The sequence below is a fragment of the Aedes albopictus genome, chromosome 3 (genome assembly GCF_035046485.1).
Source record: "Aedes albopictus strain Foshan chromosome 3, AalbF5, whole genome shotgun sequence".
Classification (NCBI taxonomy): domain Eukaryota; kingdom Metazoa; phylum Arthropoda; class Insecta; order Diptera; family Culicidae; genus Aedes; species Aedes albopictus.
This window is the reverse complement of record NC_085138.1, coordinates 438,094,836-438,239,014: the sequence shown is the minus strand read 5'-3', so window position 1 is coordinate 438,239,014 and position 144,179 is coordinate 438,094,836. Positions and strand designations below refer to the sequence as shown.

General features: G+C 40.8%; 2 protein-coding genes across 4 annotated transcripts; both read left to right on the top strand.

Moving 5' to 3' along the window:
• The first annotated feature begins 72,561 nt into the window (after positions 1–72,561).
• On the top strand, positions 72,562–74,453 carry LOC109425977 (cytosol aminopeptidase). The gene is made up of 2 exons (XM_019701395.3): positions 72,562–72,913; positions 72,976–74,453. Exons 1-2 carry the CDS (start codon positions 72,683–72,685, stop codon positions 74,380–74,382), a joined length of 1,638 nt encoding a protein of 545 aa, XP_019556940.2. The 5' UTR covers positions 72,562–72,682; the 3' UTR covers positions 74,383–74,453.
• Positions 74,454–79,709: 5,256 nt separating this feature from the next.
• On the top strand, positions 79,710–142,821 carry LOC109425978 (microtubule-associated serine/threonine-protein kinase 3). Of its 3 annotated transcripts, XM_019701400.3 has the most exons (4): positions 79,710–80,359; positions 133,229–133,399; positions 133,742–137,692; positions 137,768–142,821. In XM_019701400.3, exons 3-4 carry the CDS (start codon positions 133,868–133,870, stop codon positions 139,841–139,843), a joined length of 5,901 nt encoding a protein of 1,966 aa, XP_019556945.2. In that variant the 5' UTR covers positions 79,710–80,359; positions 133,229–133,399; positions 133,742–133,867; the 3' UTR covers positions 139,844–142,821. The 3 variants fall into 3 exon arrangements, with proteins under 3 accessions (XP_019556945.2, XP_019556941.2, XP_019556943.2); XM_019701396.3 differs by having other exon boundaries at positions 133,742–142,821; XM_019701398.3 differs by lacking the exon at positions 79,710–80,359 and adding an exon at positions 94,986–95,196 and having other exon boundaries at positions 133,742–142,821.
• Positions 142,822–144,179: the final 1,358 nt, after the last annotated feature.

The window sequence follows — 144,179 nt, the reverse complement described above, 5'->3', positions numbered from 1 at the left end:
AATATCAAAAAGTCTGAAATCGAGGCTTTTGGCGTAATATTTTACCTCTTGCAAACTGACTTAATTGTAAACGAAGCTAGTTCTGTTCACTTGTGTTACTTTGCAACTTTTATGCAGTTAAACACTTGTTGAAAGACCCTCCTAGGATAAGCATGTGGTGGAATTATCCCCTGGGACAGTTTTATCTCGGGGCTGGACGTTTTTCTTTTGATGGGGCGTATTGCCCCGTTTGTTTTGAAAAGGCAAATTTTGCAACGTTTTCGAAAAATGTTTCAAAGCTTCCATAGCCACCTCTCCAAAGGCAAAGTTCGCATGCAACACTTCAATAACTTTAGTAACAATGATTTGCAGTGAACAATAGATGGAATAAGGCGCCAGTTTCAGATATATTGCCATTTCTGCTTAGGGGGGGCATATTATACCTGTTTACCCTACATGATTTACTCAAATACACTTACACAATCTGAATCTTGTCGCATCACTCGCTTATAGTGAATCTCCAATAAATCCATTCCAAATATCCAACTCCTTGACACCTATGGGGTGTCGGTGAGTCGCTGACCTTTCATAAAGTAGGTGTCATATCATCACATCCTTTCCTATCCTCGTAACGGAGAAGATGGGCGTGGCCGGCAATGGAAGTTCTCATGTCTTTTTTACTTTAACCTCTGATTGGTAGCTGTTCTTTCCCAAACAGCATTCCATAAGCAATTAGAATAGGAGTATTAAAGTTTTAACATGACAACTTTCAGTATGCAATCTACGAATTACTCCGTTACCACGCAACGCAACGCAACGCAACGCAGTCTTCAATACGGAAAACGAAGTTTTCCGACACAAAACCCCAGTGTCGAAACGTCGGGCAAACAATAAACTTCGTTTTCCGTATTGAAGACTGCGTAGCCGTTTAATTCCTGCAGTTCCCGAGGAACTTCTGGATGAATTCCCGAACAACTTCTGGAGGACCTTCTGGAAGAATTCCCGAGAAACTTCTGGAAGAATTCCCGAGGAACTTGTAGAAGAATTACCGAGGATTTCCTAGAAGAACCCCCGAGGAACTTCTGCAAGAATTTCCGAGAAACTTCTGGAAAAACTCTCGAGGATCTCCAGGAAGAATTCCCGAAGAACTTCTGGAAGATTTCCTGAGGAACTTCTGGAAGAGGTCCTCAGGAACTTCAGGAAGAATTCCCGACAAACATCTGGAAAAATTCCCGAGGAACTTCTAGAAGAATTCCCGGGGATTTTTTAGAAGATTTCTCAAGCAACTTCTGCAAGAATTATCGAGGAACTTCTGGAAGAACTTCCGAGGAACTCCTGGAATGATTCTCGAGGAACTTCTGGAAGAAATCCCAAGGAACATCTAGAAGAATTCCCAAGGAACTTGTGGAAGAATTCCCAAGGAACTTGTGGAAGAATTTCCGAGGATTTTCTAGACGAACTTCCAAAGAACTTCTGCAAGAATTCTCGAGGAACTTCTGGAAGAACTTCCGATGAACTCCTGGAAGAATTCCCAAGGAACTTTTGGAAGAATTCCCGAGAAACTTCTGGAAGAATTCCCGAGGAACTTGTAGAAGAATTACCGAGGATTTTCTAGAAGAACCCCCGAGGAACTTCTGCAAGAATTCCCGAGGATTTTCTAGAAGAACCCCCGAGGAACTTCTGCAAGAATTCCCGAGGAACTTCTGGAAAAACTCCCGAGGAACTCCAGGAAGAATTCTCGAAGAACTTCTGGAAGATTTCCTGAAGGAACTTCTGGAAGAGCTCCTCAGGAACTTCAGGAAGAATTCCCGAGAAACATCTGGAAAAATTCCCGAGGAACTTCTAGAAGAATTCCCGGGGATTTCCTAGAAGGTTTCCCGATCAACTTCTGCAAGAATTCCCGAGGAACTTTTGGAAGAACTCCTGGAATAATTCCCGAGGAACTTCTGGAAGAATTGCCGAGGAACTTCTCGAAGAATTCCCAAGGAACTTGTGGAAGAATTCCCGAGGATTTTCTAGAAGAACTCCCGAGGAAATTCTGCAAGAATTCTCAAGGAACTTCTGGAAGAACTCCCGTAGAACTCCTGGGAGAATTCCCAAGAACTTCTGAAATAATAGATTACCCGCAGGAAGTGCGTTCAATGTTGGTCAGCAGGAGTAAAATCATTTTATTTTGTATGGCGAAAAGCATCTAAACTCGAATTTCTCGAAATGGAAAGCTTCTATCGAAAAAATATTTGGTAGGCACCAAACCGGTCATAATTGTGCACAACCGCTACCAAATATTTTTTCGAATAATGTGTTCCACTTCGAGAAAAACGCCTTTAGATGCTATTCGCCATACAATATTTTTGCGATTTACTTTTAGCGATTTTTCGCGCATAGAAGCTAGCGCCACATTGGTCGATGCGGAGAGTAGGAAAACAGCCAAAGCATTTAATTCATTCCCGAAGAACTTCTAGAACAATTCCCGAGGAACTTGTGGAAAAATTCCCGAGGATTTTCTAGAAGAACTCCCGAGAAATTTCTGCAAGAATCCTCGAGGGACTTCTGGGAGAACTCCCGAAGAATTCCTGGAAGAATTCTCGAGGAACATCTGGAAGAACTCCCGAGGAACTCCTGGAATAATTCTCGAGTAACTTCTTGAAGAATTCCCGAGGAACTTCTAGAAGAATTCCCAAGGAACTTGTGGAAGAATCCCCGAGGATTTTCTAGAAGTACTCCCGAAAAACTTCTGGAAGAATTCTCGAGGAACTTTTGAAAGATTTACCGAGAAACTTCTGGAAGAATTCCCGAGGAACTTTTGGAAGAATTACCGAGAATCTTCTGGAAGAACTCTTGAAGAACTTCTGGAAGAACTCTCGAGGAACTTCTGGAAGAACTCTCAAGGAACTTCTGGAAGAAGTTCCGAGGAACTACTGGAAGAATTCCCGAGTAACTTCTGAAAGAATTCCCGAGGAACTTTTGGATGAATTCCCGAGGAACTTCTTGGAGAATTCCCGAGCAACTTCTGAAAGAATTCCCGAGAAGCTTTTGGAAGAATTCCCGAGGAACTTTTGGATGAATTCCCGAGGAACTTCTTGGAGAATTCCTAGGAATGTGTGGAAGAATTCAAAAGGAACTTCTGGGAAATTTTCCAAGAACTTCTGGAAGAATTTCCGAGGAATTCCTGGAGGAATACTCAAGAAACTGTTGTAAAAGGTCCTGGGTAACTCTTGGAGGAATTCCTGGGTAATACTAGGAAGTAATCCCGAGAAACTCTCGGAGGAATCCCCGAGGAACTCCGAGGGATTGTTCATAGAAACTGCTGGAAACAAGTTTAAATTACTAACTCTACACTCAAGACCCTCACGTTATATATATGTTAAGTTACTATTATTTCACCCAATTAATTATAAATAAATTAATAAAAAAAATAACGTTTCTTGCATTTTTAATCATTGAGCACCAACATTTCAGATGCTCGTAACCGTTTTTGTAAACATGAGTAATCACGCTCTTGTTTACAAAAAAAACAGTTACGTGCTTTTGAAATGTTGGTGCTGAAATCACAAAATCAAAACAAAAAAGAAGAAGAAATCCTGCATAAACGAGCTTGACAGGGCTCGACGTTCTAGCTTGACATCAGGCTTATGTTAGTCTGATTCGTCGAGCTCCAGCTCGTATATTCGAAGCCCGACAGCTTGACGCAAACGGTGCAGAATCGTTTGACATCAGACTGACCGTCAGCCTTACATCAGTCTGATGTCAAGCTCTGTAAGACTGACCGTAAGACTGATGTCAGACTGACGTCAAGCTTACGAAATGCACTGGGCAGATTCTTCAACATCTTCCTGAGCGTCTTCACCGTCTTCGCACGAAATGAATGAACACTTTGCAAATGCAGCTGTGAAGTGTTGCGACTGCGAGGACACACAGACGCAGCATTGTTTTTGTGTAGGTAGTATTGTGCATTGCGCTCTCTTCTAGAAATGCGCACACGATGAAAAAGTGCGCAGAACATATTTTTACTTATTAAGGGCGGACGGGACGGTCGAGGAAATATCCGCCATTGCTCTGTGACTACTAAGATGGTAATCTCAGATTCTACTTCATATTTTGCAACAAAATTCTATCATTGTGTATGCTCACTTGCAGTGCATATGCTGATTGGATTTCAACATCTTCAGTGTGATAGAACTCGAGATTACCATCTTCAAAATCGCGAGGCAAATTGTTAGAAAGAGAGGCAAGATAGGAAAAATAACATGGCGTCCCGTTTCACCTTAATATTGTTCGGGCAGTTGAAAACCGGAATTTTTGACACGCGAAAATCGATTTTTCTCCCAAACCGTGTGTCGGACGTACGTCGGGCAAAGTGCGCTGGATAGAGGGCCAGATCCGCTGCTCAGCGCTCTACGCCCGACGTTAGGTTTCGATAAATCGATTGTCGCGTGGGGGTAAACTTCGGGTTTCAAGCGCGACGACAATATTTATATAGTAGCGAAAGCGAGGGGTGTCAGAAATAGACAATTTTATTTAGCGTTTTTAAATTTGTGTATTCGGCGTAGTACCTAATATTAAATTTTAAATATAAAGAAATTTTCTTCGATATGTGAAGAAGCGACTCATGGCACAATTGTGTCGTTAATGTTGTCTTAATCAATTCGGATGTAGCTGTTTAGTAATCTGAATAAAAATATTTAATGTCTATATTTATTTACTATAGTATTCACTTTTCAATAAATCTTTCCTTTTTTAAGTATTGAAAAACTGAAAAATAAACTTGGCGTTCACTTGTTTGTGCTACCGAAAACTACTTTTCAGAGGTTTTAGAATGCAGCGGCATTCAGAAAATCGAAATTCTGCAGGTAGGATGATATTCAGAAGCTCCGAATTTTCATTTTTTGCCTTTCTCGTACACAAAGTGTACTGGAAAGGCTATATGTTCACTCCAAAAATGACTTTTTGATAGAAGGCCCGGAGGGTCGAGTCACATATACCAATCGACTCAGCTCGACGAATTGAGGTGATGTCTGTGTGTGTGTATGTATGTGTGTGTGTGTGTATGAGTGTGTACAAAATAAACTCACATCACTTTTTGGCAGTAAACTTCAACCGATTTTTATGACCGACGGTTCATTCGACGCGGATCTGGTCCCATTGGTTCCTATTGAAAATGGTTCGGATCGGTTCAGCCGTTTTGGAGTTATGGCCATTTAGGTGTTCCGGATCGGTACCCCAGAGAGCGGCCAGATATGAAAATGCTACAAAACCATGCATGCGACATATCAGACCGCGGCTTTTTCGATAACCTGACGCACGGTAAGCAGGAAAATACTCTCAGTCCATATCTGCACCAGTTGTATTCCGGAATCGGTTCCGGATGTCCCGCCGGAGGTGGCCAAATATAAAAGTGAGCCAAATCCATGCATGCGACACTTCAAATAGCGGCTTTTTCGATAACCTGATGAACAGTGAGCAGGGAAATAGCCTTTGACCCAGCAGAGACTACTGGTAGTGTTCCGGAACCGGTTCCGGGTACCCCGCCGGAAGTGGCCAAATATAAAATTGAACCAAACCTATGCATGCGACACATCAAATGGCGTCTTTATAGATAAATTGATGAACGGTTAGCAATAAAATGGAATCAGACTATATTTAGGAAAACCAGTAGTATTCTGAAACCGGTTCCGTGTGTCCCACCGGAAGTGGGGAAATGTAGATGGGAAAAAAACCCATGCATGCGACACATTAAAGAGCAGCTTTTTCGATAACCTGAAGAACGGTAAGCAGGAAAATAGCTTTAGATCCCAGCAGATACTACCGGTAGTGTTCCGGAACCGGTTCCGGATGTTCCACCGGAAGTGGTTAATTGTAGATAGGAAGCAAACCCATGCATACGACACATTAAATTGCAGCTTTTCCGATAACCTGAAGAACGGTAAGCAGGAAAACAGCCTTTAATCACAGCAGAGACTACCGGTTGTGTTCCGAAACCGGTTCCGTATGTCCCGCCAGAAGTGGTCCAACATAAAAGTGAACCAAAGCCTTGACCAAACCCATGCTTGCGACACATCAAATAGTGGCTTTTCGATAACCTGGTGAACAGTAAGCAGGAAAATAGCCAGTAGAGACTACCGGTAGTGCTCTAGAACCAGTTCCGGATGTCCCGCCGGAAGTGGTCAAATGTAAAAGTGAACCAAATCCATGCATGCAGCACATCAAATCGCGGCTCTTTAGATAACCTGATGAACGATTAGCAAGAAAATAGTTTCAAACCATATTTGAGACAACCAGTAGTATTCCCAAATTTAATATTAACAATATAGGTCACTTCATGTTTTTACATACAACGACATGGAGACACCGTTAGCGAATGATTTCAGCACCACCTGTTGTCAGAAAAAGTCAATAATTGTATTTTGATCAATTTTAGTTTATCGTGCAATGTGACATTTCTTGAAAAAAACCTTAGGGGTGTCGAAGTTTTTTGTTCCCAAATAATCGATTAATATATAATCGATTTAAAATATACGCGAACAAAATAAAATTTCATTAGATGACATTTAGGAATACATCTATAGAAGAATACTTTTCTGTACAGACATCGAAATGGGTCGTTTGTATTTCTATGGAGCAACACTAGTTAAAACGTGAAAAAAAAAAATAACTTTACTAATGCTGCGCCTTGATGGAGTCGTACTTTTGTCAGTGTTAAAATACCCTATTGTTGTTGTTCAAAATACTGTACTTTTCCTAGTCATACCAGGACTTTACCAAGAGATCATTCAACCATTGATCATATTTCTTGGAAGTTCGGAGAATCGATCGTTGCAGCAAGACCCTATGGGCTATGGAAGGTACTAAACGTGAGAAATGGTATTGGCATGTCGCAATTTGGATCGGATATGTGGTTTTTAGACTCGTAGATTTCGATAACGTGTTAAATGCATGTTAACACACATTTCCCAAGTAATCACAAGCATTATATCATAACATTAATTCAATCGTATTATAGTTAAGCTAATGCAAAATAGCTTTTATTTTACATCTGTCAAGTAATGAAGCGTTTAATCTAATTTATGAAAGCATTGAAGCATTACGAGATTTTGACAGTTCTTTATAGTTCTATAGAGCCGTTGTTAAATGCTTCATTGCATTACCATGTTAAAAGCTTTATAGCAATCAATAATGCAAGCATTTATCACTTTATATATGCCTTCACTAAAGCTTCCATCGTTGTAAACAGAAAAATATCGCTCAGTTCGAAAAAAACTGTAAAACACTTTTAGAAACAGAACCATTCATAACAAAAGAAAAGCAAACCAAAATTTTCATGGATTGCTGCGGAGCACTTAGATTATCATCTGTGTGAAAATTTATATTATGTATGGTTTTTTAGGTTTCTGGTTGGGACATGAAAACAATCAGATGCTGAGGGAACAAAAATTATGTGGGGTATCGGTTTCCTTATTTAACATAACGCCCCGTTTCATAAAAGGAAGAATTAAAGCGCTGTTTGTATTGTTTCTTATTTATTGTATTTTAGGTAGAAGTGAGCACGTATGAAAACAAATATATATATATATATATATATATATATATATATATATATATATATATATATATATATATAAATTTATATCCGAGAGTAACATAACTGATGGCATTCAGACCCCGGCACATTTTTTGGAGTGGCTGAAAACACAACTCAATAAGGCACGAGCTAAGTATACGTTACTTTATGTTGCACATTTTTCCAGGTGCAAAATACATGGTATCGTAGCACACAGCGTTAGCGCGTCCGAGTTTCATCGTGGTCAGTTTCAGCAGTCTAGGTTCAATTCCCGAAATACAATAAAAAACATCAAAGTGAAATATCGGAAGATAAAAATAGATAGAAAAATGAAAAACATACTTTTTTTCTTTTTTGACATGATGCATTAAGTATGCATTCCATACGATTTGATTGCATTAGCTATAAGGTACAAGCATTTTAGATGCTTTAGCAATCACCACAGTAAAGCTTGCTGTAAATCAACAATAGTAGCGCCACTTTCGACTTTGAACCTACTCTATTGGTGCCTATATGACAAAACAACTTTATATCGTATGTCATATAATACACTATAAAGCAAAAATAATGCTCTATATAAAGCGTCATGGTTACTTGGGTATTCAAACTCCGCCTGTACTCCGACTCGGTGTTTAAACCGCAACACACAAATCTGTACCCAAACGTGTACATACTTCTGTTCAAAGTTCGTTTTAAACACAAGTACGAACATATGTACAGTAGGGCAGTTCAGACTCAAAAATGTTGAAAACTCAAAGCTCCCATATGTTCATTACAATCCTTGATGCAAAACTAGAGTCCTGTCAAATTTTCAGCCATTTCGGTGGTGATTTAATGGTGGCCCAAGAGCAAAATAGGTTTATATGGGAATTACTATGGAGAATGTTCAAAGAAGGTTCTCCACGCAGCAGGGCATAAATATAAGGATGAAGTTATTTGCTCAAAGACAAATTGAATTTTTCAGGTATCAATGATGAATGTTGCCGAAGACCGCAACTCATTTCGACTCACGAGTCAAAAGTTATTAATCAATATTCATCCATCATGCTTGAACAGAAGACCACAGCTCGACCGACACGCTTGGCACGTAATCATAGTATGCGTGGTAGCTTCTTGCACACCTTGCAGGACATCGTGTAAGATGATGCGCATGCGAGTGAGAGTTTGTTTAATATCTTTTTTGCCGATTGTCGAAATAAGTTCCGGTCTTCGGCAACATTCATTATTGAGATCTGAAGAATTCAATTTGGCTTTGACCCTATGACTTTATCCATGTGTGAATGCTCTACAACGTGGAGAACTTTTTTTGAAAATTCTCCATAGTAATTCCCATATAAACCTATTTTGCTCTTGGGCCACCATTAAATCACCACCGAGATGGCTGAAAATTTTACAGGACTCTAGTTTTGCACCAAGGATTATAATGATCATATGGGAGCTTTGAATTTCCAACATGTTTGAAATGTGAACTGCCCTAATGTACAGTACCTACATGTGTACCGTGCGAAACGAAGTGGGAAGCGATCATGCAAAAAAGAACTTTCTCGAACGACGATTGACAGTTCGGCACCACTCGTTTACCAATCGGATAGCCGCTTCGGGTTTTATTTTCGGTTTGCGTTCGGTTTGATTTTCGTTTCGTACTGCGGTACGTACACAAGTTTTGTACTTGAGTATACTTTGGTACGGAGTACACTAGCAAACACGGGTACTCCGATGTTTGGCGTTTGCTGTTCAACAAAAGTGCGAGAAAGTATACAGATGTTGAACATGAGTTAAGTTCGTGGGAAGACTGCAACGGAACGATCTGAAACCAAATCGCACTTTTATTTGAGATTCCGCACTTCCTTGTCGCACTTTTAACTGCGCAATGCGCAATATTTTATTTTTCTAATTAGAGTAGTTGAAAAAAAATCAATTATTGTTTAATCGATTATTTAAGAATAAATGGGCATCCCCATCATGCAATGACAGCTTGACAGAATAAACGTCATTTGGATGGCGCATGCATTTAGTGTGTAGTAGTACCTCTTCTGCCGTTTGGTGGCGACACATTCACTAAAAAGGAGTCGCCAAAAATCGTAAGAGTGACCTACACGCTTAGATCAGTTTACCTTTTTTCCAAAAAGTGCACAACCGCAAATATGCGTAAATGATACTCAAATATAGGTTAACAAAACTCAAATATGGGTAATGTGGACACACATATGAGTAATTGTAACCCAAATATGGGTTAATATTACCTATAAATGAGGTTGTGCACTTTTCCAAAATATGAGTTTTATTTACCCATATTTGCGTAAAGTTTACGCAAATTTGAATAACATTTACCCATATTTTAGAAAAATAGGTAAACTGATCTTAGCGTGTATATTCCTAATAGGTAAATCCAGATGACCCCCAATTGTAGAGGCGCTTCGTGAGATAAGGAGAAAATCGTTTGTTTACATAAAAAGGTCAATTTTTTGTCGTCAAATTTTACTCATTTTTTGCTCTAGAAGTTGCTATTTTCCATTTGCAATGGCTTCCATTATCATCATTCTTGGTGCCCACGCCGACAGACACCGGATTGGCCAGCTAACAAAAAATCCGGAAGATCGCCCGCCGGAGGCATAGCAAGAGCTCCTCAAATTTATCACATAAGTTGTTCGTAAGTACCTACCGGATCTAAGCGCATCTGAAAGAGAATTAGATTTTCTTTTCAAAAAGTGCTCGTTTGTTTCTCTACGATGCGGAATTCGATATGAAAAAGTGAAAAAAGTGCAGTTTGCCTATGCTGCGCCATGGAAAATTTTAGCGGAGCCCCGTTTTTCGTAGGGTTCTCATTCCTGCCACCAGATGCGGAAGGATCGTTAGCTTCCGTTGGATTCACCTATATAGTATATTTGGTATTCCGGAACCGGTTCCGGGTGTCTTGCTGGAAGTGTTCAAATGCATATAAGAGCCAAATCCATGCATGCGACATATCAAACCACAGCTTTTTCGATAACCTGATAAACGGTTTACAAAAAAATAGTCTCAGATCACATTAGAGACTACCGGTAGAACCCGTTTTGTATGTCCCGCCAGAATGACCAAAATGTAAAATGAATCAAATCGATGCATGCACATCAATTTTCGGCTTTTCAAAAAACCTGTTGAACACTGAACAGTTGGCAAGAGACTAGTCTGAGACCATATATGAGACAATAGGTACAGTCTTGGAACCGGTTCCGGGTATCTCACAGGAAGTGGTAAAAACAGTGAAAATAATCAATGCAAGCGATAAATAGGGTAAGTGCTCCAATTATGGCTATAGCACCAATTATTCGCCATAGTTGATTTTCACCCTTTAACGATGTAAAACAAGAAAAAAAATATGGACAACAGATCACGTTCACAAAATATGGTTGCACTCATTTAAACTCCACATTTTGCTCAAATTATGGTAGCAATAAATCATTTTCCTTAAAATTTCGGCTTCCTTGCACCCTTTTTCGCCATAGTGTACCAGTTATGGCTAATCCCATAAGGAATGCATGCAAATAGTGCGAAAAGGAACCGAAGTTAACAAATGTAGCCATAACTGGTACAGGGTTCCTATCATTGGCACACGCTTTAATAAATACTAAAAGTAGTTTTGGCTCCGTTTTTATATTTTTCCTGTAAAGTATTCTAGCTCAGCTATCTTTTAACACTTTGGTGACATTGGTTGGTCTTCTTGTTATTTTTATACAAATAGTTTTGCTTAGGTAGTGCCATAATTGGTACACTTACCCTATGTGTAAGAGAACACAATCTTGACAAAACTGATGCAGGCTCATCAAATCACATCTTCTCATATTCCTGAGGTGTAAATATACAATAGAATGGGGGTTCCATGAGAAAATTGAAATTTAATCGCATCAACCTCGAGCAAAGTTTTTCAATCCCCTTTTGCGTCTAAAATTGCTGCGCAAAATTTAGATCCGACTGATTGCTCCTCGCGCTCTGTGATCTAATTTGAATTGGATTCGGTACGAAAAATTTCACTTGCTTCCATTTTTTTGGTCAAATTTTTTGAATCTAGTAACCAATGATAATAAAATATAGTCTGAAGTGTGCAGGAAAAAGTTTATCGAAGACTGTATTGATGGTATTCCAGTAATAGTAAAGGTGGTCACGCAGTCAACTAAGAGGTCTGATATTTTTCAGCTCTGCCTGTACATTGAACATAACACCGGAAATATGTGCCATCAGTAACTCGATGATGGCTTGGATTCTTGCTTTTATAAATAAATTATTCACAGGATTCAGGATACTTACGTCGACGGAAAGATCATGAGTACATTTTCGACGAGAAAGGCACTATCACCACTAGGTGGATTAATCCGGGTTTTTTCTTATTCTTCTCCCTTTCTTCTTCATCATCTTCTCCTTATCTTCTACCTTTTCTTCTTCTCTTCTTCTTCTCCTTCTTCTTCGTCTTCTTCTTCTCCTTTTTCTCCTTCTTCTTCTTCTTCTTCTTCTTCTTGGCGTAACGTATCAACAGGGATTAAGCCTGCTTTTCAGCTTCTATGTGTTCTATGAGCAATTCCACGATTATTAATTGAGCGCTTTCTCTGCCCATCCTCAGTTTATTGCAAAATTTTTGCAAGTTTCTTGAACTTTGATAATATTTTATAGTGTTGCATCATATTCCTTCAACACAGAGCATCTTTGCGAACACGATATGCACAAGTTAATTTACTATTGGCAGAGGAAGCTTTCCGTTAATAACTGTGAAAGCGCTCATAGTACACAAAGCTGAGAAGCAGGCTTTATCCCAGTGAGGACGTTATACACCAAGAAGAGGACAGTAGAGAAGTTCTACCAAAGCCATTGATATGAAGTCAAACAATTCAAACATTATAAATGCAATTCCCTGCTAATTTTTATTCCGCATAGCAGTCACGAAATTGCCTCATTACTCAGTCGGATCGTCAAGCTTCCGGTCTAATGGAGATAAGGCACCAACTGGTAGTGGCAAAATGCAAACGTGTTCTGACCCATCAACAACCACACACTTCACGCCATCAGCAATTACATCCCCAACCCCAACCACCATCCAACTAGACCCGACAGACACTTACTTATTGCCATCCGACCAAGTGACAGCCCCAATGAGCTTCGGTTCACCAAATGTCCTCGGGAGGTTTGTTTTCTGCCATCACTCCGTACCAACAGCTGCATGCGAACCGGTGGCACTCTTCCTCTATAACATGGAAAGCAACCCCACAAGGATCGCCGAGATTAAATGAAGTCGTCGGCGACGACGGTTGGTATGTTATCCATCCACCAACGCCACCCGCCCGTGCCTGCCTGGGGAGTTCCATCCTGTGGACGATAGACAAGGAAGCTCTATGAGGGACAAGACAATGAACGATGACAACGACGACGCAAAAAAAGTTCTGATGCCAAAGGAAGAAGAATGGAAATTTTTGAACTGAATTTATATGCTGCGAGTTTTAATTCCCTCCGAATTGTCATCTGCGTTGGGTGAGGATCGAGATACAGTGGCAAATACGCTGTTTTAATGGAGATGACGGTGTTTCAAGCAGAAGAGTTTGGATGAGAAAACGACACTTCTTAAAAAATATTTTTTTTTTAATTTCTTTTAATTCGTGAATTTTTAACTAATAGGCTAATTCTTCACACAAAAAAATAAATGATAGATTATAATTGTTCAATGGACTGCTTCATATTTACAGCTAAAGTACTCTGAAGATTTCTGACTATAGTGACCCAGGACGATCCAGGAAGGGTAGAATACATAAACGACGTAACATCCTTTTTATCAATGTTTGACTTTCTCCACTCCCTCAAATATTTTTTCTCAAAATTTATGCAGGGCTTGTTTCACTAGAGTAAGAATCACCATCTTCTTCTTCTTCTTCTTCTTCTTCTTCTTCTTCTTCTTCTTCTTCTTCTTCTTCTTCTTCTTCTTCTTCTTCTTCTTCTTCTTCTTCTTCTTCTTCTTCTTCTTGTTCTTCTTCTTGTTCTTCTTCTTCTTCTTCTTCTTCTTCTTCTTCTTCTTCTTCTTCTTCTTCTTCTTCTTCTTCTTCTTCTTCCTCTTCTTCTTCTTATTTTTCTTTTTCTTCTTCTTCTTCTTCTTCTTTATGGCTCGACGTTCCCACTGGAACTTGGCCTGCCTCTCTTCAACATAGTGTTCTTTGAGCACTTCCACAGCTGAAGGGCTTTTTTGCCTGCCATTGCATGAATTTGTATATTGAGAGGCAAGGACAATGATACACTATACCCAGGGAATCGAGAAACCTGAACGGGAATCGAACCCGTCGTCTCCGGATTGGCGATCCATAGCCTTAACCACTAGGCTAACTGGAGACCCCCAAGAGTCACCTTACTACATTTAATTCTTCTCCCTTAATCACTCCAGGGATCCCAAAAAAGTGCCCGAAAGAAGTCCCTGGAAAAAAACCCGTAACGAAATCAGGATAAAATCCTGGAAGAAACCCCGGAATAAATCCCTGGGGGAGTTCTGGAAAAAAAAATCGCAGATATCCCGGCAGAAATCCCAGAGGAAATTGCGAGACCAATCCATGAACGAGTTCTGAAGTGACCTTTGAAAGTATTCCACGAGGCGTTCCTGAGAGAATTCTGTAGGAAATCCCAGAAGAAATCTATAAAGAAATTCCAAGATGGAAAATCCCTGAAGAAATCTCTAAACAAATCTTGCAACACCTTTGAACACCTCCACATTTATTAATTGAATGAATTTGTATATTGTGGGGCAAGGACAAGATACACTATGCACAGGGAGTTGAGAAAATGTCCCCGACTGGAACGGGACGGGAATCGAACGGGAACCCGCCGTCAACGGATTGGTGATCCATAGCCTTACCACTAGACTAACTAGAGAAAGATATACATGTTTGAAGCATTTTTGTAGAACATTTAGATTTTCTAAAAAATCGTTTAAAGGTTCCGCCAGGGCCCAGGGCAATTTTTTAAAAACGACTATCTATATAAATAAAAATGGAATGGTGTTTGTATGTCACGAATAGGCTCGGGAACGGGTCAACAGATCGACATGATTCTTTCACTGTTGCATTCCGCCAGGGCTCCAACGTGTTCGTTCGAAAAAAAAATAATTAGAAAAAGTGTCCGGGAAGGCAGGAAAAACAGGAAAATATGAAATTCCATTTTGAGGGGCATTTCTTCATGGAACCGGATGTCAAAAAACAGAGTAGGCAGGCAGGACGACGTTTGCCGGGACTGCTAGTTTTTAATAAAAAATCTTAAAAAAAATGTTATTTTTTTCCAAAACTAAACAATAAGAATGTTTTCTCCAGAAATTCCTTCACGTATTTCTCCGGGGATTGCTAAGGGTTTATTCAGACCTTTCTTAAGGGACTCTTTCAGGATTTTTCTCAGGTAACGCTTTTGAATTTCTCAAAGGTTCTCTCAGCAATTCATGCATAAATTACTCCATTCCTTAATTTTTTTCTAGAAAATCTTCTAAGAATACATCAAAAGATTCTCCAGTTCTTTTAACCTTCCTTTTGCATCACTTTGACAGCAGCTCGCTGACGTAGTGTACGGTTTGGGTAAAATATGACCCTAATACAAAAGGAGGGTTAAGTATTTATGATTCCGAGTGGGATTTTGAGGTCACAATGGCCCAGACTGGGTCGCTGAACGTACTCTACCATGATGCGGCTAGCATAACATTTCTTCTAAAAATCAAAATCTGGCAACCCTGCCGTGTTAAGCTTTGCTATATTTTCCGTTCGTTGATTTTTAACTGTTTTTAAGCATTTGTATCTCGTTATAAATTTTAATTACCTGACCATATATTGAATAATAGTCCGTTGTTTGTGGATAAGCTGCAATTAGTACCGTACATGTCGAATATCGCTTAATAAATCGAAATACAATTCGACTGAACTTGCTGCTATTGTGCGCTGCTGCTGTGTGTCCCTACGTGTGCTGTGTTTACATTTCGTTGCGACGATGAATGCAGAAAAGAATTGCGCCAAGTGCTGCCAAGCGATAACCGGCACCGACTTCGTTACATGCCGTGGATATTGCAAGTGCTCGTTCCATATGATGTGTGCTGGAATCACCAGAGCCCTGATGAATTATTTCCCTGCCCACCGCAAAAATTTGTATTGGATGTGTGATAAATGCGGGGAGCGCTTCGAAAATTCCCAACTGCACTCTATCTCGGAAACTGCCGACGAAAAATCCCCATTGGTGTCGCTCACGGAGGCTATCACGAATCTGCAAACTGAAATTAAACAGTTGTCCTCGAAATCTATTCGCTCCGTCCAATCTCCGGCAGTCAAACGTTGGCCCTCAATCGATCTACCCGTTCGTGCTGCGAAGCGGCCCCGTGGACCGGACTCTTCACAGATACCTGAATGTCGGTCTGGCTCAAAGCAGGTGGGAATAAACGTTGTATCCGTTCCCACCTGTGGTAAACCCGTGAGCAAATTTTGGCTCTATTTATCCCGTATTCGCCCCAGCGTGACAAACGAAGAAATTTCTGCTATGGTACGTGCAAACCTAGAGTTAAACGAGGACCCCGATGTTGTGAAACTGGTGGCTAAGGGAGCTGACGTCAGCAACATGAGCTTCATTTCCTTCAAGGTTGGGCTTGACCCTGCCTTGAAATCAAACGCACTGGACCCATCAACCTGGCCGGAAGGAATCCTGTTCCGAGAGTTTGAGGAGTTTAATGCTCAAAAATTTCGGAAACCTTCGGTCGTAGCTCTGACGCCAACATCTGCAACGTCGGAAGCTGCCATGGAACAATAAACATCTCAACGCGCTCTTCTTTGGACGGTGGGAGCCCACGGGCTCCCATCACAGGCGAGTATTGTCATAGTATTCCTTTCGATCTTACACTCAATAGCCCTGTGTTGCAGCATGCTTCCCCCGGTGTCTCCCCAGACGATGACGTCTGGATTTATTACCAGAACGTGAGAGGATTGAGAACCAAGCTGGATGATCTCTATTTGACGAGCTTCGACTGCGATTTCGACGTTATCATGATGACGGAGACAGGACTGGACGACAGCATACATTCTACGCAAGCTTTTGGACAATCTTTCAACGTTTACCGTTGTGACCGTGGTCCTTCAAACAGCGACAAACATTGCTTTGGTGGTGTCCTCATTGCTGTATCCGAACGCCACAGCAGCTCTGGCTTTGTTTCGAACAACGGGCGACGATTGGAGCAGGTGTGTGTTTCCGCGAACGTTCGTGGTACCCGATTCCTGATGTGCAACGTCTACATACCACCGGATAAAAGCCGTGATGCCGATTTGCTTGAGGAGCACATCGCAACAGTTCGTGAAATTTGTGACTACGCTTCCCCTGGCGACATCGTCCTCGTGTGCGGAGATTATAATCAACCACATATTGCATGGGCGAAAGATGATAGTGGAACCATACGATTTGTCTGTTCATCCCAATTGAGTCCAGCGGGCACATCGTTAGTCGACGGCATGGACTTCTTGAACTTGATTCAAGCAAATACACAGCTGAACCATTTAGGCCGCACGCTAGATCTGGTTTTCGCGTCTGATGTGAGTCGTGTTTCCGTTGATGCTTCTGAGGAGTCTTTGCTTCCTATTGACACTCACCATCCCCCGCTCAACATCCGTATCAATATTGCAACCGAAAGCACGCGCTTTTCACCGCTGACAAGTAATGGAGCGCTCAACTATCCGAAAATCGATTTCGACTGCCTCTCTGCTTTCTTGTCAGATCTGGATTGGAACTGCATCTATGATTGTACGGACATCAATGACATGGCTTTCAACTTCTGTAATACCATATGCCAATGGTTGAACGAAAATGTTCCTCTGAAAAAGAAGCCCTTATCGCCACCTTGGAGTACACCCCTTCTTCGAAAGCTGAAGCGCGAACGCAACAAATGGCAGCGCCATTTGCGGTCCCATAAAACAACATTTGCCAAAAGCAATTTCAAGCGGGTGAGCAACGATTATAAGAAGATGAATGCGGAGCTCTATAAGTCTCACGTTCTAAGGGTGCAGTTTGGTTTACGTCGAGACCCAAAATCTTTCTGGAGATTTGTGAATAGCAAAAGGAAAAGTTCGTCTGTTCCTTCCAACGTTATTTATGAGGGGCAAGAGTATGTGAATGAGTCGGAAGCTTGTGATTTCTTTGCAAAGCACTTTGCTTCAGTCTTTCAATTACCGTCATCTGGCGACCAGACGGAACGTGCCGCTTCTCGTGTTACTCCGGATGCGGTAGATCTGGACACGTTTGAAATTTCATCCGATATGATTGTCGAGGCCTCAAAAAAGCTGAAAAACTCATTCGCTCCTGGACCAGACGGCATTCCCGCCGTGGTGTTTCGTCGCTGCATTAGTGCCGTTGCGGAACCACTATCGTTCATCTTTAGACAATCATTCGAACAAGGAGAGTTCCCTACGATTTGGAAAACGTCGTACATGTTCCCTGTGCACAAAAGTGGGGACAAAAAGGATGTGAAAAACTATCGCGGGATTACCAGTCTCTCTACCGCTTCGAAACTTTTCGAGATCATTGTAAGTGATCGCTTAATGCGCGCCTCGAAAGCCTACATCTCGAGCGATCAACACGGCTTTATTCCCGGTAGGTCTGTAGCCACCAATCTCCTGGATTTGACAACTACCTGTCTGACAGCTATGGAAGAAAGGATGCAAGTAGACGTAATTTACACGGACTTGAAGGCAGCGTTCGACAAAATTGACCACAAGGTGTTGATATGCAAGTTGTCTAGACTGGGAATCTCGAATAGGCTCTTAGCGTGGTTTTCATCGTACCTGACGGACAGAAAGCTGTGTGTCAAACACGGAGCGTACGTTTCTGCGCCGTTTGTTGCCTCGTCTGGTGTGCCTCAAGGCAGCAATTTGGGACCCTTGTTATTTGTCATCTTCTTTAATGATGCAGCATCGACACTTGGTTTCAAGTGCAAGCTCGTTTACGCCGACGATCTCAAGATCTACATGGTGGTGCGATCCATAGAAGACTGCCTTCGTCTGCAAACCTTGCTTAACATGTTTGCACAATGGTGCGAGGAGATCAAGCTTGTTATCAGCGTACCTAAATGCCAAGTGATGACTTTCTACCGCTCTAAGGATCCGATAATGTTCGACTACCACATCAATGGCTCCATTCTAAAAAGGGTGGACGAAGTGACGGATCTTGGAATCATACTGGATCGCCAGCTTAGCTTTCAATCTCATTATGCGAGTATCATCTCGAAAGCAAATCGACAACTTGGTTTTGTTTTCAAGATTGCTAAAGACTTCACAGATCCACATTGCCTGAAATCGCTCTACTGCTCCCTCGTACGCCCGATCCTGGAGAATGCCTCGGTTGTTTGGGCCCCACATGATGTTACATGGAATCTGAGGATTGAACGAGTGCAAAAAAGGTTTGTTCGACTCGCGCTTAGGAGTCTTTCGTGGCGTGATCCCTTGAATCTTCCGGCGTACCCCGACAGATGTCGTTTGCTCGGTCTGGAAACTCTTGGTAGAAGACGCAAAATTCAACAGGCTGCATTCGTTGTAAAACTCTTAAATAGTGATATCGACTGCCCAAGACTCCTGTCACTGCTCGACTTCCATGTACCTGGCAGGATGCTAAGACAGCGAAGTCTAATGCAAACCGGATTTCATCGTACTCTGTATGGATACAACCAACCAATTTGTGCTATGGTCCGAATGTTCAACACCGTAGAATCAGTTTTTGACTTTGGGTTAACGTCTAAGCAGTTTGTGACTAGGTTGCGAAGACTGGATTTTATTTAATTAGTAATAGATTTACTACATTCATTAAGACTATGTCAGATGAATTAATAATAAAATAAATAAATAAATAAATAAATAAATAAATTCAGTGGTTTTCTAAAGAATCCCTCCTGATTTTTTTTTTTAGGATTTCCTGGTTAATTTTTTTCAAGTACATAGTTCTTCACGGTTTATTTGTAAACTAACACATTCAGAAATTGTGTTTTAAAGAATTATCCAGAGGTATCTCCAGAAGTTCACGAGTTCTTCCAAGCATTCCTGTAGCAATAATCCCTCAGAAATGTATTGAGGTATTTTTTAAAGAATTCCAACATTACTTTTGATTGTAATTTCTGCAGTGATTCCAATGATTTTGAAAGATTCCTTCAGAAATTCCCCTACAAATTTCGACAGGAATCCCTCCAGAAATTTCTCAAGCTACTTTACTTGGAATCTAGAAGTTTCTACAGGTATTCTCCCAGGCATTTATCCAGGAATTCCTCTAAAGAAACATGAGAAATAGGACACGATCGGCGAGGTACTAGATTTTTACACAAGAAGCTGATTTTTTTATGGTGAAATGATAAATTCTCCATTTTTTGCTAATAAACGGCGCGAACAGCATGTTTACTTGCCTAATTTTATGCTATTTGAGAAAAACTTTGAGAAACTGTGTTGTTGTATTATCCATTTCTTGCAATTTCAATAACACTGCTACACAAATTTATGCTCAAACGGCATCAAATTAGGCAAGACCGCGTCAGATAACTATGCAGGTTTTGCTTGAAAAATTTCTTCAGCGATTATTTAAAAAAAAAACTCTCATTTCTTGAGAGATTTTTGGAAAAATAAGAATCTCTAAAGAATGCCTGAATAAATTTCTGAAGCAATTCCCAATTCTTGTTTAAGTCTCAGAAGTACTCTCGATAAAATCTCTAGAGAAAATCTCAGGGGAATTCTTGAACGAACGTCAGGAGGAATTTTTGAAGATCTTCCTGGAGAAATACTGAAGAATCTCATTTGGAAATAGACCTGCGCACTGCCACGCCTAGTGGTCTATGGAGAAACACAAAAAAATGAGAAAAATAGAAGTTACGGAAAAAAGATTTTTTTGAGAATTTCTTGAAAATAAGCACTTTTTTAAATCGCCCTGGCGGAGCTTCTGCATGATTTGTTAGAAAATCAAAATTTTCATCAAAATACTTCAATTATGTATATCTTTCATTTTACGGTTGCATAACTTGACATATTGGCCATTAATTTTGTTTTTTGGAATAGCATAGGAATCCCAAAAGAAATAGAAAGAATTAGAAAAAGAACTAATACTGGAATCTCGGTAAAAATCACTGAAGGAATCCCGCAAAGAAAATCTGAAAAAATAGCAGGAATCTCTGAAAAAATCTAGAAAAAATCCCCAAACAAAACCTAGTAATAATCTCTTAAGGAACCCATAAACAAATCTCGATAGGAATATCTGAATAAATGCTGGAAGGAATTACAGAAGAAACCAATGAAGGAATCTCAAAAGAACTCATGGGAGAACCTGAAAGAGTCTTGGGAAGAATATTTAAAAAAAAAATCCTGAATGAATCTCGGGTGGAATCTCTCAAGAGAAACTGGGAATAATCCAGGAAGAAATCATGAATGGAATCAATGAATAATTGAAGGAATCTTGGAAGAAAACCCAAGAAGAATAATCCGTGAAAGAATCTCGGATAGAATCCAATGATAAATCTCGGAGAAATCCTTGATGGAATGCTGAGAAACATTCCTGATGGAATTCCGAAAGAATTCCCTGAAGTTTTCCCGGAGAGACTTCCTGAAGGAATCTCGTTAGAAATTACTAACAGAATTACATAAAAAAATGCTGAAGGAATCCTTGACAGAGGAATACCTGACGAAACCCCAGGAGCCATCACTGAAGAAAACTTGTGAAGCATCAATGGAATCCTGGAACAAATCTTCTAAGAAATCCTGAGAAACATGGTGGACTTGGGAAAATATATATGAAACGATTGAAACGGGATGAATCTCTGAAGAAAAACGCGGGAAAATCCTTAACGGAATCCTGACTGATGGAAATGTTTAGAAAAATCTCGCAAGAATTTCTCAAAGTAATCCAGTGACAAACCAAAAACCGAATGCCTTAAGTAATTCAGAGAGAAATTTCTGAAGGAATCCTGGGGAAAAGCCTTTAAATGAATCATGGGAGGAATTTCTCAAGGAAATCCGGGAAAAATCAATGCAGAAATCCCGGAAGTTATCAATGAAGAAATTCTGAGAGATATCCTGAATGAATCCTGGAAGGAAGCCCGATCGAAATTCTGATAGAATGCCGGGAGAAACCCCAAGAAGAATCCTTGATAAATTTCTGATGAAGACTCGAGAATAATTTTTGAAAGAACCCGGACGGAGTCTTGAAAAAAACCTAATGGAATGTGAAAAGTCAATCCCCCTCCGTAGACTTTTGTTCATACAAAATTTTCGAAATTTGTATGGAGCGTAGACTTTAACCATAACACCCTCCCAAGTGTCTACGTAGTTTATGGACAGGCCCTAAAGGAATCCCTTGGAAAAATTCCAGAGAAATATCTGAAAAAAATCTTTGAGAAATCAATAAATGAAACCCGGGTGGAATACCGGAAGAAATTCCGGGAGTAATTTTTTTGATGAATCCTTAAAAAAGAACCCAGGGTAATTCCTGAATGGAATACTTGAAGTTATTCCAGGATAAAACCAGGGATGCGTCCTTTCAGGGATTCGTCGGAATGAAATATACAAGATAAAACCTGGTAGGTATTCTTGGAGAAATCCATGGAAAATTATCGAGGGGAATTGCTGAATCTGTTCAAAATTTTTTCTCTGCGAGTCTCTTGTAAGTTTGTTCAGAAAACCATATTTGCATCTTTCTATTGGGTTGAAATCAATTTGATAATTTGGCCGATCCTAAAGTTATAACATCCCAAGTAACAATTTTAATTTTATCAAAGTTTTTTAGCGATTCAAAAATCCTAAACATAAAACCACAGACAAACAGACGTAACGCTCTGAACATTTTTCGATTCAAATCATAGTCACGGAAACATATTCGCCCAATGCTAAAACGACTATGTTTGGTTGACCACCAACTAGGTGGTGGTAGTGAGCAAACGTCAAACTTGAACAAAAACGATGCGAGCACCACGGTTGGGCAGTTGGCCAACTATTCAATTTTGAAAAAGACCGTTAAATCGGTGTACGATGGAAATTATCAGAGTGTTACGTCTGTTTGTCTGTGATAAAACCATTGATGCCGACTTGAAAATGCTCTCGAGTTCTTGTATGCTTCAATAAGCCCACGTTCTGGCTAGTTGGCCCAGTCTTATTAGGGTCTACAGGACTTCGTATGCAAACCGTTAAATCATAAAATTGAGTAATAATTTTTCTGTATTTACATGAATTATCCCGGCTAGGCGACATGTTTTTTATTTTCTGATAAAACTCTGTGTTCCTGATGATTCCTCCAATAGGGTCATAACTGAGCTCATGATAGAACTAGCGGTTTTATCACAGCATTTTTTTTTGGTTTATGTTACGGCCACGAAATCTTTTGTTGGTTTTATTTATTGCCTCACAGTTTTGTGTATTTGTTTACAAAAAAATCTCTCCGACAACAACCGCAAATGCAAGTTTTATTGAAATGGTATATAATAAGTGATAAAACCAATTCATGCCTACTTGCAAGTCTTTAATTGAAGATGTTTATAGCAGAAGTTATATGATAGTTTTATGGAACGTCAAAGGTTCAATGTAAAAAACTAACAAATAAAACTAATTTAGAACAACTAGCTTTTTGACATGCTCGTATAAAACCAGGATAAAACATGAATAAACCTTCAAGGCATGCTGATTGTTACTTGGGATGTTCGTAGGAAAACCGGAGACTTACTCTAAAAGGCTGTTATTTTATGTCATTTATGGATGCTACCTGAAACATAATTCTAATGAGAGATCGGGGCAGGGATTGGCGGCATGCACCGTGCGGTGCGAAAAAAGCGTGTGTTTCACACAATCGCAGGTGCTCGTCTCCCGTTTTGCCGAGAGACAAGAGACGTATGAGTGAGAGTTTTCGTAATTGTGCGAGAGACAATCGCAGCACTAGCTCTACGGCGCAGGGAGTAATGCGCGGTGCTTGGGACTGTGCTCGTCTCCAAACAGAAAAAATCAATTAATAAATTAATTGAAGAGTTTGTGTTTTCGGCAAAGTTGTTAAGCTTGTCAAGGGCTGACAAGTGATGGATCGTTTGATTCGAATTTTTTCCAATCATGCGTAGTATCAAGCCAAGTGCAAAGCACGGAGACAAGCACCGAGAGAGTGCATACGACAGAGCGTGAGAGACAGGAGAGCTCCAGCGCGCGGCAAAGTAAGCGAGCAACACACAACCGATTGCGCGTACTCGTCTCCTTCTAGTTTGTTGTGCTGTCTCGTAGCAGAGTGTGCGGCACGCAAAGAGTTTTGAGTCGCACCCTATCCCTGGATCGGGGTCTCCAGTTAGCCTAGTGGTTAAGGTTATGGATCGCCAATTCGGAGACGGCGGGTTCGATTCCCGTTCCGGTCGGGAAAATTTTCTCGACTCCTTCACAATATACAAATTAATGTAATGGCAGGCAAAGAAAGCCCTTCAATTAACCGTTATGTGGCCGGCAAACTTTTTGCTTTTTTCTACACCGTGTATTTTAAATGGGTGCTGGGTACCCGGGTACCCTGCCGGCCACATAAGGGTTAATAACTGGGAAGTGCTCAAAAGAACACTAAGTTGAAGCGAGGCAGTCCAGTTCCCAGTGGGGACGTCGAGTCATAAAGAAGAAGAAAGAAGAAGAATGAGAGATTATTTTGCCGGGACCCATTGCGCAATGATCAAACTTCACAATTAACGTTGGACTCATAAACTGCGGCCATAAATTATCTTTCCTGCAGCGCTTGCGCTACCCAGTGAACCAATTTTGAGGTTCATTGTTCACCATTATGAACGTTTGGATCTTCTGAACAACTTTCCCGAAGACTGTAAACTAAAATATTAGGTTATTCTCAAGATATTCCCTTCAAAAGTACTATCCTTATAATTGGACGCAGGGCGGATTTGGTACTAGCATACCTATTCAGTGGGTGAGTGGTGGTGATTTTCCGTAGGCCAGAATAACGCTTATTACGTCAGATTGAAAATCTGTTGGAGCTAGGCTGACCATACGTCCCGTATTCAACGGGACAGTACCGTTTTTATGACCTTTTAGGGTTGTCCCGTCGTATTGTGGAAAAATGTCAAAATGTACCGTATTTTTTCTGAAAACGAGAATCTTAGTGTTAACAAAAAAGTTAGGTTTAACTCTTTTTAATGAATCAGATATTCCTGATAAAATGTTAAGTCAAATATTAATGATTCAAAGAATCAGAAATTTTACCTAAGAGCTTACAAAATTCACAGTTCAATAGGTTTTTCGTGCTTTTATTCAAATTACCAACTAGTTTAAAATGTAGTTGGTCATGCAGCAAGGAGTTCAAGTTAAACCAAATAATGTGATTTATCGGAAGCTTTGATGACATCAATATTTTTTATATGATTAGGGATTTTAGAGTTAAAATACGAAAAGTGAAAATATTTGTTGAAAGATTTTAATACATGTCTCCTAAAATAGTTACCAATAAATATAAAGAAAAAACAAAAATGGATCAAACTACGACTATCATAAAATAATTACATTCAAAAGTAAACATACATTTTTTTAGCATTTTTAGTCATTCTTCAATTGATTGCTTTAATCACGACTGTAGCAGTTATACTCTTGGGATCTTTGATAAAGATCTTATAAGAATCGAAACGTTGGAGAAAGAAATCAAACCGTAGTTTCTGATTTTTACGAGAAGACTGATACGCCGAAAAGATCCCAAGAGCATTCTTAAACTGTTAAAAAAATAATGAAACAATGAAATATTATAGCTTTGAGGCATATTCTTATGATACTTTTGGGTGCGACTTAAATATCGAAAGTTATTCAGATTTGTGTGCTCTTATGGTTTTAAATCAAATAAAAATAGCTTCTCCAAGCTTTAGCCAAAAATAATAGAATTAAGAGGCGAAGAATAAAACGTGATTTGGACTCTAACTAAGATTACCTAACTCTTATTTTCTAACCGGTTATAAATCTTCCTATCTTCAATTGTTTTTAAAATTAAATTTCTTAGAAGTTTGTGGAACATCATTTTTTGATACTGCGGAAAAAACATCTAATTTCTTCGTCTTTTCTTTGTTTGCAATACTTCTGGAATCCTTCTCATGTAACAATGACAGCTGAATAACAGCTTATTCAGCCAAAATTTTTAAAATCAAGAGTGGCTTATTCGTCTGTTGTACAGCAATAATGTTTGTTGCGTTATCTTTTAACATAATTTCAAAGATAACTTAGTGGTCTCAAAACATTGTTTACACTTGCAAGTTTCTTTTCTTATGAACTTTGCTTTTAGCACACGAATTTGTATATCTGAAAACTTTTGGAACATAATCATTCCCTAATGTGTCTGTATATGAAACTATTTATATTCTCAGTCTTATACATTTTGCATGTCCCGTATTTTATGCTCATATGTCCCGTTTTTATCTTGTTACTATCTGGTCAGCCTAGTTGGAGCAGGTACTCTTTGGGAGGAATTGATGATGTAATCACTTTCCCATTACATATCATATGTACCCCTGCGTCTACGCAAGTTCTTGCAGATGTTGGTGTGTTTAGGGAAATAGTTGATTGGCAGAGGTTCACGTTGATGTGTGGATACCAGTTAATTCAATAGGGATTGACACTTGTTTTCCTAGCCGAAGAAATCCGCAATAATCCGCTGATTTATAAACAAACTATCAAACAAAATATTCCGATTCTACTATATGAGCACAATGTCTTGAATTAAAAGTTTCATTTATATTCCCCATTTCTCCCACCGCAAGCTAATAATGGCTCCGTTCCGGTTGTCACATGCTTGACGACACGGGTGCTAGAAATGGATTGCCGCCCCTCACTCACCAGAAGGATGGGGGCGTGGGGTTCTGGATCATCCTCCAAAATAGTCGCGCTTAGTCGCATTCCTTCCACCGCGGTTCGGTTCGGTGAAAGGAGCTTTTGGGACCAGGAAACGCAAGGATAATATTTTCTATATTAAAAACTTTTAATCCGTAATCACATTGTCTTCTCGGTTCCGGCATCGGGACAAGACGAGAGGGAACATAGGTACGACGACACGAGAAGTCTTAGCAGCATGATTAGCAAATAATTCTCCGCCGAAACGAAATGAAAAATTAGCATTTGAAATTAAAACGAAAGATTTGCAGTATAGTTCTTTTCGTTTCATTTCATTTTCTTTTTTTTTTTGTCCTGAAGGAAAAGTGTTTCCATCTCACTTGATTCCGCACGGAGAGTGCCATTTCTGCCCGAGGTGAATGGCGGAAAAGAACACGGAAAAGGAATTGAAAAGCTTTTCTTTTTAACACAACAGCAGACTGGAAGTCGAGTGTACTCGCCCAAGGATAATGAGTCAGAGAACGTGGCGGAAAAATCAGAGAGCGCGCACGTGAAGCACAAAAGTACAGGGGAATTAATGTAAAAACTTTGATAATAAAGTGTTTAATATAATCCATTTAGCCGGGTGGGCGCGGAAGTACACGAACCATTCGTTCGGACTAGTAGTGTAAATAAAATGGGAAGCAATTAATATTATTTATTCTTCTTGCCCGGTTTGTTTCTGTTTCCCACAGTCGCAGACTCGAAGCCCTTGACGTTGTGTTATTTGGCTTGTTGTGTCCATATTGTTCTAGAAGGGGATTGAGATTATTTCGTTTTTTTTCTTGCCGAGTTTGACTTTATACCTTGTGAATTATCTTCCAGTTTGCAACTGCTACTAGGGCGGAAATGGAGGTTCCTGTGCGCTAAGGGTGCCTGCAAGTTGTTATCTAGCTTGCAGTTTTGGGTTGTTTCACTTGTTCTGTGTAATACTTCTTAATTCTTGCAGTTTGGTATCCGGAAGATTAACTGAGATTTCATGCTTCATTGGATAGTCAAGTTGGGAGAAAAGTATTGCAATGAATCGTTGTATTGTAGAATGATTTTCAAGTGTTCAGAGGGTTCAGGGGATTTCACGTCGGTTTCGAAAGAGTTTCCTAAAGAGTTACCTAAGATCGATCATCGTGGTTCTGTCAAAAAGCAGAATTTTGGAGAAGCCAATGCTAAGAATATAATGGTGTGTATCAGAAAAAAATTGCAGAATGTCCATGAATACATCTTATTGTATTTATAAAAAATATAAATATTTGCAGGAACTAGAATTTATTGATTGTAGATTTTTTTTGAATATTTGGAAAAAGAGAATTTGGAAGAATTTGGTAAAAATACTTCAGAATTGTTGATGCAATCTTTAATTTTTTTTTGTGAATTCAGGATGATTTTTCTTAAAGCTCTGAGGAATTCTTGGAAGTATCTCTAAGCAAACATTCGAAGAAACTTCTGGAATAAATGAAAATGTTTCAGTCTCAAGGTCCTCCTTAGAATTTCCGTTTATTACATTTTTAACCTTTAAGAATTTTGCAAGAAAGTTTGTCTAAAGTAAAGAAGTAAATTTGGTTAGAAATAATGCCGAATAGGAAGTAAGTTAAGAAATTCCAACGAAATCAAATAACTCTACTAGGTGATTCAATCACTCTCTTCCCATACGACGCGCGGAAGCTAATTGCAGTTCGCGATGTTTGGTCACTTCATCGTTTACCAACCGACCGCCGATGGTGTTACACAGAGTAGATCCCCACAGCTGCCGTGAAGCAGAAAAGCAAAAGTTTAAATTATCATCCCGGGTCTCACGCGACCGGGATTTTAAGCAACCATTAATTGGCTTCTTTAGCGTTGTTGAGATAATTCCATATTCTGAATCTCCATGCCAAACTGAGCCGAAATCCAAATTTTCATGAATTTTGGTGCCCGGGAACCTATTTAAAAATCAATTTGAAGTTTGTATGGGAGCGATTTGTCGAATCACCCCTCGTCGCATTTTGCACTGGGTGGAGCTGTCAAACAGTTACCCAGCTGTCAAAAGGTGATTTTGAAAAATCTCTTTGAAATTGATTTTAGGTACCAAAATAACGTTCTAAAAATCTGCAAAAAATCATAGTGGCTCAGAAAAAGGTGCTCTTTCGCATAAAATCGAAAAATCGATACATTTTTCTTAATTTAAAAACCCAATTACCGGCCCAAGCTTATCCCGCCGAGCTGAAACCAACCGGGGGAATGTCGGTTCCTATTGGAGGAACAATAGTTCTTACGGCTAGAAGTACATAGTATGGAAGAAGCTGAAGGCAGTCCACGTAATGGCGTTTCAGTCAGTGAAGCGTCTCATTGGCTGAAAGTGGAACAACGAACGCCCAGCAGCAGCACTAGCAGCGTCTTGGGTTGCCTTTCGGGAGAAACTGTGTGTAATAGGATTAAAATTTTATTACCCTCATAAGTGCTCAAACATTGCAGCACAAAGACACATTGGGGTGGTTGAGGTGAAGTGCACCATGCATGAACATATTTGATTCCATCCTAATACTTACTTTGTGTTCATTTTATAGGAGAGATCAAAAGGAGGTTACAAGAGCATTTCAGAACGTCCCGAGAGGTTTCAGCGGGGTATCAGTAGATCTCAAGAGCGTTTAAGGGGGTTTTCAGGGCCCTCTAAGAGGGCTTCAAAGGCCCAAGGAGTCTCAGTGATACTTCAGGGGGTCTTATGGGGGTTCCAGCAGAGTTCCAGTGGGTCTGATAGTTTCGCAATGCAGACCTAGAGTTCCTGTGGTTTCAAAAACTGCGAAAGAGTCTTGCCCAAGAACCGAATGTGGGGGCATTGATTTTCGGAGTAGGTTTTTGGAGCGTTTTCGGGGGCCTGAGAGGGTTTTCTAATGCATTTCAAAGAGTCTCAGGGGATTTTCGACGGGTTTGGAAGGCGTTACAGGTGCGTTTTTTGGGGGTTCCGGAGACTGCTAGGTGCGTTACATGGAAATTTTGGAGCAGTTGCAGTGGGTTTTAGAGGCATTACTGAAGCTTTTTTCGGGGGTTTTGTAGAGTCTTAGGTTTGTTACATGCGGTCCGAAGGGGTATTAGGGATATTTCGGGGGGATTTCAGGAAGTTTCAAAGACATTTGGGCGAGTTTCAGAGGATCTCAGGTGCGTTACATGGGTTCCGAGGTCTTTTAGAGGGACTTCGGGGGCATTTGCAGAAGTTTCACGGAGGGTTTTTCGGAGGGTCTTTGGTGCGTTACATGGAATCCGAGGGGGATTTAGGGGGTTTCGGGAGCATTTCAGGAAGTTTCAGAGGATTTTCAGCAATTCCTTAACAAAACCCTTGGAATCCCTTGAATCGGCCCTAAAATTCCTTGAAACGTCCCGAAAACTTCCATAATCTCTGAAATTCCCTTGAAATTCCCGTCATAAATTTGAAATGCCCCCGAAAGCCCTTTGATTTAAGGGTTTCCCTGAAACCTGATACGACCCTGACCTAAAATACCTAGAAACGCCCCTAAAACCTCCGTAATCCCGTTGAAACGCCCTTGGAATCATCAAAATCATTTTGAAATACTTCAGAAACCACTTGGATCGCCTTTACAAAAAACCAACCACGAGAAACGCACCTAAAACCCCCTTGAAACTCTCCTGAAATGCTATCAAACGCTTTCAAAACCTCTAGGAACGTCCTTACCTGGGTACCCTACTAACAAAAGTTGCGGCATAAAAGCTTATGGAGCAAACGCTTTTGAAAGAAAGCTCGTTTAAGCTCTCATACAGCAAAAATGTTAGTTGGGTAGAGGCGAATAACAAACCAATAACTAATTAATAACATAGTTCCTCATCATATCTAAATTTGCAATTCTGTAGTTTTTTTTTATAATTAGATCAGGATGACATATAAATAACAAAACATGCTTTCATTGTAAAACTTGTAATTGACGAGTTATTATTGAATAGTATAGTAACATAATAATATTAAATATTACTATCATACTATCAGCCATAATATCAGAACAATAACATAATTTACTATCATATTACAATATTTTTTTTTTTGCTATTATTTTGTTATTACAATGGCAAAATCAGTTATTCTTTAGTTGTTATGCAATAGAAATTTAGTTATTGTTTTTGTTATTTTAACTCTTACTTCATACAAACGAATAGCAAATTTTGCCATTAACAAATTTGCCCTTCATTTTTAATTTCGCTCTACCCGGGTAACTCTTTCCTGAAATTCCCACCAAAACTCTCTGAAATGCCTTGAAACGCTCCTGAAACCTCTTGTAACGCCTTTTGAAAGCTCTTGAGGATTCCCTAAATCACCCTTAAAGCCCATTTAAACTCCCCCTGAACCCCCTAATATTATTGAAACCAACGAAACCTGACGGAACGGCCCTTAAACACCCCTGTAGCCCCTTTGGGCTCTATGGGAACTTCCCGATAACCCCCTTGGCCACATCTAAAATGCCCAGGAGCAAGACCTGTACTCGCATACCAGATTCTCTCATTAAAGCCTTGACCTAATTTATGCACAAATTTCCTTTTTTATGCCCTTTTAACTTTAAGCACCCCAGCCAAAGGCATAAATAGATATTCCAGTGTACTTAATTTCAGCCAAATGGCTGTTGATTTTTTTTTATATTTTTGTAAAGGCTGCGTCACCATGAGCCTCTGGATCTTCTACTGCTGGTCCCCTGAGTAATCTTTGTAGACATTATATAATGGAGAAATCATGAAAAAAATAAACTCTAATGCTATTGGGGATCTTCACAAGAACTCTTGGAGAAATTGAAGGAATTCTTTAAGAAAATCCCGGAGAAATGCTTATGGATGATTTTTTAGAAGAAACCTTGGAGAAATTGCTTGGAAGATTTTCTGGATAAAACTTCGGGAGCTATTTTTTTTTATATTGCTTAGAACTTCATCTGAAAATTACTTCAGATATTCTTTCGCATTACCTTCAGCTATGCCCCAAACAATACTTCAGAAATTATTTCGTCAATTCATGTAGAAACTGCTCCAGTAATTGCTAAGGGATTCCTCCAACATTATTTTTAGGATTTCATTTACAATTTACTTTAGCTCTACTTTACTCGGCAATTTCTTAAGGGTTATCTCCGTCAATAACATGATATTTCTTAAAGAAATTTTCGAATGAATTTACAAAAAAAAAATATTTAGGGAATTTCTAAAGGACGTGACAGAGAACTTTTTAAAGGAATTAGCGGAAGCTAAATGAACTGGTTTCCGGTTTCCCGAAGGTCTCCAATGAATTAGCTTATCCTGGTACAACAAATATCAGGTAGATCATTCCTTTCCAGTGTGATTATGCAGCCATAGGTATTATTTGCGCTAATAGTGGGTACATAACACAATCATTATCATCATCATCAAAACATTTTAGAAGCAAAAATCATGGATTGGAAGAACTCCTAAACCAGTTACCGGAGAAATTTTTCAAGAAATTGCAGGATAAATTTCTAAAAAAAAAATCAGAGAAATTCCTCAAGTAATTGTGACAATCTGGCTAAATAAGCTACCCAGGGATATATACCGGAGATATTTATGAGATAATTTCCAGAAGAAGAAGCTGGAAGTATTCTTAAAGAAATAGCTGGAAGTATTTTTAAATAAATAGCTGGAAGTAATCTTAAAGAAATTGTAGGAAGAATTCCTTAATTTATCAGAGGAAACCGTGGAAGCAAAAATGCCTGAGAATTCCTTATTTCTTTAGGAGTACTCAGGCAATTTTCTTCTTCATATCACATTTATTACTTAAGAAATTTCCGGAGGAATTTAAAACTGTTCCAAAAGTTCCTTAAATAGTTGCTGAAAGCAATTCGGAAGAACATTTCGTGGAAAAATTCCAGAAGAAATTTTTGACAGAACTTCTGAAGGAAGCTAGAAAAATCTCCGAAAGAATGCCAATAAGTCCTGAAGAAACTGATATTTAAGGTTTCCCAAAAAATGCATGGGAAATTCCTGAAAGAGTTGTCGGAAGAATTCATAAATGATTTTTTGGAAAAATTTCTAAAAAAAAATGGAAAAAATGCAGAGCCTATTCTGCCGTTCTGCGCATATTTGTCCCATGTTATATGAATTTTAACTAAATGCTTCACAATGTTCTATTACCTTAAAATTGCTTTTTACTGAGCTAAATGGATAAATCTATTAAAAAATATCACATAAATGAAGCAGAGATGTCATTGACCAAAAGTTTCAAGTCATCCTACAATATGATGTAGATATCAGACTAGATACAAGTCGAAAATTTCGTAAAACATGAAAAAGTGATATGTTGATCTCAGGCTCGTGCACAGAAGTTGCGCCAAGGAAGGGGTTTTCCGATTTCGGCAAAAAACGGAGGGGCGCCTAGTATATGGATCGTCGGTAATGAGGGTGTTTAACACCCAAACCCAAGTATTGGGTTGTAGGGGTCCATTATAGGGTAGATCGTATCCATGTTAAATCGATGACAATAGAATAGTGGACCCCCTAAGATTTCAACAGTGGACACCTCGACTTGTTTACATTTTCAAATTTTCTAAATGAATCAAATTATTGTTTTTCAGCCTAGTTTCACCGCATGAAACTGCTGTCTAGGATCATGAGCCATGGTCTCCTGGTGGAAGTTTACCAGTAGAAGCTGATTTGACCAGGGAATTTAAGAATAATTGCTAGGGGTCCACTATAGGTTAAGGGTCCACTATTGGCTAAAATACCCCATTTTTTTTCTAAAAAATACAATTCAATATTATTCAAACAAAAACAGAAGTTAAAAGCCGGTCAAGGGATATGAATTTTTGAAAAGTTTAAGTTTTGAAAAACTTTGAATTTTTAATCACCCTATCTGGAAATTGATCCCCTTATGACGAATTAAAAAAACGGGTCTATTTTTTTTTCAATGAACTGCAAACCCACCAAGTAAGCACCCTTGGAGTTGCACTATACCGATTTTCCATGGAACGGCTGTATAACAGTGAGATCCCGATTTTATCAGCCCACGGTAGCATTTGGGCATCCCTACTTGCCTACACAGCGCAGCTGGTTCTGTTTCCGCTGCCTTTCCCTTTAACTTCCAAAGTGTTTGGAATTTATGGAATTTGTAAAATAATCCCTATAAAATCCCCAGAGGAACCATTGGAGAAATCCCTAATGAAATTCCAGTTGAAATTTCTGGAGGAGCACTTGGAAGTATTCGCCGGGAAATATCAAGAGGAATTACAAGAGCAAACTCTACAGGAACTCCTGAAGAAATCACATGATTATATTCTGCAGAAACCTATATAGAAGTTCCCGGATTGATTCTTCGAGTAATTTCCTAAGTAATCTCTATTGAAATTTCCGAAGAAATCCTTATAGGCATCGCTTGAGAAATTTCTAGAAAAAATCTTGGATTGATCTTCAAGAAGGTGTAAATTAAAATTTTGAAATCTTTAACAAAAAATCTTCTCCAGACGAATGTAGATATCCACAGAGGAACTCCTGAAACAAGTTCTGGGGGAATATCTCCCGAGCAATCTGTGGAGGAAAGGCTTGAGAAATTCTAACATGTATTCCAGGAGAATTCTCAGCAAGAAATAGCAGGAGATTTTCTGCAGGAATTCTGGTAAAAATTACATGTGAAATTTCTTAGACAATGGCAAGATATATTCCTGTAAGACTAAAACGAGGAAATCCGGGAGGAATCTCAAAAGGCATCCCCGAGAAATCCATACAAGAAGCCTTGTAGAAGAATCCTGGAGAAATTCCTTTAATTTTTTTTGCTCTTTTTCATCCATAGACATTTTCCAAGAAATTCCTAGGACAACGTGTATACATTTCGTCACGCAAAAATAGTCCATTTACAACATCGTTTAGTCATTTTACCCTGCTAGCACCTTTTCCACCGATTCCCCCTCCCGGCGATGGTTTCCCCTGTTTTCGGAATTTCCGCTGCCAACTTGCAAAACGGCAATTATGATCCATAGACGACGAGGCCGACTCGGGTGAAGATTGAAGTCTCCAAAGTATTATTGCATCAGTCTCGTCTTTCACCGGGGGCGGGTGGTGGAGGAGCTCCAGCGCCAGCGCGCGGTAGGGTTTACTGTCTAGGATGACTCTCGTATGTAAGCTTGATACACTGGAACCTCTTTTTATGCACATAGCTGGGACTGCATAAATTAAAAATGTGCATAAATTAAAAAAGCCATAAAAAGAGGGAAATTTATGCATAAATTAAGTTCGGGTTTCAATTAGAGAATCTAGTTCGTGAGAACAGGTCTTGCTCCTGGGCAGTTGAGGTGGGGCTAAAGGGGTTTCCAGAAAGATCCCAGAGAGCCCAAAAAAGGGGTTCCAAGGGGCTTCAGGGGCGTTTTAGGGGGTTGTTTTGAGGGATTTGAGGAGCCTTTTAAGGGTGTTCTGACAAGATTTTTTGGTGTTTTCATGGGATTACGGGGAATTCTGGGGTATTTCAAAAGTATTAAGTGGGTTTCAGGGGCGTTCCAAGGGGCTTTAGGGGCAATTCAAGGGATCTCAGGGTGTGCAAGAGGTTTGAGGGGCATTTTAAGGTTTTTCAGAGTCTGCTCTGAAACGTCCTGCAATGCCTCAAACAGGGCTGAAAATCGTCGCCGTACGACCAAAAAAGTCGACGGCGAGAACGAAAATTAGATCGTCATCGTTGCCCGTTCCATATCGGATGACTCATTCAAGCCAGCGAATCGTCGTGAAGGGCTTGCGTCGTGACGAAAACAAAACCTTCATTCGTTTTGTTTCGCTCTTCGTCCAAGTGCGTCTAGCCGACGGAGTCAATGTTGCCACCAGCAACACACAAAAAAAAAAGATTTTAATAAAAAAATAATTGCACCTGGAATCAAACAACGAACCTCTTAATTGCCAATCCAGCACTCTTACCAACTGAGCTAGTGAGGTTTCACACCAGCGTAAGTGCCGAAACGCCAATAAAAGCTATTCCCAGTTGGCGTTCGCTTGGCCCGTCGTCGCTCATTTCCACGGAACAAAGAGGACGACGAAAAAGTTGGTGGGTGACTATTTTTGATTGAGCTTCGTCGTGATGCCCGTAGTCGGCGACGAAAAGGCTAATCGTCATCGTTGTTCTTTCGGACGAAGATTGTTTTATTGTTATCTTCACGCAGTGGTGACGAGAAGGACGATTGTCAACCCTGGCCTCAAATATCCCCCTTAAACCCTCCGGGGACCCCATGTAACGTACCTGAAAGGCTTCGAAAACCCTGAGAACTCCTCGTAACGCTCCTGTAACGCCTCTGAATCCCACCGAAGAGATTCTGAAATGTCCTGAAATGCCTCCAAAATCCCCGTTAGATCTCCTTGGACTCCATGTAACGCACCTGAGAGGCTCCAAACCCCCTAAAACTGCTCCATAACGCTTTCGTAACGCCTCTTAATCACGCCGAAAATGGTCTGAAACATTCTGAAATGTCTCCAAAATCCCCCTTAAACCCCCTCGGACCCCATGTAACGCACCTGAGGGGCTCCGAACCCCACGAAAACTCCTCGTAACGCTTAAGTAACGCCTCTGAATCCCGCCGAAAATGCTCTGAACGTCTTGACATGCCCCAAAAATCCCCCTTAAACCCCCTCGGACCCCATGTAACGCAACTGAGAAGCTTCGAACCCCCCGAAAACTCCTCCGTAACGCTTTCATAACGGCTCTTAATTCCGCAGAAAATGCTCTGAAACGTCCTGCAATGCCTTCAAAATCCCCCTTAAACCCCCTCGGACCCCATGTAACGTACCTGAGAGGCTCCGAACCCCACGAAAACTCCTCGTAACGCTTAAGTAACGCCTCTGAATCCCGCCAAAAATGCTCTGAAACGTCCTGAAATGCCTCCGAAATCCCCCTTAAACCCCATGTAACGCACCTGAGAAGCTTCGAACCCCCCGAAAACTCCTCCGTAACGCTTTCATAACGGCTCTTAATTCCGCAGAAAATGCTCTGAAACGTCCTGAAATGCCTTCAAAATCCCCCTTAAACCCCCTCGAACCCCATGTAACGCACCTGAGAGGCTCCGAACCCCACGAAAACTCCTCGTAACGCTTAAGTAACGCCTCTGCATCCCGCCAAAAATGCTCTGAAACGTCTTGAAATGCCTCCAAAATCCCCCTTAAACCCCCTCGAACCCCATGTAACGCATCTGAGAAGCTCCAAACACCCCGAAAACTCCTCCGTAACGCTTCCGTAATGCCTCTGAATCACGCTGAAAATGGTCTGAAACATCCTGAAATGTCTCCTAAATCCCCCTTAAACCCCCTCGGACCCCATGTAACGCACGTGAGAGGTTCCAAATCCCCCGAAAACTGCTCCGTAACGCTTTCATAACGCCTCTTAATTCCGCAGAAAGTGCTCTGAAACGTCCTGACATGCCTTCAAATTCCCCCTTAAACCCCCTCGGACCCCATGTAACGCACCTGAGGGGCTCCGAACCCCATGAAAACTCCTCGTAACGCTTAAGTAACGCCTCTGAATCCCGCCGAAAATGCTCTGAAACGTCTTGAAATGCCTCCAAAATCCCCCTTAACCCTCGAACGATCGCGCTGTTGTATTTTGTACAACACGTTGAAAAAATCTCGCTTTTTGTACTCAACATTAGCGTGGTGCTGACGCAGGTAGTCAACCGCGCGAGTTACGGAAGGTTAAACCCCCTCGGACCCCATGTAACGCACCTGAGAGGCTCCGAACCTCACGAAAACTCCTCGTAACGCTTAAGTAACGCCTCTGAATCCCGCAGAAAATGCTCTGAAACGTCTTGAAATGCCTCCAAAATCCCCCTTAAACCCCGTCGGACCCCATGTAACGCACCTGAGAAGCTTCGAACCCCCCGAAAATTCCTCCGTAACGCTTTCATAACGCCTCTTAATTCCGCAGAAAATGCTCTGAAACGTCCTGAAATGCCTCCAAAATCTCCCTTAAACCCCCTCGGACCCCATGTAACGCACCTGAGAGGCTCCGAACCCCACGAAAACTCCTCGTAACGCTTAAGTAACGCCTCTGAATCCCGCAGAAAATGCTCTGAAACGTCTTGAAATGCCTCCAAAATCCCCCTTAAACCCCGTCGGACCCCATGTAACGCACCTGAGAAGCTTCGAACCCCCCGAAAATTCCTCCGTAACGCTTTCATAACGCCTCTTAATTCCGCAGAAAATGCTCTGAAACGTCCTGAAATGCCTCCAAAATCTCCCTTAAACCCCTTCGGACCTCATGTAGCGCACCTGAGAGGCTCCGAACCCCACGAAAACTCCTCGTAACGCTTAAGTAACGCATCTGCATCCCGCCAAAAATGCTCTGAAACGTCTTGAAATGCCTCCAAAATCCCCCTTAAACCCCCTCGAACCCCATGTAATGCATCTGAGAAGCTCCGAACACCCCGAAAACTCCTCCGTAACGCTTCCGTAACGCCTCTGAAACACGCTGAAAATGGTCTGAAACATCCTGAAATGCCACAAAAAATCCTCCTAAACCAAAACCCCTAAAAACGCCTCCGTAATGCCTCTGAAAGCAGCCTAAAATGCTCTGAGACTTCCTGAAATGACTCCGAAACCCCCTTAAGACCCACTCGGGCCCCATGTAACGCACAAGAGACCTTCGAAAACACCCAAAAACGAGCCTGTAACCTTTCTTTGCTTTCCTCTGTAAACACCCCTTGGCCGTCGTTGCAATAGTTCCCATCATTATTAAATATTCTTATGTACAATATTGGTTCTGAGCAGTGAAGAGAATTGTCAGACAAAAGAGGCACAAAACAAACAACAAAGAAGACGCGGCGATTACTCTTTATCCCAACTGGTAACAGATAATGACATGATCTCGAAAATTTTTGTTGCAGACAAAACGGAAGCTGAATTTGTTGCGTACTTTTCAACTCGTGAATAATCAATTATTACCAACCCAAAATCGAACTTTTTTGATGATACATCTTCAGCAGCGTTACAATGTTTACCGACTCGAAGTTACCGCTCGAAAATCACAATGCAAGCCTTAAAAATCTCTAAACTCGTAGTATACGATCTTTGTCCTATTCTGTTCAAGTTGGAACAAACCTATGTCGCATTGGGTAGAATGTCGCAACAAATTCAGGTTGCGACATTGTCGTTATTGTTGCGCGATAGTTGAATTTTGATTCACTGGTTCTGAGTAGCTTTCCCTCTTTTTATGCAGGGCATAAAAAAAGGTGCATAAATTAAATGTGCATAAAAATAACATGCATAAAAAGAGGTTTTAGTGTAATAGCATTTCAATTTTCTGCGTGTTCACTCATCGCCGGGACCGACTACCTATAGTAGTCGTAGGTTGCGAGCGGGGTTAAACGTGTGTCGTCGCAGTCACTGATTTCCCATGGGAGAAGGTAACCTGCGCTACTCTGGTTGCCAAACAAGAGTGGAACAGAGGTGAAGCGAAGATTAGCACTCGGTGGATCGACGTAAGATGTCTTCTCACTTTCGTTCGGTTCGTAAAACAGTGGAGCAGGTTGGAGACGTGCAGAACAGAATCTCATGAAGACGGTAATTACACTTGATTTAATTACCAGGGTGATTTAGGGTGTTTATGTCGAGAATTTCTTTTTTTTTCAGCAATTAGCAGGAAGCTGCTTGTTTTAAGATGTCAATCACCAATTTTCAGAGGATAAATTACTATACGTTCGATATATTTTCTCACAAGAATAGTTCAATCTATCTCCATTCAATGATCACTCAACCTTGAACATACATAGGAAGCATTAGAAGCACCAAATCCCTGTCAGGAATCACCTGGCGTGCTGCAGCAGTTGCACAGAGCTGACAACGCTCCACAGCACTGCCCATAATTGGGCGGAGAGCATCGTCCATATGAAGACAGGATTGCAAAAAGTTAATATGCCATAAATCAAGTTTCCTGCTGCAGTTCCAGCATCCTTTTCCCGTTCTGCGGCACTTCTGCTACTGGAATCGAAGTTTTCGTAAGGGCAACACTTTGCCGGCGACGAGCAGCTATCCTTCGTTCGAAGAGGAAAAACGATTCGACAACCATCGAATGAAATATATTGGCCGTAAGAGCATTATTATTGTAGTGCATCGGGGTATCTAGCACTCACTCCAGAGCACAGCAGACGGAGACTTGTTGGAGTTCTGCTACCCGTGTGTCGGAAGCATGCATGCACCGCTCCGTCACAAAGGTGGAAAAAGCGGAACGCCAATAAGACAGCATCAGACACACGCCTGGCCGCTGGTGGAGGTACCGCCGTCGTCGGTCGTCAGTTAGGTTAAGAAGAGCTTACAGATATCTGTCCTGCGAGAGCTTTCCGAAACCATTTGTAGATTGGAAATTGGTTGCTGCAGGCGGAAGTGATTTTCTTGGGTGGATATGTACAGGAGCTATGCTCCTCGAATTTGATCGTACCTAAGTGAATCTGTATGACGAAATACGTTAATTGCTTTAAAAGTATGCAATATTAGCAACTACTTTTGCATTGGCGATTTCGGATGGATACTGATCAACTTTTTTGGGATTGGCTTTCTCAGTTATTAAGTCAAGACAAGTATTTTATACTGTTACGACGTTTCGGTCTTTTTGTTGTGGCCATCTTCAGGGATTGCTAAAATCATAGATTAACATGAGTCCAAATTATGGTTTATGTTCTATGTTGAATGTAAAAAACCCTAATTAATCCACCTAGCGGTGATGGTGCCTTTCTCGTGCTTTAAAATATCCTTTCCACAAAACTCGAGTGACATGTTGATGACATTGATATAAATACAAAATAAAAACTGCTTGCTAAATCTACTCAATATGGATACATTTTATATTAGCATAACATCCAATATTCAGAAAATATAAGACAACGATCCAAAACTCAAACCAAACAAGTGTCATGAAGCCGCAAAATTTTGAAACGTCATTTTAGATTTTCCGGTCATCATTTTATGACTCCGGATATTTACCCCAACTAAACTAACCGCCATCTTGAACATTGAGACAGCATCTTGGATGTTCTGGTATTCATTTTTGGACTCTGCACCTAAAATTACATAAAATAGTCGCCGTATTGAATTTTGGCATATCGTTTATGATTTTTTGGTTACCAGTTTTGGACGGATACCGGCATTCTTCCCCATTCAAACTATAGTCATATTGCAGACCTTGTGAAACAGCGCACAGTTTGGGTTTTCTGATTACAAATTTTGAATTCTGGACATATTTTCATAAAAATATGCCCATAATGCAAAAATTAAAAATCCTATAATAGGCACTAACTTGAATACTGGGCCATTATCTTGGACTTTGGACCGCTACCTTGGATACTCTGGTGGACTCCGAACATATTTCCCGTACCAAATACACTTATTTTACATAGTTTTAGAGCTCAAAATTCCTTAAAACAGCCACCATCTTCTGTTGACGCGATCAAATTCTTATTTTTCTATTCAACGTTGACCCATCCTGCTATAAATTTACACCTTAGGAATCTGAAATGGTACGATTTGATGAGATCGCTTTAGTTTTGTCTATATTTTGTTCTCATATAGGGTATGTGTTCCATCAGTAATCTCATGCTCCCATTTTCATCCTATTCGAAAACAAGCGATTACGGCACCGATTGACTCCGTTCTTTTTGTTTTCATGGGTGCTCACTTCCAACAAAAAATACAAAAATAAGAAACAAAACAAATAGCGCTTCAATCCTTTGTTTTTTGTGGGATGAAAATGGGAGCCACATGCTTAATAAGGGAACCAATACCCTATGAGAACTTAGACCTATTCGTCACTGTTGTTCATACCTAATGTTTATCAGGCCATTAAACAAAGCCACGATTTAATTTTTCACATGAACGTTGGTTCTGCTGCACAACAGTTAGTCTCTAATGTGATCTAAGGCTATTTTCTTGCTAACCGTTCATTAGATTATCAAAAAATCTGCGATCTGATGTGTCGTATGTATGGGTTTGGTTCATTTTTATATTTGGTAATTTCCGGTGGGAAGGCCGGATCTGATTCCATGAGTCATGGACCATGACACTACCGGTTGTCCCAATTATGGTCTGCGAATATTTTATTGCTGTTTATTCACCTTTACCTAATCACCGCGATTTGATATATTGCGACATTTGCACCCATTTAGACTCGGCCGAAATTCATTATCATCACAGTCGAATTTCGCACACGACTTCGCAGCGGCTGGCATACACAAGTTCCGTTGAGTTCATGACAGGGGCGTCGGATGCACAACAGGTAAACAAAATAAGTTTGATAAGTGAGAAATTTCGGTGGGAAATGATGATTCAGTAGATTCACAAATTATCACAGTAGTCTAAACATTAATAAGAAACCCAATATCGCATGAATGGGTTTGCTTCACTTTTACTTCTAACCACTTTCGAAGCCACAGCTGAACCCGCAACACTACCGGGAATCTAATGTGGTCTGACCCTATTTTTCCATCAGGTTGTCGATAAGTCTTGATCAGTCTTGTTAGAGATCACAGTCATTTGAACGTTTTCGTCGATATTCGGCCTCCTTTGTCTCCGACATTCGCAACACAAGCAATCAAACTACTGTTCGAAACAAAAATGTCAAACGAATGCACTTCACCACGATAGCGGCTTCGGGAGACGGTTCGGCTTTTGTTATTCGTGTCTTCTTCCATAATAAGAACTATGTTGCCCATCTGTGTGTCGTATTCAATGCAACATGCAATAATAAACTAATATTAACATTCATAATCGGAATTGGCTGAACATCTATGCGTAAAGCTAGAATTAGACACATGTCATCGTGACAGATGACATTGATTTGACCCTTTCTTATGTTTATTGGTCATCGTTCTACTGCTCGTGTTGTGTGTAGGTAAGAGGTAACGATAGCGCACGAATGTAACAAAGCCGACTGACACCCGATTGCGGCAACGAAATGAAGGTAGTACAAAGTGTCGAATGTTTACAAGACTGGTCGTGATTTGATGTACCGCATCCATGGGTTTGGTTAAATTTTACATTTTACTACCCGGATCTGATTCCGGGTAACTACCGGCTGAATCAAATATGGTCTAATATTATTGTCTTGTTAACTGCTCATTGGTTAACCGAAAACGCTGCAAATTAAAGATGTCACATGCAGGGTTTGACAATTTCGACGGGACTCTCGGAACCAATTCCGGAACACTACCAGTTGTAGTGTGACGTAAGGCTATTTTCTAGTCAATCGTTCATCAGGTTATCGCAAAGGCCACGATTTGATGTGTCACATGCCTGGATTTGGTTTACTATTACATTTGGCCTCTTCCGGCCACTCAAAACCGATTCCGAAACACTTGCTGGCCGTCCATTAGGTAATCTAAAAAGTCGCTATTTGATGTGACGCATGTACGGGTTTGTTTCTCTTTCAGATTTAACCACTTCGGCGGGAACCCCGGAACGGGTAACACTACTGGTTCAGATATCGTCTGAGATAGTTTTCCTGCTCATTGTCCATCAGGTCATCGAAAATGCCGTGGTTTGATGTGTCGAATGCATGGGTTTGGTTCACTTGTATATTTGGCCACTTCCAGCGGGACGCCTAGAACCGGTTCCGGAACACTACCGGTTCAGATATGGTCTGAGATGATTTTCCTGCTCATTATCCATCAGGTCATCGAAAATGCCGTGGTTTATTGTGCCGCATGCATGGGTTTGGTTCAATTGTATATTTGGCCACTTCCAGCGGGACGCCTAGAACCGGTTTCGGAACACTACCGGTTCAGATATGGTCTTAGACTATTTTTCTGCTTACCGCTCATCAGGTTATCGAAAATGCCGTGGTTTGATGTGTCGCATGCATAGGTTTGATGCATTTTCATATCTGGTCCCTTCCTGGGGTACCGTTCCGGAACACCTAAATGGCCATATCTCCGGAACGGGTGAACCGATCCGAACCATTTTCTATAGGAAACAATTGGACCAGATTCCGCGTCGAATGAACTGTCGATCATTGAAATCGGATGATGTTTACTGCCAAAAAGTGATGTGAGTTTTCTTGTACACACACATACAGACACACACACGCACACACATACACACACACACAGACATCACCTCAATTCGTCGAGCTGAAACGATTGGTATATGTGATTTGACCCTCCGGGCCTTCTATAAAAAAGTCATTTTTGGAGTGAACATATAGCCTTTCCAGTACACTTAGTGTACGAGAAAGGCAAAAAGGCCGAAACGTCGGAGCAGCGTAAAATACTTGTCTTAGCTTTATAACTGAGAAAGCCAATCCCTAAAAATATTAGCAACTACTTGACAAGAATACAGTGCCCCAAAAATTTCCGTCATCAAAAATATACGGTACCGCCGGCCGCCTGTGTACGCGTTGATGGAACGCAGCGCAGGTGGCATTACTGCAACATGTACATATAGTCTATTTTACGAAACGACAACAGTGTTGATATTGATATTAACACTCACGGGCTTGGGCGTAACCTCCTGTCAAATTTTCATTCATGAAATGAGCGATCAGCTGATCCGAAACGTCTCGTAAAATGGCTCATTCCGGCAGAATGTGGAATAGGTGTCCAGCCATTTGGCCGAATGCCGTTTGGCCGATCGCAATTTGGTCGAACGCAATTTGGCCGAATGCCGTTTGGCCGAATGCCATCTAGCCGAATGGTCGTTTGGCCGAAAGCCGTTTGGCCGAATTATGTTTAAAAGATTTCAGAGGAAGGTTTTGACATTCCAACTACCAATATGATCATCAGAAATATTTCCTTCTCTTAATCATAGGCTATTTTTTCTAGTTTTGACTTTCAGGGATGATTTGGCGTTGAATCTGTCAATATTTTATCAAAGATTTTTCCTTCTTTAAATCATAGGCTGTTCGTTCGAGTTATACTGATTCGAGGAATAGTGACATGGTCACTTAAGTTCATCATTTCTTTTCGGCCACACGGCATTCGGTCAAATGACCCTTTCGGCCAAATGGCGTTCGGTCAAATGACCCGGAACCAGTGAAAAAATATAAACAAAACACTACCTGGAAGAAAGTGAATACGAGCGAATTGAATTTGGCGTTATTAACCCTAGTCATGCATTTGGGTAATTGTGACCCAGATAGGCACGCTGAGTGCGTACTACAGCAGCGTGGCGTGGTAAGCGTCAGCTAATGTGCGGAAAAGGCTAAGAAACATGTAAGCTCAATCAGAAGCTCAACACATACTGCAAAGGCTTTGTATTGCAAGCCAAAATGTAAAGGGAATGAGAGGGAGCAACTCGAAAGATCAACGCCAGAAAATAGAAAGGTGGAAGCAGCATTTCGATGAATCCTCGTGATACTTGGTGGTGGTCCATCGAAAATGATTGGATCTGTATTTCTTATTTCGTCATTAGGGTGACCATTTTGTAGATAGAGTTTGTTTGAAAGCTTGTACCTAGAAATGCTTCAGCAATTTCTCTCGCGAATTTTTACAGATACATCTGCAAGGATGCATCGATGAATTCCTTTAGGAATTTTCTCATAGTTTCCTTAAGCGATTTCATCATGGATTCATCCAGAGATTTCTTCAAGTATTTCTCTAGAGATTTCACCAGACATTCCTCCGGGAATTTGTGCTGGGATATCTTTAGAAGTTCCTCCTGTGATTATACCAGCCGTTGTTTCGAGGATTCTATAGGAATTTCACCAGAGATCCGTTTTTGTATTTCTCCAAGTATTCCTACACAGATTTCATCAGGAAATTCCTTATATTCCTTCAAGAGATTGCTCCAATAATTCCATTTATAACTATGCGAAGTATTTCTGCAGGAATTTCTTTCAATAATTTTTTCTGAAAGTTTCATACAAGATTCTCCCAAACATTTTGTATAAAAAAAGCCTTCAGGACTCCATTCAAGGATTTCTTCAATAATTCGTCCAGAAATTACTGCAAATATGGAATCCTTCGGATTTTTTTTCCATGGATTCCTACAGAAATTCTTCCAGGAATTCACCAAAAAATCTCTTTCTACAGGAAATGCTACAGGGGTTCCTGGAGATGTTCCTTTACGATGAATTAGGATTAGGATTCCTTCAGGATTGTGTCTTCACTTAAGGGATTCCTCCTGGGAATTCTCCAAAGATTTTTCAAGGAAATCATTCAGAGATTTCTCAAGGGGTTCCTCCAATAAATTCTTCCGGGGTTCCTCCAACAAATCCTCTAGGGATTCCTCCAGGAATTTCTTCTTGAGCTCACCCCAGGAATTTCTCTACAAATAAAACTATGAATTCCTACATGTATGTCTCCAGACATTCCTTCAATAATTTCACCAGGTATTATTCCAGGAGTCTCCAGTTAGCCTAGTGGTTAAGGCTATGGATCGCCAATCCGGAGACGGCGGGTTCGATTCCTGTTTACAGTTGGGAAAATTTTCTCGACTCCTTGGGCATAGTGTATCATTGTACTTGCCACACAATGTACAAATTCATGCTATGGCAGGCAAAGAAAGCCCTTCAATTAATAACTGTGGAAGTGCTCAAAGAACACTAAGATGAAATGAGGTAGGCCAAGTCCCAGTGGGGACGTAGAGCCCTAAAGAAGAAGAAGATTATTCCAGGGGTTACTTCAGGCATTCCTTCAGGAATTCAGGTATTGCTTCAAAGATTCCTCCAGGGATTCTTCAGTCATTCTTCCAGGACAGCAATTTCTACAGAAACTCCTCCAAGAAATCCTCTAGGAATTTCTCCAGAAATTCTTCTAGAAATTTCTCCAGGGATTCCTTCAGGAAATCCTTCAGGTATTTCTTCAGAAATTACTTCAAGGATTCCTCCAAGAATTCCTCTAGGAATTTCTCCAGGGTCTTCTTGAGAAATGAGTCTTCCAGCGATTCCACCAAGAATTTGTCCAGAAGTTCCTCCAGGATTTCCCCCTGAGATTCTTGCAGGAATTGCTTCAGGGATTCCTCCAACAATTCGTTCACAGATTTCTTTGAGAATGTCTTCCGACGGGAATTCCTCAAGAGATTTCTTCAGAAATTTGTCCAGGGGTTCCTCCTAGAATTCCAGGAATTTCTCCGAGAATAGATTCAAGGATTTCTTCAGGAATTGTTCCTGGGTTTTCCAAACGAATGTTTCCAGGAGTTCCTCCAGGGATTCCTCCAGGGATTTCCTTCAGAGATTCCTTTATAGTTTCCTCCAGGCATTCATCCAGGATTCATCCAGGAAATTTTGGAGGGAATTCTCCTGGAATTCAAATATGGATTGCTCCGGATATTCTTCCAGAGATTCCTTCAGGAAATCTTACAGAGATTGATCCAAGTATTCGTTCATGAATTTGTTAAGGAATTCCTGCATGAAATCATCCAGGTATTCCTTCAGATATTCCTCCAGGGATTTCTCCAAGAACTACTTTAAGGATTCCTCCAGGAATTCCTACAGGGATTTCTCCTGGAATTCCGACAAAGATTCCTCCAGGAATTCCGGCACGGATTGCGCCAGGAATTTTCTCAGAAGATCATCCAGGCATTCCTGCAGGAGGTGCTTCTGAGATTCCTCCATGTTTCAGAGATTCCTCTAGGTATTCCTCCAGGAATTTCTTCAAGAATTCCTCAAGGAATTCTTCCAGAAATTTATCCAGGAATTGCTTAAGGAAGTCATCCAGAAATTACTTCAAGGATTACTCTCAGAATTTCTCCAGGAATTCCTCCAGATATACTTTCATAAATTCTTCCATGAATTCCTCCAGGGATTCCTCGAATAACACTGTTCGACAAAAAAAACTTTTGCCGTGATCAGAGACCCCATAAAAGCGCATGGAAAATGTAGAAAAATGCCATTTTCAAATCTGTTGGAGCACCCCTAGAAACTTTTTGAGATGAGTTTGAATTTTATTCATTTTTGAAGGTTCGACAAGAGCTTTGGAAATCATCATAAACACATTTAAAATACAATATCTTTGAAATGCAGTTTTGTGCACCGCTGAAATTTTCACAGATCTGAGAAGCAATTTTGATGAATAACTAGTCAAAATTTCTACCTATTACGACATTCCGTTTCATTGATACATATCCGTGAAAGCTTAACTCTGACTTATATAGTGAAAATCTTTTAGGTTTTTTTAATCTAATCCCATAAAGCACGACCATATTCATATCCATTTAAAAACTTCTATGCGTTAATGCCGTGCAGCGTCAGTCTTTCGGATACTTCGAACGCCTCGGAATATTGGATGGATTTCCGCTCCAGTTGGAGAAAACGTTTCTTTACAAGTTTTCCACTAGGTCACTAGATGTGACGTCCGTTTTCTAGCGTAATGTACTTTTCAGTCTCTGACTGAAGAAGATGAACATTGTATTTCAAACATCTGGTTTAACTGAGTACGATTCTGGAAAGCTATACGAGAAATTTTAGGATATGTTTACACAGGATCCACAGAAAGAAAGTTAGATCAATTCATTGAGGTCAGCATGAGTGTTTTAAGGAAAAACTTTTCAAAATAAATTTAATGTTCAAATTGCAGTTTTCAAAAACTTTTTTGTCGCTTAGGAAAATGAACAAAGTTTATTGTAACATTTGACATCAAATGTTACTTTCATAATCATGTTTAAATACTAATAATCTGCGATTTTGAATGCGATGGATTAGGATCACAATTCAGGCAAAATACACTACGTCTACTTAATTTAAGGAAGTATTTTGTTTTGATCGAATTTCGAGTCGTGTCCAAATTTAAATATCCATATATCGCATATGGATGAGAATGCTTTTCAATGATTTGGTGTGTACCTAAGTAACCGTTCCAGATTGCTTAACCTGGTGGATATCAAGCAGTTCCATGTTCTTAAAAACTTAAATACGATGCGGGAAATATATTCAAATTCCAACGACCTCTGCATTGAAACAAATTTGGACTTAAGGCGAAACTGGAAGATTTTTTTTTTCATTTTTTTGGTTTTTGATTTTTTATTAAATAATGGAGCAATATTTTCAAAATCGGGTTTCGTCCACATGTAGAGTATGGATCAAGGTATGTTCTGAATTTTTTTGAGGTGGAGAAATTTTGTTCAAAAATGGTTTCTGCAAAAGCGAAAAACATTTTCCACCACAAAAAAATTTAGAAGATACCTTGATCCATAATCTACAATGTATGTATGTATGTATGTATTTTGAAAATATTGCTTCGTTATTTAATAAAAAATCAAAAACCAGAAAGTGAGGAAATGCTTCCAGTTTCGCCTTATGTAAATAAATTATATTAATTCGCCTTAGTGCTTCTGGATAGATAGTATTTAACACTTTATTAACAAATTTGGTCAAGGATCATTTAGACAGGAGCACCTATTTTGGGCAATTGCTGCTATAACTCAGTCAATTCCAAACCGATTGACTTGAATTGTTGCACATAGCTAGATACTGTGCGTATCTGATCGTGTCTCAAAAATCAAGTCAATCGGTTCTAAACTGACTGAGTTATAGACACAAGTACCCAAAATAGGTGATCCTGCCCAAATGGTTCCAGACCCTATGCCGCTGGAAGTTATAAAGCAATGTTACAGTCGTGGAGGACATTATTGAGCTTGAAATTAAGATTGGAAATATTTACTACATGACAAATTCAATTAATTTTATAAAAGTGTCTTCAATGGTAATGCCCCAATATACACATTCTTTATTGTGAAACTAACAAAAAAGTGATGAAAACAACAGTGCTTGTACGATTACTAATAGTAAATGGAGAATGTTCTCATTTTTGGCTTGCATTTTTTTAAGGTTGCATTGTTTTGAACAGTCCTGAACTTAAACCATATTTTCTGCGCAATGTCAGCTTCAATTCATTGTATTGAAATAGGTATGTTTTATTCAATAAAGTTATCAATTCTACCACCTTGGAATGGCTAGGAGGTTTTTCGAAACATTACTTGAATATAGACAAACCACGAAAACACTGGACATGTTTTTTTGTACTGATTTTTTTTTTTTATTTTTACACAGGCTTACCACGTTAGTAATTTGAAAAATCAACCGGATTTTCTTCTCGAAAATTTGAATTCAATTATTTAGATCATAAGTGTAGCATTTCGAAGCAGCAAATCAAAATAAAATAGTTATTTTGTTATGATAAGATAAGGATAGGGGCTTGCTTTTTGTGATTGAATTAAGAGAATACTTCAAGGATTTGTATTATATAAGTCATATTTGATTCTTCCCGAATATGTATCAATGAAATGGAATGTCGTAATAGGCTGAAATTTTGACTAGTTATTTATCAAAGTTGCTTCTCAGATCTGTGAAAATTTCAGTGGTGCAGAAAATTGCATTTCAAAGATATTGTATTTCAAAAGTGTTTATGATGATTTCTAAAGCTCTTGTCAAACCTGCAAAAATGAATAAAATTCAAACTTATCTCAAAAAGTTTCTAGGGGTGCTCCAACAGATTTGAAAATGGCATTTTTCTACATTTTCCATGCGCTTTTATGCCCTACTAATGGGGTCTCTGATCACGGCAAAAGTTTTTTTTGTCGTTAAGTGTAATTCATCTATATATCGGTACGGGAATTCTTCGAGAAATTGCACCAGGTATTCTTCTAGAGATTTTTTTCAGAAATTCCTCTCGGGATCTTTTCAAAAATTGCAGAAATTGCAGAAATCTTTCCAGGGATGCACCCAAGGAAAACTTTTAGGAGTTCAACCACCGATTTGTTCAGGAATCCATCCATATATTCCATCAAGAATATCCCTTGCAGCTTCTTTAAAGGATTTCCTTTAAAAATTCGTCCTGCAAATCTTCCAGGAATATATTCTGAGATTTTTTTCTTCAAGAAACCCGCCACGAAGTTATCTATTGATTTTTTTCAGGAACTCCTCCACAGATTCTTCTAGGTGTTTCTCCTGAAATATTTTAAGGACGCTCCTTTGAAAAGTCCTTCGGGGCTTCTTCCACAAATTTGTCAAGGGACTCCTTCAGAAATCTCCCCGAGAATGCCTCAAGAAGTTTCCTCTAACGATGGTTTTAGGACTTATCCTAGAATTCCTTCCGAATTTCGGGTAGAAACTTCTCCATAAATTTCTCTTGGATTTGCTCAAAGAAGTTATCTAAAATTTTTTTAGGGATTCCTTCAGGAATCCGTCCAGCAGTTTCTTCAGAAGTTTACTCAGAAGAGGGTCAGTGCCAGCCACTCTCGGGGAGAAAAGCAACTGACAAAAAAAATGCATCCGTGGTATTTTTTTTTTTTTTAATTTCTCCATTTTTTCAGAAAATTTTTTGAAGATTTTTGCAGAAGATTCTTCAAGAAATCCTCCAAAGTTTCATTTTGAAATCACTTTAAAGTATTCTCCAGGAAACTTCCACTAGAATTCGTGGAAGAATTCCTCAACAGCAGGAAATTTAAAAAAAAATCAGGTATATATAAATATATATCTTCAAGGATTCCTTCGAGAAATCCTACCAGAATTTCTCCAAAGGGGCTGTCCATAAACCACGTGGGCATTAGGGGGGGTTCGGCCAATGACCATTTTGTATGGACAAATAAAAAAATTTGTATGGACTAATTATGACCACGCGGGGGGGTTGGTTGAAAAGTCCCAAAAAAATGACCACGTGGTTTATGGACAGCCCCAAAGGTTCATTAAGAAGAATTCCTTAAAGGAATTTTCTTCAAAGAATTGGTTTGGAATTCTGAAAGCATTCCACTTTGGTATCCTATTCCACATTATATAAAACTTATTGTTGGAGGGGGGGGGGATCTTGCTGAAAAGTTATATGTCACAAACGTTTGTTCCGTCGGTTTTTTTTTATTTGATTTTTTTTTTCTCATCGGGATATAATCCCGATTTGGTTGTTTGCTGATTCTACAATAATTTAGTACCTTAGGGTATTATTATCTATTGTGGTATTGATGCGGCGTTCATAAAGAGCATGAAATTATGGATTGTATGTAAAGAGCGTATTCAAATATTTAAAATAAATAATACAGTAGAACGAGCTCACCCAACCATTCGTTTATTGACGTCAGTTTCATTGACAGGGCTGGTCGAAGCATAGAAAATTACAAGTCTTGTAAATTGAAGAACGAAACCTTACTTTAAGATGCAGCAGTTGCAGAAACTAAGGTTTCGAAAATTTCTTTGAAATGGAATAACAGAAAATTGAGTTTTGTAATCAAATGTCGTACTTTCGTTTGCAAAAATCTCACTCACACAAAATGTTATCACCATCGTCACTCTCCCTGCTGCCTTTGTGCCAACACCCACTAATTGATACACAGAACTGCACGAAAAGCGCAGATAAGTGCAACACTCGTCATCGTTCCCGTATCGCCTTGTCTTATCAATAATTTAAACACCACGAACCGATTTCAGACTAGCGAGTTGTTGCACCGTTCGCTCTTGTGGTTCAGCCTGAAACTGTAAAGTGCTTCCCGCCCGACGTTCCATGCGCGAGGCAACCCATTCTGTGTTTCTTCTCCCTCAGAGTACCTGAATGAAATCGGCAACGATGAAGATGACGACGACAACGACGACCGTACTTTAAGCGCATTTACGTTTTTCCAGGTGCAAATCTATCACCATAATCGAGTCGTCCTGCTTGTTTGCACCGTCATCGACTTAAAACAACGACCCTCCCGGTCTGTCTTATATAGGGAAAATTTCATTCCGAGGGGATCTAGGGGAAGAATGGGCAAAACGGACCACGTGACCATTCCAGATTTCCTGATGAATTTTTCAACGTTCTGACGAGCTAGCCTAAACGATTTTTGAAAAGGCGCAGTGTTTCCAAAGTCAAATTTTATTGATGATGATTAACCTCGAGTCGAGTTAAGTACAAGACACTGAAGACGACCTTACAGTTGAGGTCGAAATACGTATCTGTCAAAGGATGCAAATTCTTAGTTGAATTCAAAGGAACAGTATTTATCCCGATTTTCTTTTTTATTTATTTAAATTTTATTGTTTCGGCAATATCAACGCAAATACAAAACGGATTTTGTTGAATTTTGATGAACTAGCTACACAAAACATACTATTCCTGATCAAAATTCAATCATTTTTGTGAACGCATTGTTGTGTCCAATTTAAAACGAGCACAATCTTCACATGTATTTGTACTCATACCCTTGTACAACTACAAGTACTTGGTTTTGATTTTGGGTGCGACCTAAGATTCAGAACCGGTTTTGGTTTTGGTGTTGGCTTTGGCTACGAATCTATTTTAAACTACATAGCTGTTCCGGCCAACGTCTTACTGCCTGCCTACTGCGTTTTTTGAAAACCAGTTTCATAGGAAAGTGTCACTTTAAACGGAATTTTAGATTTTCCTTTTAGGTACTTGCCTTCTCGGACGCTTTTTTTTTCGCTCAAACACGTCGGAGCCCTGCAGCGAAAGAATTAAATATATCCGTTGATCCGTTCCCGAGCCTATTCGTGATTTACAAACACCATTCCATTTTTATTTATATAGATTTGGCATTACGTCTTCAATTTGATAATAGATCCAGTACTGACCTTGGTTTAGGATTGGCTTTGATCGAAGACTACTTTATCAAGAAGACATGGAACTCTGTTATTGTCCCATACTATCGGCAAGCGTCACCGACGGCACTGCCGCCTGTTGAGCTAAGGTGGTATCTTTGTATAAAAGTGTAAGAGTGTGTCGGTGCGAGTATGAAGATTTACACACACTATCATCGATAGTGCCCCCTTTCTTAAGTGGTGGCGCTGCTAACAGCGACACCCAATTTTCATCAGTGCTGCAAGTCTTGATAAAGTGGTCTTCGCTTTGATTTTGGTTCTAGTTTGGGTTTGATTTCGTCTTGAGCTTTTGTTTTGTTTTTGGTGTGGCTTTGACTTTAGCTGTAGCTTTTGTTATAAATTTTATTTTGTAACTGGTTTTGGTTTTTAATTTGTTGTGAAGGTGGCTTTGTTTTTGGATTTGTTTTTGGCGCGTTCTATACCCTCTCCCTTTCAGAACAGCCAAGCAGATTTAACCGTGAGAAGAAGACAGTTTTCCGGAGGATAAGTGTGCGAATCGAAAATGGAAATTGTGTTGATATTGATGGTCCGTAACGTTGATTCAAATTGAACCGTGCTTTAAAGCAAAGATTGACGCGACAGGAGGGTTCCCAATTGAAAAAAAAAAGGAAAAAAACGGAACCACATGGCAGTGGCAGCAACCCCGGATGGAAAGGACTCACCCGGTAGCTCAATTAATTTGATTCATTCACTGCCCATGGACGGGGTCATAAATCACAGAAACAGGGTTATTAATTAACATATGTTCGGAGCTGCCCCTCGTCCAACTCATGAATTCACGAGTGGACATTTTCGAGCGCACGTCGTTTTCCGAATTGGTCGAACAGGTTCGGCAGGATGTGCCTGCTTTGCGAGACTCGGTCGACATTACAATATGGCATTTACTGCGTACCGTTGGCCGTGCCGGATCATATATCATAAAACTTCATTCGCTCTCTTTGGCAAGTTAGTCTACTTTCAGGCGCTTTTCCGGTAACCCATGGATGACGCCGTGGTTGGAAATGAGTATGGATTCGTGAGTGGGTGGGAGGATGCGAGCATGAAACCATGCGACCAGATAGCGTCGATTATTGGGATAAACGTTCTTTATCCTCGCGAACCTTTCAAAAGTTGCAGAGCAGCAATATCGTTGTCGTCGTCGTCGCAATCGTTGCTCATGCTTTTCGATTTCAATTAGTTCGTTCGAGTGAAACGACTTTCCGCTTCACGGGCTCTCTACTTGGTGTTATTGTGGCGGGATTGGGCGGTTTTATGGTGCAGCTGAATTGGCAATAAATGTTTTGGAAACCAATCAGCATTCGGCAACCGCGGCTGTTGCTGAAGAAAGAACAAAGCAGGTGGAGTACCTGACCCGATGTTGCGAAGACCATTTCTTATTATATTCAAGCAGATTGGACTGGAATTGCTTTGTTTTGGGCGTTGATAAAATTGATTGAGCAATTGAAATGAAAGTGTTTCTTTCCTTTCGAATTGCCTAGCAAATTTTGATTGGCTGCTGTAAATTTGTAAAATTTTTTCATTGATTTTTTTTTTATCAAGAACTCCCCCAAGTTTTCTGTCTTCGAGAAGTTAAAATATCTTAGAGATTTGGCATTTTTTTATTACCGTACAAATTGGGCCGAAGGGTCTCAGATTTTCATGAAACGTTTTCCACAGGCAGGGCTCATGGATATATGAACGAAAAAAAAATTAAGAAAAATTCAAGGTCGCCTATTTTCCGGAAAACACAGGAGGAAATTTTTGGTTTTCCCCTGACACTACTTACTTTGAAAAATCATAACTCAAGAACGAAGCATCGTAGAAACAAAGTTTTGTTAAGAAAATGAAAGCAAATTTTCTCAGGAACCCAAAAAAATTATGAACTGGAAAACTGCCCATAACTGCATAACAGTCACATTGGACAAAAGTAGGCATTGGAGAAAATGGAGTTTAAAGTTGGCAACATGTGCTAGTATGAAAATGAAACGAATTTTCAAAAATTTGACAATAATTCAAAATTAATCCTATTGCACTGAAATTTTCTTCAGCTCTTCTTGAATGCTGGATGAATAGTTAAAAAAATAATCTGACCAAAATATGATTGATGGTACGATATGAAGCCAGTGTTTATTTCCAGTATGACTGTTATGCGATCACATTCATGAATATTAGCCAATGAGACAAAACGACTTGGTACTTGTTTCACATTTTGCAGAACAAACTTATAAAGTTCATTTGGGTGGATGAAAGTACTGATGATTAGGAGACGATCCCCGGTATTAACTCAATATTGTCGAAAACTGCAAATGTTACAATTATGCAGCTATGGGCAGAAAAAGTTTTCAACAAAATTTTCCACAGTAGAGAAAATTCGTCAAGGGAAACCGGGAAATCTATGCCCGAACTCGTGCAAAATTTTCGAAAAAATATTTTGGAGAAGGTTATTTCATAAGCTTTAATCGCTGAAATTTTTGGAATGCACTTTTTTTTCGTTTTTGAGTTATGCCCAATTTTGTTGAAAAATGACCAAATGTGCCATAAAAAAGATTTCCACAAAATTTTCCACCGTCGAGAAAATTCATAAGTAAAACTATGTCCGAACTCGCGGAAAATTAAAAGAAAAATATTTTTGAGAAGGTAATTTTAAAAGCTTTGATAGCTGAAATTTTTGGAATAGCATAGCATAGCATAGCATAGCATGAATACTTGCACAAATCTTGGATGGAGTTGCAAAGTTGAATATTTCCATTGACATTGCTGATGTCACTACTATCTACAATGTAATAGATTCACTCAGCTCCACACACCTGGCCAAGTCCTTGCAAGCATTTATAAATCCCTTCATCAACTTAGAAAGAGCCCTGAACTGAAGCATCTTCCAATAGATGAAAGGATGTTGAAAATAGCGAATTTTCAACTTATATGCAGTTATAAAGTAAATATACTGAAGTAGAATTATTTATCAATAAATAATATTGGAAAGATCTCACCAATTGTTGTGGGGTTTTTGTGTTTCAATGCCGATCATCTAATGGTCTTGATTAATGTTCTTCTCTGTAAAGAACAACACAATATTCAGCAAAGAACAGCACAATCTTTGATAGCTGAATTTTTTGGAATGTACTTTTTTTCGTTACTGAGTTATGGCCAATTTTGTGAAAATGACCATGTAAGCCTATATTATATGGTCATTTTTCACTAAATTTCCCATAACTCAGGAACAAAAATTAAGTTCATAACAAAAATTTCAGCGATAGAAGCTCATGAAATTACCGTCTCAAAAATATTTTTTTGAAAATTTTCCACGAGTTCGGACATAGTTTTTCCGGCTTTTCTTTATGAATTTTCTCAACGGTGGAAAATTTTGTGGAGAACTTTTACCACTTCATATTTTTTTTAATTCCTGAGAAAATTAGCTTTCGTTTTCATTAAAAATCTTTGTTTCTACGATGCTTCGTTCTTGAGTTATGATTTTCCAAAGAAAAGGCTTCTATGGCACATTTGGACATTTTTAAACAAAATTGGCCATAACTCAAAAACGAAAAAAGTTCATTCCAAAAATTTCAGCGATCAAAGCTTATAAAATAACCTTCCCAAAAAATTTTTTTTTCGAAAATTTTTCATGAGTTCGGGCATAGTTTTTCCGGCTTTTTTTTACGAATTTTCTCAACTGATGAAAATTTTGTGGAAAACTTTTTCCAGTTCATATTTTTTTTTTTGATTTCTGAGAATATTTGCTTTCATTTTCTAAAAAAACACTTTGTTTCTACGATGCTTCGTTCTTGAGTTATGATTTTTCAAAGTAAGTAGTGTCAAGGGAAAACAAAAAAAAATCCTCCTGAGTTTTCCGGGAAAATAGGCGACCCTGAATTTTTCTCATTTTTTTTTTTTTGTTCATATATCCATGAGCCCTGCCTGTGGAAAAAGTTTCATGAAAATCTGAGACCCTTCGGCCCAAACCCGTACGGTAATAAAAAAAAAATCCCCGATTACTAATTCTTCCAAAAACCATACTCACTTACTTTCGGTCTTTCCTGAGCATCCATGGTGATGCAGAGGGCCAAAAAGAAAGATTTCCATCCTGGACGATTGTTGAAGCTGCGCCGCCATGTGCCCTTGAGCCTACCTCTGCTGTGGTGTCCTACTGGTAAGCTGGTGTTTGATTGATATAAGAGATAAAAGATCTGAAAATAATAGCTTTGTTTTTAGTAGGATGAAAGTGGGAGTCATATGCTTAATAAGGGAACCAATATCCTATCTAAAAAATGTTCCTGAATCATGATGATGATGATGATGATTGTGTACCCACCATCAGCGCAAGGATTACCTATGACTGCAGAGTCATACCGGAACGGAATGATCTACCTGATGGTTTGTTGTTGCAGGGTAAGTTAAATTCACTGGAGACCTTCGGAAAGCAACATGATAATTGTTATCTCATGACAAAGTTTAAAAAATGTTCCTGAGTCATCTGAACAAAATCAAAATTTGATATTTCAAGATCAAACGAATAGCTCGCTGCTATTGGTTAGTTCTTACAAGATCTACTTATGATGATGAAACTAATATCACTTTCTGATCTCCAAATCAAAATATGTTATTATTGAGCTCTTTTCCTCTACCCGGGTTTTGCTTCCATATGTAAGAAAATACAGGGGATACTAAAAATAACAAGGTCAGGTAAAATTTTCACTTTTTGAAAAATGTTCAACTCGCTGTAACTTTTCGAAAAGGGCATCAAATATTCTGAAATATTGACTGTAAGTTCATCAACTAGTTGTGTATATATTAATAGCACATTATATAAGTCATAAATGATCAAAATTTCATTCCATCATTGAATTCGGAGATATAACAGCTCAAAATTGGCTATCGGATAATTATACCTTTTTCCAGAACGTTTATAACTTTGTGTAGAATGGCCCGATCTTTTCCAAATTTTGACCACTGATACACAACTAGTTGATGAACTTACAGTAAAAAATTGAGAATACTTGATGCCCTTTTCGAAAAGTTACAGCGATTTGAACATTTTTCGACAAGTGAAAATTTTACCTGTCCCAGTTATTTTGAGTACCCCCTGTAGCTTTTCAGCAAAATTAGTAGTTGTTTCCGCCTAAATGCATATAAAAAGATCGCCTAGGTTATTTTTTTTTTTAATTTCTGACCCCTCCAGTCCAGTCCACGCACAGGAAAGGCGGCAAGAGAGGCGTTTTTTAGATTTTTTGAAAGATGGAGGGGTGCCTACTAAATGAAACTTGGGTAATGGGAAGTTTAACCCCTGAAACCCCTTCCTTGGGTACGAGCTAGGCACCCTGATATATGTAAGAAAAAAGCTGTATACATATTTGTTTTGCTCTCACGTACCTAGTATATAAAGAATATCTTTTGTAATATAAATTTCCCTTACGGTCTGCCAAATATAGGAAAATCGCCTATGTGGTTTTAGATGTTTTACGCCTTTATAAATTTCAGCAAAATTGACTTTGATGATATATCATTTTTACCCTTCTTACACCCATAAGAAGGGTATAAATACCTCTTGGAAAACCGACTTTCGATCCGAGGCCCGCAGGGCCGAGTCACATATACCAATCAACTCAGCTCGACGAATTGAGCAAATGTCTGTATGTGCGTGTGTGTGTATGTGTGTGTATGTGTGTGTGTGTATGTATGTTACAAAAAAATGTCACTCACGGTTCTCAGCCATCTGATGACCGATTTGAGTTCTCTTGGAAGCAAATGAAAGCTACTACATCCTAGTAGAACGCTATTGAATTTTATTTTGATTGGACGTTCGGTTACCGAGATATCTTTCAAAGAGTGCTAGGGAGTAGTACAACTTAATTATTTTAGATGTTTTTGTGGAGGCGTGGATGCGGTCCAGAAAACTGGAGCTGGCTCACCACAAGACAGAGGTGACGGTTGTTAACAACATGCAGTCGGCGCAGCAGACGGAGATCAGTGTAGGAGAGTGCACTATCCTGTCGAAGCGCTCTGTCAAGCACTTGGGCGTGATGATCGACGATAAGCTTACCTTCGGTAGCCACGTCGATTATGCCTGTAAAAGAGCCTCCACAGCTATTGCGGCACTGTCCCGGATGATGTCCAATAGCTCAGCGGTGTACGCCAGTAAGCGCAAGCTTCTGGCTAGTGTTGCTACGTCCATACTTAGGTATGGCGGCCCGGCGTGGGGTACCGCGCTAAGTACTGAATGCTACCGACGGAAGCTGGAAAGTACTTACAGGCTTATGTGTCTGAGGGTGGCAAGCGCGTACCGTACCGTGTCACACGACGCTCTCTGTGTCATTACTGGTATGGTGCCCATCAGCATTCTTATCAGTGAGGATATGGAGTGCTTCGAAATGCGCGGCACAAGAGGCATACGCAAGACTGTCAGGATGGCCTCTATGGTCAAATGGCAGCGCGCGTGGGACAGTTCCACCAAAGGAAGGTGGACCCATAGGTTGATACCGAGGGTAGATAGTTGGATTAATAGGCGCCATGGGGAAGTTTCATTCCACCTGACACAGGTCCTTACAGGTCATGGTTGCTTCCGACAGTATCTACACCGTTTCGGGCATGCGGATTCTCCCGAATGCACAGTGTGCAATGGTTTAGAGGAAACGGCGGAACACGTTTTGTTCGTGTGCCCGCGTTTTCGCACAATGCGTGACCGCATGCTTGCCACATGCGGGGAGGACACAACTCCGGACAACTTGGTCCAGAGAATGTGTAGGGATGAGATTAGCTGGAATTCCGTTTCAACGGCTATCACCCATATCGTCTGGGAGCTACAAAGGAGGTGGCGCGTGGACTCGGAGAATGGCTAGTCCAGATGCAGTACAAGAGGTGGTCCAGGGGTTCGAAGTCGGCTTCGTAGGTCATACCGGTGCCCTGCGGTCGAGATCGACCCTTACAGCGATTAAGTGGCCGCGGAGAGGAAGTCCCGGTAGCGGTGCTGTCGTGGCGTCAGTCTACTGGGTTGGATCTGAGCCCGCGGTTGGAAAGGGGTCCCCGGCAAGGGTCGGGGTAGGTGAGACCTTGCTGTCTGCAACCTACGGATGCAGCTGATAAGGCCTGAAGGGTAGTGATACCCTTGCCTTCAGCAGGTCAGATCGGGTTGCATGTGGGCATCAGTTCTTGATGTCCGCTCAGCAGTAGGGCGCGGGCGGGGTTGACCCTGCCCGCCTTCCGAGGACAAAGGGAGTGGCGAGGACCACTCGGGAAACTGGCTAAGCGCCAGCATGCTAACGTGATGGACTCTCCAGTGCGAGTCATCGATGTTCGTTGCTGCTAGGCTACGGCAGCTAACCTTGAGGGTGCGATATGCACTAGCCCCTCTCTGAAGCAATACCTTCTTGGTGGTTCCGGAGAGACGTAGGGTTTGGCGACCATAGGAATGTGTTTTAGTGGGTCGAGGAGAGAGTAGTCCTGGCTTCTACCGGCATTGTAGAAGACGGCCTCATCCCCACACTACCCTAACCTTCCTGTTAGGGTGTCTGATGAGCAGATTTATCCCCCTATGGTTTAGAAGGAAAAAAAAAAAAAAAAAAAAAAAAGATGTTTTTGACAAAGTGTTTCACCATAAATTTCTCAGCCTACAACTTAATTATTTTAGATATTTTTGACAAAGTGTATCACCATAAATTTCTCAGCCGTCTATCAACCGATTTGGGTTCTTAAGGCCCCAAACGAAAGCTACTACATCCTAGTAGAGCGCTATTGATTTTTTTTTTGATTGGACGTTCGGTTACCGCGATATCTTTCAAAGAGTGCTAGGGAGTAGTACAACTTAATTATTTTAGATATTTTTGACAAAGTGTATCACCATAAATTTCTCAGCCATCTACCAACCGATTTGGGTTCATAAGGCCCCAAACGAAAACTACTACATCCTAGTAGAACGCTTTTGAACTTTATTTCGATTGGACGTTCGGTTACCGAGATATCTTTCAAAGAGTGCTAGGGAGTAGCACAACTTAATTATTTTAGATATTTTTGACAAAGTGTATCGCCATAAATTTCTCAGCCGTCTATCAACCGATTCCGGTTCTTAAGGCCTGAAACGAAAGCTACTGCATCCTAGAAGAACGCTTTTGAATTTCATTCCGATTGGACATTTTGTAACCGAGATATCTTTCGGGGAGTACTTTGGAGTAATACAACTTAACTTTTTAAGAGGTCTTTGACAAAATGCTTCATAGTAAATGAATCAACCGTGTGTCAGTCGATTTGAGTTCTCTCAGCACCAAATAAAAGCTACAGCATCCAAGTAGTATGCTATTAAATTTCATGCCGTTTGAACATTTTGTTTCCGAGATATCTTTCCAGGAGTTCTAAGGAGTAATAAAATTTACGCTTTTGAGAGATTTTTGATAAAATATATCATAGCTTTCCAGGAGTACTAAGGAGTAATAAAATTTACGCTATTGAGACAAAAAAATCTGGTAGTTGAGCCCATGGTCGATGATTCTATTATGGAAAGCAATCAACTACAATATTTTCTAGAATGACCAAAAATCACAATCATACATACGAATAATACAACAATAATTGTAATAAGTGTAAGAAGGGTTCTGTTCACCATAGGTGGATTAATTCAGGTTTTTTGTTTTTTATTTGTTTTCCAATTTTTTTGAGCCCTCACTCGTACAATAAAAAAATCTGTGATGTTTTGATTTCTTCCAGGGATTCCTTGAAAAATCCCAACGAATAAGAGAAATATTATGAGTTTTTTTTTAACAAATTCCTTTTGAAATTCTTCTACGATCTTTTTCAAAAGATCTATCGATGATTCATTTGGAAATACCCTCCTTCTTTAGTTCCTCATGGATATCTTTAGAAATTCATCCAAAAATCCTCATGGTATTTCTTCAGAAATGCCTCCAGCAACTTCTTCAAAAAATCTTCCCTGAAATTTCTAGTAAATTCTGCCATGAATGCCTTCGGAGATTTCTGAGAGAAATCTTCAGGAATAGTTCCATTAATTCCTCTAAACAATCCTCAGTTTTCTAAAGATTTACCCAAAAATTAATCTAGAAACTTTTTAAGTAGAATCTTCCCTAGATTCATTCAAATATTGCTCGAGGGATTCTATTAGAATATACTCCAGGAAGTCCTTTGGAAAATTCTGCCGATTGGTTTTTCTTTTTGCCTTTCTCGTACACTAAGTGTACTGGAAAGGCTATGTGTTCACTCCAAAAATGACTTTTTGATAGAAGGCCCGGAGGGTCGAGTCATATATACCAATTGACTCAGCTCGAAGAATTGAGGTGATGTCTGTGTGTATGTATGTGTGTATGTGTGTGTGTGTGTGTGTGTATGTGTGTATGTGTGTGGACAAAAAAACTCACATCACTTTTTGGCAGTAAACCTCAACCGATTTTAATGACCGATGGTTCATTCGACGCGTAATCTGGTCCTATTGTTTCCTATTGAAAATGGTTCGGATCGGTCCAGCCGTTCCGGAGTTATGGCCATTTAGGTGTTCCGGAACGGTGCCCCTGGAAGGGGCCAGACATGAAAATGCAACAAACCCATACATGCGACCCATCAAACCACGGCATTTTCGATAATCTGATGAACGGTAAGCAGGAAAATAGTCTCAGACCATATATGAACCAGTAGTGTTCCGGAACCGGTTCCGGATGTCCTACCGGAAGTGGCCAAATATGAAAGTGAACACAACCCATTCATGCGGCACATCAAACAGCGGCTTTTTCGGTGACCTGATGAACGATTAGCAGGAAATTAGTATCAGACAATATCTGAACCGGTAGTGTTCCGGAACCGGTTCCGGATGTCCTACCGGAAGTGGCCAAATATAATAGTGAACCAAACTCATGCATGCGACATATCAAACAGCGGCATTTTCGTTAACCTGATTAACGGTTTGCAGGAAAACAATTTTAGACCATATCTGCACCGGTAGTGTTCCGGAACCGGTTCCGGATGTCCTGACGGAAGTGGCCAAATATAATAGTGAACTAAACTCATGCATGCGACATATCAAAGAGCGGCATTTTCGTTATCCTGATTAACGGTTTGCAGGAAAACAATTTTAGACCATATCTGCACTAGTAGTGTTCCGGAACCGGTTCCGGATGTCCCGACGGAAGTGGTCAAATATAAAAGTGAACCAAACCTATGCATACAACACATTAGTGTGCGGCTTTTTTGATGGCATAATGAAAGGTTAGCAAGAAACTAGTCTCTGATCATAGGCCGGTTCCGGATGTCCCACCGGAATTGGCCAAATATAAGAGTAAACCAAACTCATGCATGCGACACATCAAACGGCAGCATTTTCGGTCCTGCCCGGGAACCGATTTTGGGTGTCTCGTCTTAAGTGGTCAAATATAAAATAACCAGAACCTATGCTTGCGACACACCAAATCGCGGTTTTTTCAATAACCTAATAAACAGTTTGGCAGCTAAATGTATCAGACGCATATTTGGGAGAACCGGTAGTGTTGAAGAACAGGTAACAAGTGCCTCGCCGGAAATGGTAAAATATAGCAGTAAAAATCATGCATGAGACCATCCATTAAGTACGTCACAATCCTAAAAAACCCGTACGAAAGGGGGGATGGGGGTCCAAAATTCCCAATTTCAGCGTGACATATTTAATGGATGCTCCCCATGCAATACATCAATTCGCGGCTTTTTAGGCAGCCTGATGATCAGTTGACAAGAATATAGTCATAGACAATATCTGGAACAACTAGTAGAGTCATGGAATCGGTTCCAGGTGTCCGCCGGAAGTGGTAAAACGGAAAATTGAACCAAACCCATGCGGCACATCAAATAGTGGAATTATGAAAGTGAACAAAATCAATGTGAGCGATAAATCAAATCGTGGATTTTTCGATAGCCTGTTAAATTCTGGGTACCGCCAGTTGGGATGATATTCGCTCAAAATACTAACATTTATTAAAGCGATTTTCAAAAAGTGAATAGTATTTGGTAAATATAACTTGCGTTGACCATCCGCTGTACAATAAAGTCACAGTTTGTTGATTTTCCATTAAGAAAACGTGATGTGAATATCATGGCTAAGCGTACTATATAAAATCGTCATTTTAAAATGCCCAGTAGAAAAAGCTGAACACCGGTTAGTACAAGAGCCCTACAAATGTGAACGTGTATACTGAATTCAACATTGATTTAGAGCTAAAATATTGTTGTAACGACCTACAAAGTGATGGACTATGCAGTTTTGGCCCAATGCACAATGGGAAAAATAGGTATAAAACGCGAATAAATTCAATATCTCTGCTCGGAGTCAGTGATGGAATTACTCTCCTCATGAAGCAATTCGCGAGTGTAAAGCCAACACAAGGCTTACTCACGATTCCGAGAGTAAACAGCGTGTGAGTGTATTCGCACCCGATTGCTTCGTGAGTAAGAAGCAAAACAAAAACAGTAACACTCATGAGCTTTTATTCGTGAAGAACTAGTGGAGGTGCGGGAAGTGCATTTTGTTGTGGTTATAATAGCAAATCCAGTGATTATCCAACATAAACTAATGCTTTATGCTTCATTGTTCCTGAAAAGCAGCACTGTCAGTCGTTAAAATGCGTTTTTCGTCAAAATGCAAAAAAACTCACGAAGCTTCGCGAGTCACATGCGAGTGCTTGCCAGTTTCGTTTACTCACGAATAAAGAAGTGCGAGTATTCTCGGGTCCCTGTTGTTCACGAGTATGTTTGTTTTGGTTTGTGTCTGCTCAGCTGCAATCTTCATCATTTTCCATCCCTGCTCGGAGTGGATGGATTTAAATGAAATTTTGACACAAACTGCAAAAAACTCCACAGTTTCGGATAAGAAGAGGGTCATTCGCCGCACGATGCTGGAAATCAGTGTATCGGGCACGTTTTACCCCACTCTCTCTCTTTTTCATCTTTTTGGAAAAATCCTGAAGTGCAAAATAAATGATTTATTTGATTCGTGTTTGTGTTAAAACTTCCGTAGTATCGAATGGAGCTGGTTTGGCTCACCGCACGGCCCTAAAAATTGAAATATCTTCAAATAACCCCGATATCCCCTATTTCTTTAAATTTTCACGTGCATCTCCGCCCGGAGTGGAATGCAATCGACAAGAGAAGGAGCAATCTTATGTCAAATTTCCGATACAATGGAAGTTTCTACACAAATACGAGTTAAATAAGTCAATCATTTTGCGCGCCAGTCGGGAATAGATGAGGATTTTCTCAAAAAGGTGTGAAAAAAAGAGCGCGGGGTAAAACGAGCTCAATACACTGATTTCCAGCATCGTGCGGCGAATGACACCCTTTTTATCTGAAACTGTAGAGATGTTTGCAGTTTATGTCAAAAATTCACTCGAATCCATCCACTCCGAGCAGAGATATTGAATTTATTCGGGTTTTACACCTATTTTTTCCCACTGTGCAATGACACCCCCACTGACGGTAAGAAATGGTCGAAGTATTCATATATGCAAGAGAATAAAATCGTGACCAAAGCAATCTTAGGGAACGTTCAAAAATTACGTCCAACATTTGGGGGAGGGGGGGGGGTTTCTAGAAAAGTGTGACAGTACGTATATTGGGTATAGGGAAATTGCGTGACAGAGGGGGGAGGGGGTCTAGAAATCCCGAAAAACGATGGACGTAATTTTTGAATCTTCCCTTATCAAATCACACCATTTCAAATACATGTGGTGCACAGTGGTCCAGATTTGAAATACCTGGCAAAAATTGCCAGTCTGCTAGTTTTAGCGTAAATGAATAAGGTTCCAGTATTATTAAGATCTCAATTTCACTTTTATGGCATTTTCATTATTTTTCGATTTCTTCGAACGAAGTCCGAACAAAATAACTTTTTTTATACAATTTGACTATATACATATCACCATGGTGCTGATGTTTTGGCAGCTCTTCGCACTCGTTTAAACTCGTTTGTGTTCATTATCAAAAATGCAATATTTTTCCATCAGCAACCTAAACTAGCTTATACAAAATCAATATTTTCAAATTCTTTAGAAGCTATTCAATGATCATGGTCTTGGAGTTTATCAATTCCATTGCACCTGACTGGGAGACGACGCGTCGTGGCAGTAGCTGATTACTTGACACATGGTAATTAGCTGGCTAGATGCGAATATCAAAACGGGACATGCCACAAAAGTTCAGCCTATTGGACGCAGTGGCTTAATTTCCCCAACAGGGGAGGAAAAAAAAATGATCATGACATTATAAACGAGTGCTTGATATACTGTAACCCATTAGATACATGTTCAAAAATTGAGTTTCTGTCAGCTTTTCCCAAAACTGGACCTCTGTGCGGTGTTAATATAAAGTAGGATAGATCAACTTATTATGGGAAAATTATAATTTGTCACATCAACACTGAACAAAGTTTTTCCAATCTCCTTTTGCGTTTAAAATTACTGTGCACAATTTGGGTGAGGCTGGTTGAGCCCTCGCTCTTCTCATTGCGATTTAATATTGAATGGAAAATTTCCCTTTTCTGCATTTTTTCATAAGGTCAAATTTTACATGAATCGTATTAGGCGTATAAGTATTCTCAGGATGGGCAAACGTCGACGGAAAGATCATGAGTACATATTCGACGAGAAAGGCACTACCACCACTAGGTGGATTCATCTGGGTTTTTAATTCTTTAGATCGTCTTCCATGCATTGCTTCAGAATTTCATCTAGATTATCCATACGATAATTCTTGCAGAAAATCAAGCAAAAATTCCTTCAGAAAAGCTTCCAGCGACTCTTTTAGAAAACCAAAGGTTTTTCCAGATATTTCTTCATGGATTTCTTTAGAAAATCTTCCTTAGACTCTTTCAGAAATTTTTACAAAGATTTCTTCATAAATTCTTCCCGGGATTCTTATCCTTTTAGGAATTTCTTATGATACTCCTCCATAAATTTATCCAAGGAAATTTTCTATTGATTTTTTTATAAAATTATTCCATGAATTCTTCAAAAATAATTCCATGAATTCGGTGTTCAAATCTTTCAAGGTTTTTTTTTTCAAATGATTGTAATCAGTGTTATACCTTTTAATTCCGCCCTCTTTTGCTTATCCTTTGACAGATACGCGTATTTCAACTACCACTTGTGATCTTCCTCAGTGTCAGTTACAAGTGGTAGTCGAAATACGCGTATCTGTCGAAGGATAAGGGTCGAAGTCGAAGGGTTCGAAAAATCGGTACAATATCAAAATTTGTTTCAGAAATGCCTCAGTTGGTTTTTTTTTTTCAAAAATTCTTCCCGAGATTTTTAAAAAAATATCTCCTGAGCTTCCTTAAAATATTCCCTGATGAATTTCTTTAGATAATTCTCCAAAAGTTCTTTCTCGTAGATTTCTATGGATTCCTTCTGAAACTCTTCCAGGAATTACTTGAGACATTCTTCTAGAGACAAAATTGCATCGGATTTTGTTTTTTTTTTCAATGAATTCCTTCAGAAATTTCTACAGGGATTTCCTTACAATTTCTTTGCGAAGTTCTCTAATAAATTCTTGCAGTTGTTTCTTCAGAAAATTTTCAGAAATTCGTTTAGAATTTTTTTAGTTCACCAGCGATTTGCAGACATTCATGTATAACCCAAGTAAGCAAAAGTTCAGATAAAAGGGTACTTTATAAGCTAAGCAGCTTGTTCGAGGTTGCTCGTTAGCCTTCTAAGCAGCTTCATTTTTAAGTAATTTTTGAACTTGAAAGTTCACATAAGCACGCTGGATAGCCTTCTAAGCAGCTTTTTACAGAACTTTGACAAAATTCATGCAGAAATAAAAATGTGGTTATCAGAATCACAACTCTGTTGGTGGGTTTGTGATTTATGTCTGGAAATTGCTTCTGATGTCAAGCTAACTTCACTACTGTACAAATGTGCAAAACTAGCTGCCGGCAGAAAATCGATTCAAGTCAGACTTTACCTGCTGCTCACTCAATTGCAACTGTAGTACTGTGGTAGAGCGAAGGATTTTCATGCAGCGACTATCGGTTCGAATCCGATGGGCGGCATTTTTTTTACTCAAGCCAAATATTCATTGAATTGATAAATTCACATTTGTCTTTTATTCGTGTATGCTTAAACAGTTGTTTTCTGAAAAAGAAATAAATTTAATCTTCATTGAAACACAATGCTACTGAACTGAACTTCTATGAACTTGAAAGTTCCAACAAAGTTCCGAGTAGCATCTTAAGCAGCTTTAAAGTTCCGCGAAGTTCAGATAAAGTTCCAAATGGAACTTTCTGGCTGCTTAAGAGGCTAACAATGAGCCTTGCCGGAACTTGTGACCGAAGTTCCAGCAAGGCTCATCGCTAGCCTCTTAAGGAGCCAGAAAGTTCCATTTGGAAATTTATCTGAACTTCGCGGAACTTGAAAGTGCATTTTGTCATGGGAACCGGAACTTTTGATTACTTGGGAAGTTTTTACTGGTACTCCTACAAGATTTCGTCTGAAAATTTCTTCAGAAATACTTACAAAAAATCCTCCACGGCTCTAACAATTACACCAAGGGTTTCTCGAGGAGTTTCTTCAAGAAGTTCTTAAGAAAATTCTCCTAGGATTCCTTCAAGAATTTTCCTGAGATTTCTTCAGATATCCTTCCAGAGATACAGTCAAAATTACTTCCTCTAAGATTTCCACACGGATTCTGCTGAAGATTTCTTCAGAAATTCCTATAGATTATCTTTCAGAAATTCATGCTGGGACTCCTTCTGACATTTCTTTTTCTTTTTTTTAACTACATATTTATCTCCAGAGTTTCTTTCACATTTTTGGGATTTCTTCATGAATTTCAGCAATGGATTCCTTCAAAAGGTTTTCCATGGACTTCTTAAGATATTCTTTAAAAAGTCTTTACAAATCGTACAAAGATTGCTTCAGAAGTTCTTCCCAGGGTTTCTTCAAAACTTCTTTGATAAATGTATCCAGTGGTTTCTGCAGATACTCCAGAGAGTATTTATTTAATTGCTCTTGCAGCTCCATTGGAAATATCTCTTGGAATGTCTTTAGAGATTGTTGCAGAATTTGTTCAGATACTCTTTCTGGGATTTTTGAGAAGTTCTTCCAAAAATTTCCCAAAAAAAAAATACTTAAGATTTTTTTGAGAAATCCCTGGATGATTGTTCCACAGAATCTCTTAAAAACTCATGTAGATATCTATGGATACTCCAAGAAGAAATAATTGTTTTTTTGGAAGCGCTGAACACAATTACTGAAGCAATTTCTGAAGTTATCTCTTGATCAATTCATGCATGAATAATACCTAGGAGAAAACCTGAAGTAGCACCTTAAGATACCTTTTTCACTTCTCTGAAAAAAAAAGTTTGAAAAATGTTTACAGGAATTCCTGGAAAACCCTTCAACAAATTTCTGAGGGATTCCTGGAGAATTTTTTGAAAAAATCATTGGAATTAACAGAAAAAAATATTTTACAATTTCGGAAGGAATTTCCTGGAGGATTATTTTAGAGAAGACCTTAAAAAACGTAAAGGAATGTTTAAAATAACAGTCTCTGCAGGTACAATACCCTGAAATATGCTACTCAATATATTCTAGACTAATTTCTGCAGCAATTGTTGAGAAAATCTTTGGAAATACAAATAAATGCCCAAGAAAATCCCTGAATAAATGGAATAATACCTGAAGGAACTTCTGGAGAAATTCAAGCTATAATTTCTGGAATAATTTTCTTTGAAGAAACCTTTAGAGGCTTTCCTGGAGAAATTCATAGAAAATTCCGGATCCCACAGAAAAACTCCTGGAACAAAATTTGACAATAATTCCTGAGAAATCCCTCCATAAATGTTTGAAGATACATGAAAGACCACAAGCATGAACTTATATGTAGCGATCGTTGAAGGTATATCAGGTCAGTGTGTAAAAAAATCGAAGGTAGAAAGTGAAGATTGACATTCTAATTTTTTTCATTCGTGTTTGGCCACATTCATTGTCAGCTGAATGTCTTTCTTTTTCCATTCAATTCTCTGTCACGAATTTGTTCGCACGTCGTAAAATGTCCAATTTCTGATAACAGACGCACAATCCGGCTTAATGGACAAATAGAGCAGTTAATTAGTAATCTAATCAACTATTACACTGAAACCTCCATTTAAGTCGATGCATGGCAGATCGAAAGACTTTTATATTTTTTAACACTTCGCAAGACAAAGGAGATCTGTCAAAAAATATATAACTGTATAGTTTAGTCATAGCCTGCACGGTAAAAAATATTTTCGATCAGCCATGCATCGACTTAAATGGAGGTTTCAGTGTATACACAAGTTTTGAGGTGATTGGAAGAATAATCGGGAGTTACGGTCTAGTTATATTTCTTAGTGAAAATTGCCAGTGACAGAAAAATGAATGAATAAGTGAGAAAATTCATTCACCAAAATGAATTTTATTTTGATCCTTCAGCTGAGAATTTTTAAAACTCATGTTGAATTTCACTTATTGAAAATGAAAATTTTAAACTCAGATCAGGAGGAATTTCAGAAGGAATTTCTGTTGAAGCCCGCCGTAGACCAATTCCAAGCTGTTTTATTTTAGAAATTCCTTGAAAAACTCCTGAAGAAGTCTTAGGGAAAATTCCTCGGCGAATTCCTGAAACAATCTCTGGACTGGAATTCCTGGAGAAATTTACAAAGGGATCCATGGACAGGGATGCATTCTGAAGAAATACTGAGAGATATCTTTAAGATGAATTCTAGTTAATCCTGCGAGAATTTTTTTTCCCTGTAAACATTGTTTAGTGAACAAAATATTGCTATTTTCTATATCCTAAAAGATAGAGCTCATTTTTCTGAGCATAACGAGATTTTATTGTGTTCCAATACCTTTGTTTTGACGGTTAAATAAGTAAAACAGTTTTTATTTTTGTGGATGGAATGACAGTTCAATCGATAAAATGACAGTTTATCCCGAACAAAAAAATTTCCCCATACAAACTTTAAATGCATTTTAAAAATAGTTCCCGGGCATAAAAAATGATGAAATTTTGGATTTCCCTAATTTTTGGACGGAGATTCCGATTATGGAATAATCTGGATACCCCTAAAGAACCCAATTACAGAAAAATTTCGTGAAATAATAATGGTTGGAGAGGTTTCCCGGAATAATTATTAACCTTCCGTAACTCGCGTGGTTGACTACCTGCGTCAGCTGAGTACAAAAAGCGAGATTTTTTCAACATGCTGTACAAAATACAACAGCGCGATCGTTCGAGGGTTAATTAGGCGCGATAGTGAAGCCATTTGCTTGGGAGCGTACCAGTATAGGGGCGAGCCACTGTCATTCACGAGCATCGGATACGATGTTGTAGCATTGGTAGCATTAATCTTAGTTCAAATAAGGTAACATGAGATATCTTAGAGGAGACGAGTGTCACCGGTATTTGCGGCTTTCCGCCTTCATCGGCTAGGCTATTGTGGCATACCAGTTTAGCACCCTATGCGCAGAGATGCGAATCATCAGCATTCGCGCATCATCGAACACCGCGACCCAACCGCGACAACAATATTCGCGCTCCATCAGACATTGCGACTTCGCGACGTCGCGACGCGCACGTCGTCGGTCGTCAGCGACACGAAGACTCGAGCCGGTCGGACAGGAGAGACCGCGCCGCCGACGATCGCCCCTTTTTTCGCATCGCAGCAACCGGGTGGCAAGCACGTGTCATCTAAAACAGGCTGCAGGCAACTTTGCGGCAATCGGCCGAAACTGTAGTGCGGAAATTTACAGCTATGTCCAATGCTCATGATATATGGCCCCGGATACCTGATACCACTTCCTTCTCGAGATTTGATCAGCGCTGACGGGATACGGCTTTGGCTCCTCGTGTTTTCGCTCACTCTATTGTGGCTTTGACGTTCTTTCGCTTCTCAACCTTCCTCCAGGTGTCATCCCTACGTTTGATCCGCACATCAAGTAAGCTCCGTCTCCAATTTCGGCTTCATTGTGATCCATTCGTGGTGGCGCTGACACCTTAGGTATAGCTTTCGGTGGAGGATTATTTCATACTCAGCTGCTGGATGCTAGAACAGACGCTATTTGAAACGCTTGCTTGATGAACAGACGCTCGGAACGTACCTCGTTATTCTAACTGAAGTCAGAAGGGCAATATCCACTATCAGCTAAGCACACATCTTTTACCTGGCGGACTTTGTCATCGATTGACCTTGGAAGCATGAGGTAGGATCATAGACTAATTTCAAGACCTCGATGTACCAAAGAAAACGATCAAATTTTCGGTGACCAGTCCGGTACCCAATAAATATTTATAACCGTGTATTTTTTTCCGTGTAAATTGCCTTTTGTGTAAATTTTATTTAGCATGTTACACTGATCTGACAGCTCTGACAGTAAGGGACTAAACATAAATTACGTAAAGTGAGTACCGAGGATTGTTCACAATCTGCGAACTTGACTGCAGAAAAAATTGCGACCATGACGCCGCTGGAAGGATCTTGTAAGAGCCATATTTGACGCTCTTTGCCGACTCTCCATTTTGCGGTCCACGGGTCCACCTTCTATCCAATTTTATTTTTTAATGTGTGTATTTATTCCGAAGATACATTGGACACGGCAGATTACGTATCGCAGTTTTGTATGGTGGTCTATGGTGGTATGATGTAAGATGTTACTATTACTATCCGTAGATTGTCTAACGACGCTTGAAAATACAAGCCCTAGCAATATTTACCTAGTAAAACGTATTTTTGAACCAGTCTAGTGCACAGAGTGCACTCGCTGAACTCCAACGTCTTTCAACGGAAACCAAATCCCAGCAACCTGGCTGTCTTGAACGTCAAAGAAAATTTTCATTCCGTCCTTCCAAGAAGTAAGGTACTCAAGCAACGTTCTATCCGCCGGAAAATCAAGATTCGACATGCCGGTTCACACCTTGCTTTGGATGCGACCGTTCCGTCGCGCCAAGTTGTTGGAACAATTCCTTACAACCGTATCGAGGCGTAGCGTACACCACGCCCAAAGCGCAGTCGGTGGTACGGAGAAATGCTCGCGGCCTCCATCAAGAGGTTTGGTGCTCGGAATCTACGCCGACGAGCACGATCGAGAGGACAATGGCCTGCTGACGCCAAGCGCGGCCAGGTATAATGAGGTATGTGCGCGGTCGAAGAAGTTCCCATCCGATATCCCTATTTTCAAAATCTTGTTTTACAGTCTTATACGAACGGAGCCCTGATGGATATGCTCCATCTGGCTGGTCCGCTACCGAAGCGTGGCCAAACGAGGATTTTCTTCAACCTGGAACCAACCTACTCGGCGGTTGCGGTTTGTGGACTTGGCAGTGAATGCCTCGGGTACGATTCGGCGGAAAAGCTGGACCTATCGAAGGAAGCAATTCGCGTAGCTGCCGCATCGGGATGCCGCGCGCTTCAAAAGTTGGAAACCAACCGCATCTACGTGGAGGACTTTGGCCATGCCGAGTCTGCAGCCGAAGGCGCTCACATGAGCATGTGGATCAATCAGAAGATGAAGAAGCCCGAGGAGCGAAAGTTCATGCCTCAGTTGCAACTGTACTATGATCCGCAACTGCCGTGTGACGCGAATGGTTGGAAAATTGGCCTTGCCAAGGCGGAAGCACAGAACTTAGCCAGGGAACTGCAGGAAGCGCCAGCGAATCATATGACTCCGACTACATTTGCCCAGAACGTCGTCCAAATCCTGTGTAACTCCGGTGTCAACGTGGAAGTCAAGGTGAGGAGCTGGGCGGAGAGTCAGGGGATGACGTCGTTCCTAACCGTTGCAAAAGGATCTTGCGAACCGCCGATTTTCCTGGAATTGAGCTACTACGGAACCAATCTCAAGGAACGACCGATTGTACTGGTTGGTCAAGGCAACACATACGACAGCGGTGGTATCTGTGCTAAGAAACTCCACGCGTTGAAAGACATGCGAGGTGACATGGCTGGAGCGGCCTGTGTAGTGGCCACGTGCCGTGCTATTGCGGCCCTAAAGCTGCCCGTGAATATCCGAGCACTGATTCCACTCTGCGAACACATGATCGGGTACAACGCCATGAAGCCCGGAGACGTAATTCCGGTAAAGAATGGAAAGAGCATCGAAGTTGTTAACACCGACTACGAAGGCCCTTTGGTGCTGGTGGATGCCCTACTGTATGCGACCTCTTTTGGACCTAAGTATATCGTGGACGTTTCGACCATCTCCGATCATGTTTTGGGCTCATTCGGAAAGGTGTGTAGCGCAGTGTTCACAAATTCGGAAGACCTGTGGCAACGTATCAAGAACGCGGGTGTCCACACCGGTGATCGGGTATGGCGGCTGCCCCTGTGGGACTACTTTAGCCAACAGATGTGCTCGGTACAACACGTGGACGTGCAAAACTACGGCCGGGGAGTCGGAGGAGAGGCATGTAAAGCGGCGGCCTTTTTGCGAGAGTTTCTTCCCTGCGGACAGTGGATGCACATCGATGCGCACAACGTTATGACTACAAAGGGCGAAGACTATCCGTATCTTCGCAGAGGTATGGCGGGACGGCCGACACGGACGCTGATTGAGTTTATTGCACAGGCCTGTTGCAAGGAGAAATTTAGCTCTCATCATTAGAGCAAACTTAGATTGGTACTAATAATTACGAGTTTACATGTTGGCAGAATAAATTGCTTGAGTTACAAATATGTAAAATGTTTTTCTTTGTAACAAATACATTTATTTAGGAAGCGGGAGCGTTTGCCCTCAAATCATGATTTGTTAATGTTTTTGAGGTTTTGATGGCATTTCATAGTATTACCACCGACGAACCGACGTGACAGCTAGAACAAATTTAAATTTGTTGTCCCCGACGCCATGATGAAAAATAGCCGAACACTACCGCCTCCTCTATAACGGTTCGCGTTGTTTTGATAGCTTGACTCCAAACCCCCGGGTATTCATATAGGAAAAGGTTCGCGCCTGAGCTTATTTGACAGAAGCGTTCGCTCGCTTTGCTGGTCGACCGTTAAATTTAGGGGGGACACTTTTGAAACACCACTGTCACGTCGGTTCGTCGGTGGTATTACCTAGCACTAGCACGACCTCCAGAACGGCACGGCTTCTCGAACGAAACCTGAAAGGGCAACCGGATCCCGACCTGGAACGAAATCGTGTCCTATCTGGAATCTCTGGAAATATCTGGAAACATAGGTTAGATTACGCGTGAATGCAACCTAAGGGTGCCGTTATAGTCACGCGTGAGAGTGAGAGTGCGCGTGTGCGAAGCCGCAAAAAAGGGGAGCAGGCCGTTAGGCCGAATGCCGTTAGGCCGAAGGCCATTAGGCCGAATGCCGTTAGGCCGAAAGGGTCGTTAGGCCGAAAAGTCGTTAGGCCGAAAGAATCGTTAGGCCGAATGGGTCGTTAGGCTGAAAGGGTCGTTGGGCCGAATCCAGCTTTCCACGCTCGCCATAATGGCGGATGCCATAAAAAGTTTGACAAGAACTGTGCCCGAAACACTGAACTGAAAATAGAAAAACATATTCTCAGCAAGCTTTGGTTTCTAGAAATAACCGTTTTGTTGTTTGCTGTCAAGGATGGGTTTTTCATTTTCACTTTTTCCTCCAAATTGCGTTATTTCAAGTTATTAAGTACTAATAAATTTAATTCTTATTTTAGGAAATGCCGCATGAGACAAGTTATTCGCATATGCTATTTATAATCCTTGAAAGCAAAACGGATTTGCTACATGAAGAATTCTCTCAAACATGAGCTCAATCCGCTCATGTTCAACGTCTTCATTTTTTCATAGTTCCCGAAATCGCAGCGTCCATTTTCAACTATATCATGACGACTTCATGGCTCCGTGATCCGAAAAAACCTTGGGAATGCAAACCTAAATCAATAAACACTTGCTATTTGTAATTTGTATCAACCCTAGTTCTATCATGTTCCCTAACAGTCCGCTACATTTCGGAAGTAATTGCGTATGGGTATTCCTGATGCCTGCTCGACCTATCAAACACAAGACCTGGTAGACCAATGACCTGCACAAGATAACAAGACCTAGCTACTACACTAAGGTCCGTGATGTACCTACTCCAAAAATTTACACAAGTTCGTGTAGTAATTAGTTTGTTATTGGTTCTCAAAACGTCGTCGGCTCAAAACCACCTACTCACGTGTCAATTCCTATCTAACTAGACGGTTCACGACGTACTTTGCAGAGAGCAATAAAAACGTACAAAAATAGGTGGAGCCCTTGGGGAGGTTCCATGGACGTTAGGACCGTTAGGACATATTAAAGAAAAGCAAATAAATGAATAAAACAAATGAATGGCACAAATGTCCCAAATGGAGGATAACGTGCCTCTGGAGCCGGCCTTCTGATACCTTGGGTTCACGTCTTTAAAAATTCTTTATTGAAATAAAACAATGATGGTTAATTAGTAAATGGGTTGAATGTTGGTATCAAACCGATTGCATTGAGGTTTCGAGGCCGGGAGCAGGATAGTAAGTTTGATGACCGACCGATTTTTGCCGAGACCGATTAGCACCAAGAGGGTCACAAGACACAATTCCACCGTGAATACCAACCGTTTCCGTTTCCCGTTTGACCATAAATAATACATGCGAATAACTTGTCTCATGCGGCATTTCCTAAAATAAGAATTAAATTTATTAGTACCTAATAACCTGAAATAACGCAATTTGGAAGAAAAAGTGAAAATGAAAAAACCATCCTTGACAGCATACAACAAAACGATTATTTTTAGAAACCAAAGCTTGCTGAGAATATTTCTTCCTATTTTCAGTTCAGTGTTTTGGGCACAGTTCTTGTCAAACTTTTTATGGCATCCGCCATTATGGCGAGCGTGGAAAGCTGGATAGGTTGTCACGTTTTATATTGCACAAAACGAAATAAACATCGGAAAAGTCGTTATGTTTGGGGAACTCTGGGGGAAATCAATTTAGGAGGCGAAGTAAAAAAGGTTTACAAGACATCATCTCGAAAAAGCTTATTTTTAGTTACAAACAAAGAGTTATGGTGAACGGGCACAGCCAAAGCTATCGACAGGATAAAGATATTCAATACAGTATTATGGCGTCAGCACCAAACCGAATAGCGACGTTTTGACTAGCGACACTTTTCGACTAGCGACACCTTTTTTCAGTACCAGGATGTATGTTGTAAACAATCCAAAATTAGCAAAAATATTTTTCTCAAAAAAAGTTTTTGATTCCCAACCGAATCCATAATAACATTGTCAACATAAATATACTACTTGCAAATGTATGTAATGCAAATCAAAAAGGCTATTATACCTAACCTAAAAGCATCAACATCATCGTGCTTATCATTATACCATGAGCAGGATACAAAAGAAGAAAACAGCGCAAAGCGAAAAGCTGACAGCATAAGTGGTTAAGAACAAATATAGCATTTTAGCTATTAAATTTATCATCGGGGATTTGTCCTTCTTTTAAACATAGGCTGTTCTTTGTAGTTTTAATGTTCTACTCACTATGAGCATTACAGCAATTAAATTTTTCATCGGAGATTTTTCCTTCTTTTGAAAATAGGCTCTTCTGTCTAGTTTAACTATTCTACTCATTATAAGTGTTTCAGCCATAAACTTTTTCATAAGAGTATTTTCACAGACAAACAGACGTAACACTCTGATAATTCCCATCGTACACCGATTTAACGGTCTTTTTCAAAATTTGATAGTTGGCCAACTGCTCAATCGTGGCGCTCGCATCGTTTTTGTTCGAGTTTGACGTTTAGTCACTACCGCCATCTAGTTGGTGGTCGGCCAAACATAGTCCTTTTAGCATTGGGCGAATATGTTTCCGTGACTATGATTTGAATCGAAAAATGTTCGAAGTGTTACGTCTGTTTGTCTGTGGTATTTCCTTTTTCTGTACATAGGCTTTCTTCTATTGTAACAGTTATACTCACTATAAACATTACAGCTTTAAAATATTTCATCGGAGATTTTTTCTTCTTCTAAACATAGGCTATTCTCTCTGTTCTTTCAGTGTTCTACTGACTATGAGCATTACAGCAATTATTTGTTTCATCAGAGATTTTTCCTTCTTTTGAAAATAGGCTGTTCTTTCTAGTTTAACTATCCTACTCATTATAAGTATTACAGCCATCAATTTTTGCATAAGAGTTTTTCCTTCTTCTGTACATAGGCTTTTCTTCTAGCCTAACTGTTATACTTACTATGAACATAACAGCTATTAAATTTTTCATCGGAAATGTTTCCTTCTTTTGAAAATAGGCTGTTCTTTTTTCATTACAAAGATTCATTTTCATCTTAGTTCCTTCTTCTTCTGAACATAGGCTGTTTTACTCATATACGTATTATAGCTATCAACTTTTTCATCTGAAATTTTACATCTTCTAAACTCTTTCTAGTTTAACTGTTTTGTTTCACGGCGGTAGTCTACTGCTGCTCTTTCTAGATTAAATGTTTTACTCATTATGAAGGTTACAGCCCTCAACAGAGTTTAAAAAAAACTTTTTCATCGAAGATTTTTCCTTCTTTTAAACATAGGCTGTTCTTTCTAAGTTTTAAAGAACTCGATTAAATTGCACTTAACCTTGTTAATCATGCTCAGACTGGAACTCTGAATTTGTTCCCAGTGTAACTATAATTTAGACTTTAAAACGCGAAAAACTATTAGTGGGTCCATTCAATTAACCATTCAAAGACAACCAAAATTTCAAGGTTGAAGACCGTTTCCCTCAAACATTAAGCAGTTTTTTACCATCGAGTTGCCTAAGCAAACCATTCAACCTTACAGTACATTTTGCTTAGTGACCAGTTCGTCCTAGCGAACCGACCCATCCGGCCTAATGGCATATTCGGCCTAACGACCTTTTCGGCCTATCGACCCTTTCGGCCTAACGACGCTTTCGGCCTAACGACCCTTTCGGCCTAACGGCATTCGGCCTAACGGCATTCGGCCTAACGACATTCGGCCTAACGGCTTTCGGCCTAACGGGGTAGAACCGCAAAAAAGAATATCAACAACAGCAAATCCACGAAAATCCTTTGGACGCACACTCCCACTCTCACTTTGAAGCGACCCTATGTCGGCGCCGTAGGGAACAATTCGAAGTCATTAATAAGCATGCATGTCGAATTTTTGCTGGTTCATATTGTCGCGCTTATCTTTTATTAGAGTCCTGCGGCGGTCGTACGCTCGCAAGGCATACCGCCGCATGACAGTTGCAAGGTAAAACAAAAGAAAAAGTGTTCCTGCCAAAAACAAAAGCACGTGGGTTTCGCGAAGTGACAGATGTTTTTGAATGTATTTGTGACGAACGGCAAGAGTGGCTCAGTGGAATGAGTGTTCTTGCTGTCAAACACCATATAATGGAATTATCGAGGGAATTATATACTATTAAATCTGGTGACGCTGTTATGATTAGTGACTGTCGCGCTAATATCAGAAGCCAGAGGCAGATAATCGCCATATCCTGATTTTTCTTGAGAGGCATAATAAGAAAAAAAGATTTTACATCAAAACGATGTAATCGTACATAGGGATCGTGATAACTTCGATTATTTAGTACATCGGAATAGAGCTTGCTGACGTTTATTCACCTTTCTCTTTCAAACATGTAGGCGGAATAGGATTTGTTGTCATCAGGAAAGGTTTCCCGATGAAAACAAATCCTCTCCCGCCTGCATGCTTGAAAGAGAGAGGTGAATAAACGTCAGCAAGCTCTATGAATTACATCGGGCGGGTTGCATTTATTTTTTGCTGTGTAAGGTGAAGAGAAATCAGTCATGTTACTTTCGCCCTTATTTAAACTCAATCTAGACATTTTCAAAAAGATGGTTGCCCCCTGAAAAAAAATGACGACGCACATGAGCTGTTTACTAAAAAATCGCCAGAACGTCATCGCGCGGGCAGCCCTGCGCATTTCAGCCATCCGCAACCGAAACGGTGAGAGCAACATCGCAAAAAGGGGAGCGAAAAGTGCATTCAGTTCGAAAGAGCAGCAAAATATCAGTGCAGAAAAGGCCACCATCAGTATGGCTGATCGTGTTACGAGACAAAATGTGCCCGTAAAACCGTGAAAATGTACTCCAAAAACGTGAATTTTAGTGCTTACGAACGACCGCGTACGGGAACTGTGCAATTGTGACTGGATGGCACCGGGAAAGCTTCGATTCGGTGCGTGAAATACGGCGAAGAATAATCGATTTTGGTACCTACCATCGTTTTCCACCCCAACAACAAAAGAGAGAGTTTGGCTGGCTGATCCGTTCGTTCCGTTCCAATCCGCAGGGGGAGCTGTCATACAGAAATTTTACTTTACGTGAAAAATAAATTCTAGTTTTTAACAACTGAAGAACAGCCGAAAGAGCTGGGAAGTGTTATTGACGAGTGCAAGTGCAGCCGAAGCGCATTGGATTAGTAGCTGGGAAGCAGCCAATCGATTCCGGAACCGTTGGCCACTGGTCTTGGATCGGCCCACACTCCTCGGCACCAATCAAGGCGCGGATCGACCGTGACATTTTTGTTTGCCAGAGGGAGTCTGCTCTGTTTATACACTGTCAGAGGAGGAAATTCTCCCCCCGTTCTCGAGGTGAGTCCATTTTTCAGGGTTCTAGTCCGATGCGCTTGAAGTGCATTTCCTTGATACCCGGAGGAGGTCAGTCCGAGGATTTTGCAGTCTGTCTAATTTGCAATGCCTATCTACTTGTACGTGTGCGTTTTTTTTATCTCGTTTGAAGGTTTTCAACGCTCGTGTGTTGTGTGTTGGTTTCGTTTGCTTTTTAAGCAAGCTAGACCCCGTGTATGTTGTTTTGCACACTGGGAAAAGCAATGATATACTGGCAAAAAACAATTATGTGCTATTGTTTATGGATAACGACGGCTCAGTTATATTTGTAGTATGTATCTATCTATCTATATAAATAAAAATGGAATGGTGTTTGTATGTCACGAATAGGCTCGGGAACGGGTCAAAAGATCGACATGATTCTTTCCCTGTTGCATTCCTTCAGGGCTCCGACGTGTTCGTACGAAAAAATAATTAGAAAAAGTGACCGGGAAGGCAAGAAAAACGGGAAAATCTGAAATTCTATTTTGAGGGGCATTTCTTCATGGAACCGGATGTCAAAAACCAGAGTAGGCAGGCAGGACGACGTTTGCTGGGACTGCTAGTTGTAAATAAATTTCATATGAATTATTTAAATGGCTTCTAGCTTTGTTCATCATGTATTTATAAAAAAAAAAAACCATGCTAGGAATGCCTCTAGCAATACCAACTTGGGTAGCTTTCAGCAATTCCTACTGACTGTGATTTCCTCCAAGATTCTGTGAATTCCCCCAAGAATTCTTCCTGAGGATTTTTCGACGAATACCTTCTGAACGTTCTTCCAGTTCTAAATTCCTTTAATGGATCTTAAGGAAAAATCCTTGGGAACCCGGTACCTTTAGAAGTTCTTTAGGGTTTAGGAACTTCTAGAGGATTCTCAACATGAATCATTTTAAGATTTTCAGAAGGACTCCTGAAAGTAATTCATGGATACTTTTTGGAAAAAGTCTCACAACTAACTTCTGTAGAATTCCTGAAGAAACTCCTTGTGGATTCTCAGCAAAGATTCCTGGGATATTCGCAGAAAGAGGGAATTCTGGAGAAATAATTCCAAAGGCAATTCTGGAGAGAATGTCGTGAAATAAATCTTTGAAAAATCGAATCCCAAACAAATTTCCTGAAAAAAAATATGCCAGTAGCAACTCTTTGAAGACTTTCACGTGGAACTCATGATAGAACCCTAGAAATATTTTTTGGAGAAGTTCTCAGAGAGAACTTCTGAACGTCCCCAGAAGTGATTATTGGTCAAATCTCAGAAGCTAAAAAGATTTAAAAAGATTCCCACATGAATTTCTTAAATGAACGCCGAATGAACTGGAGGCATTCAGGAAGAACATCTGGATGTACCTCAGAAACAAATTTTGAATGAACTTCATCAGGATGTTTTGGGTAAAACTTTAAATTAATTTCTTAAGCCCTCCCCCTGGATATTCGATCTTGACGCGATGGGAGGGCTTAACCCATTAGCACTTTAGCGCCAGTTCATTCACCACCGCTTGGACTTTGAGCTAGATATATCTAGTTTACGAGTTGAGCGCAAGTGAAGGAATCGCCGTAAGTGCTAATGGGAACCAAAGGAGTATCCGTCGTGCATTTATCACAAGTCAAAAACAAATTATAATTCAGCTTGCATAGACCTAATCTTTGCATTCTTTGAATTTTCTCAAATTTAACAATAACTGTTAAATTTAACGTAACGCAAGAGTGGGTAGAGGAGGTCTCTGCGTTACACTCATCATTCGTTACTTGAATTCGTTAGTACACAGGACAGGGGACGCTAGGATAAGTTGACTTACAGCGTTACAGATTAGATTCATTACAATTAGAAAATTATGGACTGATTAGGTAAAGATAAAACTGTTGATTATAGGAGTTTATATTTGTATTTCTTATTTTATGGGTTTTGAGAATTTATAAAAGTTGACACATAATCATTATCATTTTTATTTTTGACAAAAATCAGTTGACTAAACATTTTTGTTTTTATATCTTAGACGGTATTATTTCACTGATCAAAAAAGCAGGAATTTAGTTAGGACTTAGGACGGTTGACATTGTAAAGGGTTACGATGGATATAATATTACTTTGGACTGAGATGATCACAGATATACAGAAGACGACTAGCGAAATTAGAAACTCAATTTGATACATTATTGACTATATTTTGACAAATAGGGTTTGACAAATTTCTTTACAATATCGAATGGAAGCTCAAAAGTGTTATCTAACACTAATATGAGAGTTATTTGGGGATGATGCTGGTGCTGTCAATGACTAACATCGGTTGTTGATACTATTGGTAATCAGCTTGAAATAATTTTCAGAATGTATTATAAAATAACTGAGGATATTATCTGATTATTGTTTGGGGAAGCTGTCAGAAAAACTAGTTGCCCATATCGGCTAAAAACGCTAGCTCTGGTAGCTGTCTTCGAAGCATTTTCAGAAATATCAAATCTTTAAAAATTAGCTACGACACATTTTTTTTCTTTTTGCTCTTTGTATATTTCTTAAGAATAGTACTCTGAAAATGTTAAAGTAGACATATACACCCTTTTTTTTATCTCTGAATGTTGCCCAGTGACCTCGGAGATTTTCGATTATTGAAATATTGTTCAACTATCAAATCATCTTTGGAGCTTCCATTCGATCAAAACACTAGTGCGATGGGAAAAGTTAAAAACAGTATTTTTAAAAACTACTACGACCCAATGCTAATTACTACACACTTTGCTCAAGTTGACGACATCGTCTAGTCCATCGTGAGTATTGGTCCTAGTAGGGGGAAAGTTGGGAAAGGGTCCAGGCTTTGCTATCAGCTGTCCTGCAGCTCCACCTGGTCACTCTTCAAAAAAAAAAAAAAAAAAAAAAACTTTAAATTAATTTCTTAAGGAATTCCAATGGCGGGTGCAATAATCTCCATAGAAAGTATTACCTAGAGCAAGCACCCCTTGAAAGATTTCAAAAGTAACTTCGATAAAAACCTCCATAGACTAAAACAATTTCTGGAGAAATTCAAAATAATTTCCTCTCTGAAAGTATAAGAACGAATCCCTATATAAATCCCCAAGTGAATCCCTTGATATAACCTTAAGAAAAATTAGAAGTGGCTGGCCAAAGTCTACGCTCCATACAAATTTTAAAATTTGTGTGATGACAAAATTCTACGAGAGGAATGCGAGGTCTGAGAACAGCCTCATCCATCAACTCCTCCGGTAGCTGTTCGATTCCCCAGATTCGGATTATTAACCGGTGGAGACAGAGGGCTAACTTTGATTTTGGGCTGGTAAATGATATCCTAGCCTTCCCTCAGCGTGAGAGTTGTATCATTTCCGTCTACTACTGCTCTGGCGTAGTCGTCCTCTCCGTTGCCCTGATTTCCCATACCTATGTTCTCAGCGCCATTCAGGTGCTCCCGTTCTAATACCTGCACATTTCGGTCGCGGTATGAAGCTGTTGTAGGATGCGTTGAGCTCCTGGTAGAGCTTCCTTGTTTGGTGAGAATAACACTTCTTGAGAAAAATTCCCTCGCATTTCGCTTCTTCCAGGTGGTGTTTCTTATTTCAAAGAGACAGGTCTGCTACCGTGGCTCATGCTACAACGTGACCGCCCGCGTTGCGTTCTTCTCCTCCAACATCGCTTCACACTCCTCGACGAACCATTCGTTCTATCTTCTCCATTTCACGTACCCGACGGTGCTCTAGGATGCGTTGTAAATGGCTGATTTTACTGTAATCGAAGACTACTCTATCAAGAAGACATGGAACTCTGTTGTTTTCCCATACTAATTGCAAGCGTCACCGATGGCACCGGCGCCTATTGGTCTAACATGGTACCTTTGTATAAAAATGTAAGTCTGTATTGGTACAAGTATGAAGATTTACTCACACTATCATGCATACTTCCACCTTCATCCGCGGTGGCGCTGCTATCAGTGACTCCCGATTTTTAGCAGTGCTGCAAGTCTTCTTGGTAAAGTGGTCTTCGCTGTAAACCATGTCGAGATTGATGGGAAGACACAGGCCGCGAAAAAAAACAGCTTAAAAACTGTTTGGCTACAGCTAAATTTCAAGAGCACGTTGACACACTTACGGCTAAGCTGTCTCGAGAAAATCATGCAATACTATATGATTTTACCCACCGTTTCAACCACTTTTTTGTTCTTCTTCAGGGGATTCTGGTATAAAACAATACAATAGCATAATGTTTGTACTTTCAAATTAATAAATCTAAATTACTATCAATATTATTGTTCTTTATTAATTTTTTCGCCTAAAACTACATACATACTACATACATTAATATCTTAGTCAAAATACACATGTGTTGGTGTTCGGTTCGTGGTGTATACATTATTGGCAGTGCATATGACAATCTGGTAGTGGCAACAAACTTTGACGGGTTGCTTCAATCCGAACATGCATCACCACGTGGCCTGGAAAATGTAGCGAATAGCCCTGATAAAAAAGATCATAGAGATACAACAGAATGGATTGTTACAACACGCTGAATTGAATGGTACTTACCATTAATTCAATTGTTTAAAACGATAGAGTAACAATAGATCTTATGGTTTTCCACCATAGCATGTATTGTAAATGTCACTTTTACAATAGAAAATGGGGGTTGTTATGTATCTTTACCATAAAAAAATCCAAATTTTCTGGAAAAAAATCAAGTCAACTACCATTCAACTTATGGTGTTTTTATTATTGAAATCTCTAGTGCCATTGATTTTATTGTACACGTATTGTAGTTCCAATACACCATTTTCAGCAGGAAAATACGTACACAATATAATTTGTTGTTGAATAGTCAAATTTATCATTATGCAATGGTAGTTTATGGTGATTTTATTGGAAATTTTTATCAGGGAGGGCCATATTGTGCTATTATACCGTGGATACACAGTTATGGATCACACACGGTTACGGATCAATTCGATGTTTACGATCGTTTGTTGCAGCTTAGCATGGCATGGAGTGGCATAGTATAGTGTTTATGCTATGAAGACTATGCTATGTTCTGTCATGCTCTGCAGAGAGGCTACCTTTGACCGTAAACATCTAATTGATCCGTAACCGTATGTGATCCATAACTGTGTATCCACGGTATTCTGCTAGGCTGAAGCAGAATTAACGAGCGATTGTTATCTGCCTTTTGCAACACCAATACATTGCATCGCCCTGTAGCACAGAAATATAGTCGCTTGTAGACTTCCTATCGTCCAGCTCTGAAGCCCAACTTGCGTCGAAGTAGCCTTTCAGGTCAGATTTTCAAACCGTGGAAATTGGAAATCGTCCTCGTTGTCGATGCTGGCGCTCTTGTCGTCCATGTAGAAATCGCCCGTATAAAGCTTCTCGGGTGAGTATTCGGTCAAATTTTCTCTGACTGGTTTCATAACGACCAACTCGATCACAATTCGATGCTTTACACAGTCCGACGGATTTGGATTACCCTAATCGATTAAGCATACCTCGCGGCTGGTGAATTTTGCTGTGCTTCCGGTTCTGGGTCCTACATCCCATATCCTTTTCTTACGATTTATAGGATAAATTAAATCGATAATTCTTAGAATACTGACCATCGTTATGGTACCGAGGATCTGTAGACGTGAAATGTCCCGTTTCCGTTCTGTCCACATCTGACTGAGTATCTAAACGGAGATATTCACAGCTTCAGCCCAGAACGCATTTGCCGTCCCTATTCTGAACAGCAGGCACCGAGCTTGCTACCCACATTTTTTGGGAACAGCTATCGACGAAAATGGTGTTTTATCTGCTTCCTCCGATTGATTCCACCAGTGTCGTTTGTGATCAGAATCATTGACACCTTTTCGTCGACATTCGCAATGCAAGCGATTGAACAACTATCTGTTCACCGAGAAAATTTTCTACTCAATGACTGAGTTGGTCTTACTCAGAAATCTAAAAATCCTTTGTTTTCTCACTCAGTTTCAGCTAAAAGTAGGACAACTCATTGCCAATGGGTTAGGAAGATGTCATCGTCAAACGTGTCAAACGATATTATTAGATCGGTTTTTAGTCTTGTACCGACATTTTGAACCCTCTTCGAATGAGTGAAATCAGTTTTGTACCTTTTAATTCCGCCCTAGGTATTTTGCTTTTCCTTTGACAGATACGCGTATTTCGACTACCACTTGTAATTTTCCTCAGTATCGTCGGGTCGAGTCGATAGAGGAAGTGGAGCTGACAACAGCGCACAGAATTGGAATAGTGGAGGAATGGATGGGTCGAAACAACTGGCACTGACAATATTTGAATCATTACTGGCCGTGGCGGTAGCGTTCTTCATTTCATTTCATTTATTTAGTTCACATCAAATTCATGATAATACTGAATCAACAATTTGCCGCCATAATACTCGATTTGCAGCTGCAGCTCTCCATCCTCGGTCACGCCCAACACTCGCCAGATCACGCTCCACCTGGTCCGCCCATCGTGCTCTCTGCGCTCCACGCCTTCTTGTACCAACCGGATGGTTAGCAAACACCAACTTTGCAGGGTTGTTGTCCGGCATTCTTGCAACATGCCCTGCCCACCGTATCCTTCCAGCTTTGGCCGCTTTCTGGATACTGTGTTCGCCGTAAAGTGCAGCGAGCTCGTGGTTCATCCTTCTCCGCCACACACCGTTCTCCTGCACACCGCCGAAGATCGTCCTTAGCACCCGTCGCTCGAAAACTCCGAGTGCTTGCAGGTCCTCCTCGAGCATCGTCCATGTCTCGTGCCCGTAGAGAACCACCGGTCTTATTAACGTCTTGTACATGGTACATTTGGTGCGAGGGTGAATCTTTTTTGACCGCAGTTTCTTCTGGAGCCCATAGTAGGCACGACTTCCACTGATGATGCGCCTTCGTATTTCACGGCTCACGTTATTGTCAGCCGTTAGCAAGGAACCGAGGTAGACGAATTCTTCTACCACCTCGAAAGTATCCCCGTCTATCGTAACATTGCTGCCAAGGCTTGTCCTGTCTCGCTCAGTCCCACCTACCAGCATGTACTTTGTCTTAGCCGCATTCACCACCAGTCCGACCTTTGCTGCTTCACGTTTCAGGCGGGTGTACTGTTCTGCCACCGTTCCAAATGTTCTGGCAATAATATCCATGTCATCCGCAAAACAGACAAATTGGCTGGATTTTGTGAAGATCGTACCCCGGCTGTTGAGCCCGGCTCGTCGCATAACACCTTCCAGGGCGATGTTGAAGAGTAGGCAGGAAAGTCCATCACCTTGTCGTAGTCCCCGTCGAGATTCAAATGAACTGGATAGCTCACCCGAAATCCTTACGCTGTTCTGCACACCGTCCATCGTTGCTCTTATCAGTCTAGTCAGCTTCCCGGGAAAGCTGTTCTCGTCCATAATTTTCCATAGCTCTGTGCGGTCGATACTGTCGTATGCCGCTTTGAAGTCGATGAACAGGTGGTGCGTTGGGACCTGGTATTCACGGCATTTCTGGAGGATTTGCCGTACGGTGAAGATCTGATCCGTTGTCGACCGGCCGTCGATGAAACCGGCTTGGTAACTTCCCACGAACTCATTTACTTTAGGTGAAAGACGACGGAAGATGATCTGGGATAGCACTTTGTAGGCGGCATTCAAAACGGTGATCGCTCGAAAGTTCTCGTACATTAACATGCCGCCTTTCTTGTGGATGGGACAGATTATCCCTTCCTTCCACTCCTCCGGTAGCTGTTCGGTCTCCCAGATCCTGACTACTAACTGGTGCAGACAGGTGGCCAACTTTTCCGGGCCCATCTTGATGAGTTATGCTGCGATACCGTCCTTACCAGCCGCTTTGTTATTTTTGAGCTGTTGGATGGCATCCTTAACTTCCCTCAGGGTGGGGGTTGGTTCGTTCCCGTCCTCTGCTGCACCAACATAGTCATTTCCTCCGCTGCCTTGGTCCTCCGTGCCAACATTCTCTTCGCCATTCAGGTGCTCGTCGAAGTGCTGCTTCCACCTTTCGATCACCTCACGTTTGTCCGTCAGGAGGCTCCCGTCCTTATCCCTGCAGATTTCGGCTTGCGGCACGTAGCCTTTGCGGGATGCGTTGAGCTTCTGGTAGAACTTGCGTGTTTCCTGTGAACGGCACAGCAGTTCCATTTCCTCGCACTCCGCTTCTTCCAGGCGGCGCTTTTTCTCCCGGAAGAGACGGGTCTGCTGCTTCCGCTTCTGTCTGTATCGCTCCACATTCTGTCGGGTTCCATGCTGCAGCATTACCGCCCGCGCTGCATCCTTCTCCTCCAGAACCGCTCTGCACTCCTCGTCGAACCAATCGTTTCGTCGACTCCGTTCTACGTACCCGATAGTGCTCTCGGCTGCGTTGTTGATGGCTGCTTTGACTGTACTCCAGCAGTCCTCTAGAGGGGCCACATCGAGCACACCCTCGTCCGGCAACGCTGCCTCGAGGTTCTGCGCGTATGCGGTGGTGACATCCGGTTGCTTCAGTCGCTCTAGATCGTACCGGGGCGGCCGCCGGTACTGTACTTTGTTAATAACGGAGAGTTTTGGGCGCAGTTTAACCATCACCAGGTAGTGATCAGAGTCGATATTAGCGCCACGATAGGTCCTGACGGTAGCGTTCTTCTGCACTCCAAAAAATCCAAACGTCAAGGCTACGTGGAAAATCACGTAGCACAGAAAACGCGTTCATTTTTTTTAGATCACCTGACGAAGGTAACAGCTACCGATTCATTGGTGATCATCAAATGAAACCGCTGTGGCCTTCACTCTGGTATCCAGTATCCCTTACGTGAAATTTCACGTAACCTATTCATTTCATTATGACAGCCTTTTGCGTTCATCCACTGATGTGGATCGCAAACAAATTCAAGATGGCGACAGTTGTAAATAAATCTGCTCTTGTTATTAATTATTTAGCGTTTCAAACAATTGTAAGTACTTTTAAAGATAAACAATTTTCAAATATTTGATTATCAATCATGTGCTTTTCCAGGAATGGTGAACGGTGGATTACCATCGGAGTTTATGCAGTAGAACAAAAATCGAGCTCATTGAAAAAATGAGCCAGCTGAGCAAAAGTGCTTTTGTAATTTTCGTGTTCAATTGTGTTCAATAGTGTTTAACCCTTATGTGGCCGGCAGGGTACCCGGGTTCCCAGCACCCATTTAAAATACACGGTGTAGAAAAAAGCAAAAATTTTGCCGGCCACATAACGGTTAAATTATAATAAACTAGCTGTCCCGGCAAACGTCGTACTGCCTGCCTACTGTGTTTTTTGACGTGCAGCTCGATAGGGACGTTCCCCGCAAGGTCATTTGTATGGGAGCCCCCCGTTCCAGAGACCGGAGAGCTCTCACACCAAGCTAAGAACCTTCCCCGGCCCCGACAGCACCCACATACAAAATTTCACACCGATCGGTCCAGTACAGTGAAGAGAATTGTCAGACAAAAGAGGCACAAAACAAGCAACAAAGAAGGTGCGTCGATTAGTCTTTATCCCTACTGGTGACAGATAATGACATGATCTCGATTTTTTTTGTTGCAGACAAAACGGAGGCTGAATTTGTTGCGTACTTTTCAACTCGTGAATAATCAATTATTACTAACCCAAAGTCGAAACTGTTTGATGATAGAGCTTCACCAGAGTTGCAGTGTTTGCCGGCTCGAAGTTACCGTTCAAAAATCGCAATGCAAGGCTTAAAAATCTCTAAACTCGTGGTGTACGATGTTAATCCCATTATTTTCAAGTTGGGACAAACTTATGTCGCATGGGTTGTTTTGTCGCAACAAATACAGATTGCGACATTGTCATTATTGTTGCGCGATGGTTGAATTTTGATTCACTGGTCCAGTAGTTTCCGATTCCATAGCGGTCAGACAGACAGACAGACAGACAGGCAGAAATTCATTTTTATATATATAGATAGATAGATAGATAAAAAATGAACAAGGAATGATAAGGTTCTTACTTTTATTGTTGTTTCCAAAGTTAAATAGTGGCCGCACCTTCTTCCAATTTACTTCGCAGCGGTACTGAAACCCGTTAACGCCGTTTGTTTTGAATGGTGTAAATGCGGAGTTAGAAAGTGATTGAAATTTGGTACGTCCACGGCCTTAATCTCGTTTCCTATTATTCTTCGTGCAGTTGAAATCCGGAATTTTCGACTAGCGAATATGAATTTCTTCAAATATATGCGTCAGACCTAATTTCGAAAGTGATGCGCTGTATAGCGAACCAGGAATACGGCACCACTTCCGAAGTTAGGTCCGACGCACGGCTTTAGAGAAAGAATCATTTTCGCTACTCGAAAACTCCGGTTTTCAACTAAATTGATAATATTGATAAACATTACTGAAATAATACCTTAGATTCATAGTTGCCCTCTGTAAAAAGCACGGAAAAAGACCGTAGTTGTTACGTGAAATATACGTAGCTACCACGGGGACCACCGGTAGAATGATTGTTCATGAGTTCATTTTCAGCTATCAAAGTTTCACGTAGGTGCTACGTGAAAAGAGCGATGGAAAAAAATCACGTATGTTTTCACGTAACAATGACGTTTGGATTGTTTTCAGTGTATCAATTCGTTCCTTTCATAAATCTCGTATGCTGTATCCTCCAGAACACTCATCCGTTGAACAATTATGGGTAGCTGTAAGTGGAAGTGACAAAACGACCTTTTTCTGTGTTGCTTACGTTCCACCTGACCTGGTGGATGATAGATCCTTAATTGTCAAACATCTCCTCTTACTTGATTGAATAGTTGCTCAAATGAATGCGAATGACAACATCATCATACTTGGCGGCTTCAATATTCGTGCTGTTATATGGCTAAGAGACTCCAGTGGGACGTATTTCCCGGAAGCATCTCGCTCCTCGATATCATCAGCATCGCTTACTCTGTTGGACGCATATAGCACTGCCAGTCTCAGGCAGATCTTTGCTTCATAAGTGAAGATTTGCGTACAGCTTGTTCTGCAACTTGTGCACCATCGCCATTAGCGAAGGACATACAACATCATCCACCTTTGCTTGTTGCATTAAACAACGGACCTCGGCCAGGTTTTGTCGAACCTATGCACCGCGTCTCGAACGACTTTGGTAGGGGCGATTTTAACGGTATGAACGAATTTCTACAAAACCTCGACTGGGCAGGATTTTTTCATGGTTAGTGATTGCAATTATGCTGCTTCAACGATGTCAAACATTTTGCTGTATTCGATTGACCAATATGTATCAAAAAAATATTACCGGGCACCTGCAAGCCCAGTCTGGTGAAACTCGGAACTTCGTCATTTGAAGAGAGCAAAAAGAGCTGCTCTGAAGAAGCACAGCAAATATCGTACAGATTCGACAAGAGCTGCCTATTCAAGGATCAACGAGCAGTATTCCAGGCTGAACAACCAGCTGTACCTAAGCGCATTTGGTGGAAACTCAAAATCGTCTTCGATCCGACCCTAGAAGCTTCTGGCGCTACGTTAATGACCAACGAAAACAATCAGGACTACCCACCACCATGCCCAACGGCGTATTGGAAGTCAATTCAACACCAGAAATTGCTGAGTTGTTTCGGTCTCAGTTTAGTAGCGTTTTCTCCAACGAGGTAGTTGATAACTCCGACATTGCCGCGGCTGTTCAAAATGTTCCACATGTCTCCTCTACTGCTTCACAACTTACCGTTAGGTACTCCTGATACAGTGCTTTCAGCGTTGTTGAGTTTGACATCTTTGACGGGATGTGGCCCGGATAATATTCCATCCGTGGTATTGAAGCGTTGTGCGAGAACGCTCGCAGCACCAGTAGCTACGGTTTTCGATCTCTCGCTATCAAGTGGCGTGTTTTCTGACTGCTGAAAGGACTCTTTTGTATTCTCCATCCATAAAAAAGGTTGCAAACAAACAGTATCCAACTAATCGGAATCGCTGCTTTGAGTGCTACGTCCAAGCAATTTGAAATCGTTGTCCTGGAGCATTTGACCCAATCCCTCAGCCAGCATATTTCGCCCAATCAACACGGATTCATGGCCAAACGGTCTACAAGCACTAACTTGGTAACATTTACAACATATCACACAAGAAATTGAAAAGGGGCACCAAGTTGATGCGATATATACAGACTCTCTGCGGCGTTCGATAAAATAAATCACGAAATCGCTCTTGCCAAGTTCGACAAGCTAGGCATTAACCCTCTAATACCCAAATTTTTGATTTTGATCTAAATATCATTTTTCGTCATCTAAAATCGATTTGAACATGTTTTGGAAGATGATTCTTTTTAATTCTCGATTTCGTGAATTTCAGTTTTTGATTTTTCTAATTTTTATTTTTGAACATCCCCACACTTTTATATTTTTCCTGGAAGCCTATTTGGGGTACGGATTTTTTGGGATGAAAACATTTTGAGATTTTATGATTATTGTTGAAATATTTTTATTTTTATTTTTTTTCATATAAAATTTTATTTTCCGTGTAATTTTAAGGAAAATAATTTTAGAGTGTATTCGATCCCCTTAAACTATTAAACAAGGATAGAATGGTTTGGGAAAAATTTAAAATATGTTAATTGTAGCGATTCAATACAAAATAAACAATGACTTCTGAAAGGTGACCAAAACATCGATTTTTCAATGATTTAAAAAAAAATGTAAATACGCTTTAAAATACACCAAAAATTATTTTGAGATATACAAAACAGTCCTAAATATCAGTCAAAAATATAAAAAATTTGATTTCCCACGAAACAAAAATTACAAAAATGCTCAAACTATACCCCGTCTAAAGGCGGGGTTGGGTATTAGAGGGTTAAGAACAACGTACATGCCTGGTTCCGTTGGTATCTAGTTGGTCGCACAATGTCCGTCAAGATAGGTGATCACGAATCATCTCCCTTTACCGTTATCTTTGGTGTTCCTCAGGGAAGCCATCTAGGTCCGTTCTTGATCCTTCTGTACATGAATGACGTCAACTATATCTTGGAATGCTTCAATCTATCATATGCCGATGACCTGGAGCTTTACTACGTTATCCACGGACCTCGGGTAACCAGTTATCTTCAGCAACAACTTGAAGCATTCGCTGACTGGTGCCGCCTAAACCGGATGGTGTTGCATGTATCGAAATGTCATCTCGTTTGGACGAAAACGATCACTTTTACCTAATGAGTACTGCCTGGATGACACCTATTTAAAGCAACAAACTACTGTAAAGGATCTGGGTGTTATGATGAATGCTTAACTTGATTTCAAGGATCATGTCGCTTATATCGTTTCTGAGGCATCCTCACAGTTGGGCTTTGTATTTAGGTTTGCAAAAAGTTCAAAGATGTGTACTGTCTGAAGTCCCTTTATTGTTCGCTGGATCGACCGATCCTTCAATATTGTGCTGTTGTATGGGACCCTTTTTACCAGAACGAAATTCTGCGTATTGAGGCTATTCAGCGCTAGTTTATCCGCTTTGCGCTACGGCATCTAGGTTGGCAGGATCCTTACAATCTCCCTAGCTACGGAAGTCGATGTAAGTTGATTCGTCTTAAGCTACTTCAATCTAGAAGAAGTGTTGCGAAAGCTTGCTTGATTGCCGACCTTTTACATGGTGATGTTAGTCGTGCTTCTCTTCTTGAACAAGTTGGAATTCATGTCCCTAGTCGTAGTCTTCGTTTTCACAATTTTCTGTACATTCGTCCCGCTAGAACTAATTATGGACAAAATGAGCCTTTACAGAGTATGTGCCGCGTTTTTAATCAATGTTTTGATGTTTTCAACTTTAGTGTTTCTTGTGCAGTAAATAAGAATAGATTTAAGAATGTATTGTGTTAGAGTAAGATGGACGTACATGTCATTGGGGTTTGTATTTTAACCTGTTGGCGGATAAATAAATAAATAAATTACTAGCGTTATCCGCAAGTCTGCCCATGCTCGCATAGTCGATGTAGCCACTATTGACAGTTGTAGAATACTGTTATTAATATCCAGCAAGTGCGTGACAAGCGAATCAAGCCGTTGAGATTGATACCAGATAATAGGTCAAACCTGGCGTTCGATTTGAATAGATCGAATCTGCATAGGAATTACAGCCAACATACGACCTATTCAAATCAAACGCCAGAAACATTTGAACATGACGTAGAGTATCGAATTTCTCGCCATTCTGCATCCCACTGTCCAGAGTACATACCCTGGCATGACTCATTGCATGTACGTACGTACCATCTACCTACCTATATAAGCACTTATGCTGAAATGTCTTGCCTGCTGGCTTTCGCTTTATACGGTGCGGCGGCGATGATACTTTGACGGTTGTCGGTAAAATCGCCATACACTGTGTGTAGAGTAGGGTACAGGCATGGTTCACCAACACATCGCATCAGGCACAGGGCATATCGCAAAGCAGCAAAGCAAAGTGTGGCAAAACGAACGGCGGCGATGATGATGACGACCACTGACTGTATAGTGTTGTAGACAGAGACTACACGGCGATGACAGGTTCGCCAAGAGTTCGACTGACGGTTCAAATCGAACGGCGACCAGTTTTTCAACTTGTTTCTAGCGAGTGAGACTCCGTTCGCGAGCGTTCTGTCGCGCTTTTACTACGATATATCGTGGTGTTTTTGTTGTTGAAGCAGTTTTCTGTTTTGAATGTGCGAAAAATTGGATGTGACTGTGCATTTGGCCTATTAATTAGTTCTTGAGACTTGTGTGAATCACGGTTTAAATTTATAATATCGGATTGGTGAATAGCCCGATTCGGACTATCTTCTGGCTTGCTATGGCAATGAAGGATCTGCTAGAAAATCGTGAAAAATGTGCTCCCAGGTGCTGCAATCGAAGCAAAATATAAATCGGTAGGTGTGAAATAGAACAATTTATCACTGGGTCTTCTGGTAGCAATTCTATCATTGCTACTGGCTCCTCCAAGTCAGATGGTTAGACGGCTGTCTGTCAGTCAACATAACTAACACATCCAGTGATGGCTGTTGGCTGTGTATAGGAACGATAGGGAAGCATAGCAGTGGTGGCGCTATGTTTACATTCTACCTGCCAGCAAGCGCACTCACTGCTACGTATACGAACAGATGTTTCCAACCTTGAAGGCTTTACAAGTCGCTTATCGATTTGTACCTCGAGGCACGACGAGCAAATGCTAACTGAATAATATGGTTTTTGAAACAAACGTGAATGCCAACAGAAATATGCCCTAGTGCCCTGATAAAACATCAACTTTTAATGAATTTGTAAATATGTAAAATCAAGAGTAATCAACGTAGTCGACAACCTCAGAAATGTATGGGAGTAAACCGCTTCCCAAAAAAAAAACGAGAGAAACCAATAAAAGAAAAAAAAGTAAGAAAATGTCATTATCGGCGCAAAAACACCATGGAAAAGAACAATATGTGGAGATTTTAAATAGTCAATGGCCTTTGGACAAAATAGTGTCGTCTCTCGTTCTGTGGGTTGACCAAGAAAAATAACCCTCATCCAGCCGACATAAATTTTTCACTTTCGGAAAAGCACAAAAATGGTCATGGATTCGTCCGCTAGTGTCTGGTATCAGTGTCAAACATGTCTTTGGAAAAGTTGTTCAGCAAGTTAAGAACTATGTGACTATTGACTATTGAAACACTAATGAACAAGAAGTGTTCAGCATGCATAGAACTATCTTGCTACGGCGGCTTTAGTTCGAGATTCATCCGCTTATCCAAACCCTATTAGTTAAACTCCGGATAAGATAGAATAATAACTTTTTCGGCAAAGTTATTCAGCATGCTAAGAACCACCTAATAGTTGGGTCTTTGGTTCGAAATGCTGGAAAAAGTTCAAGTAAGCTAAAAATGTCAATTGGGTTTTCGGTTTGGTTGATTGATCTTGTTAACAGAAAGTATCAAATTATTACTTTTACCCTATTCCACCTTTTTGAACAATATCGTGTCAGATTGCTACATTTTTTTATATCTTTCTATCTTTACGATAGGTCCCAATTCAATATTTTTATGCGTTTGTTTTTTTTTTATGAAATTCCTTCAGAAGTCATTACACCAGAGATTAATCTGTTATTTTTTTCTGGAGATTTCTTCAGGAATTCTTCCAGAGATATGCCCAGGCATTCACCTAGGTATACATTCATGGCTTTACCCAGGAATTTCTCAAGGGATTGATCCAAGATTTTCTCCTGGGATTCCATTTAATATTCCACGAGTGATTGATTTGGGAGTACTTCCAGTGATTCCTCGAGAGATTTCTAAGAGGGTGTTTACTACCTGGAAAAACCTGGAAACCCGGGAATCCTCAGGGGCAGACATAGAGGACAAGCAACTGTTGAACGAACAAACCGTTGACCTTTGGACAATCTGGTTGGTGAACTGTCAAGAATGACCTTGAACAGTGACTGTGGATGGAGGAGGGTGGTGGCATGGGAACGCCCCAGTCGCCGTTGCAACTGAAGACCAAGAGGAACATTGGAAAAGCAAACGACTAGATGAAGATGTCGAAGTCCTAGACAAGATAGTGATGCTCGTTAACAATGACGAGCTTGTTTCATTACCTGCAGTTTTCATTAAAAAAAAATATTTTTTTTTTTTTGAGGCTTTAAATTTATTAATTTTAATTCATTCGCCTCCAAAAAATAATATCAAGCCTAACTTTACCAAGCACCGTATGTAACAAATGTAAACAAAAAAGAGATTTTAACATGAGGCTCCTAATATCGTTAAGAAATTTGCACCAATTTTTTATGAGATTGTTTTTCATGGAATTGCTTCAGAAGTCATTACATCAGAGATTAATCTGTGATTTTTTTTCTGGAGATTTCTTCAGGGATTCCTCCAAAAATATGCCCAGGGATTCACCTAGGTATACATTCATGGCTTTACCATGAATTTCTCAAGGGATTAATCCAAGACTTTCACCTGGGATTCCATTCAATATTCCGCCCGTGACTGTTTTGGGAGTACTTCCAATGATTCCTCGAGAGATTTCTAACAAGGTGTCTACTACCTGGAAAAACCTGGAAACCCGGGAATCCTCAGGGAATTTTATTGAACAGGCAAAAATCTGAAATACTCAGGGAATATCTTGAGTACATTGAGTAATGCTGCACATTCTTACCGGTAGCTTGTGGTTCCGTGAAGACGTTAAAAATTCCTCTGAATTATTCCTCGCAACTCACAAGGCAAGAAATCTGGATAATCGTGGAATACAAGGAAGGCTTCTAGACCTAGCAGATATTTCCGACAAACCGGCGGTTCCGATAAAATGCCGTGGATGAACTTGGAAGTTAAAATCCATATAGAAATTCCACTACAAGCATTTTTCCAGAAATTCCATCAGGGTTTCGTTCTGGAACTTCTTTAGAAATACCTTCTGGATTGCCTCTCATGATTTCTCACAAAACTCCTTCCTTTTTTCCACGCCCTTCTACTTGGTATTCCTTTTTGATTTTTCCCGAAAAGGTATACTTCCCTCTAGCATTTTTTTTCAAGATTCTTGAATTCCTGGAGTTTTGCACGGGGATGCTACACAATTTCTGTCCTGTATTGCTCCCAGAGCCCGTCGTGGGATTTTTCCCGGAGTTCCTCCTGCGGTTTGCTCAAAGAAATGTTTGTAGGATTTCTACCAGAATTTATCCCGAATTCTCTATAAGAATTTCTACCGGGATAAAGCGTAGAAGTTGTCGCAAAAATTCTCCTAGAATTTCTATCGGGATTCCTCTTGGAGATTTTAGACGATTCCTTTCGGTGTTCCTCTTGAGGTTGAGACTTCCCCATGAGATCTTTCCAGAATTTCTCTCGAAGCTGCTACAGGAGTTATTCCTGGGATTTCTACTAGAATTTCTTCAATAATTTCTTAAGGAGTTTTTCACGATTTTTCTGCAGGAGCTCCTCCAGAGATTTCTTTCAAAGTTTTTCCTTTAAAATCTTTCTTCTAGAGTTCCTTCCTGGTATTCTACAGGAAATTTAGCTGGTATGTTTTTTTAAAGTTCTCGCGGGGTTTATTTTGAAGTTTTACCTGAGATTCCTCTCAAAGTTTCTCCTGATTTATGCCAGAAGATTTTTTTTCTGAATTTACCCTAGACTTTTTTCAGAATTTACCCTGGACTTTCTCCTAAGATGTTGTGCCTTCTGGGATTTCCACAGGAGCTATTGCTGATATTTCTAATTGAATTCTTCCCGTGATTTCTTTTAGAGCCAGGCTGTTCCTCGTAGTTGTACCGGATCGCTAGCACTGATGCACCTGAGATATTTTTTTTACAGATTTTCTCTGCATTATTCCTAGAACTCTACCAGGAATCTTAACCGGAAATTGTCCCGAGATTCTGGATACTCCTTTAGAAATTCCTTTAATAGATACTTCCAGAATCCTTGGAGGGATTTTTCCACGAGTTTTCCTCAGAATGTCTTCTGGTATAACTTACGAAATTCCTTATATGAGATTCCCAGAGAAATATTCGAAAGAATCCAAGTGAAACCTTGTGAAACACTGCACAAAGTCTTATTGAAGAAATCTTGACAGGAACTTAAGAAAAACAACCTGAGAAAAAATAAGACATCTCGGAGAAAAAGTTCTAAGAGTAATCCCGAGAGGAAATATTAAGGACATGCAAGGAGGAACTCTGAAAAGTCATGGAATCCTGGGAGCAGCTAACTCGCGAATCCTGGGAGTGGAATTTGCGAAAATCCGTGAGGAAATCCAAGAGATATATTGGAAAACTAGTGGAAAATATCCCGAGATTGTAGGAAAGCTATCCCGAAAAGCACTGAGTGACATTCGTGAAACTTTGAATAATTTTGGATGGATCTTCAGGAGAAATCCAGCAAAAAACTCTGGAAGCATATCGGAAAATCTCTGGAAGAAATCTAGACTAACCTTTGAAAAGGGCGTAACAGCCATTGCGAATTTCTGTTTCTCCCGTTCCTCTTCATCGTATTTCCCATTATTCAATCAATCTCTGACCAGTAACAGGTAGATCAGATTTCTTTCTATCTGATAACGGGATAAGTTTGCATAAATAAATCGAAAAACGCAAAGAAGGAATGGAAGAAGATGAGGCATGCAATGTTTGTTCCGCTTTTTACACATGTTGGTCTTGAAATATAGGAAGGTGAACTCTAACAGTGAAAAACTTCTATGGAAATTCAGGAAGTAACTCTGGTAGAAATCCCAGGAAGAACTCTCAGAAATCTTGAAAAATTTCCTCTTAATGTTTGGCGATATTTTTGTACAATTTTTGAATATATAATTTTTGAAAAAAATGTTTTTTAACCCTTATGTGGCCGGCAGGGTACCCGGGTACCCAGCACCCATTTAAAATACACGGTGTAGAAAAAAGCAAAAAGTTTGCCGGCCACATAACGGTTAATATAAAATTTTGATCGTTCCCCCTGGAAAAACTTGGAAAATTCAGGGAATTTTATTTTGAGTTATGAGTAGATACCCTGTCTAAGGGGGCTCAGCCAGAGGCCATCACCAGATGTTTATTCAGAAATTCCTATACAGAATACTCCAGGTATTCTTACGAGTATTCTTTCAAGAATTTCACCAGAGATTCCTCCAAAAATCACACCAGCAATTCATCTAGGAATGCCTGTATAAAATGTTCTGGTGCTGATCCCAATATCATGTGAGTGTGTGTGACACACGACATGGAAGGTTTGCGGTTAAGAGCTCTGTGATAAGTTAATAGAAAGTCAGCAGAAACGAAAAACGGTTCTTTTAGTGCCTCTTAATCCGACCTATTGACCAGTCTATGCTTTTTCGACGGGCCCGAAACTATTATCTTTATTGAATTCTTGATAAAAACAAAACTAGAAAAATTTCCCTGTTTTGTCAAGTATACCTATATAGGTACCCGATTTTGTTAGCCCAAAATTGAACAAAATAGTGTTATCACTCTAGTTTTTACCTTGCTGAACAGTTTGACTGAAATCTACAGCATTTTAGGCGCCACTTAGCGGGAAAATTTCGAATCAATATTTTTGTTGCCAGATAGTTTATTGTCTGCTGAACAACTTTGCTGAAAAGCCATACTTCAAGCTTCTTAGGGTTTCGAGATATATGTATTTCATCTTTTTTAACACTAGGTGCAACCTACAGGGTAAACTACGAGCCACAGACTCAAATGTCAGATAATACTTAGCTTGTTGAATAACTGTGCGGAAGACGGCATCATTCTATCTCATCAGAATTTTGTAATATAGAGGTTTTAATGTTTGTTACACTGGCGCCGCCTAGTGAACGAATCTCAAATCAAGGTCGCCGTTTTCAAATAGTTCTTAGTTTAAGACACAGACACGTTTAATGCTTCCAGTGAGCTATTTGCTCTTTGAAGGAAGCACGACACTAGACAACGGACTAGCATGCAACGCCCAGTGGCACAGCCGAAAACTTTTCCTGACAGCTGCGGCGGGAATCGAACCCGCGCTCCTTAGCACGATGCGACTAAAGGCTTGGTGACCTTAGCCGCACGACCACGAAGCCACACCAGTCACCACGAAGCCAGTAGTTTGCTAAACAACTTTGCTGAAAACAACTCACTTTTAGCACATTAGAGTTTCGAGATATGCTTTAAACACAGACAAACAGTCGTATCATTTGGAACAAAATGCGATAAAAATCATCGTCACGCAAACATAATCGCCCAATGCTATTTTTTACTGTGGTACGCAAATCCACTGAGTAGATGGCGATAGTGAGCAAACGTCAAACAGAAGCAAAAACGATGCGAGCGCCATGAGCGAGCGATTTGCGAACTACGGAATATTTAAATAATCCGTTAAAAAGGGAAACGATGGGAAGTGAGTAGAGTGAGACGTCTGTTTGTCTGTGCTTTAAACTTTAAAAGAAATGCTTATTATTGAGCTTCAAAAAAATATTCTTTTTTAACTGTAAACTAAAATTAGTTTATCAAATCTTCTTTTTATTACTATTAGGAGCATTAAGTAGAACTCATGAATAAATTCTTGCTTTAAACAGCCTTATTCCTTACAAACTTCATGGAATATGACTTTCTAAAGATGTTGATAAAATCTTCTAGTTTATTATCAGGAATGAAGTTTTTTTAAGGTTCCTAGAATCAAAAAAGAAAATCTTTTATAATATGTAGAAGTATTTCTTATGGCATTAGGAAAATACAGTCTAAATTACTAAAAAAAAATGATAGAGTAGTTAAACGTGTCCTTACATTTCCTGACATCCCAAAAACTTCCATACACTAGGAAGTTTCAATGCTGATACGCTTTGACATTCACGTATACAATAGAAATACTTGTTTGATAAAAATATAGCAAAATATGCCGCGGTGGGAATCGAACCTACGACTGCCAAATCTCTAGACGGGTGCTTCAATTCGTCCAACGGAATCACTTGACGGAGTCACTTGCCCATATTTAAACTTGGCTCAGCAGAATTATAAGTAATTGAGTTTAGAATACACTATTAGAAAAAGTATGTGTTCCAATTCGGTAATAATAAAATTTCCAGCGAAAATTTTGCAGTAATGGCAGAGTTTGAAAAAATGGTGTCCGGCCATTTGGCCGAATGCCATCTGACTGAAAGGGTCGTTTGGCCGAATTATGATCAAATTAGTAGGGTGGGGCGGGGCAAGATGGGTCGCGGGGCAAGATGGGTCAGTGCCATTTTCGGGCGCATTACTCATGTTTTGATTATGTTAATAATTTTGATAGATGACCAGCATGAATATACAAAAGTTTGGGGCATTGATTGAAAAAATATTCACTCTCATAGGAAATAAAAAATAAAATGGTTTTTAGCCATTTTTCTTATGCGATACATTCCATATATTCTCCATATGAACGGCCGCGGGGCAAGATGGGTCACCTTCAATTTTGAGCGTATTTTTGAAGCATTCAAAAGTTATTTATTTTTTATTACAAGACTATCTCATAAATGACTTCAATCAAGCGGAATGAACGCTCAAAATCATAACATAAAATTATGATAATTTTTTAGTGAAAACATCGATTTTCAAATCGCCTTAGGACCACTCAAATTTTGAAGTTTTTGATATTCCAAATAAATTTATAAAATGTTTACTAGTAGCTCTTGTTTCCTCAGTATGGATATGGAGCATATGTGAATGCGGAACAAATCTTATATTTTGACGTTTTTCGTTGAGAAAATGTTAATTACTTAAAAGGTGACCCATCTTGCCCCGCACTTTTTTCACGGCGCAAAATCGATCACTTTTTAAAACTGCTTGTTTAACATCATATTTTGTATTTAATAAACTTTTTATCGACTCTTAGCATAGCTAACTAGTGTTTTAAAGAGTAGCGGACGAATACAAACCAATACGATTTGTATTTACAAAGTTATGGTGATCCATCCTTAGATGACCCATCTTGCCCCGCCCCACCCTACAGAGGTGTGGACAAACTCTGGATAACATTCTAGCTGCCAACATGATCATCAGGAATATATTTTTTAATCCTAGACAATTCTCTCTAGTTTTACCATTGAGTACCATTTAGTTTACGTTGAAACTGGGACTTTTTGTCAAAGATTTTTCCATTTTTAAATTATAGGCTGTTCTTTCGAGTTATACTGATGTGGAGAACAGTGGCATGCTCACATGAATTCGTCATTAATTTTCCGACCAAACGGCATTCTGCCAAGTGACCCGGAACCTGAAAAAATACTTAGTAAAAGTGTTGAAATAATTTTAGGACTTTTATTAGTAGTTTTGAAAGAAAAAAGTTTTGGGGATGCCCATTTATTATATTCGACAAGAAGAATCATTTTCTCTTTTCCTTTCCTTTCTGATTAATATCACTCCTCAATTCAGCACACAAAATCTTGCTTAAGTTGGTGAACCGCGATCCGCGCCATTTGGGAACTCCATGACACGGACGAATTAGGGCAAATCCGTCCTCTCTTTGGCGTGCGGCGTGGCGTGGGGGTGGCACGTTCGCATGAAACAGGAGCCCTCGCGGCGCCGTCGCCCGTGTTTGGATGCACCGGGGAGGCTCCTCGTTGACAGTTCTCACCTGTTTCGTTGGGCAAAATTGGTAGTGGCAATAATCACAACAACGACAACTGCGCCTATAACATCATAGCACCGCACAATCGACACGAGCATGTCAAAATTGATTCCTTGGACTATTTTTGTTGTGGTTTTTGGTGATGGTATGGTCTGCTTGCTTGCCACTTGATTACAAACTACGACCACTCATCTCGGCGTAGTATATCGTCGTTTATTGATGTGTATTCAGCTAGGAAAGTTTTTCGACTTGGGCATTGTTGTTTTGTGATTATGATGATTCGTGGACACGAGGCGACTTTGGAAGTAACATATTAACTGCTTGACCTTTCGGTGTTTAGTCTAATCTTTGTACATTAAGTGAGTTATAAACATGTACCTCGAATAGATGTTCTACGATCGTACTTTGTATTTGACGTGTAGCGCTCCATTTGGTTGTATAAGTCCGTTACGATCTGTTTGTCAATTCTTGCTTTATGTCTTAAAAACCGAAGTTGAAACACAAAGAATGAAAAATAACTGATGAATTCCAAGAAACAAATGGAGAAAAATGAACCTTACACCACTATAGGTCGATTTCATTGCACATTTTTTTTTTATTTCAAGTCAAACACACCTCAATAATAAACTCAATAGCAGTCAATGCTAGGAGCTGCCGATCAAAGAAGTTAGAGCCTACATCGAGCACACCTTGGGTTTTGTTGTAGCAGCGCAAGTATCGCTTTCCTTGTAGGCGCCGAAGTCGAAGTGCGGCGTAAACAGACGGCAGCTATGCCGCATGGTGCCGATGTTGTGCTAATCGGTTTGGTTAAATTGATTCGTTCATTACGATTCAATTTGAGCACTCTGATCCATTGACTGCCCCGGCCGGGCTGCCTAGGTTCAACGTCGCAGCTATAGGCGAAAAGTGTGAATTACAGCGCTGTGTTGTTATTGCAGAGACGACCACTTATAAATAATGAAAGTGGTTGCGGCGTGAACGCTACTGTCGGAAGCCCAAAACGATCGAAACCGCATTGACAATTTTTTCGCTGTGTAAACTAGCTTTTCGCCTAATTCAGAACGGTGACTGCTCAAACTACTTATGATTGAAATTAAAACACTACCAAATACTATACTATTGAAATTCGTTACCAGGCTTTGTACTTGTAAATTTTACTCTGACGTTTCGCTTATTCGCTTCATTCAAATCGTGTCATTCGCAAAGCAGCCAAATTAGCCAGATTCAAAGAATCCTGGTGAAATCTGTTACGAAATGACGCACCTGACAGCTGATAACAGCCCAACAAACATTGTTGCTGTACAACGACTGAACAAACTGCTCTTCAGCTTGATTTCAAAAAAATTGGCTGAATAAGCTGTTATTCAGCTATCATTGTTTCTTGGAAGAGTAAGTTGAAATGCCAACAAGGATGTGACAATTAGGAACACTGGTTGTAGGAATTGAGCAGAATCAGACAAATTTGCAGAGCAATGGTGGATGGAAAAGTGTTGTTAAGAGACTTTTCGCATTGATATCGATTATTGTAGGATTGTTTTTTTTTTTAATTAAATTAATTATTGTTGAGTCGAGTCAAGTACGAGGCATTCAAGACAACCTTGCAGTTGAGATCAAAACACGTATCTGTCTAAGGATGCAAATACTCAGTGGAATTAAAAGGAACATTACTTCACCCGATTTTCTATAACTTTAATTATTGTAGGGTGGAGCGGGGCAAGATGGGTCGCCTAAGGATGGATCACCATAACTTTGTAAATACAAATCGTATTGGTCTGTATTCGTCCGCTACTCTTTAATACACTAGTTAGCTATGCTAAAAGTCCATAAAAAGTTCATTAAATACAAAATATGATGTTAAACAAGCAGTTTTAAAAAGTGATCGATTTTGTGCCGTGAAAAAAGTGCGGGGCAAGATGGGTCAAGTTTTAAGTAATTCACATTTTCTCAACGAAAAACGTCAACATATAAGATTTGTTCCGCATTCATATATGCTCCATATCCATACTGACTAAACAAGATCGACTAGTAAACATTTTATAAATTTATTTGGAATATAAAAAACTTTACGATTTGAGTGGTCCTAAGGCGACTTGGAAATCGATGTTTTTACTAAAAAAATATCATAATTTTATGTTATAATTTTGAGCGTTCATTCCCCTTGATTAAAGTTATTTATGAGATAGTCTTGTAATAAAAAATAAATAACTTTTGAATGCTCCAAAAATACGTTCAAAATTGAAGGTGACCCATCTTGCCCCGCGGCCGTTTATATGGAGATTATATGGAATGTATCGCATAAGAAAAATGGCTAAAAACCATTTTATTCTTTATTTCCAATGAGAGTGAATAATTTTTCAATCAATGCCCCAAACTTTTGTATATTCATGCTGGTCATCTAACAAAATTATGAACATAACCAAAACATGAGTAATGCGCCCGAAAATGGCACTGACCCATCTTGCCCCGCGACCCATCTTGCCCCGCCCCACCCTATTCACCTACGTGAGTTATATCCTTACTTAACCTTTCTCAACGCGCGCCGTTGTAAAAGTACAATACTACCAAAAACCCTCGCTTGTCGAATACAGCGCGAGCGCGATGTATGTAGTTTCAGCTGCTTGATGGCGCGCGGAAAGGTTAATTAGTGGAGCATCGTAGCTCTGCGGCTTGAGTTACCAAGCTTCTAATCGCACCATGCTAAGGGGTGAGGGTTCAATCTCCGCTCCGGACGGTAAAACTTTTCGTGTGAATAGTTTCTTCTCCGTATCCACTGGTGTATGCCCCGTGTGTCCCTTGTCTAGTGTTAAGTTTCTAGTAGTATCAAAAGCAACATTGCGGTTGGGATTTGGTAGGGATAAGTTCGTTATATCCTCAACTTCCCACGATATACAGCGATCCAGGCATTTTACTCTAAAATTGTGCTCTCAGTTGATGCCTCTGACACTGACTCTGATGCACTGACAAAATTCAATTATAATTTCCTCTCTGTCAACCCACTATGAACAATCCATTTTCCTATTCTCCGATAAGAAACCGCACTCTTAGAAAAAATCATGTAAATTTAAGTTAACTTGGATGCACATAAAAGGAGCGGCCCGTTTGACACAAATTTACGTCTTCTATCACAAATAAAATCGAGCCAGCAATCGCTAGAGCCGAAGCGAGAGATAAAACATATGTAAGTAAAATAATGAACTGGATTCGAACTCTGGTCCGCTGATTGAGAGGCACGTACTATACCGCTCGGCTGTATCACCGAGTTGTGAGACAAACGATAAATGTAAAACTGCTTCTACTTACCTGATCAGATAGGTTTGTTGACATCTTGTGCAACCAACTCGAACTTACATGAAGGATGTAAAACTGAGTCAAATTTGCCATTCAGTCATGAAATGTTTGCGTACGTTGATGGTTTACGTCATGTGTAAATTCCTAATTTTTTAAGAGTGCGTGCAACCGTCTCTAAAGTGTGTGAAAATGTTTTTCCCCAGGCGAAGAACAATCGTAGCCGTAGTCGATTCCTGGGGTGAATAGAACTACGACTACCGACTCTCTCCGAACATCCTGAGGATTGGCCGTTGTTCATTGGCTCGTACACACTTAGAAAAAAAAACATGTAAATTTCCGTCACTCTGGATGCACATTAGCGTGGTTCAAAAAATCGTTTTTGCTCCACACCGCTTATTCGATTCCTAACCAGATTATGTGCCTTCTCACAAAATTTGAGCTCATTTGGTTGAAAATTGAGACTGCACAAGCCTGTCAAAGTTTGTATGGGAATTACTATGGGAAAACGACTTTTTTCATTCAATCAACCGCAGCTTTTCCCCAAGTGCCCTAATGGGTTAGTCGACCCTTGGTAATACAAGGTTACTCTATCAGCTACAACTTTGCCGAAGACCGCATTCAAATCGGACGCCTCATTAATTAGTTACCGATTTTTATCCAGAATCGAAATCTTTACTCATGATGGTTAAACTATTCGGTGGGCATCACTGCATTCTGCAGTGGAACATAGTAGCCATGATTTCAGTGTGCTATCTTTGGCGCCATATGCAGCAATGTTGCCTGCTGGGAAGCTGGAGGATCATAGCTAAAGTTTGCTCAGTTGGATACAAATCGATAAGTAATTAATGAGGCGTCCGATTTGAATGCGGTCTTCGGCAAAGTTGTAGCTGATAGAGTAGTCTAGTATTACCAAGGGTCGACTAACCCAATAGGGCATTTGTGGAAATGCTACGGTCGATTGAATGAAAAACATCGTTTTCCCATAGTAATTCCCATACAAACTTTGACAGGCTTGTGCAGTCTCAATTTTCAACCAAATGAGCTCAAATTTTGTGAGAAGGCATATAATCTGGTTAGGAATCGAATAAGCGGTGTGGAGCAAAAACGATTTTTTGAACCACGCTAATGCACATATTCAAGCAGTACATATGACGTAAATTTTAATGCCCAAGTAACGTAATTTTCTGTCACATTTAACTAAATATTTAGTCATATGAAACGTAGTGATGCACGATTCACAAATTGTTTACGTCACATTGAACTCAATTTTACAAGTATAACGTATTATTAAGTCAGAAGACCTATAAATTTACGTAATTAAATTGTTTACGTTCTGTGCAATAAATTTACGTCACAAGTAATTTTGATTTTGCCGTAGTGTGTACGTCAACTTTACTCAGATGTGCGGATTCTCGGTTGCGGAAAATCTAGCTCGTTTACAACGGTGTATCATGTGACACGCATTTGCATTTGAATCGGTTCGGAGCCGATCACTGATGCCTGCGAGTGTTCCAAATGTTCTAACTACTCTGGAAACGCTTTTCGTTGGATACCTCCGGGATGTGATCTAAGATCACAGTTTCTTCCAAGAATTCGATCAGAGGTTCCCCCAAAAATTCTCCCTGGATCATTTAAGGTGAAACATCAAGAAATCCCATTACAGTTTGTCATACAAACTTAAGAGGCACAAATCTGACGAACAAAGCATCAAACCAAGCCGCAAATGTTTATCCTGGCTTTGCTCACTTGCTAAAAGGAGGCAACTTTTGCAAATCGAGCGCATTTGTTAACGAATTTTTAAGATTGGTGCTATTGAAAACGTGAGTCCAAGTCGGCCATTGTGGCAGCCATATTTATATTCTCTGAAGTTTCTCCTTAAGGAGTTTCGGGATTCCTCCTCGAGTTCCAGGCCTCCTTGGATGAGTCCTAAAAGGAACTTCTGGAGAAGTCCCGTTAAGGAAGCTCAGAAGAAGAAGGAAGAACTCCTTGAGGAGGATCCTAGGTAGAACTCCTGGTTAATCTAAAAAAAATCCTACAGGAATTCCAGAAGGGACTCAGGGAGGAATCCTAGAAGACACATCTGAAGGAATCCCAGAAAAAGCTTCTGGATGAATCTCAAAACGAAGAATCCCAGAAACAGCTTTTTGAGCAACTTCGAAGGAACTATCCGAGGAATTTCAGAACGACCTTCAAGAGGAATCACAGAAGGAACACATCTTACAAAAAACTCTTGCAATAGTCTCAAAAGGTGCTCCTGGAAAAAATCAAATTGGGGAGTTTAAAAAAAACTCTGAGAAACTCCAGACATTCTTAAGGAATCTCAGATTTCCTCTAGGATTTTCTTCTGGGATTTCTTCAGAAATTCCTTCCAGAATTTTTACAGGAATGTGATTCAAAATTTCTATAAATAAAATCTATTATAAAATTCGTGCAGAACTTTCTTTTAGGAATTCCTTCAAAAAATCTCAAAGAATTTCTTCAGCAGATTTGTAAGCAATTTATCGTGCCAATAGTTCTTGAAGTTTTAAAGATATGAAGTTTTAAAGATACACGCTTATATAAATTCTTACTGGAATCGCAATTGAATTCCCATCCTCATGTTCCTCAAAATCATACCGAAGTTCGTCCCCAATATGTCTTTTGAAATTCCACATTATTTTCATTGACATTCATTTGACATATTAGAGGCCTACGTCGGCCTTCTTGTTAATTTTGTAGAAACATTTTTCTTTTGCCTTGCAAGAGAAAAGCGAGAGAAAGTAGATAGAAAGATACAAAATAACAGAAAAAGAACGAGACAGGGATTGAACCCAGGACCTTCTGCATATGAATCAGAAGGGACAGACACTAGACCACCAACCTCGTCAGAATATGTTACTATCCTTTGGAATCTTGGACTTAAATCTTACTAAAGTGAGTTCAATTTTGAAATCGTTAGTTACGAATACTACGAAAATCGCAAATTAAAGATAAAACTCAAAATGGCTGCATAGAAATGTGAAGTTTTGCACATGTTACAGCATGAAACTATGAGATCATACGTGATAAATTAGGTTCAATTTGATGAAAACTTGTAATTTTTGTCACCTTGCCAGTCTCCTGGAAAGCGACGGGTCCATCATTTCATCTCAATCAGTTTATGACAGAATTTGTCATTATTTTGATATTTCACGAAAAAAAAATTGTAATTATCAGTCTAATAGGGCATTGGTTCCCTTGTTCAGCATGTGGCTCCCATTTTCATTGTATGAAAAGCAAAGGATTGTTGTTGTGTAGAGCGTTGTTTGTTTTGTTTCTTATTTTTGTATTTTTTGTTAGAAGTGAGCACGCATGAAAACAAAAAGAACGGAATCAATCGGTGCCGTAATCGCTTGTTTTCGAATAGGATGAATATATGAGCGTGAGGTTACTGATGGCACACATACCCTATAATATCGAAACCTCAATCGTTAATAATTTTTCATGAAGAAATTTGAATAATAATATGCTCTAGTGCAAAATGTGACATACTCGCAAAGCTTATTTTCAGTGAAAAAACAGAATGTAGAACTGTTACGTATTATTTAATCCACTGTTGTGCGATACTATAAATTATTTCGTTGGCCATCAACACCATGATACAACGAGGTAATAAGGTTTTGATACAGAAATTGCTTCAAGAATTCAACGCACTGTTGCCGTTGAAAAAACAAGCTCAAACAGTAGATTTGCGAAAAGAACACGATCAGAGGATCAGCAATTTTGCTGCTAATCCGTTGGGGTGAACGTAACTCTACAGGGACACGGGGGTGAATCTTCGTCACGAAAAGCACTGCCCGTTTGATAGCTCAACACTAGCGAACCTGGTGGTGGAAGTCAAGCTTTAGCTTGCATCGAGCATAGGGAGACGGCGTAGCACGCTTTGATGATTTTTTATTTTCGCATGGAAATTCATTCCAATCTAGTTTTCCAAGTGACAATTTCACGACTTCCACCTCGAAACTTCACATTTGTTCGAAGATACACATCTGTTCTGTGACAGGGACGTACGACGTTTTGTCTATGCGCACAGCATCCTGCGCTGTGAGCATTTCAATCGCGGTGGCCGATTGTTTCACCGGTACCGTTTGATCTCAGACAAACTAACGTAGCGCGTAGAATATTCTCGCCATTGTATATTGGTAACAACAGGTTCACAATATCCTAGTTCACAACTAAACGATTTTAAATTGTTCGTTCAAAGCGTGGTTGACTAAATTTCTTCTAATATTACGTCTGTTTATCTATGTTTTAGCGCCCAGTGCTAGGGGATTGTATTCCAGTGGGTCAACGCTATAGCGAAACAGAGTGGTGAGCGTAAAACGAGATCAGGTAAATCGCCACTTCCTCCAGTTACGTGTGACTTTGACAAGGCTACTAGACTACAGACGGGTGCTACTTTACGGTCGCTACCGCAATCGCCTAGGTTGCTTCGATGAATATGTAATTTATTCCTCTACCAGTTGTAGTGTCGTATGCGCAGCGGCGTTGCCTTATTTTGTAGTTTTTGTTTGGGTGCCTATTTGGATTAGCGTTGCTCGCTGCTTGGGTAGGGAGGCCAACAAACAGTCAGTACGACGGACGAGACGGCTTGTCCAGCGAGCGCAACGTGCGTCGCTTTTGCCATTTTTGGCGATGCATAATCCTACGTAAGCCGCGACGACGCGCTTTATCCCACCTCTTCTGGTGGTGGTACCCTCAAGCGAATACGCGGCCGCGGGGTCATTGCATCTGGTGGCGGGCGGATAGTCTTAAAAATAGTAGCCATAGCTCAGCAAGCGAGCGCGACTTGAGCGGCAATTTTGTGCAGCTCTAGGGCATTTCGTTGTCTTCCTTTTCGAGGATTAGCGAAGAGAAGACGCGGTGCGCTTGTTTCACCATCTGTCGATCATTAATTAGAACGCCCGAGGGAGAGCGATCCTCTGTTTAGTTCTGCTGCGACCTTGAATGTTTAAGTATTTGTTTGGCGTTAAACAGTTTTGCTATATTTCACCGAATCCACATGACCGACTTAATGATGGTCGTTGTCTAAATATAACGCTCTTATTTTCATGTTTACTGCATTTTAGGAAGATTTATGGTTGTTGCCTGGAGTAATTAACAAAATCAAGGTAACTTTTTAAATAAATCGACGATCCGACAAGTTTTATTTCTTATATTTTTGGTATTCTCAACTGATCGTAACGCTCAGCAAGGCGCTTTCACATGAACACATATTTTACTTTGTGTAGTTCTTGCTACAGACGTTCTTAATCTAAAAAAGAAGCGATACGCTCTCTCTCTCTCTTCTTGGCGTAACGTCCTCATTGGGACAAAGCCTGCTTCTCAGCTTAGTGTTCTATGAGCACTTCCACAGTTATTAACTGAGAGCTTCCTCTGCCAATGACCATTTTGCATGCGTATATCGTGTGGCAGGCACGAAGATACTCTATGCCCAAGGAAGTCAAGGAAATTTCCTTTACGAAAAGATCCTGGACCGACCGGGAATCGGACCCGTCACCCTCAGCATGGTCATGCTGAATACCCGTGCGTTTACCGCCTCGGCTATATGGGCCCTTACGCGATACGCGATACGCATCACGTTCAAAAACACCAGACTAAGATAAATATGAACTATCAGAAGGCCGGCTCCAGAGGCACGTTATCCTCCATTCGGGACATTTGTGCCATATGAACTAGGTATTTAATGAAAATCCCCCGGAACTATATGTAAGCAAGGATGGGAACACTCACTTTCAAAGAGTTACATTCACTTGCTTTTTTCTCAGCTCAGAAGCGTGCAATCAAAAAACAATGTATGGACGACTTTTGTCTTGTGGTTGTATGTAAAAGTATGCCGAATAGAGTAGCACGGTGCCCCCACAGACCGTTATTATAAAATAAAAATGTCCATCAAAACTAAGTTCAGGGATCGAATCCTGGTGCCATTCTGCACCTCTGGGCAAATTTTTAAAATAATCCCTAGGAGGAATCTCGAGAAATCTCGATTTGATGTTTTATACTAAGAAATTTCAAAGAAATCAATGTTCAGATTCAACAATATCGCTTAAATACCTACAAAAAAGTCCCCAAAGTATCCAAAGCTGTTTCAAACCAGTATATATTTACCAACGCAACTTTTATTATACATATTTACTACTCACCCAACTCAATTAACTGACTAAACTGACATAAGTATGTTTTTCCAAGCCATGCATCGGTTTTAACGTAAGCATTAAAAAGCGATTTTTCCCTATTGTTTTATGAACATATTACACATCCCAGTGTTATACATTAAAATTTTCCCTAATTTTACAACATGTTTACAATATTACGAGGAACCAACCCTCCGAAGACTACAAAGGGATCTAAGATATATGGAAAAAGTTATTGACTGAAAACCGAATAGCATGGAAACGCTGTTTAACATGTGCGGAATAACAATAAATAGTCAAATCTCGTCATTTTATCGATCAGGTAGGCTTCATAACTTTTTTCCATGAACTTCGCATCGCTTTGCGGTCTTCGGAGGTCTAATTCATCGTGAAGTTTGCTACAGAAATCATTCATCGAATTATTTTTAGGGACCAAGGGGTGACCCCAAGCGATTTTTCATTGAAAAAGTAAATTTTCTCATAAAATCGTCGAAAAACTAAGAATAACGGGCACAAAAAATAGTTTTCCCGATCGACCGGATATTTTGCACAGTTGATATGGGACCAAAATGGAACTCAAAAAGTACACAAGAACTAGATTTTTTATATTTTCCCAAATAAACCGTGTCCCATGTTATTACATATACGTCGTAGTTTCCTGTTCTTCCAAAATTAGTGTACTATTAGATCTTTATTCAACAAATATTTCTCAGTAATTTTCTAATGTTCATGTGCAAGAATATGTAGCACTTTTCATTCAAAAAAATGTTCAAAATTTTAGGCAAAGCAAATCAAAGATAATCGTATACACCGTAGTTGCTACTCCGTGATTGACCAGAGTTGCACAGAGAACCAATGAAAGCAAGGCTTGGGACTAGCTAACCATTCTATCAGGTATGCATCAGGTCCGAGTGCACAATTCGAGAGTTCAACATTTGAAAGTCAATAAGAGCGCTGGCCACGTCCTTACGGTCATCGGATCGATTATGTGTCATACTCGCCCCATATAGGAGCGATACATTTACAGCAAGGAACAATACAATTACTAAACACTGAACGCCCCTGTTCAAAATGCTAAGCAATATCGAAGAAAAAGTATAAATTTGTTTTCGACTATTGTGACTGAAAACGTTATTCATTTTAAGAAAACTGCCTTCAAAGACCTACTCCAGTTTTTCTAAACCTAACGTTGGTAATCAAAAGCACACATGACAAGCAACGTTTTTTGCATCTTTTTTCTGATGTTTGTACACTGCCAAATGTTTGGTAAGTCAGTTTAATCAGTTAATTGATTTAGATGAGTAGTTAATATGTATAAGTGAAGTCACGTTATTAAATAAATACGGGTTTGAAACAACTTTGAACACTTTAGGGAAAGTTTGTGTAGGTATTTGAGCGATATTGTCCAATCTAAACATGGATTTCTTTGAAATTTCTTGGTATAAAACATCAAATCGAGATTTCTCGAGATTCCTCCTAGGGATTATTTTAAAAATTTGCTCAGAGGTGCAGAATGGCACCAGGATTCGATCCCTGAACTTAGTTTTGATGGACATTTTTATTTTATAATAACGGTCTGTGCGGGCACCGTGAGTAGGGGTCGCACACGCATACCGAAGTCGTGACAGAGCTGCGAATGCAACTCTTCACAAGGTGAATGTAAATTACACTCACCTCGTGGAGAGTCGCTTTCACAGCTCTGTTACGACTTTGGTATGCGTGTTCGACCCCTACTCTATTCGGCAAACTTTTGGATAAAACCATAAGGTAAAAGTCATCCATACATCGTTTTTTTGATTGCACACTTCTGGGCTGAGAAAATAGCAAGTGAGTGTAACTCTTTGAAAGTGAGTGTTCCCATCCCTATCTGTAAGACAGGTATCACGTATCCAAACGCCGGCTCTAGGGTTACGTTATCCTCCTTTTGAATTATTTGAGGTAGAAGGAAGGTATCAGTTATCAGTAGGTGGGCTTCAGAGGCACGTTCTTCTCCTTTTGGGAAATTAGTGCCATCACCATGAACACGAGCCTACTCGTCATCTAGCTGAGGGAGAGGAAAAGGAATAAAGGATGGAATGGGAAAAGAACAGGTAAGGGAATAGGATCGTCATCCTAGAAAAGGGCTCTAACACATAAGCGTATCACAATGGGTTCAAACAGCGCCCTGAAAAGGGCTCTGTAATAACGCATGAAGCGTAAAGAGAGCCTAAAGTATTTATCGGGTACTCGAAAATGCAGTTGCAAAAAAAGCTGGACAATCACATACGAAATTCCAAAATCGGATTCACAGCTATCACATGCAAATGAATCAGCTTGCTGAATTTTCGCCATATGATAGCTGAGTCGTCAGTGGCCAGTTCATGCTTTGACCAGCATGCTGCAATTCTGCTTTGACAGATTTGTTAGATACTTTGCAACCCCTAGTGATGGCTCAGTACAATACATTTTTTTGGCGACATAACTCCAAACTATTCCAGTATTGGTTATGCTGAGTATGTTAATCTAAAGCTTTACCCAACACTTCGATATCAGAATACCTGACTTAGGGCCAATGAAGTCATGTGATGCTCCAGTGCGAGCTAACTCATCAGCCAATTCATTTCCAGCGATGGAAGAATGACCAGGTACCCATAGAAGGTGAACAGCGTTTGCTGAATTCAGCTCCTCGATTTGAGTTCGACAAGCGATAACTATCTTCGACCTGGAGTTGGCCGAAGCAAGTGCTTTAATAGCAGCCTGGCTATCTGAACAGAAGTATATTACTTTGCCCATTACGTGCTGCTCAAGTGCTGATTGCACTCCGCACATAAGAGCAAAGATTTCGACCTGAAAAACGTTGCAGTATCTACCAGGTGAATAAGATTGATGCAGCCTTAGCTCACGAGAATAAACACCTGCTCTACCTTCGAGAAAGGAGTCATCACTGTAACATACGATGCCGTCTGAAATACTTCTCTCCAGATAACCAGATGTCCACTCTTCCCGGGAAGGGAATTTCGTGGAAAATGTCCTATATGGGAAATTACAAACAATTGTAAGATCACTTGGAGCAAGAACTATTTGTCCCAATTCACCAAAAGTGGAAACAACGAGGTGTGTGTTGATGTGCGGTTCACAGGAGTTTCGTCTAGTAGACCGAGTACCCGTAGACGGTAAGTGCAAGAAAGTGCTTCTTGTTTGCGATGAATGTGTAGTGGAGCAACGTCAAAGAGAACTTCGAGCGCTGCCGTGGGAGTTGAAGAGAACGCTCCAGACATCGCCATTAAGCACATCCTTTGGAGATGGCCTAACTTTGATTGGACCGTTCTCATTTCGCCCTTTTGCCAAAACACAAGACATCCATAGGCCAATATTGGCCGAACAACAGTTGTGTAGATTAATTTGATATACTTGGGATTTCGACCCCAAGTTGTACCAAAGGTTCGCCGGCATTGCCCGAAGGCCATACAAGCTTTCTTGATTCTGAACTCAACATGAGGTGTCCAGGAAAACTTGGAATCAAGAATGACTCCAACGTACAGGGGATAGACAAAATGATCGGGACAGGCAAAATTTTTAATTTTTAAAAAATGTTCAACTAGCTGTAACTTTTCGAAACGTGCATCAAATATTCTCAAATTTTCACTGTAAGTTGATCAACTAGCTCATCAACTAGTGTATCAGTGGACAAAATTTGAAAAAGATTGGGCTATTCTGCACGAAGTTATAAAGATTCTAGAAAAAGGTATAATTATCCTATAGCCAACTTTGAGCTGCTATATCTCCGGATTCAATGAACCAAATGCAATGAAATTTTGACTATTTACGACTTCTATAATAAACTTTGAAAAACTTTTGACACAACTAAAAATTTTTAATACGGAAGAAAATTATTATTAGTTTATTTTTCTAATAAAACACCAAATTTTCGAAAACTTCAACATCGTTTCAAAATTTAAGATGCTAATTATAGTACATTTAAATTCCCTCTAATTGTCATGAATATAAATAAGTTTTGAAGGAAAGTAACAACATAGCCTCAAATTAATAGAAAAAGTATTGAGATGCATATTAAAAAGAGACCAATTTACTAAAAAATCATAAAATAAATAAAATCACTATAACTTTTTCTCTTGTTAATAATTTAAAGTTGTGTCAAACGTTTTTCAAAGTTCATTATATAAGTCATAAATGATCAAAATTTCATTACATTCGGTTCATTGAATCCGGAGATATTACAGGTCAAATTTGGCTATCGGATAATTATATGTTTTCTTCTCTTCTGCAAATTAAAGTGACAAGATGCAAATTCAATCGAGCATTTTTACACTTAGGCGCTAGATTGCATCGCAACCTAGCGATTTATGACCAAAAAGTGCAACAATACTTGCATCTTGTCACATTAATTTGCAGAAGAGAGAGTCGCCCTTATTTAAACTCAATCTAGATTTGTCTATCCCCTGTACTTTACCAGTTCAGTCACATTGATTTCAGAATCAAAGAGACGTAAAGATCGAACACCATTACGGTTTTGCTTTTCCGTGAAAAGAACAATAGATGTTTTATTCGGATTTACCGAATGGCCATATTAGCGACACCAACCCTCAACTATCTGCAGAGCGTTTTGCATCAGGTCGAAAAGGGTGCTGATGCACATACCAACTAACAATGTTAGGTAGTCGTCGGCAAAACCATAAGTAGGAAAACCGCTATTATTGAGTTGCCTCAATAGCGTATCTGCTACGAGATTCCACAAAAGCGGTGGTAAGACTCCCTATTGGGGGCATCCACAAACACTCAATTTCCTAATCCCTGCTAGACGCAATGTCGAGAAGAGATATACCATGACTCCGTGCGGCTTCCAATATGGCATCGAAAGGCACGTTGTCAAAGGCACTCTCGATATCTAAGAAAATACCCAGACAAGACTGCTTTTGAGCGAATGCTTTCTCGATATCCTAAACAACCTTGTGTAAAAGAGTCACAGTGGACTTACCAGATTGGTAGGCATGTTGGTTCACATGAAGAGGCACGTTGGCCATATGAGCATCACAGATGTGATGATCAACAATGCGTTCTAAGCATTTCAGAAGAAAATAGATCAAACTGATAAGTCTGAAACTCCTTGCTTCTTCATACGAAGCAAAACCACCCTTCGGAATAAACTTTACAGTGATATTCTGCCAAGATTTGGAATATACCCTGTATCAAAACTGCAAACAAGTAGTTTGTTTAACATGTTTGAAATAATCAAATCCCTTCTGAAGTAAAATACGATTTATCTCATCTGCTCCAGGAGATTTGAAAGGAGCAAAGCTATTTAGTGCCAATTGAATTCCTAAAGTTATGATACTCCGAGCCGAAGCCAGAGAGTCATAACTACAAGAAAAGACATCAGGTTCATCCGAAGATGTAATATCTACACATCTGGGGAAGTTTGTACTGAATAAACATGCCAAAATTTCCTCATCAGAGGAAATGAAATCACCATTTAGCAGACGAAGTTCGTTTACTTCAAAATCCTTTGATTTTGCAAGGATTTTGTTGAACCGACTGGCTTTACTCAAACTGAAAACATTTGCACAAAGGTTTTTTTTTCCAGCAGGATCGTTCAGCAGACCGAAGAGCTTTCTGGTAGGCCTTGTGAGCCGACCTAAAAGACTCAAATCCAGCCGAACGCTGTCTGTTCCAACTCTTTCTACACTGTTTTCTGAGCTTAGCTAGATCAGAGTTCCACTAAGGGGTTCCCCTTCTGGTCTTCACAGACCTCAGAGGACAAGCTTCTTCAAGAGCTTCCATGATGAGGGTCGTTGTAGCATCAACGGCATTATCTAAATCACTTGAAGTGTCAATGGATGGCGAGTATCCATGAATTTGGCCGCAACGAAATCAGTAAAGATATCGCAGTTGTTTGACCGGGATTCCTGAAACGCAAAGTTTGCGAAGTAACATTAAAATGTTCAAAAATGTAACGATGGTCATATAAAGATTCTTTCCATGCCAATTGATCAACTCGTGACTAATTCTACTAGAGAAAAGCGTTATATATGACAATTCTCTCTAGCTGATACCATAAAGGTTGGGCGGTTGCCTGTAATCCAAGATCTGTACTGCTTAAGTACTCCATCAAACTGGAGCCTCTCAATTCAATGTCTGAGCTGCCCCAGATGATATGGTGAGCATTGCCATCACTACCAACAATTTTCGGAAGGCCTTTTGAAGTGCAGTATGCAATAACTTGTTTGAAAGCATCAGTAGGGGAAGGTTCATCATGCGGTAAATAAATCGAACATTAGACACATTTTCTGTTGAAGTTTTCAACAGATGCATCAGAGCCTGTTGGCTAGTTCAGTGATGAGTACAGCAACGATTGCATTGTTGTTAAGCACACATGCTCGAGGCATGACACGCTAATTCGCTATTTCATTTTTACTGAAAGTAGCAAACACCGGTTTCGTTCACAAGGTTTTCGAGATACAAATTCCCCTCACGAAAGTATGGTTTTTAGACTAAGGCCATTTGGGCTGAACCATTTTGCATAAATCTACAAAGACTGATCGTTGCTGTTCTGTTGTGCTGAAGATTGATCTGTGCTATCCTAACCGTAGCCATTACCCAAACTAGATAACTCCTTACATTCACAACACGATAAAGAACAGCAGCAATAAAACCAGATCGGTATCGATTGGAAAACGCCAAAGGCAAGGATACATAGATTACATTGTGTAAATCTAGAGAAAATAAACTCTCAAAACTCCTACAAAAATCTTTAAAAAAGCGTCACGCAAATATAAGATCAAATCAAAAACTGTTCAGAATAGATGATATTTCTTCATAGTCTAATCGTAATGAGACTATGAATACAATCTTAATTCAGAATTCACCATTCTGTCTCTCATTGTAACATGCGAACTCATGAATATCACTAAACTGATCATTTCGTAAAACCTCATTCACCGCGACATTAATTTAATATAATGTGTAGCACAATGGATTTCGTCAATGTACACAATTTGAAGCAATCCACGATCTAATCTATTCTACAGTCCGCCAGTCAGCCAAACCGAGATCCCAAATTGTCTGCCAGATCATCTAGGCCATTTCATACGGCAGCGGCGTGACGCGGCTAAGGTACATACCAACCATTCCGATATCGAATGATCGCACCGCTCTACCCAGTCGTACCGCACCGGTCTCCTCGAATGTTTGCTGTGTGTGGCAGCAGGCAAGTGGGTGGTATTTATAAACTTCATACTCACGCTTCTGGGCGATGATGGCTCTAGGTAGAGAGGTGCACTGCACACACGCAACTGGCATTGACCGTAAGCAATTTGCGGCGCGAAAAACAACATTCAAAATCCGCCGCCGAGCTGCACCGCCACCCGCTACCGCCCTCTTTTTCTATCCCTTTTCCATTTTGTGTTTGGCGCAGTGAAAACTAACTTACGAACGAAACTTATGCGATAGTAACACATCAGTCAAGCCGCAAATGTGGTGTTATCAAACTGAAAATCTATCTTTCTGTCTATTTACAGCACTTCAGAAAACATCAATATAAAAGTAAAACTTAATTTGAGTATCGGAAACTGGTTCTCCGCAGAAAGGTTGCGCCCTATACGCTTCGATCATATTCCCTGTTTTTTAACCATTTTTCGTTCATCAGAATTCATTGTTGACTTGGTGGTCTTATTATCGCTCCTGTTTTGTATACAGAAGGACCTGGATTCAATCGCTGGTCCGTCCCTTTCATTCTTATCAGAGCTGTTCAATATCACTCCTGTTATTATATAAACTCCACTTCGGTATATTCATATGTCCGTCCAAAAGCAACGCTGGAATCATAAAGCTTCACAGCACAGTATTGTTAATCCTGTTGGAGTCAAGACAGACATTATTTAAATAGAAAAATTGTCATTTTCTTGGTCCTCAACTGTCGCAAATTCATCGCGACTAATGCGCTGTGTTGATGCTGATAAGAAAAGAGACGCACACTACTTTCTAAACATCGCGAGTTAAGTCGCGTCGTGACTCAGTTGTGCGACGTGCAGTTTGGTGGCGAAGCGACAATACAATGAATCTATAATATTGCGCTTAGAAATCGGCAACCCGCGAACTGTGCTGTATCATCACCACAGTAATCGTAATACAAATCGCTATCCACTTGGAACTAGTGCATGCGCATTGATATCTTTAATCCTATGGTATGTCGTAGGCGAGCGATTGTATCATCACTTCCTCTCCCGTGATGGGCGATTTAACAGCTGATCTGGCGATGCTGGAGTTACAATTACTAGTGGTCAATCAAGCTCAAGCTCTTTTGTTTAGATAATTTCTAATAGAAGGTTATGGGAATGTGTCTAATAGAAGTTGTTATGGGAATGTGTCCTCTTGCTGCAACAATTGCTGCTAACAATTCCATTAACATTTACTGGGTGCCTGGTCACCATAGAATAGATGGGAATGAAAAAGCAGATTAACTTGCAAGAATGGGATATTCTAAACCTCTACTAGGGCCAGAACCTTTTGTGGGACCTCTCCATGTTCCATAAAAATGGAGCTCACGAACTGGGAAAAGGTCATGATGATAACCAACTGGAATAACACCCAAGGTGCACGACAATCCAAAAAGTTTATTACTCCAAATATTTCTGTTACACAAAAACTTCTTGCTCTGTCAAAGAAAGACCTGTGTACATACACAGGACTAATAACAGACCACTGTTTAGTTAAATATCACCATATCACCTAAGGCTTATCAAAATAGTCGAAGAAGATGTTTGCCGTTTTTGCAATGAGGAAACTGAGACCTCTGAGCATTTGCTATGTGACTGTATTGTGCTTTATACCACAAAGCTAAAGTATTTTGACAAGGGATTTTTACAGCCCTCTGATATATGGTCGTTACCCCCTCGTAAGGTAATTCATTTTATACGATATATTATTCCCTGCTGGGAAAATACCGATAATCATGTGCAGAGGGTCTCTACTCATAGTGACCTATCGCCTTGAGATACGGTTAAACATTAAAGTGGGTGGTTTATCACAATAGATCAGAGAAATGGTCGCAGTGATAAGTTACCCCACAAAAAAATGGAGGGTTATACAATTAGTTAACGATTAAGTATTGCGAAGTTCTAACCAAAGAAAATATCTCCCTCTCTCTTCTTGGCGTAACGTCCTCATTGGGACAAAGCCTGCTTCTCAGCATAGTGTTCTATGAGCACTTCCACAGTTATTAAGGTGAATATATGACGATGCCACACCTCGAATTTTCAAGAGCACAAACCTGAAGAACCGAATGTCAGTCTGCGCTGAAAAGTTGATCGATTGGTCACCACCAGCTGGTAACCAATCGATCAACTTTTCAGCTCAAACCGACATTCGATTCTTCAGATTTGTGCTCTTGAAAATTCGAGGTGTGGCTTCGTCATATATTCACCTTAACTGAGAGCTTCCTCTGCCAATGACCATTTTGCATGCGTATATCGTTTGGCAGGCACGAAGATACTCTATGCCCAAGGAAGTCAAGGAAATTTCCTTTACGAAAGAAACCAATGAAAATATAATGATCTTATAAACCTTATTATAATCCATTTTGAAACGGTCGTTGCAGTGTTGTTTGATAGTGTAGCAAAAGAAGATTCCTCAAAATTGTTATATTAGCGAACAACAGCCATGAACACTATATCTCCTCTCATGGTCAAATCAAGAGAAATTATTCAAGACAATAGACGATAGACAAGACAGACAATACAATCTCCAAAGCCACAACAAAAAGATCGAAACGTTGGAACAGTATGAAAACTTGTTTTGACTTAATAACTGGAAAAGCCAATCCCAAAAAGTTAAAAACCTTATCATAATTTTAGTCAACTATTTACCACATTTTTCACTGTGCCCAAATACCTTGTCTCCTTCGTCAATCGGTTAATTACGGTTACGGTTCTCGCGTCTATGTCAAGAACCTGTCCCCATCGTCGTAGTCGGGCTCTAGCAGACCTCCCTTGTTCGTTCAAGTTCAGCCTCAAGTTTGCGCAGCTGGCTGCTTCTGGCGATTTAGTGTCACCGCACACCGTCGAAATCATAACATACCTACCGAATGACGACGACGACGAAAAGCCGACGATATCTTGACGGAGCTGAGCGACAAAAACATAAACATCCAATAGGATGGTCTATTTTAAACACGTACGGCGACGGCGGCAAGTTCAGAGCCCTTGTGTTTGATTATTGAACACGTCGTCATCAAAGGGTGGATTGGGAAAACACCAACGATTGAGGTGAATTCAGCGGTTTGACGTTGGACGAGGGCGATAGCATTGGTTATGGCAGAGGTTCCCAAACTTCCTAAACATCACTAGTAGCAACAAACGCAATGGATCAACAGTTTTACTCTAGTAGGATTCATTCATTTATTTAGTATTACATCAAATTCAAGATAAAACTGAATCAACAATATTTCTCCATAATACACGGTTCGTGGCTGCCGCTCTCCATCCTCGGTCGCGCCCGATGCTCGCCAAGTCACGCTCCACCTGGTCCGCCCATCGTGCTCTCTGCGCTCCACGCCTTCTTGTGCCAACCGGATCAGTTGCAAACACCAGCTTTGTAGGGTTGTTGTCCGGCATTCTTGCAATATGCCCTGCCCAACGTATCCTTCCGGCTTTGGCCACCTTCTGGATGCTGGGTTCGCCGTAAAGTGCAGCGAGCTCGTGGTTCATTCTTCTCCGCCACACACCGTTCTCCTGCACACCGCCGAAGATCGTCCTTAGCACGCGTCGCTCGAAAACTCCGAGTGCTTGCAGGTCCTCCTCGAGCATGGTCCATGTCTCGTGCCCGTAGAGGATCACCGGTCTTATTAGCGTTTTGTACATGGTGCATTTGGTGTGTGGGTGAATCTTTTTCGACCGCAGTTTCTTCTGGAGCCCGTAGTAGGCCCGACTTCCGCTGATGATGCGCCTCCGAATTTCTCGGCTCACGTTGTTGTCAGCCGTCAGTAAGGATCCGAGGTAGACGAATTCCTCCACCACCTCGAAAGTATCCCCGTCTATCGTAACATTACTACCCAGACGGATCCGGTCGTGTTCGGTTCCGCCTACCAGCATGTACTTTGTTTTTGAGGCATTCACCACCAGTCCGACCTTTGCTGCTTCGCGTTTCAGGCGGGTGTACAGCTCTGCCACCGTTCCAAATGTTCTGGCAATAATGTCCATGTCGTCCGCAAAGCACACAAATTGACCGGATTTTGTGAAAATCGTTCCCCGGCTGTTGAGCCCGGCTCGTCGCATCACACCTTCCAGAGCGATGTTGAAGAGTAGGCATGAGAGTCCATCACCTTGTCGCAGTCCCCGGCGAGATTCGAATGAACTAGATAGTTCACCCGAAACCCTTACGCAGTTTTGCACACCGTCCATCGTTGCTTTAATCAGTCTAGTCAGCTTCCCAGGAAAGCCGTTTTCGTCCATGATTCTCCATAGCTCTGCGCGGTCGATACTGTCGTATGCCGCTTTGAAGTCGATGAACAGGTGATGCGTTGGGACCTGGTATTCACGGCATTTCTGGAGGATTTGCCGTACGGTAAAGATCTGGTCCGTTGTCGACCGGCCGTCGATGAAGCCGGCTTGATAACTTCCCACGAACTCGTTTGTTTTTGATGACAGACGACGGAAGATGACCTGGGATAGCACTTTGTAGGCAGCATTCAAAATAGTGATCGCTCTGAAGTTCTCACATTCCAAATGGTCGCCTTTCTTGTGAATGGGGCAGATTACCCCTTCCTTCCACTCCTCCGGTAGCTGTTCGGTGTCCCAGATCCTGACTATCAGCCGATGCAGACAGGTGGCCAACTTTTCTGGGCCCATCTTTATGAGTTCAGCTGCGATACCATCCTTACCAGCTGCTTTGTTGGTTTTGAGCTGGTGAATGGCATCCTTAACTTCCCTCAGCGTGGGAGTTGGTTCATTTCCGTCCTCCGCTGCACTGGCGTCGTCGTTTCCTCCGTTGCCGTGGGCTCCCGTGCCTACGTTCTCCACGCCGTTCAGGTGCTGATCGAAGTGCTGCTTCCACCTTTCGATCACCTCACGTCCGTCCGTCAAGAGGCCTCCGTCTTTATCCCTGCATATTTCGGCTTGCGGCACGAAGCCGTTGCGGGATGCGTTGAGCTTCTGATAGAACTTCCGTGTTTCTTGGGAACGGCACAGCAGTTCCATTTCTTCACACTCCGCTTCTTCCAGGCGGCGCTTTTTCTCCCGAAAGAGGCGGGTCTGCTGTTTCCGCTTCTGTTTATAACGTTCCATGTTCTGTCGAGTCCCTTGCTGCAGCATTACCGCCCTCGCTGCATTCTTCTCCCCCAAAACCGTTCTGCACTCTTCGTCGAACCATTCGTTCCGTCGATTCCGTTCCACGTACCCGATGGTGCTCTCGGCCGCGTCGCTGATGGCTGCTTTCACTGTACTCCAGCAGTCCTCTAGAGGGGCCTCATCGAGCTCGCCCTCGTCTGGCAACGCGGCCTCGAGATTCTGCGCGTATGCTGAGGCGACATCCGGTTGCTTCAGTCGCTCTAGGTTGTACCGTGGCGGTCGCCGGTGCCGTACATTGTTGATGACGGAGAGTTTTGGGCGCAGTTTGACCATCACCAGATAGTGGTCGGAGTCGATGTTGGCGCCACGATAGGTCCTGACGTCGATAATATCGGAGAAGTGCCGTCCGTCAATCAGAACGTGGTCGATTTGAGATTCCGTCTGCTGTGGTGAACTCCAGGTGTAACGATAAGGGAGGCTGTGTTGGAAAAAGGTGCTACGTATGGCCATATTTTTGGAGGCGGCGAAATCAATGAGTCGTAGGCCGTTTTCGTTCGTCTGCTGGTGGGCGCTGAACTTACCAATCGTCGGTCTGAATTCCTCCTCCTGGCCTACCTGAGCGTTCAAATCACCTATGATGATCTTGACGTCGTGGCTTGGGCAGCGATCGTACTCGCGTTCGAGCTGCGCGTAAAATGCGTCCTTGTCATCATCAGTACTTCCGGAGTGTGGGCTGTGCACGTTTATTATGCTGAAGTTGAAGAATCGGCCTTTGATCCTCAACCTGCACATTCTTTCGTCGATCGGCCACCAACCGATCACGCGTCTCTGCATATCACCCATCACGATGAAAGCTGTTCCCAGCTCGCGTGTGTTGCCGCAGCTCTGGTAGATGGTATGATTACCTCTAAACGTTCGCACCATGGATCCTGTCCAACACACCTCCTGCAGCGCTACGATGCCGAACCCGCGGTCCTTCAGTAGATCGGCGAGTATGCGGGTGCTCCCAATGAAGTTGAGAGATCGGCAGTTCCACGTACCGAGTTTCCAATCGCAAGTCCTTTTTGTTCGCTGGGGTCGTTGCCGTTGGTCTCGGTTCGTATTATTCTGTTGCTGATTTTCCGTTACAATGGTTTTTTACGGCTGGCTCGTAGGGCCTGACACCAACCCCCTACTTTCCGGAGGACCATAGTGCACAGTTGAGCTTAGAGTCCTTCCCTGGCACTCGGACGTAGATCAGCCGCCCCTAACATGGGGATCAGACGCTGTTGTGAGCCGCTCCTCCTGGAGAACAGACGCTCAGGTTTGCCGAAGCAAACCCCCCCTTCCCTGTCAGCCTATGACCAAAGTTCCCACCGGGGTTGGTTACCCGATCTTCCCTAAGGTTGCTCATAGTTTCCGGCCGGTACCGCGTGGAGGTAGGGATAGGAGTTGCTGGGCAGAGGCTAGTGGATCACAATGGGATCTGAATTGCGCAGCATACCCAGCCTTTACCAGCCACTCTAGTAGGATGTTGGGATCAATATGACCCAGAAAGGCTCGCTGAACGTGCACCACGTCATCATAGTTTGCATAATTTAACATCTTATTTACCTTACCGGTCAGACTAAAGCCTGGGTGTTTTCTGCTGTACATAGGAGTCGTCTCCATTCTACTCGGTCCATGGCTGTGTGTCTACAGTTCAGCACTCTGCGAAGGGTCCGCAAATCGTCCTCCACTTGATCGACCCACCTAGTTCGCTGCGCACCACGTCTTTTTATACCGGTCGAATTACTCTCGAGAACCATTTTAGTCGGGTTGCTATCCGACATCCTGATGATGTGACCCGCCCACCGTAGCCTCCCGATTTTCGCGGTGTGGGCGATGGTTGGTTCTCTCAGCAGCTGATTCAGCTCGTGGTTCATTCGCCTTCTCCAAGTCCCGTCTTCCATCTGTACTCCGCCGTAGATTGTACGCAACACCTTCCGTTCGAAAACTCCAAGGGCGCGTTGGTCCTCTGCACGTAGGGTCCATGTTTCATGCCCATAGAGGACTACCGGTCTAATCAGCGTTTTGTAGAGATAGTTAATTTCGTGTGACGGCTATACTTTGTTCGATCATAGAGTCCTGCGGAGTCCAAAGTAAGCTCGATCTCCTGCCACAATGCGCCTCTAAATTTCTCTGCTGATGTCGTTGTCGGCGGTCACCAATGAGCCCAAGTACACGAATTCTTCAACCGGCTCGATTTCATCATCTCCGATAGAAGTTCTGGGTGGCTAGGTACGGTAATTCATCCCTTGAGCCCTTTGCCACAGACAAACAGACGTAACACTTGTGAAATTTCCATCGACCACGCTTTTAACGATCATTTTAAATTTTCATAGTTGTGGCTTTCACAACCAGAGGCGCGCGCATCGTTTTTCTATGCGTTTGACGTTTCACACTAGCGCCTTCTGTTGACGATATTGCCCAACAAAGTTATTCGTGCAACTTTTCCACCAGATGATGGTAGTGTGAACTGGGCGATGGGTTTCCATGAAAATCGTTCAAGGTGTTACGTATGTTGTCTGTGCTTTTGCCATTATGTACTTTGGACTTAATCCATTTACGCCCAGCGATCTCTTTATAGATCAGATGCCTCGAATGCCCAGTGATCTATTCATAGATCACACAGAAAAAAATATGTAATTAAAATTCAGCGAGAAATCATGCACATAAAGGGAATGCTAGAGTTAGTGCACTTTTACATGAGAAAGCATGTAAAATTACATCACCATCATGTAAATTTCCGCCAACCATCGCGTAAACCATCATGGACTCCAACCGGTTACGCGACTATTAGCGGAAATTTATACGATCGTAACGTAATTTTACATGATATTTCATGTAAATATGCACTAACTCAAGCATTCCCTTTATGTGCATTATTACTCGCTGAATTTTACATGAACATTTTTTTCTGTGCAGTAACTTTTGCGATAACCGCGGAGAAATGAGGCATATTTGAAGACTGGTGTCTTCAGCAAAATCATTGAGGAGGGCATAGATTCTCTGATAGTAAGTATTCGCTCCAGCAAGTGGCGTTAGTGATCATGAAACATTTTGAATTGATCTCGAGAATCAGACCATATGGACGAATTTCGTCTTCGGCATAGTTGATCAGGGCATCAAAAGCTACCCGTTAGTGAACTTGTTGGTTCTAGGTTTATCCGCTAGGTGGCGCTACAATTCTAAACAGAATCAGACTACAAAGAAAAAGTTCGTCTTCAGTAAAGTTGATCAGGACATCAGAAGCTACTAAAGTGACCTAGTTGGTTCTAGGTTTATCCGCTAGCTACTTAGGTGGCGCTAGTGAGTCCTAAAAATTCTAAACTTCTGTATCTCGAGAATCAGACAACAGAGAAGAATTTCGTCTTCGGCAAAGTTGATCAGGACATCAGAAGCTATCCGATAGTGAACTAGTTGATTCTAGGTTTACTAAGTGGCACTAGTGAGTAACGGGCTTGGTGGTCTAGTGGCTACCGCTTCTGATTCGTAAGCAGAAGGTCATGGGTTCAATCCCAGGGCCGTCCCTTTCATCCTACTTTGTACTCTCTCTCTCTCTCCATTGGACCCCAGAGCCATTTTGAAGTTGCCGCAAACAAGTTTGGGTTGACATATCGACCCCATTTTTACAGTACCTTCAAACTACACCGCGATGAGTTATTTGTGCAAAAATACCAATTAGCGTACTATTCTCGATGTCAAAGTTGAACCGGGCGATTTTGTACCCCTGGGGTCCATTGGACCCCACGGCACAAATGATTGTATCTTTTGATCATGACTTCCTAGAATAATGCTGTCTTCAACAAAATTGTTCTGCAGACCAAGGGCAATCTTATGATAAATTAATTGAATCGAAATTAGTCCAGTAGATGGCGCTATTGTATATTTAAATTACGGATTGAAAGCTTAAATATCTTGATATTCTAAATGCAAAGAATGTTCGTGTCTTCGGCAAAAGTGTTTGATACATCAAAATCTATTTGATAATACAAATTATGCTAATGTTTTTCTGCAAGCTGGCGCTAATAGATACATTTTCGCTCAGCAATTTAGACACCCTGAGCAACAAACGTCCTAAAAAAGTAAACTTCTTTTGAGGTGAATGTCTTGATGCAATATAATGGCAAACTACCAATACTTCTTATTAGATGGATAATTTACTTCAGAATTGACTCACCAGGTGGCGAAAGTATAGCTTCAAAGATTACACATAGATAAGACTTTCGAACCACAGTTCAAAAATGTAATATACATTTGTTAGGTACTTGATATCTCGATCGAGAGAAAATATTCTAAGTTGATGACTTTGGCAGATTTCTTTATATGAATGAAAATTTTCAATTTCAATAATCTTTGATTTGAAATCATCTCACTAGATGGCGCTCCTGCACAATCAATTTATTTCGCCGATATATCTGAAAAAAAAAACATGTTCGAAAACACCTCACTTGATTCCTTCCAAAGTTTCTTCAGGTATTTTTCTACAAATTCCTTTAAGGATCCGGGTATTTCTCAGGGATTCTCTCAGGATGGCTTCATGATGTTCCAATAATTGCATCATGCATCAGTGGTTCTACAAAGTTGTCACCAATAATTTTATCGATGATTACTCCAGGGATTCTCATACAGATACCTTCAGGAATTTCTTCCGGAATTTCTGAAGAAACTCCTGTTTTTTTTTTTCAAAAATTAATGCAGGGATTCTTTCAGTGATTCTTGCCAAGAATCCTCCAGGGCTTTATCTAGGAAATCCACTTATCCTCTGGATTTTTTTTTTCAGAAATTCCTCCAGGGATTGTTTTAGGAATTCCACCAGCGATTCAACTAAAAATTCATAGAAGGATCCCTTGGAATTCCTTCCGGTATTCCTCCAGGAATTGCTTCCGGGATTCCTCTAAGATATAAAATTTAAATGCTAACTAGAACCATTATGTCTGGGTTGTACGACGTCATAATCTATTGGTACACTCTAAATTTACTATTAAAAAATCTCTATGAATAATAAGCATCCCGAAGTACGACAGATACAAACTGTACATGCTCATTAGCGCCACCCAATGCACAGTGGGAAAAAATAGGTATAAAACGCGAAAAAATTCAATATCTCTGCTCGTAGTGGATGGATTCGAATGAATTTTTGACACAAACTGCAAAAATCTCTACAGTTTCAGATAAGCAGGGTGTCATTCACCGCACGATGCTGAAAATCTGTGCTCGTCGAGCAGTCGAGTCAAGTACAAGACACTGAAGACGACCTTACAGTTGAGGTCGAAATACGTATCTGTCAAAGGATGCAAATTCTTAGTGGAATTCAAAGGAACCGTACTTAACCCGATTTTCTTTTATTTACAGATATTCCCCTAACAAGCCCAGGTTAATCATCATCATAGTTGGTTCTAGATTTATTCGCTTGGTGGCGCTTATGAGTCCTAAAAATTCTTGGCTGCTGTATTTCGAGAATCAGACTACGAAGTGTGATTGCAGCACAGGACCACGTTGGATCGAATTGAGGTCTTCGGTGCACTTATTCTTAGAAATCGAGGAATAAGTGCACCAAGGACGTAAAGGCGATTCCAGGGTAAATGTGCACTTTTATCACATTTTTAGGTGTACTAAAAATAGTGTAATAGTCCAATTTGGGATGAAATCTGCAATATAATATCTGAACAATTTGCGTAGTAACATATCCAAAATTTTCAGATTTGTCTGAATGGTAAGTATGGATCTCTCATTTGCCGGGGCCATCAGTACTCTCCGGGACAATTCAATGCTTATTTTCTCTTGACACTGGCCTGACCGAGCCTTGAAAGTACGTTCCAAAAGAATACCTTTTGCATTCCTCATGCACCAGAAGACCAACTTACATTTATCTAGAAAGCTCAAAAGATATTTTACTTTCTTAAATGCTACAAGATAAGAATGCAGAAAGTTGACTCATCTCCATGACAGATAAAATACGATAATCACAATCGGTAAATTGCAACGGGGTCAATGAAGTCACACCAGTCTCATCCAAACGGCTAATATCATTCTGAGATAACTTCCTCTCTCAGCAAGTATAATAATGCAATCGATTTCAAATGAAAATGCATAAAGGCCAGCTGCAAACGCCGCATGCCGAATGACGCATATGAATTTTTCAAGCTCAGGGTAAAACCTGCCAACGAACAGTCAATCATCATTCGGTCGGGCAGACTCCGAGATGAATGTGTGGTGTTGGTGACTTTAGAGTTAGGACTAGTCAGTGCGTCGAGGTAACTTTGTGTCAGACCCGGACCAAACTCAAACCGTGGCCAGTAGGTACCAACTATAGTGGTGGCGCTGTCAGGGTGACTCATTGCAGGCACTGGGTACTAGACGTTACGCCATGGTACCTACAAGAGGAAAAATAAAACACCAGCAACCGAACCGCACCAAATGAGATGCGTTTCGGCTGGCTGCTGTCGAAAGGGAAGTTGGGGTGATAGTGGGTAAAGTTTGCACATCCTGTACTATTTCTGAGCAAATAACGTATTTGTATTGAGCGGATTTCCTGAATTCCTAAACCATTGCAAAACTCCTTCCTTGTTTATATCGACCTATCGGACCATCCCTCAAACAAAATATAGCCTTACCGCTTGGAATTTTGATTATAACTATGTATTACTTTTTATGGTTTCGTAGTCTTTATTTAATTTTATTTATTTTCCAGTTTTTCTTATTTTTTTAATTTTTTATCATTATTCGTTCCTGATGAGTAAATTATCATCCCCTACTCTTCCTGCCCCCTAAAAGTCTACGTAGTTTATGAACAGCCCCTAAGTTAAGGTTCAACTCACAATTTATAAGTATTGGTGAAAGCGCCTACTGACTTTACAGAGAGTAAACAAACACTCCTGCACGCGGATGTGCAGATGAGGCAGGTTCGTTAGTGCATTTCATTTGTCTCTTTCCCATCTTCAACTTGTTTATCACGCTGTGCATATGACGCAAGAAATATGCACGCATAGGCAATGGGAGAATAAAAGAAACAGCAAATCAAGAAAAGCCACACCATGTATGTGCACTACATGGAAGTAAATACCGCGCCGGTTGGAAAGTGAAAAAGGATTTTGTGCAGTTTTCGCGATTGTGTGGCTATCGCCGCGGACTTTTTCGTGATGTAGTGAATATTATTCCATTTGTGAAGCCGGTGAAACATTTTACACTTCGATTATGGAAGCAATTACGTTTCGAGAGGCAATTAAAAAGTGAGACCGTTCCCGGTAAGATAGTGCTAGTGAAATGGTGCGAGCTGGTGTGCGTTGGGGGGGAATTTGGAAAAGATAGCGCACAATTTATAAATTAGCAGTTTTGCAGTGAAATATTGTGAAAATGTGGTGTTTCTTGGTTTCAATGAAAAGGTAAGTGTCCTGAGCAAGCGTTGAAGCAAATTTTAAAATAACTCGATATCAGATAGTGGTGAAAATTCGAGTATTTCTTCATCTTCAATTGAAAACTCACACATGTGAGAAAATTAAGCAAGCATGTGTTAGAAAAACCAAACTGATTTCCCCCTTAAAATAACTACGTATTTTATAGGATGTTGAGTTTTCCCATGCCATTACATAATCGGTTGATTCAGAACTATACGTGTTCAATTAATAAAATTTACTTTAACTCTTAAAGCATCTCAATTACCCCTATTCCCCCTAAACTGAATATCTGTGCGCTTTGCAGGGATTCGGTGAGTCAGAGTGTTGGTGTTGTTTATTGTTGCAGAAAGCGAAACATTAACATCGAGAATGGGTTTGTCCATTAGTTGGCACTAGTCTGCTTGTAAAGTGGTGTAACTTTTAAATTTCGGCTTACGCCAAACAATCCGAAAGATGAACGAGTAAACAGAAAGATCGATTATTGCATGCATGCTACCTACCTACTTACATCCATCGTTTCCAATTGGTTGCCATATGTTTCATGTCTAAAAAAATCGAAAGTAAACAGAACGGGTAGACAGACACATGCCCCACAGGAATCATCATTGTTCTTCATGCCCGATGTAGAAAATCTGTTCCAACGCTGCACATCGCAGCTTATCGATATTTCCCTTTTAGAACGTGCTTGATAAGGAAGTTGCTCATAGTGTTTCCTCTCTCTCTCTCTCTTTCTCTCCTATTGCAGAAATGAAGGTCTAAGTTACCTTCACCAGTTCCGCACGGAACCTAAACAGCAGTGAGAGAGCAGCAGTGTTCGATGCAGCGCCTACAACCGATTGACTGCACACCCCGGAGATCGACAGGCAAGCAAGAGAGATACACAGAACAGACCCAGAATGGTGTTATCATATTGTAGGTAAGTGACTGTCGAGATTTTTTGATGGAGTCCCTACACAACTGGTGGATCAAACGCTGTTTCGAGTCACTTTTGGCTAGATATTTCAGATAAATCATTTTATACAACATTTGACTTTAAATACTCATTATTATTCTAATACCGTTTTCACTTTTAAAGTTTTATATCCTTTAGTATGTTCAAATTAACTTATTGTCAATTCATATATCAAGTTTTGTGATTCTCAATCAATTTTAAAATTCGCTTTGATAAAATCAGTAATCAGTTGATCCATAGTTGTTGGGGCATGGTATGCAATGTGAAACAAATTCGTCAATGTTGTCCCAAATGGATTCGCTTCAGATATTTTGAAAACATCTAAACCGCGACCGAGTGTACTATACTCTCGTGTATCATCATAATAAAACCAACCGTGAGGTTCGGAGAGGTCAATCATTCAGCAATTCTTGTACTACATCTGTTGCCAAAATGAGCCAAAGCAATAGACCGGCAGTCGCCACAACTGTTGGTGTATCCTCTAGTAGTGCTACGTCAACGGTTGCAGTGACAACGGCAACGGTGGGGTCAACGATTGTAACGTCCAAGCAAAGCACTGGGGGTGGTGGTGATGATGGTAGTAAAGCTTCCTCAAAGGTTCAAAAGTGTGCTGAAATTGATACTCTCGCGGGCAAGGAACGATCGAAACCATCATCGACCGTACGATCGTTGAACTTCGATGATCCTGAGCTGGGTAAGAAGGTCGCTCCTGGCAATGTTGAAAAGAAAGATGATTCCAAGGTGAAAAAAGAAGATGTAAAACCTCCAGCTATTGCCCCAAAGGAAATGGACATCAAAACTAAAAACATTCCAAACATTTCGACCAAACCGTCCACAGTGAAAAAGGAGGATATCAAAACACAAGCACCGGCAGCTACAACTACGGTATCATCGATATCCGCCAAGCCTATATCTAGTCCGGCAGTTGTCTCCGCATCCAAGCCGCCGCATAGCAGTAGTCCAAAGCAAATACAAGAAGCGGAGCTCAAACCATCGGGTAGCCCATCAAAAGGAAGCCTGAAAAAGATGCACCAGCAGGCGGCTATAAAACCCGACGAAACTCCTAAACCAGCACTTTTGAAGTCATCCTCTGTTCCAACTACGGCGTCTGCTCAACCTGCAGCTAGTATGAAGCCTTCGCCAGTACCCCCTCTCGCAGCTCAACCGAATAATCAGCTACCAACTCCCGTAATCACCACAGCAGCACCGTCGCCAACTGTTACTACGGCTCCCGTAGTTTTACGCCCATCATCCGGAACTAATTTGCAAAAGTCGACTTCTTATCGCAAATCATCATACAAACCACAGCACTCCCATTCGCTACGATACTCGGGCAGTGGCAGCGATATCTCCAACCTAGTGCGAGTTCGAAACTCGACTCTTGGAAATTCGGCTCCTACTCTGTCGATAACCTCCAAGGAAGGTGGATTCAGTCAACGGCGTTCGACTTCTTCATCAGCCGCGCGCAGTGGAGCAGTGGCCCGCCATCGCTTGAGCTTCGTAGCCAACATTTCCCCTCGATCTCATTCGCCCATTCCTGCTAGTCCTATCGACAGCCCACGGATCAACTCACCGAGCATGATCCATTTCCCGTTTGTTCCGATCAAAAGAATCACCAACAAAAACAGCGATAGCCGACGATGGTCTGTAGCTTCGCTGCCTAGTTCTGGATACGTAACAACGCCCGGGAGTTCAAACATCTCTTCGCAATGCTCGAGTCAGGAACGACTTCATCAGTTTCCTCCGGTTCCAACGAACGACGATCTGCAAATGTTGTCGTTACACTTTTCCAGCAACGATAGCAATCCCAGCATGGAAGGACGCAATCTACATCACCATCACGGGTTCCACCATCTTCATCACCATCATCTACATCAGCACAGTGGAACCGGATTCAATCCGCCCGTATCTCCTCTTGCCCCGCAGTACCAACATTCGACTCAACAACCGCTCAGTTTGCAATCTCATGCAACGCACTGCAACAGTCCTCACTCTGTCAAATCATCCGGCAGCTGCAAGGACGAACTAAACAATTTCTGCGGTTGCCGTTCTCCAATCCATCGTCCTCGATCCCGCAGCCTCAGCAGCCCTTCGCACTCTCCCATAACGGATAACGAGATTTCTCTGATGAACACCTTCTACAAGGAACGCTTCCCCAAGGCCACACAGCAAATGGAAGAACGCCTGTCGCACTTTATCAACGAGAACAAAAACATCATCAACGATAGCGCCAGAATTTCCCAACCGATCGTACGCTTCGTTCACCACCAAGTTCTGGAAATGGCACGGGACTGTCTACATAAATCCCATGCCAAACTAATCACTTCCCGTTACTTCTACGAAATGAGTGAAAACCTGGAACGGCTCCTGCTGGAAACAAAAGAAAAATCCCCGGAAGCTGCGCCGGAAATAACCGCCGTAATCAAGAAGCTGCTACTCATCATCTCTCGTCCGGCACGCCTCCTAGAGTGCTTAGAATTCGACCCGGAAGAGTTCTACCGCCTCCTGGAAGTAGCCGAAGGTCAAGCAAAAGTCACGCAAGGTATCAAAGCCGACATCCCCCAATATATCATCCAGAAGCTAGGTCTCAACCGGGACCCGATTGCGGAACTGCAAGAAGAGCTTATCGAACAGGCATCACTGAACTCGTCCATCAACACCAACTGTGATTCATCGGATAACAACAACTCGTTTTCGCCGAATCAATCGTTCAGCGGAAGGGGTGATCTGAGCCTTAGTGGTTCCATGACATGTTCCACTCCCAAAGGATCGGGTTCGTTGAACAACAGTATCAACACGCTGAACAATAATCAGATTGGAATCAACAATAACAGTACGGGTACAACGCCAGGAGCTAACAAGGGCTTCAAAGGGCGAACAGCGAATGCCGTGCCTAGTGAAAAAGACTACGATATGCTCAAACTGATTTCAAACGGAGCCTACGGAGCGGTCTATCTGGTTAAACATAAACAAACCCGACAGAGATTTGCCATGAAGAAAATCAACAAAAACAGCTTGATGTTGCGCAACCAGGTGGAGCAGGTGTTTGCCGAGCGAGATATTCTGAGTTTTGCGGACAACCCGTTCGTGGTCAGCATGTATTGTTCGTTTGAAACCAAAAAGCACCTCTGTTTGGTGATGGAATACGTGGAGGGCGGCGACTGTGCCACACTGCTGAAGAGCCTTGGCCCGCTGCCGTGTGATATGGCACGATTCTATTTTGCTGAAACGGTGTTGGCGGTGGAATACCTACACAGCTATGGAATTGTGCACCGTGATTTGAAGCCGGACAACTTGCTGATTACGGCGTTGGGCCATATCAAGCTAACGGATTTCGGTCTCTCCAAAATGGGTTTGATGTCGTTGGCCACCAATTTGTACGAGGGATACCTGGACAGTGAGACGAGACAATTTTCGGATAAACAGGTTTTTGGAACTCCGGAGTATATTGCGCCGGAAGTGATTTTGAGACAGGGATACGGGAAACCCGTGGACTGGTGGTCTATGGGAATAATTCTGTATGAATTTTTGATTGGCTGTGTACCTTTCTTCGGAGAAACTCCGGAGGAACTTTTCGCCCATACGGTGAACGATGATATCGAATGGCCCGATAATGATGATTGGCCGATACAGGATGAAGCTAAAGATTTGATAACGGTGCTGCTTCAACAGAATCCCAGAGATCGATTGGGAACAGGTGGTGCGCACGAAGTAAAAGAGCATTACTATTTTATTGGTTTGGATTGGAACAACCTGCTTCGACAGAAAGCCGAATTCGTTCCTCAGTTAGATAACGAAGAGGATACCAGCTATTTCGATACAAGGGTTGATCGATATAACCATGAAATTTGCGGTGACGATACTGACGACATGGAAGATTCACCTTTGTTCGGATCGTTCAGCTCGTATTCACCGCAGTACAGAAAACAACAGGCAGCTACAACCAATCCAGTACCCACAGTTCCGCAGCAAGAACAACTAGCTTCTCCTCTTCCTGGTTCTAATCTTCCATCATCGCTTGCTAAAGAAAAGCAACAGCTTCCATCACTGTTCGAGGATAGTTTCGATGTGAATCACCCTAAGCCAAACGACATCAGCAAGCTCATCATTACACCGGAACTGCGAAAGTTCAACATCAACCCATCGAAATACAAGATGCCATCGACGCCAGACTTGGAATACCTTCCGGAACTGGCCACACCAGATCGTGAAGATTTCATCAGCCATCTGAACCTACGACCGCATGTTCAACAGCCGGTACCAACTACTCCGGAAACACCGGAAACGAACAAACGCTTCAGTGATTTCTATCCACTTTCCTCCCTCAAACAGCTGTCAACGCCGGAATCGTCGCAAACGGACAGCGACGACGTGTCACCGCAAATTCAACGGAAGCGAAAGATCGTCCACAGTCGAGGCATACTGCCGAAGTTCTCGATATCCATTGAAGACGATCAAAGCGGCCACGAAACGTCATCTTCAACGCCTTCGCAGGTGATTACTTCGTCACCATCGAGTTCGTTGAACAACTTGAATCAATCGCGCCATATCGTGAAGAGTGCTTCAGCATTGGGACTCTCGTTGATGACATCCTCAGATGATTCATCCACCGCAATAGCAACAATGGGCAGCGGCAGTGGCGGAGGTCTCCACAACGTTCCAACGACCGCTTCGAATCTTTCGTCTTCTTCCGGCTGCAGTACCGGCATAACCTCCACGATGCATTCCGCCGGTAACTGCTCGAGCACGGCCAGCTCACGTGATACTTCTCCCTGTCGGGAACTCAGCCCTCTAGTCACTAATCTTAAGCCACCGTTGATCATCCGAAGGGGACCGAGAGGTTTCGGCTTCACCGTTCACACCATTCGGGTTTACTACGGAGATACGGATTTCTACACGATGCATCATTTGGTGATGGCAGTGGACGAAGGAAGCCCTGCGTTCGAGGCCGGATTAAGACCGGCGGATCTGATCACGCATGTAAACGGGGAGGCGGTACAAGGCCTTTATCATACACAGGTGCTACAATTATTACTCAGTGGAGCCGAATTGGTTAGCTTGCGAGCTACTCCTTTGGAACATACCAGTATTCAAAGCGGTGGCAGAAAGCGGGAACCTTGGCAGAGTAAATTTGCCAAGAAGAGTACCCATAGCCGACGGAAGCAGAAGAAGGACAACGAAAAGAAACGTAAGACATCGCTGTTCAGAAGAATCAGCAGCAAACGGGCCAGTGCAGAGATGCAACAGATGGTAGCTGGAATACAATCGCCAACATCAGTTCCGCCCAGTAGAAGCTTCCAGTCGTTTACTCGTTTCCAAGGAAGTCAACCCAACCTAGTTGCTGCAGCAAGTCCAATTCCTTCTGCGATCCAGCCGGTACCTTCGACATCCCTGACGGCATCACCGGTTAACCGACTGAGTCTTTCGCCCTTGAATCCTGGCAATACTTTCCAGCCATCCCCGTCGTCATCGCCAAGTACTTCCGCACCAAGCACTCCAACGGGAACGATAACTTACAACGATGGAGCTCCGCTTTATCAGCGGCCATCCACACTGCATGTTCTGAAACACAAGCTCCATTCGTCGCCTTGTCCCACCACGAAAGGCCTTCATACTACGCCGGCCACGGGACGTCCAAATCGACGGAAGTCAGCCGATCATATGCCACTGTCTCCGCTCGCCAGAACTCCTAGTCCATCGCCGCTTCCGGCCTCGCCAACGAGGTCGTCTAGCCCGCTAGCGTTTCCGGTTGTGCATCCTTTGGGATCGTCCAATACTACACAATCTTACAGTCCCGGCGGTCTACCAAATGCATCCACTGTGGCACCACAACCGGTTCCGGGAATTGTCACCATAAGCGGTTCCCCTACGCCGCCCACGAAGAAAGGCTTCCCACGGGCCAAAACAGCAGAACCCAGTTCTCCGTTGCTCCGAAGGGCTCTTTCTCCGGATCGACTTCATCCCCGAAGTGCCGAAAGCAAGTGCGTTCTTTCGCCCCTATGTTGCAATACTCCTCTGAAAACCCCCCGCCAGGTAACCGGAATTTGGCGCTCCAACCAGAACTCCACCATCACAACGGCCACGCCACCGTCATCGAACGTTGTGCCGGTTACGGCTGTTCCCATCGCAGCAGCATCTTCTTCTTCTTCAGCCCCAGCGCAATCGCAGCAAACTGTAACTTCGGCAGCACCGACAGCTTCTTCCAACACTGCCACCAACACGGTGGTGGCATGCAAGGTTGCCAGCACTTCAGCGCCATCTACGACAACGACAGCATCCCTGCCGATTGCGTCAACGGCGTCTTCCGGTGGAACCAGTCCAGCAAAGTCCCAAGAACAGCAACAATCACAAACCAAACAGCTAACCAAAATGGTTGAGAAAATGAGTGTAAGAGAGGACACGCCCTAAAATAAATTCGCTTGCTAATGATAGAAGCTTGCTTGCTAATACAGAAAAAAAATATCCGTACGCTCCCTTAATAATGGTTATGATTATTATACTTTGTTCTCACAATTGTTAGTACTTTATTTCGTTAATTGAGAGTATTTGCGATGAACGCAAGGAAAACTTGTTTATTTATTTTACGAAACCCCTAGCATGTAAGACCAGGATTGCACAGGTAGGCCATGAACTTTGGCAGTTAAAATAGGAAGTAAACGAACCGAATTAGGAAGTTTAGCTAGCGAATACTGAATGTGTCGTAGTAGGCCGTTCCACCCACCGCCAGCACCAGCCGCCGCTGCATTGAAATTTGAACGAAACGTAGGGCGTAGACTACTGTGATGAGTGTTGTTGCGGTTAGCGCGTAGGAATCGCACGGTTAGATGACTAGCAACGCAACGGAACAGCTGCAAATGTATAGTGAAGCACACAATTTTAAACCGTATATGGTAGTACTTGAAGTTTCATTGTCTGTTTACTTTTTTTTATTTTTGGTGAATCGATTAACAATCAACCAATTTTGTTTTGATTTCGATCGTTTAAATAAAACAAACTGTTATGCAAACCAGAAGATGGAAAATAATAACTCTGTATGGATTTAAATTTGTGTGATATTTTGAATTTAACTTTATGTAATATGTGGATAATGCATCTGCAGATTATACATACAAAGACGTAGAAAATAGGAGGAAAATAAAGGGAAGCATGCTTGATAAATCCAAACCAGCACTGAAATCTAAAAATGCAGTTTGTGTTTGCTTAGAATTGGTCAATGGGTAAAACTGAATTCACAATAAACATCGGTGAATCGACATTGAAAAAAAAAACAATATCTATTCATTTCTTTGTTCTTACTAGTCTGGAATAAAAAAGTCTTTGATATTCACATCAACCTCGCTAAAATTTAAAACACAACAATTGTTTGGGGAAACGTTCGCAATTGGAATCTGAGCCGTTTCACCTTAGACGTTTACGAATAGGTTTCACTCAAACGACTAATTGGTTTTCTTGTAAATTTGTTTTTGTTGTATGCAAATTTATCATCATGAAAATCGTAGCTCTGAATTGGTTTAAATACGAAAAAATTGAGTGGCTTATTGCATTATCAAGGAATGTACGAAACGGTCATGGCAAATATTGCTCTTTACAATTGGAAGTTTATGCATCAAAACCCAAAATAGATAATCTACCGGATCTCGGTTACATAATAGAATACTTAACTCCAACTTGTCTGATGTTATTTGAAAATTTATTAGAGCGTTTTTGAAATTATCCAGATAGAGTTTGAATTTGAAATGTTCACCAAAATTGCTAACTTACAGCCTAGAAACTCCGTTTTTTATATGCTTCTTCGTAGATTTGTTGGTTTTTCTTCAATCAATGTTTTCATGCAATGTTTCAAAATGTATTCAACCTCCACAGGCAGTTTACCCCGCAACTTATTGCTGCCAGACATCAAACCACGTAACCTCTTGATTTCTAACTCCGTGGTTTGAAGCACTATGCATAAAACAGGATATGCTCGACACATTCGAGACAAAACTGTTCCTGCTTTATATTCACCCTTTCTTCCATTGTCAGACGTTAAACACTCCTCAGCCAAAACAACAAACAACACTACACAGCAATAATAAATCTATACAAGTTTAAAATCAAGAAAAATAGAACTCTTCTTCCTCACCTAGAGGAAAACCGAGAAGCGGTTTGAACCCCTTTCCACAGTATTCACATATAAAGTCACAACGTATAACGTAGAGATACAAACAAGTAGAAATACCTATCTGCAGAAATTTCCCCAAACGCCTGCTACACACAACAGAAAGATACTGAGCAAAAGCGTGAAGAGCGTGTAGGTTAGAAACATTCATCATTCGTAGAGCGTAGATTGAAAAGCAGGCGAATTATGCAAATTTTAGGGAAGCATAAATTTAGTAATCATCGTTATTGCTCCTCCGAAAACTGTAACACAGCTCACAGGTTAATAAAGCAAGGATATTGCTCCAATTGGTACACACATACACAGGCCATACCGGTTGGAACGAAGAACGAATCGTGATTGTTGCTGACTTTGGGATATAAATACTAATTACATTTGGAATGCGTACCGAAAAATAAATTAACTGAATTGTAATCAAAGTCATACTCGGCGTCGATACCACAACAGAGCCATTCTCCTCCGTCGCCGATATACGAAAAACTGTATTCTACTCTTTAAGCTGGCTAGGGCGTAAAATCCACTGAAATTTATCATTTAAATAGCCTTTAGGAGTGCATAACTCTTCATCATCGCACTTAGGTTCTATGCAAGCAAGCGTATATCTCCCCTGTTTTTCATTTTAGAGTTATGCGAAAATAATTATTAAATGACTCATTCTCGTGTTTACTTTTTTACCGTCTCTCATTGAGCGACAATTGGTGATTTATTAATGTTTTTGTCACGTGTTCATCAAATGCAATTCTATTCATGGCAGAAGTTAACCGATGGAAAACAAAACGAAAGATTTAAACGAATGAGCATTGAGAAGAAAGTTATTGCTAGGCGAGTATGCAACAGCACTGTGGGCATAGGTATTAAGACAAAATGAGATTACGATTGAAAATCGAATCACAGAAAGTAATGATAATTGGCTGATGCCATGCGTACATCCCTCGGATAAGAAAACCAGAATAATAGTTGTGTAATGTGAACGGAAAGAGAAAATAGTTCATTTAGTCAAACGAAAAGGTTGGGACAAGAGAGAAAGCATATAGATAGCGAAGACAGAAAGTTGTAGGGGAAGATGAATAATGGCGAAAGTTGAGGAAGAAGCTTACTAAGAGAGACAATTACCATAAACAAAACACACTTATCAATGTTGCTGCAGTGTAATTGATACATAGTGATGAAATGTTAATAAACCAGAAACTGAAATCGTACCCCGTTCGAAATGAACTATGAAAATGGATTGCGCGCGTAGATTCGTGTCATAGAATTCTTCGAAAATCCTTGTGTATTTATTTATTGTGCTGTATTTTATCTGGACAACAAACAGAGTCGTATTAGACACATTCTACCATAACGTTACAACGCAACGCTAAGAAACATTGATGGTCGGATTTTCCACTATTACTCATATAAACGATATAAAAATATTTTTCTCGTCTCGTCTCGTCTGAGGAATATTGTAGAACGTAAAAACTAAAATTGTTTTGAAAATACAGGAAATCCGAACCAACATTTTCAGCGCTATAAGCTTCAATCATTTGCTTTCTGCTGAATTACAGTCGAATTGAAGTAGTCAACGCTGAATAGAAAAAAGCTAGTCAAAAATAAACCATAAGCTAATACACAGATGCCATACAACTACCCAGATGAGTTTTCTGGAATCAATCACTAGTCACTCTAATCGAATTCCGTATGATTTCCCGGAAGATGTAAAAACTCAAATTAATCGAATAGGAGTTACTTACTTTTAGTCCTGTGCACCCACGGTGGTGCAGAGGACCGAATTGAAAGATCTCCATACTCAGCGATTGTCCGCCATCGCCATAACCTGTGGCCAGGTCAAATTTCTGTCGACTTGCTTGATTTCGTTGTTGAGGCTGCGCCGCCATGAGCCTCTGGGTTTGCCTCTGCAGCGATGTCCTGCTGGGTTCCAATCTAACGCTTGCTTCCAGATTTCGTTTCCGCCCCTGCGTAGAGTGTGGCCGACCCACCTCCACTTTCGCTCCCGAATTTCTGTCGCTATCGGCTTGTGATGACATCGAGCTCCACGTTGGAGTCCAATTGTGACATGGTGTCTACTACCTGTAAAAATCCAGAAAACCGGGAATCCTCAGATCATTTTATTTAACGAAAAAACCTGGAATACTCAGGGAATATCTTGGGCGCTCAGAGAAATTTTACTCCGATAAAAGATAATACATTGGGTCGTATGAATAAAAAGCAGTGAACTTTACTACTTATAGATCTACTCAAAAGAAAAGTGGATGAACTAGGAAGTTAAAATCCATATAGGAATTCCACTACAAAGATTTTTCAGAAATTCCGTCAAGGTTTCTTTCTGGAACTTCTTTAGAAATATCTGCTGAAATTCCTCCCAGAATTACTTCCAAGATTCCTTCCGCATTTTTCGTGGTATTCATTTTTAAATTTGCCCCGAAAAGATATACTTCGGGATTCTTTTGTGCCGATTTATCCTAGAGTTTTCAACGGGGATGCTACATAATTTCCCCTTATGGGATATTTCCTGCAGTTCCTCGTGCATCCTGCCCAAACAAATTTCCGTAGGATTTCTACCAGAATTTATCCCGAATTCTCTAA

Coding starts and splice junctions, on each gene's coding strand:
- LOC109425978 (XM_019701396.3), top strand. CDS start 133,868: ATGAGCCAAAGCAATAGACCGGCAGTCGCCACAACTGTTGGTGTATCC.
- LOC109425977 (XM_019701395.3), top strand. CDS start 72,683: ATGCCGGTTCACACCTTGCTTTGGATGCGACCGTTCCGTCGCGCCAAG. Junction 72,914..72,975: donor GCGCGGCCAGGTATAATGAG/GTATGTGCGCGG, acceptor CTTGTTTTACAG/TCTTATACGAACGGAGCCCT.